This window comes from Hirundo rustica, chromosome 14 (genome assembly GCF_015227805.2).
Source record: "Hirundo rustica isolate bHirRus1 chromosome 14, bHirRus1.pri.v3, whole genome shotgun sequence".
In the NCBI taxonomy this organism is placed as follows: domain Eukaryota; kingdom Metazoa; phylum Chordata; class Aves; order Passeriformes; family Hirundinidae; genus Hirundo; species Hirundo rustica.
Window position 1 is genome coordinate 6,082,676 of NC_053463.1, and position 121,896 is coordinate 6,204,571.

The 121,896-nt window shown below is 45.2% G+C and overlaps 1 protein-coding gene and 1 long non-coding RNA gene across 3 annotated transcripts; one reads left to right on the forward strand and one right to left on the reverse strand.

Annotated features, from left to right (window-relative positions):
- Positions 1 to 9,645: 9,645 nt before the first annotated feature.
- Positions 9,646 to 84,398, reverse strand: LOC131378651 (uncharacterized). The gene is made up of 3 exons (XR_009208318.1): positions 84,337 to 84,398; positions 53,164 to 53,312; positions 9,646 to 10,101 (listed from the first exon to the last, which is right to left on the reverse strand). It is a non-coding gene; the product is annotated as an uncharacterized LOC131378651 (long non-coding RNA).
- Positions 84,399 to 84,588: 190 nt separating this feature from the next.
- On the forward strand, positions 84,589 to 121,362 carry GLRA1 (glycine receptor alpha 1). Of its 2 annotated transcripts, none has more exons than XM_040078225.2 (9): positions 84,589 to 84,871; positions 99,923 to 100,053; positions 104,132 to 104,199; positions 112,135 to 112,358; positions 115,192 to 115,274; positions 115,927 to 116,064; positions 116,760 to 116,974; positions 117,562 to 117,708; positions 120,949 to 121,362. In XM_040078225.2, the coding sequence occupies exons 1-9, from the start codon at positions 84,816 to 84,818 to the stop codon at positions 121,261 to 121,263; spliced, it is 1,377 nt and encodes a 458-aa protein (XP_039934159.1). In that variant the 5' UTR covers positions 84,589 to 84,815; the 3' UTR covers positions 121,264 to 121,362. The 2 variants fall into 2 exon arrangements, with proteins under 2 accessions (XP_039934159.1, XP_039934160.1); XM_040078226.2 differs by having other exon boundaries at positions 120,973 to 121,362.
- Positions 121,363 to 121,896: the final 534 nt, after the last annotated feature.

Consider the following 121,896-nt stretch of genomic DNA (forward strand, 5'->3'; position numbering starts at 1 on the left):
TTTATTCCAGATAAATTCAGTTCTGGATCTTTCGACCTTCACAGGGCTGTAAATACTTCTAGGGCTGGACTAAGGCTGGGGGAGTCTCTTGGGTTTGGGGTGGAAATATTGCAAATGGGATGGTTTTCTTCTGAATTCCCACTCTCCCCAGCCCTCCTCTTGATGCCACCTCCCACCTTTCTATCTTCATCTCCCAAAGACAGGTTTTGCCCACACGTTTGCACCTGGAGCACTGGCTTGGTTGGCATAAGCAGACTCGAGTCAGGCAAGGAATAAACCCTACAGAGAGTCTCTGTTGGTTTTCTGATCACATCCTGGGCTGGCTGTCAGGCTCCAAAGGCAACAGGATTTATTGCACTGAAACGCAGCAGCAGCAGCCGCCTGTGAGGAGCCTACCGAGCTTCATGCACAGGAATAAAAATTTCAGGGCCGCTTGGAGATATGAAATATTTCTTAATTACTTTCTGTTCCAGCACAGCTTGAGGATTTTGCTGCTGCTGCTGTTGTTCTCGGGGCTTGTTTGGTAGTTTTCCCTTTTTATTTTTCTTTCTTTAAGTGTAACTGAGAGCAAAGCGATATCAATGCCAGCACCTATGCTGCATCTCATAAAGGACTGGCCATGGCTTTGCCTGGGGACAGGCTGCTCGTGGTGGAGGCTGGCACAGAGAGGGTGCCAGCTTCTCTCAGCATGGGATCATTTACCTCGTGCTGAAATTCATTAAAATCTCCTCCCCTGAGACATTTTTCCATAATGGCTCTGCAGAGAGGTGTATCATTGAAATGCTTAAAAGGAGGCTGGACAGGCTCTTTCTCTGCTTCCCCTCCAGCCCTGCCAGATCTGTGTTGCACTAATGCCTCTGCTGCTCAGTGAGATTTGTCCTTTGGACTGTGATTCCTAAGGCACAGTTTTCCTAATCACCCTTGAAACAAGCCTTGCCTGGCTCCTGTTCTTCCTGCCTAATGTCTGCCCCTCAAACAAAAACGTGACGCTTTTCCCTGTCAAGGCCAACACCTGAGACACAAAAGGTTTGACAGGTGCTAAATTAAATTTGTTTCTGAGCTGCTGCTCACAGGGTCCTGGGAGAGAAAAGAGGGAAGTCCCCAGGGGAAATGAGAAAACTGAGGGACTGAAGGCTGTTCCTCCTTCCATTCCCACATCCTCAGACTTTGGTTAAATGCATGGAGCCCTTGCAGCCAGGTTTGTGACACAAGGAAACTGCCAGGGCTCAGGGAGCTGCACCCTGGTCACAGCTTTCCTCTCTCCAAAGCACTGTGGAAAGTTCCTCTTTTGCACAGACCTCCAGTCAGTAAATGCCCCACAGCTGAACTGCCCACATGAATGGAGGATTCTGTTTTAGGGGATTTGGGAAGAGGGGTGCAGATGCCAGGGTTGTAATACTGACTTGGAGCCTCCCCTGCCTCCCCAGAGGCCGAGGTAAGGACAAACTACTGCAATGGGCTCCTACCCCGAGTTCAACCCCTCCCAGAAACTCTCTGGGCAGATTCTGGGTTGTGCCTTACACCAGGCAAGTGCAAGACCCAGAAACAGAGCTAAAAGACTCCAAATCCCCTCATTCTGTACAGGTGAAGAATAAAAGGGAAACAACTCTTCATCACATCTACACATCCCTTTTCCTTCTGCTTTACACTGAGAACAAGGCAGCATTTGCTGTTCAAAAGTCTTCCCCCACTCTCACACCACTGTGGGTACATCAGTTCTCAACCAAGAGATGTCGGTTCTGCATCTTTATAAAAGGTGAAACCCTGGACATGACCTCAGAGCACTCAGCCTCCAAGCCGGAGGAGTGGCACCAGCAGGACTTGCTTCTCTGTTACCAGACTTGCTCAGACCTTTGTTCCTAAAAATGGCACTTTCCTTCCAGCACAGCAGGTTGGGGAGGACAGCAGGGGTGGCAGCTGGACAGAAAAGAACATGACAATTTTGCCAGGACAGCCCAATGACCACGGCAGGACATGTTTTTTAATCTTTTCTAGGTTAAACACAGGCGGTTGTGTCTTGTTATATTACATTATATAATATGATTTGCTGATGCAGTTTGATATGTTGAATCCAAGAACATCATGACTCATGTAGGAAATTGGAAGGCTCCTTGTCTCCAGAACAGTGTTTCCAGAAGCTAGAGTGAATCAAATTGATTGTATTTATTTAGTTATTTTTGCTGCTTAGTAAATAACTGTTGAGATAGTTATTTTTTAAAGACTACAAGGAAAACCTCCACAGATTTGAGAGGGCGAGGGAAGCTGAAGCCTTGGGCGCAACAGATGTTCAAAAATCAAATATTTTTAGAAAATGTTGCAAAAAAATGGAACAAGTGGAGCAGGGAATATCACCATAGGTGGGTGTCAGGACTCCAGGGTTGCAGTCCCTGTCTCCAGTACTGGCTGTAGAGAAAGGCAGATTTCCCTGCAAAGCAGCCTGGCTGCCAAGGAGTTCCTTGCTTTGGGAGCTGAATGCTTTTGACAAAAAGCCTGAGCTTTTCTGAAACACTCCTCTCTAGCATCTGGCCATGCTGGTCTGCCCAGACATGAAGATCCACTTCACAACAGCATTGTAAATCTTAATTAAGATCTGTAAACTATAGATAAAAAGGATTATATGAGTACACAAATATCACTATCACGTAGAGCCCCTGAGAAGCAGCACTTTGATGCTGCACCATGCACAGTGGCATTGAGAAATGTATGAATGTCACAGCATTATTGATTCTGTAGCTACTAAAAAGCTCCAGGATCCCTGGCAATAAAAACACGATAATGAGAAGTAGCCAGGATAGCACTATTTCTGCAAACAGTATTTGCATTCCCCGGGACTAGAGCATGAGCTGTACTTATCAAGAGAGAGGTGAGGGCTGGTTTGAATACAAAGGATTAGCCAAGTTCGTTTTGCAGAAAATGTGGTGGCTGTGGTTCACGTTTTCGGCATTGGCTGGAAGGTATCAGCAACAAAGGAGCAACTCACCCAAAAGCAAATGCTGCAAAACAGCACCAAGAGCTGCCAGAAGAGAGTTTAACTGCTATTTGGGTTTGGGGGATTTTTTTTTTTTCTTTTTGGGTAAAGCCAAAAACTCAATAGCTAAAACACTAAAACCTTGGTTTATTTATATTCAGGATGTGCAGGAGCACAACCTCATTAGAAGGTGAAGGGAAAGCAGCGTGTTGTACTGCCCTAACGAGTAGCTGCTATTTAATGAAAAAGATAAAGTATTACTTTATGGAAGCCCAAAGCATGGGAGATTTCTCTAGAGAGGGCACTATAACGTAATTAAGGCCAAATGCAGTGATGAAAAGAGCTACCCCAGTGATGTATGCCGTCTGATCCTGCCCCCCCAATCCTGTGCAAATGAGGACGCAGCTCTAACAGGCTGCTTTCCGTGATTTACCGGAGCGGGGTGTTTCCAAAAGCAGGAAGAAAAAGACACTTTGTAAACACCAATCACTCTCCCACCGAGAGAAAAGGGAACGATGCTGCTGTGCTTTCGCGGGGGCTACGTGAAACAAACGGCTGCTTTGCCTCTGCAGGTCATTAGCATAGGTACAGCCATAAATCCTGTTGTTCCCTGCTGCGGTACGGCAGGAATCCTGCTGAAGCTGTCCTTTGAGCTCTCGGCACTCGGGACAAAAGGCATCCTCTGTTCCCACCTCTGCACTTGGTGACACGCCCAGGTTGGAGCTGCATCCTCCGTTTCAGCCTGAGGTCCCACATTTTGAGCCTCAGTGAGATGTTCAGTGCTCAGGTTTTGATGGAGATGGGGCAGTTTGCTCTGACATCTCAAATCCTGCTGTTTGTTTGAGGTTTTTTATTATTCTTCTCATTAAATGAGTTTTTCTATCTTTATTTATCTCTTTTTCCAATGAATCCCCTGGCTGATGCACATGTTCCACATGGCAGGAAATAAAAGAAAACTTTCCTTTGTGCAGGAAGAGAAATTTTGTATTGGAAAGAAAAGGAAAGGCAAAAAGCAAATTCTTCCAACATTTTTTTTTTGCTTGGAAAAGCTTACAAATCCTGCTGGCAGAAAGTTTATAGTCTTCTGCAGAGATCTCAGCTGGATGATTTTTTCTGTCTCTCAGACAAGAAATACCATGCAAATTCTCTTAAATTACTTGGTAACTACAGAAGATATGCTTGGCAAATACCCTGTCACTACACAACACAGTAATTACATATTCTGCATCCAGGTACCAATTATATTTCCTCTCAATTACGCAGTGATTACACTCCAAAGCAATTACACCTGGGTACTCTGGGTGATAAAGTAGCAACAGTCCTGTGTCCATTCTAGGGGGAATTGGCTTCCTTATATACACATTTCCCAAACAATTTATACCAAAAACAGATCCAGGGATCTCCCAAAGAATGGAAATGTGAGAAAGGAAACGTGCCCCTCCTCCCTAGTGGTGGGCTGCTGATCTTCCTCTACTAATCAACACTCGAAGACATCTGAAAGCAAGACAATCATTTAATGTTAAAAGGAGAGGAAAATCACCGGGGCAAAATACATGGTGAGGAGTCGGGAGGCCTTGAAGACGTAGAAAAGGTGAAGTGGTGGCTCCAGAGGAGCAGGGGATGAGTGCTGGGTGTCCCAACCCAGCACAGCCCCACAGGGCAGCTCTCCTACAGAAGCAGCCAAGCCCCAACTGCAGCTTCTCTGCTCCAGAGCCAGCAGAGTTTGTGCCACCCTGAGCCCCCCGCGCTCCCCAGGGTGGCTGATGGCATCAGCACACAGATGTGCACAGGTGAGTCCCCAGGCACCACACACACCCCCTGCAGTCCCTGGGCACGGGAACACCAGGCTCCAAGTGCTCACACTTGCAAAGCCAGGGCTCATCGTCCTCCTGGGACCCTGGAACCGAACCACACTGCTGGCACTTGCTCTGTAAACAATTCCTTCAAACATGCTAAATAAGCCAGAGGGGAGAAGGGAGGAGAGAATTTTCTAAAAGAATACCGCCACCTGCAACTGCTGCCTGCCTTTCCCATCACCTCCTGAAGTTATTCCTGACCACGGACATCATTCCCATTCTCCCTGCGTCCCACAATGACACCTTTTAATGGCAACGAGTCTTAGAGATTCACTTCTGCCAACCTTTTCAGATCAGTCCTGAAAGCTCAGAAGCAACCTGGGCAGCATTTTAAGAGCTCGGAGCTCTGGCACTGTCCCTTAACAATCCTTGAGAGAGTGTTAATAGGTTAACATGTTAAATATTGTCTCCTTCTTGCTGAACAAGATGAGAAATATTTCAATTACAGTATTCCCATGGAAGAGCCCTACTCACTGGAGTTATCATAAGCCAGGCCACAATCACCACATATCTGCCTGCTCTAGTCCAAGATCACAGCTCTGTAAAGATTTTCCTGTGTGATTTCATTGGACAGAAGATCCTCTGGGAGATCATGATGCTATTAATAAATAAAGTCTCCAAGCTTCTCCTCACCCCGTGCCAGAGCAGTGCTGGTCTCCCAGCCCATGGTACCATCTGAGCTCTTGTTTTTCCCTAATTAATAACAGGTCTTACCTACAGTTTTTTGAAGTGGCTGGGAATTTTCCACTGATTTCAGTATACACAGGGTCCAGTCCCTAGAGTAATTTCTGGCTAAATAAGGTAATCACCATGGCAGTTCATTAATAAATCTTATGATGAGCTTATTGCATACTGTTGAGGGGGAAGGATAGAAGAGAGAAAGTGCCTAGGGTCTGAAAAAAAAAAAAAAAAAAAAAGGCGTATTTCCCCATTTAAAGAACCCTTCCCTCAAATGCATCATAATTATCAATGAAAAGTGGTCCAGTGTGTGCTTCTGCAGAGTAAAATTTTTTGCTACTCTGCAGAAAAACACAGTTCCTGGGCTTGTATTTCTGATCACAGCTTTGGTCACCTGGCATTACCACGCCTGTAGGACGCACTTCAGGGGGGTGAGCCATAGCAAACCTCTGCCCAGCAACAACCAGTCCCTCACCTCAGGGGTTTCAATACTTCCCCCTTTACACCAGTGGAAGGCAATAATCCTCATGGATAATGGCACTATGAAGATGGATTATCAGGATTTTACCAGAAGCTATGAAGGTGGAAAATCAGGTCAGTTCAGACCCCCAGAGCTTCCTTGCTCAAGTGGCAGCTCCTTGTTTGTCTGCCCTCCCCTCAGATTTCTGTCAGCTTCTGTGGTTGGAGTGACACCATTCCTGACTTAACAAGGGAAGTTGCCAAAGACAAAATGCAATCCACTTCTAGAATTTACAGAGGAAACTCTCCATCAGGAACTTTAAAAGGAAAGATTTCTCAGCCAGATGTGTTGCAGGCTGGAATTCCCCTTAAGAGAAAACAGTGAAAGCAACACAATCCTGTCAGTCAAAATGCAGAGACACTCTTATCAGGGCTTAATTAAGAACATTCTCCTTTTGCTTTGTTGGCCATATCTAATGTAGGAAAACTTCTGACCTTCGTCTTTGGCAAGACCTGGAGAGACTTGGCTGATTGAACCTGAGCAGCAGCTTCTTCCTGCCCCAAACTGCAGTGAGGAATGGGGGATCCTGACTTCTCTCCTGCACTTGGGCTGACTTCCACCGACACTCAGCCTGCTGGGAAGCCTCAACACCTGCAAAAATGATCAGAGCTGAGCAGAGACCACGTTTTAACCTACTTCAGATCTTGCCACGTCCATGTCATTCCATACTTGTCCTTACAAGATAATTCTCTCTTTGTGTATCCATCAGCAAGCAGGTGACATTGTTTAAGCTTCTTGCCACAAGGAAGCTGTAATCCCTGGCTTCTGTCAAACCTGAAAGTCCCCAGTCAGGTCCTCTTTAGCAAGCAAAGCTGCACTGGAAGGATCCAGCCTGTGCAGCTGCTAAATGGATGGCAAGAAGCTCCGTGCCTGGAACATGCAGTTTCACCCTTAGTGTCAAACACATTCGGCCCTATTAACATTTTATCTGTGTGCCAGAGCAAGAGCAGACTTGGCAACCAGTCAAGAATAATCTTTCCTGGCACTGGGAACCCTGCTGCCACAACTCCCATGGACTTTGGGACAGCAGGAGGGAAGAGACTGAAGATGGAGATGTGGAAGAAAGAGGGGGAGGAGGGAGCAGGCAGGGCCAGGATGGGGAGTGTGAGGGCTGCGGGATCAAAAGATTTACACATGCATGGCAACAGGCCTAAATTGTTCATTGCCAGAGGATGGGGAGGTTGTTTTCTCAGACTATGGTTTAGCAAAGTCTATCTGCTGTTCCCTGTGTGTCTCTGGAAACAGAAGGAATTAGCCCTTATCTGCACTAGATGCCTGATCATTGGCCAGGGTTCACATGGTGCTGTGAGAGAAAAAACTTTTTCCCAGCTAAACATTCCCCATCCACAAGTGTTGCTGAGACAGTGCAAATGTCATGGATCAGAGCTGATGACACAATCTATCCTGGACAAAGTCAGTAGTGAAAGGGTGGGATTGTTCACACTTCATCCTGAGGTTTGGTCAAAGGAGTCTGAAGGAAAAAACAACCCCCACCTTATTTCAACTGAATGTCCACAGAACTTACTCTTGGGAATATTCACCCCCGTCAGAGTAACAGAAGGTGCAAGGGATCAAATTTGGGAAGCATCAGGAGGGAAAACAGGTTCCTCACATCAGCTGAGGAGCAGAGATTCAGTTCCTCCATGGCCAGAATAAGAAGTTAAACATAACAAGCCCCCAGACATGCAGGCTTCTCTAGGACTCATCTTCAGAGACTCGCTCCAGGGCCTCTTACATATCCAAATGTGAAATTAAAATAGAAAATATACAATTAATGGTCTCCTGATACAGTCAAAAGCCCTAGCACCACGTGAGATTAGTTAGTATAATTTTTATTCACATTAATTAACTGGAACACCTAGAGTTTCAAAAAATAGCTCTGCAATTCCACTGCTTAAATAGCTTACAGCATTAGCAGCTAAGGCAAAAGGGATGGATGAAGAACCCACTGATTAAAAGCTACACTTTAATGAGATAGCAGTCCAAATTTTACAGAATTCATCAGGAATGGGGATAAAGAACACCCAAGTCAGAGTGGGAGAAGCACACTAGGAACTGGGACAAACCATCAGTGTCAGACTTACAGAGTGCCAGCAGCAGGGTCAATAACTGGAGGGTCAATACCTGCCACCAGCCACATGACTCCCTGCACTCATTACTGCAATAAACATCACGCCAGGAACTCGAAAGAGAAGCCAAAATGTACAAGGAGAAGAGGAAAAACAAAAAGGAGCTTGGGAGAGGATCCTGATGAGGAGAAAGGGGCCCATAAAACAAGGACAGCTGGAAGTCAAAGCAGAAGTGTCCTGCTGGAAGTGAATTCTCATTTTGCCTGATTTCCTGACAAAACAACAGTTCTGCAGTCATGTTGTGTGTGTGGGTCTGCTCTGCCCATTTCACCCCAGTACTACACAGAGGCTCAGTCTCCAGGGCATGGGCATCCCACGTGTTTTCCAAAAACAGGAAGGCAGAGATGTGCTGGGAGCAGCTGCACCAAGCATGGAGCCCTCCGAAATTCCTTGTTAGCCTTCAGAGAAGCCACACAAAATGTTTGATTCTCGTGTTTGGTTTGTTGTGGAAAAATAACATTCTTTTGCTCCGATTTCTGTGAAGCTGTGCTGCGTCCCTGTGGCCTCATGCAGAGAGAGACTCAGCTAATCTGCACCTTGAGGATCCTCAACGATATGAGGAGTCAGAGCACGCTGCTGCCAGAGGACTTGCTAAGCCATGGAAATGTCACCATGTGAAGTTGGGGAAATTACCAGGTTATCCCAAATGAATTTTTCCTGGTGAATTAATAAGGTTTCAGCATAAGGGAAGCAGAAAATATCTGTCTTTAATTTCTTTCTCTCTTTGATTTATTAACAGCATGGAAACATATGTATGGCACAACACTACAGTCAATTCCCAAATCCCCATTCTTCTTAAAAATCAGGGAAATTACAATTTTTTCTAACGAAACGAGGAATCAGAATCAGTTCCAGCATGTGAATGTGTGCCCTAGAGATCCCAACACCTTCCGAGCAATGCAAGTACACGCAAGACCTAAATTACCTCTGATAGCCTGCAAGGGAGCAGAGGGACGGATTCCACAAATCCAAATCCTCGTTTCAGCACAGCTGATTCAATCTAAACCCTGTAAAATAAATTCATGAGGACAAAACCCCACTAGTTCCTTACTCCTACCCTAAAAATCCTGCTTGCAAAATGAATATCTTTATCCCCTTGCCTGTTGTTCTTATCTCCCGTCTTGCAGCCCAACCAGCTTCTGAGCTGTGTGCTTTGGCATGTAGGTCCCAGATCAGCAAGGCTCAGCTGGGAGGCATCTTTGGAAACATACTCAGGCCTGGCTTGCAGTGCTCCCCCCTCAGCAACTCTCTGGCTGTGCCTCCAGCCAGCTTTTAGTGTTAATTTATTTGTTCTCATCAGGGGAGATGAGACCTTGAGATCTTCCTCAAGACACCACTTTGCCCCATCCAGCGATTTCCCTGTCTAGGCTGACCTGGGGAGAAGGTCTGGAACACCAGCAAAAGACAAGAAGCTCCACAAAGGAGGAAGATCGCAAGGAGCCAAATACAATCAGCCTGAAGCTTTTTTTTCATACCTTACTCATGTGTAATGAATCTGCACGATCCCACTGCAACTGCAGGCTCATAAGGATCCAGTTCAGTGTTTCCCTTTTATTCACGCTGATGATAATATGACTAATTGTAGTCTTCTTGCCCACTGAAAATTGAATGAAGGAGGAAATCTGCATACTGACTGAACATGCTGCCAGGGAGAATAATAAATGAAAATCAAAGGCCCGGCTCCCAGATGACTGTATGCAAAGGAATCTGTTTGCATGAGAATTCACAGTTTCAATCACCACTGGAAGTCTGCCGTGGATAGCATTTTTCTGGTAAAAACGATACAAGCATTTGATCCTCCTCAGAAGAAAATCTGTGATGTTCAACAGCGCACAAAATCTCACCCTTCGCAAAGCTCCCAGGCAGAGGGGCCAAGGAGAGCCCGGCTTCGGATGAGTGAATTCCACATGCAGCATCCCTTGATATCAGCTTGATTTATGTGGTGACTCCCTGAAAAAGAGATAATTATGTAGATTGGGATTATTTATTTACACAGCCCTGTCACATTTGGGATGTAACTGGAGCCCCCGATCTGCTCAAATTCCCTGGCACGGCTGATGTAGAAGTTCCCTGTCGGAACGGATCGAGCGCGTGCCTGTCATGCCACCTCTCTCTGGAAGTGAAAGGACATTATTAAGGCATGAATCACCCAAATCAGGGCAGTGTCTGTCCCAGAAGCCTGCTCAGTTCCCAGCCACGGCGCACGGCAGTTTTATGTGGAGGACAGGCTTCCATCCACCTTGAGAAAGCAGCACCTCCCTGGCACTCCTCCAGTCCTTTCCCCCCCACCAAGGGATTCCTGTCATTTCACAAAATTCTCATCACCACAGGTTTGGAGGAGGCTGTTGTGACCAGATCACTTTGAGTGCTGTGTGCCCAGTGCCAGCAATGCTCCAGGTCAGGGCTGGCTCTGCCTCCTGCCTCGCTCCATCCTCCCTGAGTGCACAAACATTCCAGCCACCCATGGAAATAACAATACAAACTCCCCTGGGAGCAGATGGGGCAAAACCACTCAACTGCTGCAAAACCTATGCCTAAAACTAGCTCCCCTGAAGAGGGAAGTGCATAATTTATGATGGTTCCTGGCAGACACAGGGAATAGTTTTCAGTGGATGGGTAAAAAAGGTCATTTATTTCTCCACTTTTGTAATATTTTAATTCAGTATTTATTGCCCAAAAAAAAATTGTTTAAAAATTTGTGGTACATTTCAATTCAACTTTATAGAAATATATTTGGGGTTATTTTGGAACCAGAGAATGGGAGCATTAATAAAAATTTAAATTAATAAATTAATAAAAAATTCAATTGATAAAAATTGAAATTGCTTTTAAAATAAAATAAAATATAGCCTTTCATTTTGGGTGAAATAAAAGATTTCAGATAGACCAAACTGAATATTTATGAAGGGGTTGCACCATCACTCCAAAAACATCCTGTTAATTTATCAGCATAAATATTCTCCTTCATACTTCTCACTCAAAACAAAACATCTGTCCCCTCTTACCATTCCTTGTTAGATAGTGTCTTATCTTCCCCTCTCCATAAATGCTTAATTGAAAGAGGCATGAATTTGTTGGTAGCACAGCAGCTTGGAGAACAAGAAAAACTCTGAAACACTGATAGAGAAACAACCCTGCAGGAATATTTTCTGAGCTGAGATCACCACAGGATGGTAAAAAAATAGTGAATGTGCAACTGAAGAAAAAAACCAAAAAACTAGCAAGATAAAAATTTCACAGAAAAAAAAAAAAATTGTGCAAGAGGTTTAAAAATTCAAAACATTTCAACGATTTGCTTAGACCCAAGGGGATGTTCTAAGAAGAAATGCAGCTGAATGGGACATTCAGAATGTCCCCATGAGAGCAATTCCACATTGCAGAACATTTTGTAATTTTTTGCCAGAATGCTGATTTGTATGTGACCTGTACACTGAGCAGCAAAATTTTCACACCACCTTTTGTTTTCTCCCAAGACAGGAATGGATAGAAAGCTTGAATTGTTAGCTCTATTGTCAACATATTTTTAATAAAATATTCCTGGCCTCATGACTCTACATCATCACAGCTCCATTAGCTTAAACAACTTGTAATAAAATAATATACAGAATGATTTCCAGGAACTAGCAGCTAAAGAAATTATAAGCAGTTTCTCTTTCTTTTTTTCTTTCTCTCTCTCTTTCTTCTTTCTCTCCTTCTTTCTTTCTTTCCTTCTCTAAATGACAGACAAATAAACAGACAGACATCCACCCTGGAAATTCCTCAGCAGATCAAAACAGGTCTCACCACAAGCTGGCAGATGGCTACTGTATTCAGGATATAATTGTACTTGTGCCTTGTGCAAATAGAAACCCTTGCACTGATCTGGTCATCTGGAAATTAGTTTTGTTGAGGGCTCTTTCCTCCACGCTGAGAACCTTGTCCTATGCTCAGAGGACAGATGTAAAGGAGAGTCTCTGTGCAGGGCGGTCATGCTGATGTTGATGCAGCTCCCAGAGGGTGTTATTTCCTTGTTCTCCAGGGCTGGATGAGCAACTGGATTATTTTATTTGTGGGTCAACCCTGAAGTTACCATCACAAGCCTTCATAACTGGACAGCTCTCCAGCCATGAGGGAAGGAATGATTTTCACTCAAACAGCTCCAGGCTGCAGCTGCACTGAGAGCAAAGGCACTGGAACAGTCACTCCCTCTGCCTCCCTCCCTGGAGATGGCACAAAGTCATCTTGGCAGGCTGGAGGCTGCTGCAAGGGAAGAACTATTTGTGTGAGCACTGCAGAGATTAGATGTCATGACCAAAATGCTGGAGGAACAGCGGACTCTGACCCAAGTGCCCAACCCAGCCATGAGCAGATGGACCAGCCCTGGGACAACAAGGGGGTGCTGCAAGCTTCTTCTGAATGAGGAGACAGAGCAGCACAGGGAAAACCCTGAGCAGCATTTCCCTGATGTGCAGGAACCTCTAAGCAGCCCTGTCAGTCTCTGAGTGCCTTGAGCCAAGCAGCTCTCGTCCTGCTCCTCCGGCTGCTCTGCCGTGTCCCACCCCGGTGACGCAGAATGCGCCAGTCAAGAGTGGAGAGGCATCATGGTTGCCAAGGCAATGCCTTTGCCACGAACAATAAATAAAATAAAAGACAATGCCTTGGGTTAGCAGCACCCAGGGGTCTGTGTAACTCTCACCGCTGCAATACCTCCCTACGGAAAAGCCAGCTCCTTGCTCCAGGCGTGGACACGTACACACACGCAGGCTGGTGCATTCCTTCTGCCTTTCACTGCGGGGAACTGCCTCCTCCAGCTCACTCTATGTCAAACAGCAACAGAGGGAGAAGAAAACACATCCAAACCCACATTCAACCGAGCTCACTCCTTCCTACCTCTTCACAAATGACTGCCAAACCGTGGGAGGAATCCAAGACCCTAAGAGACGTGGAGTTCAAGCCCCCGGCATTGCGAACCACTGCAGTGAAACCTCTGATTTAAATGCAATGGGAAATGGTGTTATTCACGCGGACTAAAACAAAAAGCCGGACACCAGCCCACCACCCCGTTCGGAGTGGGTTTCTGTCAAAGGAAGACGCTGCAGGCTGGCACTCGCTGCGGGCAGGCAGCCACCGCCTGGCCAAGCGTGATGGCGTGGCTCGTTTTTCACTCTGACACCACTGCAGGCTCCACAAGGCTCCTTGGCTCAGAAAGGTGATCAGAATATTGAGTACGGTACTGCAGCAGCCAGCCTGGCACCCAGCACGGCAGAGGAGCCGCTGCCGCCCTCCCTCCCCGCCCCTCTCCCGTTCTCATGCAAGGAAAGAAGGAAAAAGAAGGAAGAACAAAACCCCCCATGACAAGGAGATTCCAGGCGTCCAAAGCCCCCTCATACATCTTCGGGAATGAAGCTTGGCTCCATTGTCTGCGGCCCTTCAACTCGTTTCCCAGCGTGTCCGTGGGTCCCGTCCCCATGCACAGCCCCCTTTTTAACATGCATACTTCTGCCATGGAAGTGTAACCCTGGCAGTAACTGCGATGATGGTCCTGCTGCAGGGACACTGCGGTCCTCCTCTGCCTGTTACTATGCAAATAAAATTCCTGGAAGGAGCAATAAGTCATTGTTCACCTCCCACAGTGCAACCCACGGCTTGGAACAGCTCCGGGGTCAGCTCCTCTGGTGGGGCCCAGCCTTGTCCTCACACCGTCCATGCTCAAACCCTCAGCACGTGTTTACGAGATGGGAACAGCCCTGACAGCCTGATGTCCCACCTTAAACCTGAAGCCACTCCTAGCCGATACCAGCAGAAACCCACGGAGGCTGAGTTTTAGTCAGGGAAAAGTTGCAGAATTGCACCTCCAAGGGCATGGCCGAATGGGTTGCCACCAAACACACCTGATAGGATCAACATCTGTGAACTTGTGGATTGCCATACTCCTTCTACTGATCCTTCCCTTGCTGCATCTCCTCCTGCTCTGTCCTCGGGTCTCTTGGATAATTTCTCCTGTCCCATCTTCCCCGCTTCGTTCCTGACTGTAGCTTTCCTGCAATGAGGAGTGAGTCATCAAAAACACCTTCAGAAAACTTCACTTTCACTAGTGAGCTTCTTTACCTCATCCAGCTGGGCAAGTTGCATCAGAACAAATTACAAATGTTATTTCTGAGAGCGCTTAAGAGCTCATGTCATAGTTGGAGGGTGGGAGAGTCATTCCTACAAGGGTTTAAGCGCCAGTGGTGGGTCTTCATTGTATTTCTGAGATGCAGAAGCATCCCCTGTGATCAAATATCTCCAGGATGCTTAAACATAGTCCCCATTCATCTTAGTTCTTTTTATTTAATTATTTAAATGAAATAAGATATCTCTGAAAAGCATTTAAATTCACACAAATTTTGTGGAGATAGAAATTTCATGCTGCTACCTGTCTGATCAGTTACATGCTTAGCAAAACTCTCTCCCTCCCACTCATATTACTTCTTGTGGATAACTCCCCATTGATCAGCTGAATGACACAGCAGAAATTTCCATTTCAAATTAAAAGAAAAATAAATTTGCTGATTCAGTTTAAGAAAATGTTTGCAGTAGATTTCAATGGCAAAAAGGCACCGTTTCATTGAACAGATCTGACTCAAGAATACGAAACTAATGCATCCCCTTGTTATGCCTTCCAGTGGCAAATGAGTTTTGCAATAATTAAGCCTGGGGAAATAGATTTTTGTTATAAATATCTGATAGCAGATATTCTGAACTCATAAATGTATCTCTGATGTGAGATGGGGGTTGACAACGTAATCGTCTCTCTTGCCACTCTGCCCTTCTGCAGCAAAAAGTGTATTTGTGTATTTGTGTGCACTCCTGCTCTCCTCCTTCCCCGAGTCCTCCCCACCTTTGGAGTCGCTCAGGAGGGCTCATGGCTGCCTGTGGTAAATCAAAATGTGTTATCATTAGGCTGAACGTGTTACTGAGTTAATTAAATGTCACACTTTTGATAACATTGATTAGAAGCATTTCAGACTCATCTGAACACACACCCTTCACAAAATCTGAGAAATAAGTGCTGATGTTTTCATCTCAGTAGATTTTATTGATGGAATCTCTTCATCCATTCATTCATGACTAATAATTCAATGTGGTTTTTACACTCTAAGGCAACAAGTTCTTCCTCTCTTTTCCATTCTGCACCAGACTGTAGGAAACACTTGTAGCAATCAGCTGTGGCTCTTGTTTGGAAGCTCAGGTTCCGAGGATGAGGCTGGACCCATATTTCTAGGACACGGTTTTTAGCAAGTTGAAGTCTGCAAGTCAATGACACCATCTTTAGGCTGAGCTTGTCCATGGCCTGAGAGTTTCACAAAGTCATTGTGGAGGCTGATGTTGTCCAAGTTTGCACAGCTCAATCCTTTCCCTACTTAGCATGAATTCCCCACACCTTGGATTTGAAATAAGGGAACGTCCTAAACTGAAGCAAATCTCAGCTCAAAAAATCCACACCTTATTAAGTATGGGCAAGGCAATTTTCCAAGCCAGGTACTACACTGCCCCTAAATTCCTGTATGCACTGCAGACTTTTTCTCACACAAAATTGCATTTCCCTTTATCCCATCAATCACCTCTTATTTCACCTCCCCCATTGCAGGTTAATGCTCACCAGCACAACCACCATCCCTGTCTCAGAAGCAATCTCAATAATTTCCTCCCAGGGAACACAGCCCAAAAACTTATTTGCCAGGCTTCACTTCAGGATGCCTCACGCTCCTTTGAACCCCTGACATGTCTGTTTTCCTATTACAGATTGGAACAACACTTTCTACCTTATCAGAAATTTATTTAACCATTTATTGCTGTATAAGGGGCGTGAGATATCAGCCAAAGGACATCCTACACAACAGAGGATATGTGGGCACTCTAAAAGTGAATTCTTGGTAATTTGTTTACTGGTAACTGCTGGGCTGCCTCTCTATGCACTCCACTTAAATGAGGTTTTCCTTGGGTTTTGAAACCTGCCTGGGTGAAGAACAGACACAAGTCACAACTGATTAAGTTTTTCGGTCTATGAAACAGAAATAAGGATAGTAAAATTAGACAAAAACAACCTTCATTCTCTTCTCCATTCCAGCTGGCTGGAGCCTGAACTGCTATGCACACTGGCAGTGGATTTTTTCACCAGAGCCCATCATCTTTTTGTTTCTTCATCACCGTGACATTGTTAGCTCGTTGTGGACCCTTTGTACTCTGCTTTATTGCTTCGGCTCAAAGCTCTGTCACATGTCTGACACCTGAGGTGTCCCACAGCCTTTTCCACTAGGCTTGACCTTGGCCTCAAAAAGATGTGGGGGAAATTGGTGTCCCTGACAGCTCTGGCTGAAGAGAGAGGAAAAAAGAATAAAACCCTAAAGAGATGCTTATGGGAACTTTTTATCAGGCAGCTGTATAAAACACTCCGTTTGCTATTAAAATGATAAACTGGAGTGGCTTCCAGAGATAAAGACTATGGCAAAATTCTGTTATTAAGTGCTACAGCTTTGTTCTTGGCAGTGGCACACACCAGGAGCAGTGTGGCTGCGATGAGGAACACAAGTAAATTTTCACTGAACTTGCTGCAAACTGGAACAAGAAAGCAATGCAGACAATAATATCACAAGTTCAGCAGATTCCTCCAACCTTTATACGAGACTTTAGATCACATGATGAATTTACAATCAACAGTAGAATAAAAGATATTCCATGGAATCAATGTAAAAGTTAGAATTTTGCATTAAATTTGACAAAAAATGTTGAGTGGGAGACCATCAGAAAGATTCATTCAGCCTGAAAATACATCCAAACACTTGAGGATGAGGATTTCACTGTTCCTAAAGGTCTTTGGAGAACCTCTGGCTCTAGAGAAAGACAGAAAGATTTTTATTCTTAAATAAGAGAAAATTACCAGGGAAGGGATCTATAAATTTATATTCTTATCAGAACAATAATGGCCATAGGGGCCAAGACAAACCAGCTTGGTGAAACATTTTGTGACCAGCAGTTTTCATTTAAAAATACTGAGAAAGAGTACAACAGCCCTAACTCTGTACACATGGGCTTATTTAAGTTAAGAGAGGGAAGAACTTGTTTGTAAAAAGTAGTTACAGCAAGTTTTTTTACTAGAAAACACTAACTTTGATCTAAAATCTTTTCATTAATAAGTTCAGTATCAGAACTAATTCACATATTTGAAATGAAGAAAAAAAAAAAAATAACAAAAAGAGTCGAACAATGACTTGAAAGGAGGTCAGTGCCCAAGGCTATCAATATATTCAAAGACAGAATAAAAAGGTAAAGTAGTAGATACAACAAACATCAGACTTGTTTTTTCCAAGAGCAATTTCCCACTAAAATACTTTGTCTACAGCTTTGTGGAGGTTTCTTTCACTCAGTCTTTAAAGCAGGGCAGGATGATCACACAAAGGTTACGGGTCTTGTGCAGGTGTAATGGAGTGCAAGTCTGCACTCCGTAAGCTGACAAGATGAAAGAGTTGAGACAAAATGTTTCATGAACACCTTCTAACCTTAAAATATGTGATTCCCAGGCCCTCTGCATTATAGGGTTGTCACCAAGACACACAAAGCAGTCACACGCAGACAAGAGATTTTCGCAGAGGTTCTTCTGATCCAGCTCCCAGCTGAAAGAGCGGAGAGAAGAGACCCCTTTGTTTATTTTCTTACTTTTTATACATTTGTGGGTCTAGCAGAAGATTGGCTTTTTGGGGTTTCCACCCCTCAGCCTCAGTGGCCAGACGAATTGTCAGTTACAATTGTTTTCAGGTTAGAAATATGCAAACAAAGGACAGAGAATGAAAAACAAAGGATTTGTTTATATTACTTCTGTGGGAAAGGTAGAAAACTGCTCTAATATTCTACCATAACTAAAAGATCTGACTCCATTTATGAAAATCAAAAGGCTAATAAAGAAACTCAGAAAAACAGGGTAACATAGGGTTTTGTTGCCTTCCTGTTTTCTGGGTGGAGTGGAGTCTTCTGAGCCACAAAAACAGCACCAAGAAGGCAGTGACCCCTCAAAGCCACTGCCCTGCAGCTCCCTCCTGGTTGTTGTTTTCGCTTTGGTGTTTCTGCAGGGACCAGCTGCTGCCTTGCTACTTTTCTCCACATTAGAGGAAAAATAATGAGGAACCTTCAGTGACCACAAACTTTCTTATACTTTCACCATAAGGTGTTTTCCCATCACTATTCTGTATATAGAAATGTCCAGCATGTTCTTTTGACAAATGAAAAACTGAGAACCAGGTCTAGCAAATCAGAGGGACAGCTTGGTGGGAAAGGTGTAAAAGGAACAGTCAGGAATGATGGGCACTTCTAGTGGAGGAGGATGAGCAGTAAATCCACAAGTATCAGGATTAGGCCCAGTTGTAGCCAACATCACCTTGTTCAGTGCATTTGGTGATGAGTTTGGGAACTCTTCCAGTTCTTCCTGCAGACCCCACAAAAACATTGCAGTAATTGGGGTGGGAATATGAACAGCAAGCTGTGTCCTTCTGCTGAAGGGTCTTGATTCCCTTGCAAAAAGCCACAACTGGACTTTTCTGCCTCTCTCCATGTTGGCACTCCATTCTCAAAATGCTTGCACCACTAGCTAGAGAAAGAACAACTCTTCAAACATCAAGGAGTAAATAATGTTGTCAACATCAGCGTCATTTAGCTGCTGGTAGAAGACAGATTTATAGAAGTAGCAGAAATTGCTGGCATTAAGTAATGTGACTGCAGGCTGTTTTTGTTTGTATTGTTCATGATCACAGAGCAGCCTCTTTCTCTGTGGGGCCTATAACAGAAGAGATGATCACAGTCCTGCAAAAAATATTGGATTCTCACTTTGGTAATACTCTGTCTCAGGAGAGGCAAATTCACAGGCCTCCAGCAGCTTTGTGCTGAACAGGATTTGCAATAAATGGGATTTTTAAAGGGGACTGAGAAGACAGCAGTGATATACGTTTGAGTGTGTTTGCAGGGAGTGCTTCTGCATAAAAGCAGGCAAGGAAGGTGTTATATTCAATTAAAATGACATGGTCACAGCCTGGTCACAGGACCAGGCACCACTGGTGACCACTTTTTGACAGATCCTGCCCCACTGCCCATCTTGAGTTCCTCAGAGTCATTCATACTAGAGTGGGGCAAAAATCCATGCTCAAAAGAAAACCATGCCAAACTGAGTCCATTCTTTAACCTCACACCAGCCCCACGGGGCCACAGCACCAGTAACCTCTGAAACCCCTGCGAAAATTGTAAGGGTTTATTTGGTTCAGAGCACACTGTGCAGGAAGGAAAGAGGCAGGAAAATAATGTTTTAAGTGGCCAGCACAGCCCAGATTTGTTCAGAACTAGGAAGGAGCTATGAAAGTTTATTGGAAAGTTCAAAACCCTTTCAACAAGCCTGGCCTAAGGTCAGACTCCCACAGCAGAAACTGCCACTGCCCTCTGTGCTGTGGGTTATTTGAGGATCAGCCAGCCTTGGACTGGCACTGCTCAAGTTAAAGCAGGGTTTGATTGGCAGTTAAACACTTTTATATAAGAGGAGACAATCAGGAAGAGAAAAAGGTGACACAGCTGGTCCCCTCAGCACCAGGGAAGTGAAGATACTGAGCCAAAACACAACCACTGCTCACACTGCTGGGGATTCCTGGCAGCTCAGAAAGGTAAGGGATGTGTCTGAAATAAGAGACTGATGTGCTGGAGAAGCCTCACTTTGACATTGTCCTCCCATGCCTGGCCTGCTAAAGCTATTTTTTTTATTATTATTACAGTTCTTCACTGCCTCTCTCAAACGAATGGCAGGAAAGACGAATGTCCGAGCTGGTATCTGGAACCAGAAGAGATTCAGAATGGCATTAATAGAAATGAATGTTCTCACATCTTTCAGCACAGATAGCAAGGAAACCTAAGCAAGCTGCTCCCATTACTGTCACCCTGTCAAGGCCAGACTCCACTGGTCAAGCTGGAAACACATTATTTGCACTGACAAATAGTGAGCTTGTGCAATACGTTTCTCTGAAATCACCAGCATGATTCACAACAGCTTCACAGTCTGGCCTCAGAAGATCAGTTGAAATGGCCTGTCCTATCCTTAATGTCTTCTGCAGCCTCTGTAAAAAAAATAACTACTGGGAAATGGCCTTTCAAGAAAACTTCCCAGCTGTACAAACACCTCCAATCTACCCTGACCTTCACTGAAGTCTTCCTCTCAGGGAAGGAAAATTATATCTTTTAATTTTTTTCTAATGTTCTGCTTTATCATTTTTGCTCCTTCTCATGAAATATAATTAAAATTATGTCCTCAGAGTTGGAGGATACTTACAATAAACAGCTTCTGTGGAAGCTGAACGACTCAGCTATGGTGCTTAATCAACTGGAGATGATGTTTATTGCTGCATATGCTCTGCTGCTGTGAAAACTGGCCCTTAAATACTCAGTTTCTAAACAAGAGAAAATAAAAATCCAATAAGAACAAGTTAAGGTCCTTGACACACTGTAGGGAAGTGAAGGCAAGAAAGAGGGATTGTCTGTTGCACAATAGGAATAGGCTTAGGTCAGTTAATACATTGTAAAATGAATTACTAGTGATAGATGAACCAGAGGACACATAAAATCCTGATTTTCTTCCAATAAGTGCTCATGTATAGAGTTCCTTAAAGCTGCAAATTTCATTCTCATTCAGCTCTCCCAGCCTGGCTGCTCCAGAGCTCAGAAAAAAACCTGTGGGCTGCAACATAGCTCATGTGCCTCCCCATGGACAGTCCCAAGAGAGCTGTTCCAGGGGCGGGAGAACACATTTTAAATAAACATCAAGGGCAAAAGAGCAGCTGTTAGCAGCAGTGATAAATAATTGGGAAATATGCCGAGGGCCAAATGTTCAAGAGCCCTCAAGTACAAAATGAACCTGTCACTGTAAAGAGCCTCGCACTTTGCAAGGAGAAAAGAAGACAGAAAGAGTTGATGACAAGTTTTGCTTCATGTGTAAAGATTCATTTTACTCTAAACCTTCTGGGGTCCTTCCTATCATGTACAAATAATCCAGTGTAATTTCCTGAGCTCCTTGGATTAGTCAGGATTATACAAACTCATCAGCGCTTCTGTGACGCTCAGCCTGCAGATCATGCGTGGCCTCATCCACCGGGGATGGACAGAACGGGGCAGAACGGGACAGAATGGGGCACAATGGGGCAGAATGGGGCAGAATGGGGAAAAATAGGTCAGAATGGGGCAGAATGGGGCAGAATGGGGAAAAATAGGGCAGAATGGGGCAGAACGGGAAGAATGGGGCAGAATGGGACAGAATGGGACAGAACGGGGCAGAACGGGACAGAATGGGACAGAAAGGGACAGAATGGGGCAGAATGGGGCAGAATGGGGCAGAATGGGACAGAATGGGGCAGAATGGGGCAGAACGGGACAGAATAGGACAGAAAGGGACAGAATGGGGCAGAATGGGACAGAATGGGGCAGAATGGGGCAGAATGGGGCAGAATGGGACAGAATGGGGCAGAATGGGGCAGAATGGGGCAGAATGGGGCAGAACAAGGCAGAATGAGGCAGAACCATGTGGCTGCAGCAGAGAGGGCAATGAAGGGTCTCCGGAGCAGAGAACTGCAGAGCTGTCACCCAGCAGCACGGGCTGTGTCCCTCTCACAGGGGATCTTCTGAGCCATTCCCTTAAAGTGCCCCTGAATCAGTGGCTCAGTTCTGAGCACTCCAAGACTGACTGGAAAAATCCTGCAAGGCTCACCTCATCCACCAGGCCAGCAAGGCTCCTAAGCAATCAGCCAATTTTTACTGTTTGTATCATTCCAGTTTTTATTTCTCCCCTCTTGTATATTTCTGTAGGAGCCCCTTAGCTGAATAAATTGCATTATTAACAGCACTAACAGCAATAAACTGAGTGATTGGTAGGAATTTCATTTGGCATGCTAGAAATTACAGTTAGAGATGTGTTTTAAATGTTGATAAATACAAGGAGAAGACTTCTGCTTCACTGGAGAAATAGATTCTTCCATTGCCTCCTCTTGTGACTGAACATGAAATATTGCGAAATTATTTCTCTCTGCAATTTGCACCCCAGTCCATGCACGTTGTTTCTCCCTTCAGCTTTGAGATACAAGCCCAAAGCTTTTGTACTTTGACTTATCTTGCTTCTACCAAGCTCCTGCACACCTAGATATAGTGACCCACTGTAAATCCCATGGAGTAAATTGTTCTGCATTAGAAAAATATAATACAAAGCAAAGAAGAACATTTGATGCCTTTGGATACCAGGGAGGAATTAAATCATATGTATAACATAAAATAAGCACCTGGTTAAGGATTGCCTGTCGTAAGGCAGCAAGATAAACCTGCCAGAAGAATCAAAGCACTAATCATCAGATTTGATTTTTCCCTAGCCGTGTGAAGGCCCAGTGCAGTCCTTCAAAAATCACCCCCCAAAAAAAAAAAAAAAAAAAGAAAAGGAACATTCCGAAAGACTCGCGAATTAAGAACAAGTAACAGGTCTATATTGGGAACACACACAGAGACAGCCCTCACCTTCTTTCTTCTTTCTAAATTTTTAATAGAAAGAAACCTCCTTGAGACCAAAACTCAGCACTCACATAGGTGAAAAGTATCTGTATAACATGAAAAGAAACAGTAGCATCAAACTGTCTGCATTTTTTTTTTTTTTTTGCTAAACCACCTAAAACATGGCAGAAAATGGATTTTCTTTGGGTTTGTTTGTTTGTTTGTTTGGGGGTTTTGTTTGGGGGTTTTGGGGTTTTTTTTGTTTGTTTGTTTTTTGTTTTTTGGGGGTTTTTTGTTGTTGTTGTTGTTTTTTGTTGTTGTTGTTGTTTTTAATTATTCATTAAAATCCTCTTTGTGTCCCGTCATATTCAAGGGTTCTCCAAGTCAGGAAATGTATAGCCAGGTATGTTTTTTGGGACAGACACCTCTCAGACAGAGAGTAAAGCGAGCTCCCAGACAGCTCTTTCTGAACTTATCAGCGGAAATATTTACAGTGGAAATTTTATTTCAAGAGCTGTCTGCATTCAATTAGGGAACAGAGGCAGAGCTGTGCGAGCCGAGGCCAGGAATGCAGCCCAATATTTTCAGCACTAAGTAGACAATGAGGCAGACTCGAGCACCAAAACTGTAAACAGTTTGTGAACCACATCAGGCACAAATAATCACAAGGGCAGCGTGGCTGTTTGTGGGTAAATCATGACTGAAAGCTTGCACCCACAGCAGGCAGAGATCTCTGCTCCTGTGGAATAACAGCTAGAAAGTCTCACTGGAACCACGGGAACAATTTCTTCCTCTCCCAAGCATCCTTGTCCTGCCAACCCAAACAAGTTCCGTGCTGCATATTATTTAAACTGGGAGTGCCAAAGGCTGTAAGGAATAGAGTTCCCTGATTTCATTCCCTCAGATCATGTAAGCACAGGAATGTATTTAACCAGTCTGAGTGGTCACAGGGGACTGGTCCATCAGACCCTCAAGAATGAGCCTCCTCTGAGATTTTATTTTGAGTCACATCCTGATCTTGGTAGATGGAGCTGGAAAGACCCCAGCAGCTCTGATACTGGGTTTTCATTGGCTTATTCAGGGATCAAAACTCCCTGATAAATCTGAAGTGCTGCCTTCCCAAACAAAATCACTGCCACCACGTCATTGTGCTGTAACCCCCTGGGAGGCTCACCACGAGTAAAGACCCATCCCAAGGATTTTCGCTGGGACATGAAAGAATTTCCTCAAATTCACCCCCCGCTCCTTCACCTCCAAGCAGGCACTGAAGAACTCTGACCAGGATTTTGCATGGAATGAAAGGAAAAAAAGATATAAAGGCCTGATGGTTCTCTCTGAGGAAGGGTCACATAGGGAAATAAAGGACATGAAATACTAGAGAAGAGAGGGAACTTACAAGAGAAAAAGGTTTTATGATTCTAATAACGAAAGTTCATAATCCACCCAGTGTTTTGTTCTGGCTCAGAAGGACATTTCCCTTGAGGGACATCCATCAGGAGAATAAAAAGATGCAGAAACAGAAAATGAGGGGGAAAATTACTGAGGAATAAGGAAAACAGAAGCTCCATTTGTTCTGCAGTTTTCAGCAGAACACACCTCACAAGTTTGTTAGTAATTGTCACGGTATCAGGAAGATTTTTGGAAATTTTTTCCAGTGAACAGTGAATACTTTTCTGACAAAACTTCTGCAAATCCCATGGGTTCTGCAGGACTCCCATGGCCATCAAGTTACTGTAAACCTTGGGCATTCCCTCACTGACCCTCCATGGGGTATTTAGCATCCATCTGCATCTCTCCAGCAAAGTAATAGCAAAGTTTTCCAGCAAGGATGGGGGCAAACCTACTCAGCTTTCCAACTTTGATGTGATATTTTCTCCAGGCAAGTGGATGGCAGTTCTGTACCCACAGGAGTTTTTGGCCAACGGCTTGGAAAAGTACATCTGTGATAACCAACAAAAGATCCTGCATGACTGGGAGGTTTGTAAGCAATTCACAGACTTTGTGCACAGCTGCTCTTCTCAGCCTTTCCTCTCCCTCTTGTCTCTTTCAAACTGCTCCCCCCTCGGTTCCTCAGAGCTGCACTAGACAGGAGCCTTCCCGGGGCTTTTTGCGTGAGAGCTGATTTCCTTAAGGATTTCTCCAGGTGAAAGCCAGACACTCCCCTCTGAGCATCCTGCCCAGTTCCACTGACAGTGAGGACAACCCACCTGCCACGCCCTGCTGCGGGCAGGAGCCACCAGATCCAGCTGAGTGTGTCATTCAGATGGACCTGAAAGAGAAAGGGCTGCTGCCCCAGCCAACACCTCTGGCCAGTAGTCACAGCCAGCTGGGGCACACCAGTGCTGCCTCTGTCACTGGGTGAGCCTCTGTTTATCCTCAGGGCCATGGGAAGCTGAAGAGGCCAAGAAGTGAAATGACCTAAGAGAGCCATGCTTGGATCTTTTTGTCAATATTGGCTTTTGTTCAGGTGCAGTGGCTGGAAAGGTTTGAAGGGACACACACAAAATTAAATTGATTTTCTCAATGAAAGCTGGGCTCTGTTGAAGTTTCTGGGAATTTTGAAATTAAATTAATTGGGACCAGGATTTTGCTTTTCAGTTTCAAGCATGAGCCAGGTGTGTCAGCGTGTCTTCTGCATTCCCTTCAGTGTGTCTAAAGATGGAGAAACCAGTTGAAGATTTAATGCTTGGTTCAAATAGACAGACACGCATCTGAGTGCTCCTGCAATCCCCCCAACCCTCCTGGGCAAAAACTGCCTGACACAAATGTGTAGAATTTGATTCAAAACTGCATAAACTTAATGCAAATTGCATGAAAGGATAAAATTCTACAATAAGGACATTAATTTGTTGCTTAAAAATGCCAGCACAAAGCAGTGCACAAGTTCTGATTGCTTATTAAATTTTAATTAAATTATATTACTTAAAATGCTGCCTCAAGGGCACTGCTGGAGCTTCAAGCCCTCCGAAATTCCTGCCCTGAGCCCCAACTGCTCTGATCAGTGTCCCACCAGAAACCAGAAAACAATTAAGCCGTGTTAATTTTCTCAGGATGCTGCAGAAAGGAGGGAAGGGAGGTCAGATGTCTCGAACGACTCCGTCTCCCAGGAAATGAGAGCACAGCAACCTCTGTGGTCCCTGCAAGCGCAGTGTGCTGTCCAGGACTGCATTCCTGGATCAGGAGCTCCAACAGTCCAGCTGCCTTGAATGGCACCAGCTGACATCTTCTCCCACTGATGATGCACTTCAGTACTTCACTTCAGTATTCAGTGTGTGGATTCACATAATGATGACGGCCAGAGTCATCTGGGACTTACGCTGAGCCCTAAAAGCTGAGACCATCTCACTTAATATAACCATCCAATTTCAGGTCAAAGCTTTCTTCTCAACCTGCCAGTCAAAAAGTGCCCAGGTATCTCCATCCAGAAGGATCACATCCAGAAGAATCATGTTGGAGTGGGAACATGCCCACGGCATTGATTTCCTCCCCCCCAACAATGCACTTGCTCAGATCCTCCGATCCAACTAAATTTAACAAATGCTTCAGGGCACGACTGGTGCCAGGAAAAGAGGCCCACTGGTTATAAATGTTCTTGGGAATTCGCTCCTGCTTATTCACTAATTGCACAGCTGGATCCGACCCAGAGATGTTTCCACCACAACTCAGAGGGCCAGTAAAGCACATGCCTGATGCTTTTCCAGCTGGATCTGATGTGTGGTCCATGGCTTCCAAAGACACGATGGTGAAACAAAACTCTGCCTGGTTTTGGTCGCAGCACTCTCTGGTTTTATGAGGGAATGGGGATGATGAGGAGCAGGGGGAGGGAGAGATGGGCTGGCTGGTTGGAGCCGGGCTCAGGAGCACCCACAGCTGGACATGCTCCTCTCCAGCTTCACTGGAGCTGCCCTGTGCATTCGACACAGCCCTGCTCCTCCTTCACACGGATTCATCTTCAGCCCTCAGTTTCCTAGTTCCTTGCCTGTGTCCACAGGTGCTTATATCATCAGAGACTGGATAAATTCCCTGCTTCTTGGACTGCAAATGTGAGTATCATGTAAATTAGTAAACTGGCTCTACAGGAGCCAACTAATCAAACATATACTGAGGTTTTATAAAGCCAACATCGTGCTGAGGAGTCCAAGACGTGACCTGGACTATTTTCTGTTGGCAAAACCTCTTAAAACTGAAGTTATTTTTTTCCACAGAATGAGCATGTCAGTAAAGTTAGAAAAATCTAAGAAGCCATTCAATGGACTGTAATGAAGAGGAGCCAAGTGCAATCACTGTGATTGCACAAACTCCATCTTTGTCTCCTCAGAAAGAGCGCTTAGAGATGAAAATATACACGAGGATACATATTTTTATCTGTGGAGCAAAGCACAGCTCTACACAGAGAGCCACAAAACAAACAAAGCATTGAACCGCTACCTGAGAATGCAACACCACACCTAAGAGCAAGCTCATGAGTTTGCTGCCAAAATTGCTTCACGTGTTCTGTTCTCTCTGCAGAGGAGGAAGGAGGGAATGGTGTTGCTAGAGCAGCACAGACTGCTGCTTTTGGGAGCCCTGTGCCCCCAGAGAATCCATGCAACAGCGAATGGAGAACAATAATGAAAGGAAAACCCATAAAACGTTGTGCTCACAGGGGTCTTGGACTTGTCCCCAAAAGTGTAAAGGCTGGGACTACAATGTGCACTTTGTTATGTGGGGAGGACTTCTCACAGCAGTCACCTTCCAGCAGCTTTCCTTCAGCAAAGGGACACAAACCTCTGCCGAAAATATTTTTTTAAACCAGAAAGACCATAAAAACTGCAGCAGGAGAAGGCTGCAAGAAGCGTGCAAGAAAAGGAATTTGTGCAGGCTCAGGGTACATTTTGTCTGCTTTAGACCTTTCCAAAAAGGAGAACAAGACATTAATCTAATTTATTCAGCCAGTTATATGAGGTTTATGCCTTCTTCATATCACCAGTCTGACATAAAGCAACCAGAAGTGCACAGGTAAATCAATCCCATAATTTCCATTTTAGCTTTAACAAGTGATTTTACTGTTTCTAGGTGCTAAACATGTGTATCTGATGACTGCAATAGACATTATGCAGCAATGCATCCTGAATAGATACATGAATATTAAAGGTTGCTCTGTTCTGACAGCTCACTCTGGAGTTTGCCTTATGTTGGCTGAGATTTTCAGTTCTTCTTAAATGTAACTTGCATATCACTGTAAACTCTCTCCCTCCTTTTGACAGGGTGCCCTTGCAGATGGTAATTTCCTTGGTAGGGAAGAGGAGACTCACAATTCAACTTGGATTGTGTATCCTATGGCAAGAACATAAATATGTATCACCAGATTTAAAGTTGAGGCCCTGTTCTTGTGGTATGTTGTGAAAAATATGGGTGAATATTAGTGATGTCTTCTTGGCCACAGGAATGTGAAACTGGTACCAAGCAGGCTGAAATCATGGGTATTCAGGAGTCCAGCACAGAGAGTTACCATTGGCAGAGAAAATACAAGACAGGGACAGAAAAGAATCTGCCGTGGTATTCTCTAGGCAATGTCATAATACTCAGAGTGGGTGGAAAAGCCAAAGCAAGTAACTCAAAAAAATTAATTTTATCTGCACACAGTTGCATCAACCCTCCTCAAAGAGTGGACTCACCTGACTCCAGACTGCAAGAAAATTGGATCTCATATCTGGCATTTGTTGTTTTCCAAATTTCTTCAGAGAACATCTCTTTCTTATTATTCTGCCAATTCTCCTGGGGAATTACCACACCCCCAGTCCACTACACTGCTTCATGGACAGCAGAGCCTGAAAACCACAGCTGTCTTCTCTCCACAGACCTCCAAACAACACATTGTTCTTTGATTCAAGTTATAAATGCTCCCTTACCTCACATTAGGATGTATACAGGGAAATAAAGTCAACATCACACAAGGCACAGCTGCACGTGGTGAGACAAAACTCTGCTCTTATTTTACCACCAAGTCTGAGCTTAGATAGATACATTTAATAAATTAATGAACTAGAAGAGATGAGAGGAGGGAACAGAGGGGAACTCAACCTCTGCCAGCTCATTTCTCGTCCATCACGTGCAGCTCTCCCCATGGCACAGACAAATTGTCCTGAGTGGAGACCCCATCCAGAGCCACCCTCTCCAGCATTACCTCCAGCCATCTTGGCAGCAAATCTGCCCTCCACACTACAATTAAATCCTGGATCGTTTTAGAGGAGAGCAGAGACATGGAAACAGAAAGAGATGAACAGGAACTGCTGCTTGCCCTATGCTGTAGCTATGGAGCTACGGAGCATTGCAACGGGACGGGAAAAGACTTGTGACAAAATAACCCTGACATGCCATTAAGGCAATATCCAGGCTCCTTGGTTCTGCTGGAAGCAAGTTCACTCCCTCCTCGATCTTTACTCTGTTCTCTGGGTCACTGACTGGAGGATTCCTGCCTGGGAGTTAAACATGTAATGCTTTCCCACAGGTGACAGAGAGAACTGGGTGGCAAAATCCTCTGTTGAACCCACAAGATGCAGGTGTCTCATGGCCAGAGATGATTTTGAAAATGCTAGTCTACACCCAGAGAGAATTTCTTAATGGTTTGAATCTCTTTCCCTTTTGTTTTTCAGAAAAACAGACATGGAAGAAGAAAGGAAACAGAAGACGAAAGACCTCCACATGGGAAGTTTCTATGGGTTTATGACCAAACAGAATAAGGAATAAGGAGGTAGAAGTAGAGAACTGGAGAGAGGGGCAGGGAACCTGGTGGAGCCAGGAGTGGAGCAAATGGGGCTGTAAAAAGAGCAGAAGCTTGGAGAACAGCTCAGAGACCAGAGATCTGCATTTATAACATTTTTCATAGCTTGGTTTAAATAGAGTGTCTTGAGTCACCAAGACCTGTATAGAAGACACTGAGTGCAAGAGAGCACCGAACAGGCTGAAGAGCAGAAAGATTTTGTTTTGACTAAAGGTAGAGCAGTTTAACCTTGATTTTAAGAGTTGTGCAAAATCAGGCGAGTTGGGACTGGAGGTTAAGCTACAACCCCTGGAGAACACATACAGATGTCACAGCAGAATAATTCCAAAGGATGAGGTTTCTTACAGGCTGAGAGAAGGATCACTGCACAGCACAAATTAGGGGGAAAGTAGGTTAGAAACAATCTGTTCTTTGTCTGCGTTGATAACACTTCAGCACCTGACTGCCCTGCTGCTTGGGGAGGATGCAGCTCCCCAGAGAGCTGAAGCTTTGCTCGGGGCTTCCTTCCAGCGTTAGGAGGAAAGAGTTTGCATTATTTGCAGAAGAGAGCAGCAGCAGCACAGCTGCCCAAGGACACTGTTGCACTGCAGATGTTTGGTCTGTGTTCTGCAACACTCGGCAGAGTGCTGTGGCCAATCCCCCCTGCTCCCCGGGACTGCCTTGTCCCTCTCTGCCTTTTCCCTCTCTGCATTGTCCCTCTCTGCCTTGTCCCTCTCTGCCTTGTCCCCTGCTGCCCTGTGACAGGGCAGGAAACGCCGTGGAGCTGCTTGGCACTGCTCCCAAGGCACAGCCACTCTCCTGGGCACATCCCATCCCTCAGGAGCCTTCCCCACCTGCATCCCCTGGCTCCTGCAGCTCAACATCATCCTGGAGGCCCCTGCTGCCACAGAGAACTCGGCAAACTCTGCTTGTAAGGGCACCGGTGTTTCCCCAATCCTTTGGCTTTCTAGTCATCTAGGATTTACTTCACTTAGTGTAGCTCTTCAGAGCACGATTTCCGATTACTTCCTACGTTGAAAAGAGATCTCAAAGCATCCTCGGACTTCCCAACTCAGTCACACCAGAGCAGAACTTCCGTAGTTTCTATTAAACCCCTAAATCCAGCCTCAGGTCTTGTCCTGGAACCATTCTCTGAACCCCATCCTTGTCCAGAACATTGCACAAACACACAAATATTACAGGGCTCTATTGAGAATGCTGATCCAGTCCTTGACTTGGCAGTGTAAGGCTGAATTTCCTCCTTGCTCAGGAGCGCCTGCATCAGCCTTTCATCTCTTCCCCTAATTTGACACAGGGTCAAGCAAAGGGCCATGAAATACTGCATTTTGCTCCACAGCACACAGCAGAAAATGCAAGAGCCAAGCTTTTACCAGCCTCCTAATGAGGAGGAATACTAATGCAAAGCATTGAGCTCACAAAGTATAGGCATTCCTATAGATTCCTATAGGGTGCAGCAAGCCATGATGCAAAAAATATGAAATATTAAAAGGCTTTTGAAAGAAATAATGAAACCCTTCTACCTCATCCCTCACCCACAGATGTTGGCTATTTAGGGGATTATCAATGGCTGGCTGAGAAACCACCAGTCTCCAGACTTTGTGGTTAATCTATTCAACAACTAGAAAAGGGAAAACTGCCAGGATATAGATTCAGTTTCTCAGAAGAGTTTGCTGTCAATGAGGCTGGAAACAATGCAAATCAAAAACTTTGCCTTAAAGGTGATGGAAGCATCTGTCTTTCCTCATTATAAGAGGCAAACGAGTCTGCCTCCTCCCTTTGGATGTGTGTCTGTGGAGCAGTCGGCTTCACTGCCCCAGCAAAGCAGGTGATCAGTAAGACATCGCTGTCTGAAGCCCTCTCCACATTTATTGAGAGGAGCAATTTTCATTGAGGGGGAGAAGACACAAAGGGAGATTAAAGAACTGCCCGAGGCATTACAGAAATCCTGTGCTGCAGCAGAGAACTCCACTCTGCTCAGGGTGAGGACCAGGAGAGACCCCCCTGCCTCCTCACTGGAGAGGGACCGGCCACATTTCCCCGTGGCAAATCTGCAAACAGCCAAAGCTCTACCAGCAAAGAGTGTCTGAAAAGATGCCGAGATGCTCCTTCAGGTGAGGAAGGCTGACCAACCGCTCTGTGCCTTCCCTGCTGGAGGCAGTGGTCAGCTGAAGAAAGCAAAGGTCTTCTCCATCCTAAGCATTGGATTTGTCCCTAGGGCAGCACAGTGGTGGCTTGTGATCCCCATCCCTCTGCCACCACACCAAGGAGCCTCCCTCCTGCTCCATCCAGGGGATAGAAAGCTCCCAGGCAACTCTAAGAGAGATTTATGGTAGTACCAGGGACTCACCTCACCTTCTTTACCCTGGGGGAATTTTCAGTCTTTTCAGGCAAAGCCACCAGTACAAAATTCCCAAGATGAGCTCCACATTGCATTTAAAATTTTGGTTCTCAGTAACGTGTAAGAAATGCAGCCTATCTCCCCCAAGCTCATGGCACTGTCTCTCTAGAGATGAGCATGAATTTCCTGAGATATTATAACTAAATCTATTTATTGTTTCAGAAGCTGGAATTAATTAAAATACAGCCCTTAAAAGAAACTTAGTGTCTGCATGTGCTGTCTTTGTTCTGGATGATCTTAGGAGTGAAATAACAGACTCTACAGATTTCCCATGTAATGAACCTTAATTGGAATCTCTCACATTAAAAGAAAACCTGTAATTAAGGCAGGTTATTAATGATTATATAGCTAATTATAATAACTAGATAAGCTGTCATTAGACTCAAGCTAACTTTTCTGGGAGGGTCTGAGATATGAGAGGTAACCCAGGAGTGATCACAGCATCCCTGTGAGCTCTGCAATCAGAGCTGTGCTGCAGTGGGGAGCAGGCTGCAGTGATCACTCCTGGCTGATCTGTGGAGAGCATCTCGCAGTGCTGCTTCTCACCGTGGGTACCTCTGGATTCCCTCTTTGTCCTGGAGATGTTGTTCTCCCCGCCATGATTTCAGTAGCTGCAGTTCAAACCCTCCCCAGCTCTCTTCAGGAGAGTATTTTAGGCTGGTATTGAAACCTCTGCAGTTCCCACAGACGCACAGGTGGCCCATGGAGTGTCACTTGGTGTTTTCCACTTCGTTTGTTTCTGTTGAGTCACCTCGTTTAACAAAGTTTTGTGATCTCTTTGTTAAGGTTGGCACCCCGGTTTGTGCTGTGCTGAGAGGAGAGGTTAGGACGGGCCACGGGGTTCCTCCCCAGGGGAAGCCACAGGGAGCTCGAATCTGGGAGTGAATTTATGAAAACTTCTCTGGAAACAGAGTCACAACGAGGCAGCTCTGCAGCAGCACTTGGAGGGGGCAGTGGAAGCAGTGCTTTGTGATGGCCAGGGAAACAGAAAATCTATCTATGGCTTCCCTGCAATTAAGCAGACAACCAAACCCTGAACAAAAAATTCAGAGCACGTAAATTCTTCAGTAGTGGTAGAATTTAGAAGTCTTATTCCCTTCAGGGGATTTTTCTCATTTTAAACACAAGCAAACAAATTTAGCAAAAACTTTTCAATTAACTCTTAGGACAGATCCCCAAACCTCACAGCACCTGTCTGATTTTCCTTTTAACAGCGGCAGTGAGCAAAGCACCCGCAAGAAGAATGTCCAAATAGCAGATAAAATGACACATTTTTGAGTAGATGTCCTGAGCCATGGCAGAGGTGCAGAGGAGATGCTGCAGCTGCATCCTCATCCGAGAGTCCACAGAGTACTGGATCCTCATACCACTCCAGGCTGAATTATGGCTAAATATGGACAATTGCTGATCTCTTTGGGAGCTACTTTTTTGGTCAGTACTTCATGAAAACAGTAGCCATTTGGTTTTTTAAGCTGACTTTTGAAGAAGTTTCTATCCCTGACCCAGGTTACAGAGTCCCTGTATGGTGCAGTTCAGTTCCAGGGTTTGCTGCGCTGCATTTACAACCAACCAGATGGAGAGAGCCTTGCTTCACTGAGTTAAAGCTCTGTCCTTTCCCCAGATGGACATTGCTCCCCCTCTGCCCCCCACTCCATTCCCCAGTGTAAAAAAAAGCACCAGGATAGGATGAGATCAAGAGAGTCCCTTAAAAACGGCTCCCTAAAACTTTAATGAGGGCACACCCTGAAAAGGCTTTTGCAAAGTAAATTGACCTGAGGTCCCTTGGTCTCCAGTACTAAAGAGCTGTGAAACTTAAAGAAAAATCATTTTTCCCTCAGGAAAAATGGGATAATTTATGCAGGCTGCTGTGTGTTGAAGCAGCAGTACCGTGGACTTAAACAAACATCCAGTCAGCAGCAGCACGCACCGAGCAGTACATTACCATGTCTCTCTGGATGGTGGAAATCTGCCATGCATTTCCAACAGGCCTCAGCAAACACCTCCCTTAAATGGATGGGAAAAGTCGCACATCACTCCATGTGCTTCGGTCCTGGCTTGCAGGATCTCTTTTCTGCCAAAACAGAGCATCATTTTCTGCAGCAGCTCTAGTGCACAAGACAGCCTGCAGGTTTCTGTGACAGCTGCAGACACTGTTACAGGCTCAGCCATAAAGCACACAGCCCTAGGCTGTGTAGTCGGGGTTAGCCAGGGTACAAAAATGCTTTTTTTCCTTGCTAGCAAACAGCAGAAAAGCTCTTGCTGTAACAGCCTATCTGCCATCCGTGTGTGGCCACAGGGGCTGCAGCTGAGCCCCAGAATCCAGAGCAGGTGAAGTCAGTAGTTGCTTTCACAGCCAGATTACACCCAGGGAGATTCTATCAAAGTCCAAGTCTGTGTCTCCCCAGTGCAGAGCACTCAGCCATGGTATTTCTCATCCTTCTTGGCCTCTTTAGTTCACCTGGGCTCCTGCAGTGTCTGAGGTGGAGAGAGAAACAGCATGTGACCAAAACAGGAGCTGCCTCTACTGACAGCAACATTCAGATCCCAATCAGGACCTGGATGAAATAAATTTGAAGCACTTCACTGGCACTTGACCCCAGCCCAGAGTGGGTGAGGATGTGCCTTCAGGATTTGCTGAGGGGAGGGTTTCAGCAGGAGCCTCGAGGTGAGGGATGCTCTCCGTGTTTGCCCGTCTGTAACAGCTCCCCTTACATCCCATTTTCATGGGCACGTCTCTGTTGCACAAACACCTCCCATAAACCAGCCTCAGAGATAAAGCTTCCCTCCCCAGGTGCTTTCATCATTCCCAATCCCTTTAGCAAAAAGCATGAAGGGTTCATTTTACCCATCAACTAGGATTACATTCTCCTTTTATCAGCATCTTTTCCTTAACGACTTTGGCCATTCACTGTGCAGGTCTGCTCAGGTACTGAGCTTTCCTCACTGAAAACTGCAGAACATTGTTGAGAGGAGGGAAAAATCACCAGTTGTGTGTGCTGGACTATTACAAGGGAATCATCAATTATGCAGGTTTTGGAATATTTTTCGTTACCCACAGCTGTTTGATAGCTGGGCGATATGATTTATGAGACAGCCAAGGTTCAATTACTGATTTCCCATAAATTATCTATACAGCCCTTTCATCCTATGCCAGGTTATGGAGGGCTCTGATGAGCAGAGGGGACTAAAGGCAGGATTCTCTGACCATGAAACAAACTGGGGTTTTCAAAGGGAAATCAAAAGGAAAGGAACAGCAAGTGAAGTAGTGCCTGTGGGAGGTGTCAGACTTCAGATTCATGAAATTGGACTGTCATTTCCAGGCAGGAGCAGGAACATTTAGTACAGATGCACTGATCAAGCCAGGCTTCAGACTATCCGTCTATTTGTCCTTGACTCCTTATCATGTGCTGTGGGAGAAGCAGATACGGCTGGAAGGAAATAGCACTTCTTGCTGCATCTTACAAACCTGTAAATATTATTGACAGGAATCATTTAATAAGTGCCTGGGAAATTTTAGGTGCAAGAACTGACTTTAGCAAGGGCTTTTTTTCAGAATAGAGAAAGCACAACCGGCCCTTAGGAATAACAACACCAAATTTAGGAGGGGTTAGCATTGCAGAGGAGTGAAAGGACTGTCAATCTCATATGAGGCAATACTGACCATAAAATCCCAGCATATCCTGGGTTTAGGAAGCATTTGGGAATCTCACTCAGAAGCTGAGAATGAAATGTGAACAAATAGGGAAGGAACTGCAGGAGCAAACCTTCTTCTTGTCACCCCACTGAGCCAATGGTCCTGGCAAAGGCTCTTTCCTCTCAGCTGCTCAAGGACATCACAATGTTGCTGTTTACATTTATTTTCTCTTTGACTTTTCCAGTCAGCCTGAAAGGCAGCAAGCCCAACCTGTGACGCAGCACCACCTCCGTTATCACCACTCTCATCTCAAATCTGGGGTTTGTATCCTGGCCCGTGGCAGCTGAAAGGAGAAACCTGTCTCATTAGAGATTAAACACACCATCCAGAGGAGAACAAAACAATCCTTCCACCACACTTTAAAGGATTGAAAGAGGAAATAAAGGCAGACAAAAGAAAAGTTAAACAGGAAATTTCAGCAGGACTTCTCTGTGCTCTTGGGGGTTATAGGCAATAATCTTGGCCTCCCTCTATAGCTACAGGAGAAACACACATCTCTCAAGATCAGTACAACCACACATGAAACCTGGGCTCCTGGGTGGGGGACACTGTTGTCTTCTTTAAATGTAGATTCTTGAATTCTCCCTGATCTCACCATTGACTTTTCTCCCACCAGCAAAAAGTCACACTTATTCTCATCAGGAGTACACCATACCTAACAAGTTATAGACAGGGAAGGAAGCAGAAAAACTGAAATATTGAAAAATATCTTTCATAATGATTTCAAGTTTTCTAGCTCTCAATTTCTACTGCATTTGTCTTTTTTCCCCCATTTTTTTTAATTTTGTACCACTCTGTGCCACCCTCTCCCATTCTCACAAGTGAGTGGGATGAAAAAGCTGAAACAAGCCATTGTTTGCCTGCTTGTTTTAAAATAACAGAGTGAAAACTAATGTGGTTCCCTCTCTGTGAAGCAAAAGCTCAGTCCGGGGCACTGCTATAATGGAGCAGCTGAGGGAAATGGATTCTATTAGCCTGGTTACAATCCCTTTACTTAGGGCTGGTTATTACAAATCTCTCCCCTTAATTGTGCAACCTGCTATACACACAAATAACAGGTGAGACCGTAATGATGGGTTGTTCCACGCCAGAGCACTCAACTGGCAAAGTGATTCTCACAGAAAATTGTCTCTGCTCACCTGAGCAAACCCTGCAAGGTGCTCAGGCAGGTGCTCTACACCAGGGATGTAGCAGCCACCCCAGGGATTGCTCTTGGCACTGCAATGGGAACAGCCCAAACATCACCATCAGCACCAGTGATGGACAAACCTGCCCTAAATGAGGCTCTGCTTTCTGGGAAAGGTCACAGAATGTTTAAACTGTGTCAAACCCTTGTCTGTACTCCAGCAGCTTCCCCACCACAGGGCCCATGAGGTACAAGCTCGAGAGAGACTTTTGAGCAGTTGTTGGAGCTCTGGGATTTAACAAACAAGAGTGGCTGGTTCCTCAACCCCTGTGGTTTTTTTGATGCGCTTTCTCAACAGGCATTGTCCTGTGGAGCTCTTTACTGACTGATGAGACTCTGGCCAGCACACCACAATGATTAAGAGAGGTCCATGTTTTGCTGATCCAGCAGCAGCTCCCCAGGTCTCTCAGGGGAATAGCACACAGCAGCAGAGCCCTTCCTTGGGGTGACCAGTCCATGGACTGCTTGAATCTGCCTTACTCAACAACCCCTTGTTTTCTTCCTGTAAATGTCTGAAATGATTCATTTAAGATTTAAAGACCAGAGTTACTGTGGTGTGCCCAAAGCAATAAATGTCTCGGATTTTCAATTACCCTAAATGTAGAAGTGCTGGATCCCGTTTCTCTGATGCGTCACACAGAACCATTACCCCACAATCCATTAATTATCACAAGGTCAGCACATTCTCTGGTGTCTCTTCACGACTGCACAATGAACTGCCTCTGCTGTGGGCAGACTCCAGTTGTGGATGTAGAGCCAGACTCTGGCTACCCAAACTGATCAAGAGCACAGTGCTGGGCTTTGGGGATTAACTTGTCTGGGCAGGACAGGAGAGGAGGACAAGGCACACTAAGCTGCCTCTGTAACTCTGAGCCTAAACAACAAACAAAAAAACACATTGCTCTAGGGAGAGCCTGAACTACACCAAAGAACAGCTCTATAAACAGAAAATGAAAGGCTGCTTTCATCCACAAAAGATTTCAAGAAATAGGAGGAAGGGAGAAGTAGGAAACAAAATAGCAGGGAAAAATGGCAAAGAGAGTTCAGGCCGGGTCTAGTCCCCATCTGTTCATACCTCCCACCGTCACAGCCCACATCTGCTGCCAGTTATACCATGGTGAGCTCCTGCGTGTGAAAAAGATTTAAACTCCTTCCTCAAATTCACCACAGCCCCTCCCACAAGGAAGAATTTACTGGACAAAGGTAGGGAGGAGACTGGGGCAGGTACAGTCTCACCCTGAGCACCAGACGCTCCTCCAAACCCTCCCTAGATTTGGGGTGCATCAATCCAGTGAACCAATCCATGCCTTCCTCTCCATTTTTGTCCAAGCTTTGTCTGCTTCTGTCTAACCCCATTTCTGCAAAGATTCTTGTGACCTCTATGTGATTCCCCAGGCTCCACCTGCTGTATGGCCTTTCTGGCACCTCGAATATGCAAAATGCCCACTTTCTACTCCTGCCCTTGCTTTTCTCACTTTCTATGAGCTTCCTCCGCCTGGCTTTCTTTTTCAAAGATTCTAGAGGTAATATTTTATTGTAATGGGTTTTATTATGATGATGTACAACACCCTTAAGTGCTCTGGTGAAGGAAGAAAGAAAGGTTGTGCTATAAATAAAATTCTCATCTGCGATCAGAGGCACACAGATGATGGATGTGTGAGGGTGACTGCACCCAACCCTCCATGGAAGGAACCATGGCTCTGGAAGGAACCAGGGTCGCAGTGAAGAGGAGGCCATTTGGCAGTGGTTTCCTTCCACAGGGAGCGAGCCAGCTAGTCTGGGAGCCAACAAGAGACCACAGAGAACCAGCCACAAACTGGCTGCTCGTGTTGTTTTTTCTGCTGGGGATCAACACAAATGTTTCTGTTTCTGTGGCATGCTGGTTAATTAACTCCTGCTCCCCGTCCGGGTCTCCTGCCAATTCAAGCTGGTCAATACACAGCTACTCTTGCTAGAGTCATTCCCCAGTGTAACATGTCTCAATATGTCACAGCTGGGTTGTTTTGTTTTGATTTGTTTTTACAGAGTTAACTGGTTTAAGAGATGGAATAAATTCCTACAGCAGGAGAAGGAGAGAGCAGAGAAAGTTTCCAGCTCCTGAAATCATCATCCTTTGAGCTACGCCATGAATGGAGGGAGGCAGGGGAAGGTGACGACATGGAGAGGAAACAAAACAAAGAAAAGCAAAAATAGATACCTAATAAAGAAAAAAGGCACAGAGAAGAACAGAGGAGGGGGGTGATCTATCCTGCAGCTTTACAGGCAGTATTAGCATCTTGTTGCCTAATGAGCCGTGGAGGTAATAGACACACCAAGAAAATCAAAGTGGGAGGGAAAAGCAAGCAAAGAGTGCAAGGACACAGTGATGTCACCTCTCAGTGCGTCACAGGTGGGATTTCATGCTCAGGAAAAGCAAAAAGACCCAGGCCTGTCAGGTTGGTTCAGCACAGCTGTGTTTGGTGAGACAACCCTCTGCTCTGAAAACCCTTTGCTTGTTCACAGTATCAAAACCAAAGCTTCCAGAACAGCATCCACCATCCTTAGCAGTTATTTTACTGGATTTACAGCTTTTAGGCAAGAAGCTGGGACAATGACAGGAGCAACAGCCAGGCAGAGGGCTGTCACTGCCCCATCACCTCACCTAGAAACCTCTGCCACCAATTTGGACATGAAATGCAGCTGATTCTCAGTTAAACTACCTTTGCTTTCTTTTTGGACACAAAAGAATATACCCTAGCCTGATTCCTCCCCTTCCCTATTTTTTTTTTCCTTTCTTAACCCATCAGCCCCTTCTCCTGTCTTCTTTTTCATCTGCAGCTCCTGCAGCTGCCTTCAAGGTTTATTCCTTTCCTGCGGGATTATTTGGAAGTTTGCTTGTGCGGGGCGAACAGCATTTCTATAATAAAGCCTCAGCCACATTCCATTAGTGTCATTTCCATCCGCAGAAGTGAAGTGTCAGCTAATAAAAGGTAGCACAGACCCCTTGGGCAAGATAAAATGAGAGAGCAAGAGAGGGGGGGAAAAAATCTACTGTCAGAGATGGAGAAATGATAAATGTCTTTCCAGAAGCAGAAGCACCTGGATGGGAAAAAGGGAGCACTGTGGGATGGGGAGGGAGAACAAAGAAGGGGGGAATATTCTCTTTGCTAAGAAAGATTTGTTTTTGGAAGGACTCATTAACTCAAAAATCACCTTCAACCCATCTCCTCCGTACACTAAGGGCAGTATCCAGCCTGGTTGCACCTCTGCAGGGAGAGGATAATGTGCTATTATTGTTTGCAAGGAGCAATGGCCTGGGGGATCTGTGGGGAGCTGCAGAGCAGAGTCCAGCAAGGCAGAGTCCAGCAAGGCAGGGTCCAGCAAGGCAGAGTCCAGCAAGGCAGAGTCCAGCGAGACAAGGTTCAGCAAGGCAGGGTCCAGCACAGCACACAAAACACGCACTCAGGCCATGTCCAGGTGGCTCTGCTGAGCCTCACCCCTCCTGAGGGATGAGGGCAGACAGGGGCGGCACTGGCTGCGTCTGAGCTGTGAGACCCAAAGGCATTTCTGAGACAACTTTGTCTCAGCCTTTCCCTGACCCCACGTCAGCCATCCAGCAGGCTCCACAGTCCAGATGATGTCAGGACAAGCCCCTCAGGGTCCATCACAGGCTGCACCTCCCCTGCAGCTCAGGGGCACATTTATGACCCATTTGGTCCCTGTCTGCTCCCATTAATCAGGAGGGAGGTGGCTGCAGTGCTGCCCTGGTCTCAGTGCTGTCCTCACCAGCCCCACATGCTGTGCAGCAAGGCAGGCACATCACCCGCCTCTCCAGAGCACCCTTCCCTCTGGACAAGGACAGAAAGGCCCAAATGTCACAAGAGAAAAAATAATAATAAAAAAAAAATTAGTTAAAAGGGCCTTTTTTTTTTTTTTTTTTTTTCCCTGCAGTGAGAACTTATCTCCCTGAGCTCAGATGATCTTTGTCTGACTCAGACTCCAACTCTGGAGAAGTCTCAGTTCTCTGGTCACTTTGTCCATGACATTCAAGATTTCCAGGACCAGATCAACTACTATGCAGTGCAAACAGCTCCTGACTCCATTAGAGAAACAGAACCACAAAAGAGCACCTCTGATCAGATTTATGCCAATGGCAGCTCTTAATGCCATAATCAAGTTAGCACAGGCAATCACAATCCCATGAAAGATGTCAAGTGTGCCACAGCCCAGAGTTTTCAGGTCTCCAGCTGAGCCGCTGGAGCTACTGGCAGCCGGCAAAGGATGACAACCTCCAGGCTTTTCCATTTCTCTGGGGAATATGATCAGTGCAGACTAAGGCCAAAGGCTGTGCTCATGATGTTTATGTGAGCAGTGATGTGCAGCTCAGCTACAAATGTTCCTTCTAAAGTATGCAATACACGTGCCTGCACATGCACAGCTTTCCTCCAAGTCATGGCCATACCTTCCTCACTTCTGCCCTCAGAAACAAGGCTGATGCTCAATTCCCTCCTCAGTCTACCAGCAGCACATTACTGTCAATATTTTGGAAAGCAATCATATCTAACAAAGAGAGCATATAGGTAAATACAGAAAGCTGCAGTGTTTATAGGCCTCAGGTTCTAGCTGACCACCCAAAAGTACCTCATGATAAATTAAGGACTTTCCTTTTGATCTGAAATGGAAATATTCTCACCTGGCAGCCATGCTCCCCTCCCATTGCTTGGAGCACATATGGATTTTGCATCTGTATAGAAGCAACTCCCCCAGGGGCACTGGCAGGGTTTTATGTCTGTGACAGAAAACCGTGTCCCTCCAATTTCCTGGCTAAAAGCTTCCTAAATTCATGTAGCTGAGCACTCCAGGGAGCCAACTGGATAGCAGCTTGCTTAATAAAACTTCCCTTTATATGAAGATCTAAATCCTATTTTCCAAGAACTGGCAGGGGATTTTCAGGGTGTAATCCACCTGCTGCTGACCCTCCACAGCAAAGAAACTTCTCACTTGCTGGGTGAGATTTTTTTCGTTGGAGAGCAACACAAGGTTTATCTGGTGGTGCTGGGAGAGGGGAATGTGGGAGTACCTGAGGCTTGCCAGAGGCAGAGGAAAAAGGTTGGGCAGTTTTTTCCATGTCTGCAGAACAGCCTGTTATCAAAGACAACAGGATAGAGAAGGGATTGCTGAAGAGGCTGCAATTCTCTGAAATTTTGCTCAGGGAAATGATTACCACGTTCAGTGTGGAAGTCAGAATCAACAGACAGGTCTCTGAAGGACCTTGGAAAGCCCTTTTTGTTGTCTCAGAAGCAAATTCTCCTATGATCCTATCACTGTTCAGAAGACCTGAATTGCTCCCAAGTAAACCCTGGGGATTCCCAGACACGCTGAGACATCTCCATTCTGATGTGAAAGCGCCACTGTGTCACCCTCCCGCCACAAGGAACAGTCACCTGGGTGAAAAGGAGGCTGGTATGACAGGAGCGATTAAAGCTGGGAACAAATACCCATCAATGATTCAAAATATTTGAGGAAGATTTGCTCGTCTCTAGGGCCTAAAAAACCATCTTGTGCAAGGCTCCTTTTCCCAGGAAGAAATTCACAGTGGGCCTTTAAGCCTCTGAAATATGTGCAATGGATTATTAACAAATGTGAGTGGAAGGGTAGCTCAGTTTAATGTCACCTTTGTACACACACAGGCTTCCATCCTTTCTTCACAGAAAGATTAACCTCCCCACAGATAGATGCTGGAAGTCATCCAAGAATTTAAGAACATTCTTTCATTCACAGGTGTTTTTGGAGCTTACAACAGCAGTGCTTATTCTGGAAGATGATGAGGGAGAGAATTGCCTTGGCCCTTCAATCAGCTTTTGCCCATTTCACATCAAATTGCTGTCTGATAATACTCAGTGAAAACTGGAACACTCTAATGCAAGCAGAAACGGCTCCGGCAGCCAGAAGAAACACTAATGACAAAAATTAAATGGAAAGACACTGAAGCATGCAGTGCACCTCTCTGTCCTGGTGGACAAGCTGAATGTGAGCCAGCAAATGTGCCCCCATGGCAGGGCAGCCAGCAGGACCACAGGCTGCGCCAGCAGGGCAGCGCCAGCAGGTCGAGGCAGATGTGGTCACTCCCTTCTAGTCAGCACTGCTGACACATCTGGAGTCCTGCGCCAGTGCTGGGCTCCCTAGCACAAGAAAGATGTGGATTTATTGGAGGGTGTCCAGCAAAGGGCCAGGAAAATGTCCAAGGGGCGTTATGTACAAGGGAATGCTGAGGGAGCTGGGGTTGTTTAGCCTGGAGAAGGGAACTCTCAGGGAGACCTTATCCATGTGAATTGGTACATGGTACATTGGGGGAGGAAATAGAGATGGCAGGGCCAAACTCTCCTCAGTGGTGCCCAGGGCCAGGAGAAGAGGCAAAGGGCACAAACCAAAATATGGTAAATGAGTGGCTCTTGCCTCCTCCCAAAGAAATGTCCCACATGGCAGCACCATTGTGGCATTGATACTGGAGAAAACATCTCCATTTCTCACCAGATTGTTTCCCTGGGCTTAGAGACAGAGATGAGAAAGCTCCCATTCACCTTGCTCAGACATCCAGGGTGTGAGGTTGAATTCACCAGCAAAGCTTCAGCAGTAGCAGAGAAGGAGAGAGAATATCAGAAAATGCATTAACTGCTGACAAACAAAGGATCCAACAAAGGACTACTACAAGGCATGCAGAGCTTGTGACAGGGATGCAGGGAGTCAGTCTGGGACTGAGGGACCTTAGTTACAGCAGCAGGGTGGAGAAGTGGAGCTGGACTCTATAGAAGGAAAAGAAATTATGACCTGACTGAGTGATATCCATTCCAGAGGGACTGAGGAAGGAAAAGAAATGACAAAACTACTTAAAACTGTATCAAACAAACAGAATGAAGACCATGAACTTAATGTTGTGGAAAGGTCATGCCACAGAGGAGTAGAGGTGGAAATCAAGAGAAGCAAAAATAAAACAGCTGCAGTGGAGAGTGCAATGAGAAAGCAGGATAAAAAACGCCGGACAAGAATACTGAAAAGTCAAAAATATTGATTCTGTGCTTCCTTAGCCAATAAGGTTGACACCATGGGATCTGGGGAGGATGGAGGAAGTTCAGAGATTCAATCCACTGTTCCCTCTCCTCCAGACAAAGGCCAGGGGTAACTCACACTGATACAAATATTGCAATGACTCTGCAAACCCACAAGGTTTTTACTGTCACGAGCTTTCTTTAACGGCAAAGAAAGATGGTCTGTGGCACCAAGATTTTATTTTTTCCTCACTTATTCAGCCCCAGCAGAGGCCCACTCAGCCCAGATATGCCTCTACACCTTTTGCAGCCCAAGTGAGTGCCCACATCAAAGAGAAAAAAGGGAGAAGAAACCCATAACATTTTCTTCTCTTGGACAGCTAGATTGTCTTGAAGCCAGTGTTGAGCAAATGACATAAGCTGCCTTTTCCAGCCTCAGAGATGACCTGCTCTTTCCTCTTCATCTGTTTCATTAGCTCTAAATTATTCTGTTGCCAAGACGTTTGAAAGCAAATTGCCAAAACCTTCAATCGCTACCCCCAGCATCTGATTCCCCAACAGGACGCAGTGCCCAGTCTGATTCTCATCAAGACATGACTTGAAGACAAAACATCCAAACCAAGAAACACTGAGAGAGAGAGGCAGAACATAAGGCAGGAGATACTCCACATTGAAACCCCAAAAACACTTAGTAGAGTCTATTTTTTTTTTTTTTTTTTCCATTCAAGGGCCATTTCCATATTCATCTGGACCCAAATATAGACCAAGGAGCAGGGAGAAGGAAAGAGGAGGTGTAAGGAGGGGGTGAGAACACAGATGTCTGCTATCATCCTGTGTCAGTGTGTGTGACAGGACCAAGCTTTGGAGAGGGTTTCAGCTGGAGAAAATGCTGCCCCAGTGAATCGCAACACTGGGAAAATTAATTAGCTACGGTTAAGGCGGCTGTAAGCATGCTCGGCTCCATAAACACCCAACGTTTTATCATTATTACCGAGTCACAACACAATCTGCCACCAGAGTCTTCTGAGACCAAGGCCAGGGCTGAAATAGTAGGGCCCCTGGCTGCGGTGACTGAGCTGCCACTGTGGATGTGCACGGGGAGGCTGCAGCAGCGAGAGGAACCGCTCCAGAGCCTGCTCAGAGCCATCGCTGCTTCCAGAGGAGCCTCTTCACTGGAGGAGCTGCAATGGCAGGACTGAGAGAGTGCGGGAGGGAGAAAGAGATGGGCTTGGGGTTGGACAGAATGTGTGTTTTCAGGAGAGCCAAAGAAGTCAGCAGCGCTGTTGTACCTGCAGGTCAAACTCAGGGGACAGTAACAGAGCTGCAGGCTGGCTTTGGCTTGCAGGTGCCCCAGGCTGGAGATGAGGCAAATTTGCAGATTTGATCAGGAGATCAAAGAGAATTCGGCTCAAGCCCTTTTCTGCTAGGGGAAGAGACATCTCCTTTGCCTGTGGCAGTGCACTACATGCTACAGATTCGAGCCTGACTACAGAATTGCCTCCTCTTCAGAAGAGACAAAAAGACAGTCCTGGTTTGGACGGCTCTGGGCCAGCCGGCTGTGCCCAGCCCTGGACTGCACAGTGCCAGGATGTGCGTCCAATCTCTGCTGGGCAGCACACGGATCTTGCTCTACATGGAATCATTAAGGATGAAAAGGACCTCCAAGTTAATGGAGCCCAACCCTTGGCCAAACCCTACCATGGTACTAAACCATAACACCCGGTGCCACATCCAGTCAATTCCTGATCTCTTCCAGGGATGATGACTCCACCACCTCCCTGGACAGCCCATTCCAATGTTCAGCCGCCCTTTCAATGATGAAATTCTTCCTGATGTTCAACATGAACCTCCCCTGGCACAGCTTGACATGCATCAGAAATAGACACAGGATGTTATTACTGGGTCTGGAGTGGGCTCCCCAAACTTCCAACATTTTCTTGTTGTGCTGCTGAGGCCAGCGGGTTGAAAGGGTTTTTTAACATCTGCTTGGGTTACCTCAGCCTGCTCTGCCCCTCTCCTTCCCTTGCTCCCTCCCTCAGCGTGCAGCTGGGTCCTACAGCAGCGTGCAAAGAGCACGGTCACTGGCAGGAATGGTGCTGGGAGGACCGGAGCCTGCCTTGGCACACACCGCGGGATCAGACGGCACACGGAGGTAGCCACAGCCCAGCCGAGCTCCGCTGCCAGCCCCTGCTCTCCCCTCAGTGCTGCCTGGTGATGGAGTCATTCTGGCTGGCAGGACACGCAGCAGATGTGCTGTCACTGCCCTGTCACTGCCCTGTCACTGCCCAGTCACCCGGGGGCTGCGCCAGCCTCTCCTTGGGGTGCGAGCTCATTGAGATCAGTGTTTTACAAACGCAATCAAGGAAGAGCCTGAGCGGTGTTATGACAGCAATAAAAGTGTGTCCTGCTCCGTCAGCACTTTGCAAAAATTAGTTTAAACGTCCCCTCAGTGGCAAACAGCACTTAGTGCTGCTCAGTGCGGGAGAGGGAGGAAGGAAAAAGAGACTACACAGGCTTTTTAAAAATAAAACTCAAAGTGAGTTTGGCACCATGAGTAAATCACAAGCAGCCGTCTCCCTACAGTGCTCCTCTGCACGAAAACTCCTTCCTGAGATAAATCAGTGCCACGTTTAGCCAAACAAAAAGCAGCGCCAGCTCTTGCTGCAGAGTGCGCCTTCCTCCAAGATATTAGAATTAGCACCTCCACCTCTTCAGAGAATTGCAGCATCTCACCTTACACTGCACCACCATGTTCTACAGTGCCTGATAACACTGCCTCATCGTGCCTCTTGTGCATCTTTTTTCCTTGCTCCCTAGTCTACACTGCAGTGCAAACTCCATGGTGAACCTTAAAAATCAATTCCAATTACAGAACTTGATTTTTCCTCTGTGCAAAATGTTTTGTTTCTAGATAGACCTTCAAATTTTGATCCAAAGTGTATTTTCCTTTCCTCTTTCAAAAAAAACCCCCAAACTGGATCAGGTGATTTACAAATTTGTGTTAGGGTCTAGAGAAGCAGAAGACAGGAACAATATATATCCTCACCACTTTTCTTAAAAATAACAACACAGACAAAAAAGCCCAGTAAACTAAATAGCATCACTCAGAAAGAAAAATGCCTCGAGGCTAGAAACTAAGCAGTGTGGCCCCAAAATACCGGTTTGGTTTAGCTGGAAAAAAAGGGCGGCTGAAACAACACAAACAACCCTGCATCAGCTCTCCAGAGCATCCTTCCACAGCCACTGATCCAGGTCCCTTTCTGCAGGGAAGAGAAATCACACCCTCATATTGACCTCCCTGTACACTCTCCCTGCCAGCCCTTATAAGTTCATGGTCTGGTGTCTCTGGGCTGCTGCTGGGCCAATTTGCATGAGGGGAACTGTAAATGTCACACCAAAACACTCACAGTGGTGTGCTCCCAAAGCAAATAAAGCTCAGGACCAGCAAGCAGAGCAAATTACACCCACAAAACAGTCATAAATCAGCCACATCCCAGACACTCTGCGGGTTTTGTTGTCTCAGAAATATGTGGCAGACTCGAAGGTTTTTCTTTAGACAAAATGTAGTGTTTTCTTACTCCCCCACTGTGGGAAGTTAAAAACCTTATGGTACAAAGGGTGCTGTCACCCTGATAACACAGGACAAGGGACACATCCCTCTTGAGGTGGGAAATATAATTTTCCCCTTCCCAGTCATGGTAGTAAAAGGTTGGAAAGTCCACAAAGAATTACAGATTCATTCAGAATCATAGACTCATTTGGGCTGGAAAAAAAATTTTCAAGTTCATTGAGTCCAACCATTGACCTGGCACTGCTAAGCCCCCCACTAAACCATGTTCCCAAGTGTCACATACACATCTCTGAAATCTGAGGCCTCAGCCCTGTGCAAGTGTCTGTCATGCTCCCAAAACTGAAATGGGAGGTTGTTTGGAGAATAACATAGGTGCTTTGGAATCAAAATTTGGTGGGCTGAACTTGGGGTGGGAGATATCGGCTTTGGATGTGAAGTTTTCAAGGAGTGGGCAGCCCCTCCTGCCCCTGGGGAATAGCAACTAGTGCATCCTCCAACTAAAAACAATCATATTTTTAATGGAAATTAACCAAAACTACATGCAGCTCCATTGCTGGTGGGGGACCAGAGCAGATTCTCCACATCAGACTGAGAAATAAATAATTCCCACTAAAATTGTCACAGACCACTTGGCACCCACTACAACACCAGAGGACACCATTTTTCTGCATATTTCCTTTCCTCTCAGCTTAGACCAACACACTTTCAAAGACTGAAACTCTCTCACTGTGGCTCAGAAAATGGAGAATAAGACGGGAAAAACATATATCAAAGTGCCCAGTCTCTCCAGCCAGCCAGAAAGAAAGAAAATGTTTAATACCACCCTGGCAAGGGTCAAAACTATCTTTGATACATCATGCATTTGCCTGGTTCCTGGGAATTATTCTTCCAGATCAGTGGTGTTCTGGGTGGTTTACTGTGGGTATTTTTCCCCTCTCAGAGCAAGATCAGCCAGCTCTGGCAGACAACCTGTGATGGCTCCAGCAGCAGAGACAGAGCTAAAGAGGGGGATGCACTGCAAACCTCAGCCTGGTGGTCTCAGGAAGAGGCTGGGACAGTGCAGGGACAGCCTGGAGTGGGGCAGGAAGGGAGAAATCTTCCCTCACCGGGGGAAGAATGATTTCTCTCTATGTATCTGAGCAAGCCCAGAATGTTGAACAGCTTCTCTTCCCTCCCATTTCTTCATCAGTCTTTTTCCTCAAACAACCCAATTCTCTCTCATATCAGCCTTCTTGCACTGTTGACCCAAGGCTCGGTGTGTACCTAAGCTAAAATCTCCTGAGAGCACATGAAGGCACAGGATCAGATTTCAGCAAGCAGAGAACTGAGACTGTGATCAAGATGCTTCACTTTGTGCAACACACAGCGCTGGGTAAGTGATTTACACAAAGCCAGTCCCAAACCACAGCACAAATCACAGCTAGGGAATTCCATCTAGGGAATGCCACGCTCTGCTTTTATGGCCCTTCCCTTCACCGTATTCTGGTGCCCAATCTAAAGAAACAACCCAGGTCATGGGAAAGTGAATTTCAGAGTAACTTGATAGGAAAAGAAATAAAGAAGAGCGAAATACATATATGTGGCCTGGAAGCTGCTCACCAAACCTCCAACCTTTTTGCCAGTGTGCCTGAGGGTCCCAGATGCTTGTTTTTTGGAGAAAAAAAACAAGAAACGACAACAACAAAAAAATCAGGCAAAGCCAGAGAGCGATGAATCCATTCCATTTTGCCCAAGACTTCCCAACATATAAGTCTTGGCACAAACCCCCTTCATGGAGCTACTGTACTGCCTTCAGCAGCCTGCTCACAACTCTAGAGACATTCAGCTGCACCAGGGCTCTTCCAGCACAAGAGCTTCTGCCAAGGAAAAACAATTTCCTCGTGTCCTTCCTCTCCCTCACTGTCACATTCCAGGTAAGCCAGAGCTTGGCCCAGAAGATGTTGCTGTGAGGAAGGAGTTCAGGCAATCTGAGACTGATTCAGCAGCTTGGCACCTCGCACAGAAGCTCTGGGCAAACACGACCTGGATTCACTGGGAGAGAGGAGACTCAGAGGTGACCAAGGGAAAACAGAACTCTAAAGAGAATTCGTGAGGTGATATGAAACTATTTAGGGCTATGTCAAATGTGGGAAGCAAGTGGAATAAATGAAAATCTCGGGAAAGGTCAAGCTTGGAGCAATTGAGCGAGGATCAGGTACAGGGAAGAACTGATATGAAACATATTCTTGCCAGAGGCAGCAGGGAAGAAAAATCAAGTAAATAGTTTTGAAGGAATTGGAGGATGGAATTCATCTCATTTTAAGCATCTAAACATGAAGTGTGTGACCTGGGCCTGTCATCCAGGCTCCCTCAGCAGCAGAGAGAGAGAAAGGCATTTTAGAGGGCAGTAATCCTGGCTACCTGTGAAAATGCCTGTGAGCATGGATCCAGGCACTGGCTCACAGATGAGGGGAGGAAAATCCCAACCTTAATCACTGCAGAGCTCCTGAGAAGGTGACAAACATTTGCCAACATGAATTTAATGAGGTGTCTCCTTGGAGTGGCACCCCACCAAGTTTCAACAGAGACTACGTGGATGTGAGACTGGCCACGTGCCAGCTTCAGCTAATCAGCAAAACTCAGCAAAAACAAAACAAAATGGTCTTTACTAGCCTTTAAATACCTGTGGGTGTTATTTAAAAAAAAAAAAAAATGGGAAAAATATAGATGGAAAAATAATGAATGCTAATGCAATAAATGAAGAAAATATATCTTTGATTTCTCTTTGCCTGGATCTGTAGTTATTTTAGAAAGAGGTTGGGTTATGAGATAAATTTAATTTATTCCTAATAAAAGAAGAATGTTACACTTTTTTGACAAGTGTTCTTCAATATGCCACCTGGATAGTTCTAGTAACAGGTAATAAAAATGAAATATGATAGGATTTCCAAGAAGATCCCAGCAGTTAACAACAGGAACGATTTCATAGCTCTTCCTTAGGAGGCACCCAGGTTTCCCAGGGATAACAAGAAAGCTTTCATCAGTCCCTTTGCAAGGTGTGTAGGGGAGGTTTCCAGGATGTGGCTTTATACCTGTCCTGGTTGTAGCTGTTACCTAAGAAGCAGCAAAGTAAAATGGGAGCACTTGGCTGGATGAAAGCCAGCTGCCTGTACAGCTGAGCAGCAGTGCGGAGTGCTGGAGTAGGGGATCACAGGAGGAAAGACAGGGTGAGTTTTATTAGAGGCACCACAGGCTCAGCAGCTGCTGTCCTGGCTCTGATTCTTATTTTGCCTATATAGACAAACGTGGTGTTAGCTCCTCCTGACCCATGGACTGAACCTGGTTGCAGACCCACACTGTCCCAAAGGCAGCCTGCTCTTGCACTGCCCTAATGCCCAGTTTGTTCTCCACAGATTTACATTTATGCAGTGCCTTTATTGGATGTCATGAAAGCCAGCTGTGAAGAAGGAACATACTTGAGATGCTTAAACAAATCACCCTTCTACCTTTTGACTCTGCATTAAGGCACCAAGTTAATAAAATACATCAAATCTGTTATTTCTTCTCCCGGGTCAGCTTCTATTGGCCTTTGCATTTTGTGTGAGTTCCTCCTTGCTTTTCAAACACATTTCCCCATCCAAACAGAGCTGCCCCACCATTAAACCCCCAGCACAATGGGACTGCAAAGGATCCAGGGGGAGCCTCTCTGTTGTTGTCTGCAGCCAACAGGACAGGAATGCTGTAGAGAGTGGCAGTGACTGTGCAATGCATAAATCATAGGGACAATATTGTCTCTCTTCCCTCTGCACAGAGCCCATATATCACCATGACTCAGTGCAGATCTCCCAGTGGGGACTAATTCCAACTTTTAATGCACTTTCCATCTGATTCCTCCGTGACAACAGATGGGTCTCTGTCCTGAGATATTGCATTTTGCAAACAATATATTAAACACCTCTGTGTTTGAGTACAATTTGGTTTTGGGGACCCACTACTAATCCCATTTCAGTGGTTTGAATTGTGTATTTTACCACTGACAAGACAAAACCCCTCCAGTCCAATGGCCATCATCTCTTCCCCTCTCCTCTACTCTTCCTGGTTGTTTCACCAATCTTCCTGGATGTGATAAATCATGTAAATTTAATTTAGAGATTATACCCCTGGCTTTAGAGGCAGACAAGGTTAGCTCTCTGCTTGTAGCCCACTAATCTTATAAAATTCCTCCATTCCCACTTGGCTGGAACTGCTGTTGGGGAGTGGAGGGAGGGCAATATCTATTCTATAAAATGTTTTGGATTTTTATTGGACACTTGCAGATGGCGTCCTGGCCACTGTCCAAACTCATACTACTGCATAAGGATAAATCCTGAAGGTTTTCACAAGCCCACTGTATCCCAAGCTTTATCTCAGCAGTATAATGTTGGTGCTCCCATTTCCAAACCCTTCTCAGTCTCTCCCATCAGTTATAAATTTCTTTCAGGCACATTTTTCCAAAGACTGAGCAGCTCCTAAATCCACAGCACTTCCTCCCTGTGCATGTTTGCTGCCTCCTTTCTGGATGACTAGAGGCCAACATTCCTTCCCTAAAGAACCATCAGAACTGCAGAGGATATGCAAGAAATAAGGGAATTCCTGATATCTACAAAAAAACCATCATTCTTTGCCTTTCAGGATTTTTTGGCCCCAGGCTGAGGGTTACAAGCACTGACCAAGCACATGATCCATGCAATCTTTCCTTCATCTATAAATTCCCTTTCTAAGGAAACATGTAGCACCAGCAGGGGATTAAAATCAGTTGTTTCATGGGCATCCCAGGTGGTTGTCTTTCATCTCCTTTCCTAATATTTCTGTTAGGCTTGGATAGTTTTTATTGGCTTTTTTCTCTTTGCTCTTTCTCACGCCTGAGCAGTTCTTGGCTTCAGCAGGCACAGAAACAGCAGTTTTATGACATGCATTTTTTAATGTATCAAAACATGTTCTTTTGATCCATTTTTTAAAAAGCAAACTCTGCTCAGCAAAGGTTAATAAGTTTCCCACATCAGCTGAATGCAAGAAAAGTCCAGATGTTGCTGAGGATCAAAACTCTCATCTTCAGAACTCAGTGGGGCAAAACCAAAACCTTCTCAGGTTCTGCCTAAGCCACCAGGAATCGCTGAACCCTCTAAGAGCTGGCCCAGAGTGTTCTTTAGTGCTGACAGTTTGGCACATCTGAGAGAAGTTTATATGAAGTTATGACAGCTATATGATCTCCACAGCAGCTGCCCAGACGATTCACATCGGGCAGGTTTCTATAGCTGTGAGCATCACACACAGGGAATGTGCTGGAAGCAAACACAGACCCCAGACATCCAGCACATCACACCCTCCTTATGCAGCAGCTCCGCATTTGCACATCCAACACCGGCAAGGAATTGTCTCCAGCCCAAAGCCTGTGCTGTCTTTGCAGGGTGACCACTATGAAAAACAAAAGTTAGGGAAGGAACCAGGCAGCACTGACCCCCCAGGATCCTCCAGGTGCTGGGGCAGGGCAGCTCCCACTGCAGCTTTGCCAGGACAGCTGAGGTGATTTGCAAGCACGTGGCAGGTTCTCTTTGGCCCTTCATACAAGGCAAGTCATGTCACTAATGATTTTTATCAAGTTCTTCAGAGCTTTAGTTCACACTGAAGTTAAGCATCTCAGCTTGTTCCAAATTTTACAGACAAGAAGCTAAAAATTCTTTTATTTTTCTTCTTTTCCCTCAATTCTATGAAGAAAATGATGAATGCACACAATATATTTTGTTTTGTTTTTCCCAAAGTGGATTTCCCTGGGATCTACCTATCTACTCGCACAGGTATTGTGACTTTTTAAAGAGCTATTTGAATGGGAAAGGCAGGAGACTTACCAGACAGAACTGGAGGGAGCATCCCATGGATGGGAGAAGGCTGGGATTGGAGGCAGAAGATAATTTTGCAAATTTTGTGCCTTGGTAAATTGCAGAGGAGCACCCAAGGAACTCAGGTCAAGAGCATCAGTAAGAGAAGGACGGAGGGCCTGGAAAGCAAGAGGGGGAAATTTTAATTTACATAACCACACAGCAGATAGGAACTGGACTCATATATTAAGCTTAGCCAGGGTTTTAAACCAAGCCCAGAACACGAGTTTAGAATTATAGAATTGTCCAGGTTGGAAAAGATATTTAAAATCATCAAGTCCAACTGTTAACCAAGTACTGTCAATTCTGCCACTAAAACATCTCCCTAATCTGCATGTCTTTTAAACACCTCCAAGGATGGTGACTCCACCACTCCCTTCAACAACCAGCGCATCACAAAGACAGCTCCTGACTTCTCACTGCACAGGGCACAGCACCACTGATCCAGATGCTCCCTGAACTAGGTTAATCCCAGATTTGTTTCAGAAAATTTTATGGATGTTACAGTTCATTTATTAACAGGGGAAGGATGATGCAAAAATCCCAAAGCCAACAGAGACTGGACAGACAGCGGTGCCAAGAAATCAACACGACAATTTTTATCACAGCACATCACAATTTTTCATGGTAGTGATCAGAAGTAAGTCAGTTTTACAGCAGAATAGTTCTCAGCCTCTGCTTTTTCAGAGCAGCTGATGTCTCACAGAATCCTTTGGAAAACCACACAGCCTTGCAGCTGTCACTGATTCCTCTGTCTTCCACACTTCTCCCTTTTTCCAGGAAGGAAACTCATGGAGTCAAGTTGTGTTCTTTTCACCTGAGTTCACACTCAGCTCCCCAGCAGCTGCAGATGGTGTCACCCATGAGGGAAGCTGAGCAAGAGCTGGAAAGTGGCAGCAAACTGGAAGGACAGGGCTGGGAAAACCCTGGGCTCAAGGAGGGCTCAGAGGGGACACCAGAATCCTCTCATGATGCCACTGTTGTTGTACAAGGAAAATAACATCTCTTTTCCTAACACTGAGTATTTTTATTGACTTCAGTGTCAATAAAAGCTGAGAAATGTTTAGAATCAAACCAAACCAGCCTCGCTGCAAAACCCTGTGTTCTCTAACACAGAGGAAAAATCAAAGGAGAGGTCTCTACAAAGAAAATATCAGAAAACTGTGAAACCATCCTTAACAAAAATACTGAAAGGAAGAAAATTAATCACAGTAAACATCAAAACTTACTTTTATATCCCTCACAGAGAGGCTACCATGACCTCAGCTCTGAAGATATCCACAAAGCAAAGTTAATGTTATCCTGACACATTGGATTCCAAAGGATACTTGCACAGCATGATATAGAAGGAGGGGGAATAACATAAGCAAAAAAATAAATTTCTTGCCTAAAAGCCACTTCATATAAAAATATCATCTGAAAATTAACCTATATTAATCTTAAAAGTGCAATTTTAAATAAATAACTTTAAAAATCTGGCATAAGTCTGCCTCCTTCCAGATCAGCATTTAGAGACTTCCACCTATGGAAAGGCTCTATTTTGAAGAGCAGCCCTGAGAGCAATGAAGTTGAATAAGGATAAATTTAAATTAGTCAGAAAAGCATCATGCTTAGATGAGAACAAGGTCCTCCCAGGAGGTGGTGTTTAACAGCCTCTGAGATTGTTGCAGGAAGGACACTGCTTTGCATTGTTCTCTGTAGCAAAGCCAATAGCCTGGAGAAAGATAGATTATTGTTCGTTACATCTAGAAGAGCTTTTATTTAAAAAAAAAAAAAAAAAAAAAAAAAAAAAAAAAAAAAAAGTATCATATTCACAGGGCATTTGAGGGTAAGCTGATAGTTTTAATTTCCCCTCTAGCTCATTTCCAATTTTTTTGGGAAAGCTGGTTAGGGCTTGGAGTTGTCTGTGTGAATGCATGAAAGTCACAGAGCAAAGGAAAGAGAGCAGCAGCTCCCTCACACCATGTCTTGAAACCACTCAGCCTTCCCAAAAAACAGCCTCAGCCAGACCCCTGCACACAGCCATGGCTTCTCCACTGATGGGAACTGAGCCTGTTTTAGGGCAAAACCTCAGAAGTCGAGCTCACTTTGTAATTGGGTGTCCAATGATTCACAGAAAGCAGCAGGTGAAGGTGCCAATCCTTCATGCTATTCATCCCTTCCCAAGAGCTCCTTGTGACCTTCAATCCCCCTACAAAGAGGCACCAGAGGGTTTGTTTTGGCAATCCTCTTCCAGCACAGCAGTTTCTCCTGAGCCTGAAGCCCTCCTGGGGACCTGGGTGATGCTCTGGATCAGGGGCAGGAGAGCACAAAGAGCCAGGGAGGAACAAGCAAGTGTTGGGCAAGGAAAGGCAGGAAAGCTACATAAAGAAGATATCACCTTCATTTTGATTATATTTTTCACCCAAACTTGCTGAATTTGATTATTTGTCCAGTTACAGGACTCACTGTCCAGGTACAATCTTCCTGGAGAAGAACTTGTGCTGCTAAGACACTCAACTCTCTATCAGGTTATTTAGAAGCCAGTAAAAATTGTCACCCCAACCTGTTTTGTATCCTAAACAAAAACACTGGTCTAAGAAAACAGTGCTTAAGGTGCCTATAAATGTTTTATTCACAGGAAAAACAAATTGCTGTAGGAAATGAGGGACAAACACAGATGTGTAGCAAAACCCAGCTCAGAGCTGTGATAATTCTTAAAGCTACTAATTAACTGAAAACTCAAAAAAAATCCATTTCTGTAGTAGCTTCTGCCCTTATGAACAGTCACAAATTGAACCCCGAAGTTTAATGGAGGAGAAAATTTTATGTATTTTTACGGCTAGGGGTGCTGAGGCACAGAGCAGTGAAATGCTCACCATCTCATCCTCCTGTTCCTTTCCACTCCCTTCCCTCCTCTCCAGAAAACATGGTGAGGAGACAGGAAAACCCCTCCCAGGGAGGCTGTGCCTCTGGATCAGTGCAGAATCAGTGAGGCAGGGATGTGATGCACAGAGCACAACCAGGAGTCCCACAGGGGAGCCCTGAAAGGGAGACAGATGCCAGCAGTTGTCAGGGACAAAGCTCTACATATGGGAACATGCAAAAATTCTGCACAGGGCAATAAATACGAGGCACTCTCTACCCTGGAACACCCTGGGGACTCAGCAATTCAGGAGGAGCGTGTCCTGTTTCTGCTTTGCATGTTGGATAACTTGAGAACAGTACCGAGAACACCATTACCTGGATCCTGGCATTTCTGTGTGAGACTCCACGAGTGATATTTGCCTCCCAGCCAGGGCACTGTTTTGGAGTTCTGCTTGAGCAGAGTAAGGAGTAAATATTTTCACTTAAATTACTATATATCCTCCTCTCTCTGTGAGTCCTCACCTCCAGGTTCGCTGACACACACCCGTGTTCCCTGACAGCCTCCCGAAAGGAATGCTGCATCTGTGACAGCAACACCACAGCTCTGTGCAGGGAACAACTAATTACTACAATATTAACTCCTGAGACAAAATAATCCCCACAAACTCCATTTTCCTCCACTCCAGGAGGAATTCATTTGGCCTGGCCTTTTCCTAGCAAATATTTAGCATCCTGTGTGCACATATTTAGAAAGAATTCTTCCCAAATCACTCAACTGGAAGTGATTTTCCCCGAGGAGGGACGGGAGAAGGAACACGTGCCAGCTGTGAGCTGCACTGTTCACTGCACTCCTGGAAGGAGCTCGGGTGCCGCAGAGCTGCAAGCAGCAGAGGAATCGAGGTGGGACACAATTACCCATCCACATTAAATTAATTTTCACTCTGTTTTCCTATCAGGTTCACTGCTGCAAAAACAGAAGGGATGAGGTTCCGTGGAGGTGGCTTACAAGGTGAGAGAAGATGGCAGAACAAGGTAAAGAGAAGTGCTAAATACCAGTTTTGTTGTTGGATGTTCATCTTTGCCCTGTTTCAAGACTTTGGCGTAGGAGTGGCTTTGTAGGAGAATTTCTGGTTATGGCTGTGAAAATATTGCTGCTACTTTTTTATATCTGTTTTGTGAGAGTTTAGCTGGTCTCAGACAACATTGGCTGCAATCTTTTCATCTCAACAGATGTTATTGGAACAAAACTGATTTCTGTGTTTCAGTAATATTATACCAATTTAAATGAGAAAAACCACTGGATCTGTTGGGAATTTGTACTTCTGGATTTTTTTTTTTTTAATTATTATTTAATCTTGGAATGCTGACAATTCACTGGTATTACTTTCACTTTTCTATTTCCACGTGGACATACTGTGAAATTAATCACAAATAAAATTTTTGTTGAAGATGATGATTTGGGACAAATCATGAGGTTAGATTAAAATACTAGTTTATTGTAAATCAAAATTACAATGAAACAAAATTGGAATTTGAAATAGCATGGATTAATATAGAAACAGTAAGAAAACCTTGTTTAAAAAAAAAAACATTGGAACTCCAAAATGCCTAATTTACTACAAGAAAGAATTTCAGAAATTATTTCATAGGAATACAGGAGGAAATAATGAAATGTCAACACTCCCTATGAAAATGACGTACTGAAATCATCCATCTCTCCCTTAATGCATGATAACAAGGGAGGAAAGGGCACTGGCCTGGAATACAGAACATTTCTATTCAAGTTCCCAAATGGACAGGGATTTCTGGTTAGACTGTGGGCTTTTCTGTGTCTCAGTCACTGAAGTGGTGAAATGCAGTAAGCAAACACCCCATCTATTCCCAGACACAGTTACTATGATAATAAGGTGGCATGTAAATTCCTTGGATTTAAGCCAGTTCCTTCTAGCCGCTCTCACCTGCTCCCAAGAGCAAAATGTTTACTGATAATAATTACAGGCTGAGATCACCAGAGATGCCTGCGGGATTTGGATGCCCGCGGGAACTGGCAGCCCTGAACATCTCTGCCCATGGGTTTTACTGATACTCTGATTGATTTCTCCCACCACCCCAACAACGCTGCAAGTGCAGGCATGCAGAACAGCAGGAACATTTGCAGTGATAACACCTTTGTGTCAGCAAGGCAGGGAATCCCATTGGGCCAGAGGCTCTACAAGCAGCAGTAAATAAGAATATCCTGTCCAAAACAAACACTCTGCAGCTCTGGTACACACCTTTGAGTAGGGACAATTCCCCAGCAGCACTGTGCAGAATGTATGACATTTGAAAGCACTTCAAGAATCACACAAATCCAAGAGCCTGCTCACTGGAACTTCCTCTGCACTTATGAAAGTAACTTCTTCCTGCTCCTTTCCAAAAATCAAACCTCAACCAAAATTCTCTCTGCAGAAATATTCCCTTCTAGGCTATCACCTTCCTAGTGATAGCAGCATCTTCTCCTCCCCGACAGCAGAATTGTTGATGTTGCTTTTGTAGCTGGTAAATAAATCAGCTGCTGTCAGGTCAGATAAGATTTCCTATCAGGTGGAGGTACAGAGTTTTCTAGTGAAGAGCAGCAGTGTGGGAGAGGAAAGGACTCCCAGCACTCTTATTTGCTGTATTTCTGTTGTATTTGCTGTATTGCTATTGAATTTCCTGAAATAAAGGTTTCCCTTGTGAATGTGGGAAAGATGCCCAGAGGTCAAGTGGAGAAAGTACTGCTGTGCCTTGGGTTTTATTCTGACCTTTTAGTCCTCCTTCCCTGAAGTACAGACAGAGAGGATTCCTCCCAGCAGCACAGAAGGGAGGTGCTGAGGGGGAGCAGCAGCACATTCCCAGCTGAGACAGAGATTTTTCGCTTTTCAGGTGCGTGGAACCTGGCTCAAATTTTCATCGGGCTTTAGCTACCTCAGAGACTGATTTCCTACCAATCTTAAAAGGAAAAAGGAAACCAGTGCCTCTCAGAGAATGAGGGAGCTCTAGCTTTATAAACCAATTTATCTGTAGACAGCTTTCATTGCTCAGCCACCACACTCTCCCACTCACGATTACCTGGATGCCACCTCAGGTGGGATTAACTCTGAGCACGGGCACCACCAGTCCCAAAAAAGTTCACAAAACCTCTGTCAGACACGGGGCTGAGGGAGCTTTGTGCTGCTCTGGCTGTCGTCTGCTCACTCTCCTTTTGTGTTCTGGTTGTCCCAATTTAATGGAGAGGGAAAGGGCTCTCCCACAGTGGAAGATGTCTATTGATCCCGTTTCTCGTTCTCTTATTCATTTGTTTTGAAAGTTTCTTGTTAGAGTTACAGTCCTCTGGTTCTCAAGGCAATCAAACCCTCTCCAGGACAGCAAGCAAACAAATAAATTAAGTGTTTTTCAACCCAAGAATGAGGGAGAGAGAGAAGATTGGAAGGAGTTTGCCCACTCTAGCCTTGTCTCCTTTGCTTCTCCTCCCTCCAAGCCAGATGCAGGGGAGGTTCTTGTTCACCATCTCTCATCCTTTTCTTGCAGAACACACAATAGCTACAGAAAAGGGAACAAAACCCTCCCCTTCCATGTAGGAGCAATTTGCTTACACTTTCCAGCTTCTCAGAGGGTAGGAGAGGGATGAGATCCTCTCTTTGTTCTTTAGTGTTTGGGACATTTGCATGAAAAGACTCTTTTATTCAAACACTCATTTTGACACTCCGTCTCATTTTGGAGTTACAATCAATCCTCTGTGAGCTCCTGTCACTCAGTCAGTGCTGGAGGGACCCTGGGGCTGGACTCTGCAGGGCAAGAGCCCAGGTTTGAGGCTCCATGTGCAGCAGGAGCTGCACCCCTGGAGTTCCTCCCTTTTCCTTAGGTGGGTTTGACTCCTGGGACCAGTTTTGGCATCACTCCCGTTGTTCCAGGGCTGAGAAACAGCTGTGGAGGGCAGCAAACCTCTCCCTTGGCTGAAGGGGCACTGGGGGCTCCCATGCCCAAGGAGCCACCTGAAAGCTCCTCACAGTCACAGAGCAGGCTGAGGTGGAGGAAAGCCACAAGGACCATGGAGCCCAGCTCCTGGCCCTGCACAGAGCCATCCCCAGGAGTGGCACCGTGTGCCTGAGATTGCCATCCAAACACTCCCGGAGCTCTGTCAGCTTTGGGGCCATGCCCATTCCCTGGGGACCCCCCTCCAGTGCCCCAACACTCTCTGGGTGAAGAGCTTTTTTCTAATATCCACCTAAACCTCCCCTGACACTGCTCCAGCCATTCCTCGTGTCCTGTCACTGCCACCACGGATCAGAGGTCAGTGTCTGCCCCTCCTCTTCTCCTCAGGAGGAAGTTGTAGACTCTGAGAAGTGTCCCCTCAGCCTCCTCTTGTCCAGCTGAACACACCAAGTGCCCTCAGCTGCCCCCATGCCCTTCCCCTCAAGGCCCCTCACCATCCAAATATTCCCAAAGCAGGTCACATGCACCACACAGGACACAGGCTCAGGGAGCTCCTCTGGAATCAACAGCAGGAACTCAGTGAGAGACACAAACCAGACTCCCTGAGTGCTGATGGAAACAGCAGAGGTTTCCTAAACTATTTTTTTAAAAGCCCAGCAAAAATTCATTCTGCATCCCCTTTCACGCAGGAACACAGAATGAACCTGATTTTCAATATACAGCAGAAATGGCCTCAGTCCTGCTGCAAGGAGATGAAATTACTTTCTCCTTGTATCCCGGATTCCTTTGTTCCAGTAAGGAAGGAGCACCAAGCTTAATTAAATGCATTAGAAATCCTAAAGTAGTTAAATATCAATTGGTCATTAAAATACAGAGGGCAACAGAAGCCCAAATAATTGCTGAATTATAAACATTAATGTATGCATCCGAATGGGTGAAGTATTTACTGTTAAAAGGTGGCAATTTTCTTCTGGGAAATTGCCCTCACTTTAAATTTTTCTGGGTTTTTTCTTCTCACTAGGGTTTCTATAGTCTTTAGCCAAAATAATTTTCAAAGTTCTGGTTTTGAATTATTATTGCTATTACACTGTGTTTCATACATCTCATTTCTGAAAACAATCCCTGTTAAAGGAGCTTTTGTTTTGCTCAAAAGTTTGCAGAATATTTCACCAGAATCTAATTCTGACAATTCATATGATTTTTAAATCTGCAAAAAAAACCAACCAGCACATATATTTTGACATTTTAGGTAATTTTTGGAACAAAGAAGGAAAACATCACTGGCCTGGTATGAACCTCTCTTAGCTATCTGCAAGCAAGCACACCGTGGAAAATGCCAGTACACACCTTGTCCCAAAATTCCCCTTTATCCACATATCCAACTTGGAAGAGGATATTTTTCCTCATAAGGGGAGGTGTTTGTCTGTTCTGGGTGTTCCCAGGTAACCCCAGAGAGAAATCTCCAGTCTGTGAAGAAATCCCATACATCCCCTTTCATTCCTGTGTCTTAAATTACTTATAATCTTTTATTGCTTTTTGGTGAATTCTCCATTTGCGAGGATTTATTCCCATTTTCAAGTAGAGTATAAACAGCAACCTATCAGAAGGGGTTAATAAGACAGAAGAATACTTAAAAGAGTTGATAAAAGCTACACAACATGTGATTTCTGATCCACCATCAGCTGATCTAACCACTCATGTTCACTGCCTCTGAAATACCAAACAAAGCATGAAATTAAAAATCCCCTGTGCCCCACCTTTTGTACACTGAAGAAATCAAAGGATCCCAACAGGGGCTTAATTCCTTACTGATAAATTAAAATTGCTTTTATTCAAAAATTCTTTTTGAAGGAAAAAATCCTGTATTTTGTGTGAGAAATAAATTTTTTTAAAAAAGATGCGATTTAGCTAAAAATATACTGGCTCATAAAAGGTACAAGCTTGGCATTGCTCCATCAAAAGTTAAATATTTTTGTCCCAGGGAGAAAAAAAAAAATTAAATCTCAGAACATTTTGATCCCAAGGTTAGTTCTAAAGTAGTTTGAGATTTAAGCCATATAATGGCAATAAATTTCCAAGGCTGTAAAACGTCTAAAATGGAAACTTGAAATATGACTAAATTTCCCATCACCTGGGTAGTCCAGCCTCTTTTTGACATTGTGGCTCCTCCAATTCCAATCAGACTGCCCAGTTCTGTGTCCAGCCTGGTCCAGTCATGAAGAACACACCTCCACCCTCACACAGTGTTGCTGTTTCCCTGCATCTCTCTTCATGCAGGAGACCCGTGTGGTGATTGCTGTACCCAAAACTGACCTTTACTGGGGCTCACTGAACTTGGGCAGATGTTCAGGTAAACAAAAACAACCTTTTTCACACAGCAATCTCCTCACTGGTATCCTCTTGAATCAAAGGAAATGGAATTTTTTATTAAATAAAATAAATCTAACCAGGTAAATAATCTGAATCCTATGTGTAAGGTGGCAACAAATGCAGATCTCCAGCATCCATCTCCTGATGTCCAGGGGAAATCAGCCACCAGCTGAATCTGCAAGTGCCCCTGACTGCTCTGTAAGCTCCACCTTCCATGCCTGACGGGCAGGGTTTGATGTGACCACACTTCCTCTACCTTCATCTCACTCACATCCTTGAATGAGGCAGGACTCCTTAATTTCAGGGGTTTTGCTGTTTTTTGGTGCTGCTGCACCGCTTTGAGCCTTCAGCTCGGTGAGTCTGAGTCATAGGGGGCTCATGGGGTTTGACACACCTGAGTGACAGAGACCTGGCAAGGACAAGGCTTCAGAAACATCAGATCAAACTGATTTGATTGGGAGGGAAAGGGAACACCACTCAGCTGAGAAAATGCAGGCAAGGAGCTGGGAGTTTGGCAGTGCAGTAAGGACAAAGCGGGCGGAATGGTGAAAATAATGTTTCACAGGAGCCAAGGAAAGAGAATTATCTTGCCCTGAGACAGCGCTTCCACATCCCAGCTTTATGTGTGCGGGTTCAGCATGAACGTTGAGCTGTTCTCAGAGCAGCTTTGGGGTCTCCTAAGAAAGTTTCATGATATCAGAGGTCATTGAAAGAATTACTCAGCACTTCCTCACCCCTCAAAACTGCACAGCAAAATGCCCAGTCGAACTCTAGACAAGGGAAGAAAAGTGAGTACAAAATTTAATGTATTTTTTGATCATCGTGGATATATAAATACCAAGCAAATTTGTATGAAGACATTGGCAGCATCTATCCCAGTTATAATTCCTGATCCAAGTTCAGATCTGCCACGCTGTCCATTTGACAAGTCTGCAGCTTGTTTGTAAACCAGGGTGTGTTTGTGGTGTGCTTATGGCTGGAAAGCAAAACCATAAATCCCCTGTGCTGACAACTCAGCTGAACCCCAAAGCAAGTCGAAATGCAGGCTGTCCACTGAGCCCCACAAAGCTAAGGGCAGTATTATCTTGCATAGAAAGAATTAATACTGAAACAAACAAAGAAGTCTGGTTCAGCTATGTAGTGTTGAAATATTAATATTGTTGGCAGAAAGAGTGTATGAACCTATTATTTTTCAAAGTGTGGCTGGATACAGTGAAGGCAAACATTGAATAAGTAATGAGAAAATCCAGTTCTTTAACTGGATTTTCTGATGCCTGTAGCCAGACACACAGAGAGTTTATTCCATTCGGCTTCTATAGCTGGAACAGATTTGGTATTAAAACTGCCTAACAGGTTTTTTAAGTATAGGGAAAATGTGTTTTAAACCTAGATAATTTCATTTCCAGCAATGAAGGCAGATCTACTGAGCTGAGAACTAGGTGACATCAATGGGAAGAGATTTGACCGTGGGATCTACAGAGAGTAAATTGTGGCATAATTATTCTGAATTAACTTACAACAGTAATGTCAAGAGAGTTTGAATAGAGACCTTCAAACCAAACTGGTATCAAACAGAGTAGCTCCACATCTCTGCCATCACAGACACTATTTTCCATGTACATCTTCCTGCCTGTACTCCTTGCACATAAAACCTTGCATAAAGAGACCTCTGCAGAGTATCCAAGATATAAGGCGTATTCGTCCTTCCATTCCTCTGTATTTTGATAACTAAATTCCTTTAGAGGAGAGAAAATATCACCTGCAGAAGAAGGAAAAGTAGAAATCTCATTATGCAATCAGTGGAAAAAGTCTCGGTCAGTGCAGCAGAGACCTAAAAATTGCATAGAGTTAAATACTGCTCAGCATCTCAGCAAGTGCTAATATTAAATTCATTGGATGAGCCCTATAATTTAAAAAGAATTAATGAAAGACAAGAACTAGCACAACAGTTAGGCATGGCTTAGCAGGTTATGAGAAATTTGAGCCACATCCTTTAGGCAGGCACTAAAACCCACAAACATCAGACAACAACAGCAATATTTTCTTTCGTGCCCTGTGCTGCCGGCAAAGCTCTGGGATTCAATTCCCCCTTCAACCTATTTGAATTTACATTTCCAGAGACCTCTCCCAGCCACCAAATAAGCCACAATTCCCCAGGGCTCTTGCCCACCAGATGTGGCATTTTGGCTGATCAGAGCATGCAGTACTGCCCGGCATTGGAGTGAAGAGATTCTCTTTCCCTTGCTGAATATCGAATTACACATAAGGTACAGCTACTGAAGCAGGAGTTCTGCCTTCATTCACGTGCACAAACCCCTGCCTACAACTTCATTGCCAGCGAAATGTTCTGTGAAACAATTAAAGCAGGTTTGAACACAGTCAGACAGAGGAAAGGATTAAACTTCAGTCACTCAGAACATTGGGAGAAGGGCCATAAGGAAAACCTGCTTTTTAAAGTAATCTCCTACAACCATGAAGATAAATCCTCAAGTAATTACATAATGATCAAAGACACATTTCATTTTTTACCCTTTTCTTACAATGAAAGTGAATAAAAAAGGATTTTTGTCAGAAGTGGAATTTTGTAAATTTGCATAAGCCTGAAGAGCGCACAGCACTTTGACCACCAGGATTTGACATTTGCTCCTTCAGAACAGACGAAAGCTAGCTAAGTCTATATTCCCTCCCATACACTTTATTTTCATTTTTTGCTGCTGGTCAGAGACAATCCCCCTCACGGCTGGACCCGCAGATTGTCTCTCTCTGACCATTTGGGTGTTTGCACCTCAGCAGCAAACAAGAGAGGCTGGGAAATCCCAGGGAACTGAGATTCACTCCAGCTGGAAGATGGAGCTCACAGCCCACCATCCTGACCTGCGGCCAGGTCATTTCTGCTGCTAGCCCTTACCACAGCTAGAAGCCCACAAAGGAATCTGAGCCAGTTTTAAGTCTCAGTAAGCAACACAAAATGGCCTTATCCGATTTTGAGGGGTGCAAAGAGGATCTGTGGCCGCCGCTGTTTGAATGCAGGCCACCTCCATCCCTCATTTGCACCGTGACAGAGAGGTAAATGGAGTTCCTCCCTCCCTCACACGGGGAAATATAAAGCAGAAGATTACAGTTATTACAGCTGCCTCTTGCTTGAAACAAAGTTCAAAGGCTTGTCTTCTTTAATCAATCTTCCAGCAGAATAATAGGGCTGCAAATTTCACTTTCATGGAACTAAAGCATTCGGGCTGAATCAGATTTTCCCCCCTGTTCCCCCTTCTCCAAGCAGAGCAGGAATGAAGGAGCTCGGATGAGGAAGTTAACTGAGCTGCCGACAGAAGCCACGCCGCGTTCTCCGAGGAAAGCAAAGGGCTGGAAGGTAATAAAACATCTTGGCTCCAATACCATGTGCTGGCGAAGCACTTTGGGCAGTCAGACATAATGAATATTCAGCAATCTCTGGCTATTGTGGTATAGCAAAGTGCCTCTGTCAGGGGAGTCATTTCTGTGGCTGAGGTGAGAAAATAATAGATGTCCACTTGGCAGAGGTAACCACAGACACGTTAACTCAGGGCCCACAGATCTCCCTGGGTAGGTCCAGCCGGAGATTATGAATAAGTCCATTAATGAGTTTGTTTCCTCTGCAACAGAACTGGGGAGGGAGCTTTTAGCAAGCGCGTTGCAAGTAACCCTGGGAATTAAATTTTCAAGGTTAAAAAAAAAAAGAATGATTACAAAAATCAGAGTGCTACTGAACAGCATCCACAAGCATGTACATGAAATGCCACTTTTTCCCCCCAAAGGTGCAGTCACAGACACCAAAGAGCTCACAAATGCACAAACAAAAAGATAGATTCAGAAGAATTGCTGGCTTGCTGGAATTAAGGCATCTAAAATGTGTAATTTCTTTCACCATCTTCACAATAGTTCAGACATAATTTAGTCTGGATTTCTTCCAGTTCAGATTCACTAATGATACCATGGACTTTAAATGACCCCTCAAACACCAAGAATAATGGATTGCATGAGACCAAGTCAAAAGGAACAGTCTGAAAACTGTGTCAAATTTAAGGGCATATTTTAACAATCTCCGTCATTTGCTGAAGTTTAAAAAAAATCACACAAATGTAACAAAACACCAACAAAAACAAACACCTCTACAAATGTTAAGAACCAAATTTATTCTTTTGGTTGTCATGATTTAATCCTCCACACTCATTTTATCCCTATTTTTATTTCGTACACAAGTGCCTCCGCCCACCCCAAAAAAGTATTACTGTAGCTGTGAACACCCCAAAGCACACTGTGATGGCTCATACGTGAATGGAGATTAAATAGAATCTGTTTCTCTGTCTCTGATGGGCTGCAGTAGGAATTTGATTAGAAAATTACAACTGACACAGCGTTTGGCAGAAGTTTGTAGCTCAGGATCCTGTCTCTAGCAGCCAAAGCAGACAAGATATATCTAATTCTACAGGAAATCAAAATGTTTAGAACCAAAGCACCTTCTCCTCCTCTACACAATCACATCATCAGTGCAGATTTCCTGTCCTCCCCCTCTGTCCCTGATTCCTTTGCATGGTGACCCCATGGCAGCCTTGCCTGTGCCTCTGAAAGGCTCCTGGTGTTGGATCACCCTCTCTCATCTCTGGAATCCTGTCCTGAGCTACAAAACCTGTGTTTTCCAGAGGGTGACAAGCTCATTTGCTATGTGACATATCCTCTCTGGATGCTTGGCTCAGTAGGTGAAAGAGCAAAAATTAAAGTTGCCTGATAACATTCATCTCTGCTGAAGTTCAGCACCCAATTTCTCTACTAGTTTGTGAAGCCATCTCGTAACAGGAGAGCTCTAGCCTTGCTTGTTTTGCACTGAGTTTTTTTCTTGCTCTTCCTTTCTTTCTGTATAAAAGAGCTCTTAAGCCCATTTTCCCTGAAGGAAATATAAGAAAGTACCAAGTCATGCTCTGCTTTCCTAGAGAAAGACATTTTCTGCATTACTCTCCTGTCAGTTTTCAAGCTTTGCACAGGAACTGGACCAACATAAATGATTCTTTCATCAGGTCAGGTACATCCCCGGAGGCTGGGCTATTTCTAGAGTTAAAGCTAGCTATTATCAATAAGAAACTTGTCTCTCTTCCCCCTGACTGTACTCTCAGACCATATCTGGGAACAGCTGAGTGCTGCAGAGAGACATGACTTCGGAGAGTAAACTGATTAGAAGTAAAAGGGGTTTTGTGTTAAATCAAGCTTGGAGAGGATGGAGAAGGTGGAGGCAGCTGTGGGATTCTCCTGGGCCCACAGAGGGGGACAGTGCTGCGCCCAGCCCTGCAGCTGTGCCTCTGCAGAGCTCCACGATGCAGCAGCTCACCCTGCCAAGCCGCCTGCCCGGCAGCTCCCCGCGGCACAGACACCTCTCCAAACACAAAGATGTGTCCACCACCGCCCAGAGGGGCCCCCATCAAGTCCTTTTAAAGTTAAGTGGCTGAGAGGTAGAGACAGAAAGCTTTGGTTTGCTTTTACCCTTGCTGAGCTATGAGACATGCTGAGAAAGGAGAACTGCACTGCCAGCCCAAGGTGCTGGACTAACACGAGCTCAACAATGCACTAGGGAAGGGTGACCGTCTCTCCAGCCTGAAAGTACCAGGGATGTGCAAAGAATGGCATTTTCTCTGATCTTCTCTCTCTGGGTAGTACAGACTGTCCCACAGAAGTATCCTTAGGCATGACAAACTTCACCACTGACAAGGGCCACAGTGCCTTTCCTGTCCTACACACCAGAGGAATAAAAACAAAAGGGTGAGGAGGGTGCTGCTGCGAGCTCCTGTGGAAGGAATCCAGCTGTGACAGCAACAGGAGCTGTACAAATGGAATACACAGAGCTGATTGAGTCATCCTGTGGGTATTTATGTGGTCCATAGAGGACCACAAAGCTCTAGTGGTGCTGTCAAATGAGGCCACAGTGCCAGAGACAGCAGCATGAGAACTTTGGCCTTTTCCAGTCATCAGTGATCAAGTGAGTCTCTGGCATTTCTCAGGAAGCTGAGTTCTAGTGGGTCAGGAGAGAGCTCTTCATCCTGCTGAGCACTGACATTCCCTTCCCTCTATGGGACATCTGGTGAGAAGTTATCCCTATCCCCTCCAAACACTCCATCAGGACAACCTGATCTTGTGGGTGGCATTCCTGCCTGTGGCAGGGGGGTTGGAACTGGGTGATCCTTAAGGTCCCTTACAACCCAAACCATTCTGTGAAATACCTGAGCAGCAAAGTACTGAGCAGAGCAGAAAAGAGCGAGCTGAGCAGGAATATGACATTTACCATTTTGGCAATGTAAAAAGGGAAGTTGTTCACCGTCTCTCACAGCACTCAGAGTGACATCAAATGGATTAGCAAGTGGCAGCTTCAAAGCAGACCAGAAGAGAAGCTTCACACAGCACTTTGTTAAGCAATGGAATTGCTTGTCACAGGAGGTTCAGGATGCCAAATACTTACCAGGATTCAGAAAGCAGTAGAAGTTCAGGAGAGAAAATTTCCATCAAGACAAAGATATTAAGTGTGGTTTAAGCAGCTGCTGAGCTGCAAACTGCTGGAAACCCCTGCCTTGTTCTTCCAACCCTCCCATGAGCATCCACTTCTGACAGTGTTGGAGACCAGCATTTCGTAGTTGGACCTTTTTCTGGCTCAGAACCGCTACTGTAGGATCAGCTGAGGAACAGAAAGCACCAGAGCTCTGCAGGGGGTTTTGGAGCAATCTCAGATCAGCTGAGAGAGAAATCTAGGAGAGATTTCAAACTGCCCTGCTCATGCCTGCTGTGGGACCGAGGAGATCTAAACTTGCTGGAAGTAAACCTGCAAGGGCTGGTTAGAAAACTCCATAGGACAGTGTGAGCTAGATTTGCAAGGTGGAGAGTACAACTGCACGCTGAGAGAGGCGCAGGAGTAGGGGAACAACACCAGAATAACTTTATATTATATTTGCTTTAAACACATTTTAGGCACACAGTGCTAAACTCAAGAAGACTCAAACTAAAGTAAGATGATTATACTCTGATCAATGTTATATTGGAAAAAAAAAAAGAAAAAAAAAAGTGATTTTTAAAGCCAGCTGTGGATCTCCACAGGGATGCTTACAGTTTTTTGATGAAAGCATTTTGAGTCCGTGCTGTTTCCAAAGTCTGGGCTACATCCTGGCACGGAGAAGCCTCAAATCTCTCTGATGTTTCCTCTCTGCTCAGGGAGTTTGGAGTTGCCAGCCCCTGCAAACACACTGCTCCGGCTCCGAGCTGACCACCTGCGGCTCAAGAAAACGTCTGCTGCCACTTGAAAGAAGCCCACCAAAAGGCTTCTTTCAAAGAAACCCCTCAGGCTGCTGCGTTTGAAGAGGCAGAGACAAAAGCTTTTGCAACCAGTGCTTTCAGAGCCTCTCCTGGGCAGGCGACTGAGGGCAGATTTCCCTGGGGAACCCATTTTTTCTCACTTCTGCACCGGTTCCTTCGAAGGACAACTTTGCTGGCAGCTCAGCCAGGACGCCTCAGCTGGGCAGATGAAGCTGGAATTCCTGTTCCCTGCTATGAGAGGCTCAGCCCCTCTCTTTGCTGCTCCACACCAGGGCAGTAACTGCAGGGCTCTAGGAACTCAAATCCAACAGAGAAAAAGTCCTCCCTGGAAAGCCTTGTGGAATCCAAGAGCAGCTGTGGCTGAGGCTGGAGTCGCTTCCACACAAGGCTCTTTCTCACTGAGAATGCCCAGCTCTGAGCTCTGCCAGCCTGTGAATGGTGCCCAGAGCTGCTGGATCCATAAGATCCAAGACAAATATCCATCTCACCAGGTGCAACCTAAATGTCAGCATACAAACGTGTCCCGGCATCCCACCTATCATCTGTCACTCCCAAATCCCTTTAAACCACCTCTCTCACTGTGTTACTGGTCTACAGACAGCTTGCAAGCACAGCACAGGCTCTTTGTGTGAGGAAATAGCATTGTGATCTTCTCTCCTTGGTGTAAATGTCACATCTCGACTTGAGTAATTACGAATAATTGGCTTTGAACGGCCACGTTTCCTCTCTCAGCCCCTGCTTGTACCACACTCCATCCTGTTTTGGCCCTAATTACAGAGAATAATAAATCCAGCTAGAGGTGCTTTTCTGAAGAGCAATTTGGTCTGACTTGTCCCAGCACTAATGAGTTTGTTAATAGAGGGATTTTCCCTCTCCCTCCCCTCTTCTAATCTGTTTCCTTAAATAGCACCACACACATCGGTAGCAATCCCCTGGCACAGCAGGCGATGCCTTTCCCTGACCCATATTCTCCCCTCCTCGGAGGCAAAGAGAAGCAGAGCATTGCACCTCCCAACCTTCTTCTTCTTTCAAAGGAGGTAGAAAGCAAGCATGATTAATAACTCTATGTTAACGAGCATCATCGGGAGGATAATAACCCATTCCACAAGCAGGGCAGGCAGAAATGCTGGGCTGTTCCAGCCTGCCTGGTCAGAACCAGCACTGGGGCCTGGAAAATCAGTGTAGCTGCTGGTCCAAATAGGAAAAAAAAAATCTGATCAAAATATCAACATGAAACTTTAAAGCATCTCATTTCTCTGCCCCAATGAAACCTTTCAAATGCCCTACAGGAAATATCTCCTACTTCAGTCTCCCCTGAGAGAAGCAAAGAACAGGAAGGGGTAGGTGTTCTCAAAAGAGCAACAGCTTGTGCCTCTCCCTTGTTCAATAAAAGCCCTACCAGAAAGGGAAATGCAGATTTATTTTTCTTCTATCTGGAGAAAAAAAGAGTTGTATCTTCACTCCTAAGCAAACCTTTCCTAACAACAGGGACTTTGTCAGTGACTTCTTGAAAAATCTCACACCCTGTTTTTGTCCCCAGCAAATTCAAACAGCATTTGCAGGGACAGATGTCAAACTTCAGTTAGTATTAGCCCAAACCTAACAAGAATCCTGTTTCATGGTACTGAAGGGAACTGACTACATGGGTGTCTTTGCCTACACCATCTCTGAAAAGTGAATACCAGACCCTATTAAAAAAAAAAGTATTTTTTATTTTTCATCTCACAATTGGAAGCTTTGTCAGAAACAATTCCCTAAGTACAACCCAAATTCATAGACAGCTCCAGTTCTTCACAACTCAGAACATTCCTAGAGTATTTTCAGGCTGGATCTGGTGACACATCATAGATCTGTAGGTATTTCTGTTCTTGGATCATTTACAGTCTGAATTTAACCTAAAGCAGCAAGTCTGAGACGAGGAGAGAAGGTCCTTGATTTGATGTCTGGGGTACAGAGAGGTGCCAGTGATTCTGAAGATTCCAGTTCTGACTTCAAGCTCTGCATTTTCCCCCCTAAGTCCCTGATTTGACAAAACTATTTTCTCGTATCTCTCTACAGCCCATTTATTATCCTCTCTATTAATAAACCCTCCTTCCCTGATGAATCACTGCAATTCATCATTAAATTAGAAGATGAAATGGGTCTTTTTTCTTTAAACAAGGAGATTAACTACTATCAACAGGCAATTTCTTCATTATAAAACTCCATCTTCCTCACCAAATGCAGGAGTATCTCTGTTTGACGCAGCCCTAAAGGTGATGCAAGGAGGGAGGTTCAATCAGGGACATGACATCCTGCAATATATATAAATCAACCTAAAAATGACTGTGGAAGACAATACACAGCATTATGACCATGATTCACTCTAGAGTTTTCTAATTGTACAACTACGAAAAGAAAAATATTTAACTTGTGCATAGAGGAGGCTGCCAGGAGCTGATATGACAAAGCACAGAGTTAGACAACAAAACCCATCTGTGCATGCATAGCCCAGGGATTAATCACTCCAAAAGGTCACTCAGGAGAAGAATGCAGCTAAATATGAAGCAGCCTTCTGCTGGAAACCCAGCTCTCACATCTTTTCTGTGTTTGTGGGTCGCAGGAGCTGTCCCTCAGCAGACTGCTGAAGTTTAGCACCATCACAAACACAGAACACACACCCAGCTCCTCTGTGGCCAGGAAAGCAGGTTTAAGCCTTGTGAGCTTCTCTGCATCATTTCAGCCCCGGGACACATCTGTCTGTGAGATTAAACCTCCATTTACTGTGATGGCTTGGATACGAACAGCTGTATGAGGGGAGTGGCAAAGCCTCGGTGTTTTCTGAGGTCTCTTTCTGTCCCTCAAGTGGTGCCAGCAAGAGGAAGATCAAGATGTGAGAGGGATGAAGACTCAGCATACCCCATGCTCCTCTCCAGGAAACCACTCCAGTGCAAGAGCTGCCCTTGGTGGGTGGTTTTTGCTGCAAAAGTCAGCCTTGGGAAGGTCTAATGAAAGTCAGTCAACACTAGGCACCAGGAAACAAAAAAAAACCAGTATCATTCCCTAGCAATCTCCAGATCCAACCTCTTCACACACCTGGTAATTTGATTTCTATCTCCAGAATTGCAGAAGTTATTTTATTTTCGGATGCTAAGGACATAATCTGTCTTCTGCCCCCACAGGTCTAGCAGTACAGAGACAAGATGGAATTAGGATTTTATGCTGCTGTCACCGTTTATTTATGATGAACTTTCTCCCATAAGGAACACGGGCTTATCAAGGCAGAGACAGCCGTGCCAAGCACCCTTCCTATGTGTCAGTGTGCTCCCCTCTCCAGATGGGATCTCTTCTGGAACAGCACACACTGGCTGGGCTATTCACAGACCCGTGTCAGCTTTCTGCATTGAAGGAATCTATTAATTCCAAGTAGGGGCTCATTCTCAAAAGAGCTGCTGATGAAATGGAACTGATAAAATGGAGGTAATTTAAAGGTCAGATGAAATCCAGCTCATGTTCATCCTGCTTGTAATGGAACATCACCAAGAAACTTCATTGCCAAAGGGGCATTTACATGTATTTTTATTTTTAAGAGATATTTCTTATCTGTAACAGAGACTCTGAACATCTGATAAGAAAACCTCCCACATTAATCTAACCAACAGCTGGCATCCTCCTGCCTGCCTGGGTGTCCCTTTCTGGAAATTAAATCTCCTATCATCTTTTTATCACACTTTGGAGGGAAGAAATGGGAGCCAAATGCAGCGCTCAGATGAGCAGCAGAAGCAAGAGCTGAAACTGATAGGGCTGCACTCATTCAGGCAGGCAAGACAAGTCACTGCTGCCCTCAGAACATTCCTCCCCTTTGCTCTCTGCCCATGATGCCCAGATACAAATTTTGGAGGTGAACTCCTCAGAGAGGGGAAAGGTCCCTTTCCTTGGCCGCGTTGTAAGTGTTGAGGTACTCTAGAGCCCAGGTGAGCAGGGATTTCTGTGCGATGAAATCCAGTCTACATTTCCTCACCTTTTACACAACCTGCCTGAACTCAGCTGTGTCCAACGAGTGCATCAGGGGCACACAGAGGAACAGGGTCTGTCTGCAACACGAGAAGCTGGCAGCAGAATTCAGTTGGTAGTTGCTACAGATAAACCTTCCCTCACTGATAGAAAAAACAGAGTTCATCTGGCTGCTCTCTTTCCTGGTGCAGCAAAAAACTCTTGCAATGGGATCTCTCCTTCCCTCGTGTCTATTCTCTGCCTATATCCGTCACATGCTCCTCCCCCAATCCCTATAATTAATATTAAACGTTACAGTTTTGTCCTATTAACACAAATTGGCCTTTCCGGAGGCAGATTAAAGAGTTTCCACTGGGGATTTCTTCTCTCCTTTACAATTTGCTTTCTCTGATCAGTGCTGTATATGTCTCTCACAAGCTCCTAAGGGGGAAGGAGTGGGAGGGAAAGGGAAGACAAACACTTATTAGCAACTCCTTTGAAGAGCTGGAGATTGGGAATTAAACTGATTATTAACTCCCATCATACCAACAAGGTGAGTTCCCCTTTTCTCTCTCCTTCTGCTCCTCCTCTGGGAATGGTAATTGGTAACCACACAAGTCGTGTGCATAAAGTTTCACCAAAATCATTTACAGGGCAGCACAAACCAGCAGACTCTCGCTTCTTTTCTTTAGGAAAAGGGGCTTTTTGGTCCTCAGTGGTAAACACAAGCACATAAAAAAGACACAGACATGTAGACTTACATGAACATGCAAGTGTGAGGCGTTGGCTCATTCCCAGTTGTACGACCCTTCCAGTTTGGTGCTTGGAACAGGAAAGAAACCCACGTGTTGGCCCTGAGGCAGCTCTAGTTCCCTTCCCAAGTGGGTCCTCAGTGATATTTTAGTTCTGAATCCTTAAGGGGCACATAGAGACAGACCTGACCCATCAGACTTGTGTCACTTGCACTCACCATCAGCAGGGCGGGCAGAAGTACCACACTCACAGCACCACACACAAACGCAGCCACCACCACAGCCAAACTTCTCCAAGCCCTCACTCTGACTCCTCATCAACACAAATCCAAGAGAGGAAGAGGTGTTCAAAATCTTTGGGCACCTCCAAATTTGGTAATCTGTCAAATACGCTCCACACCCACACCACATGTGTCTTTCCCAGAGATTCTTCTTCCTTAGAGCAGCAGCTCCATGGGACAGGCTGGCCAGCTGATGCCACTGAGGGCTTTGGACATGAAGTAAAACATCTTTGAGCCTGTCAAGCCAAGTGAAAAGGAGCACAAATGTTATCTCACTTATTAAAACGTTTCATCAGTAAATGACTGTTTCTGGGGCTGTGGTAGTAAATGGATAACTGAATTTCGTCTCAACAACACCAAGAAAGCCTGGCCAAAGACAATTCACTGTGACAGCTCACCGTACTAATTAAGAAACAGTAGCATAATGAGACATACAATCTATTAAATAAGATGCGTGTTTACAGTGAATAAGCTATTTATAATCGAGTTGCATTTATTTAGTGCACAGCAAAGCTCTTATAAAATCTGAATTAAATGCAGAACTACCTGTAGACGTGTGGCATTTATTTAAAATGTTTCAGGATGCAGTAGCTTTTTCAGTAAAGAGAACTTAATCAGTCCCTGGAGCTTTCCCTTCCTGTGCTAGGACAAGGCAAGAGCAGCTGTATTGATTTCTAACATCCAGCACCGCCACGTGAGCCAGTTTATTGGGCCAACAAACTGTATAACGGACAAGGTCCCAGAGGGCCCAGGTTTTATCCAGGAGTATAGGCACACCCTCTATGGATAGCCGGTGTAACTTTAACTGGAATTTATTAGACAATAAATGCATCACATCATCCAGTGCCAGGAGCAGAGCCTGCGTGTCAAGCTACCCACTGTAGCACCCCATTTCATTTAGTACCTTGTCCACCTTCTGTTATGGCAATTTCACTCTGGATTCCTCCTCAGCCTTCCATCGAAATCGTGCAGACTTTTTGAGGAAAAGATGGTGGTTTACCAATGTTAAAAAGGCATCTTGTGTATAATTTCTGTTGGCACTAACCTGCTCCCAGTGATTCTGAGTGAAGAGGTAGATCCAGAGGGCTGGGAGATGTCTCTCTTGCACTTCCCAGTGAGACCCGCCCAGCTTCAGCCAAGCTGTGGGTCCTTGGAAAGCCTCAGCTCCCATAAGTTCATAGACGTGCTCAGAACTTTCTTCTCCTCTGCAACCGGACAACTGCTTGAGCACATCCTTGGGAGAGTGAAAACTACCCCAGATGTAATAGACATAGTCTTCAAGTTCTCATATCCAAGATTTTGGAGCTTTTTGGAATGCTGAGGTTTGTAAGAGATTTTCCAGGATTCCCTGGGATTTTGAGGAACATCAGCTAAATGAGAAGTGGCCCAGCTCCAGATCTAGAGATTATTTGAATGTGGGGTCCAGTAATAACCTTGGCAGCTCACCCCTGGAAGACCTGAAGTGGTTCAAATCTCAATGTCAGTTCCTTATCCAAAGAGTTGTTCAGAGGAATTCAAAAAGTTGGACAGAGCTTCAATTCACAGACTTTAGGAAAGGAGTATTTTCCTGTTTAAAAGTCCAGGAACCATGAAGTTTTTCTGAAGACATGGTTGTCACTTTTATTTGGGAGAAAGAGACATTGGAAGTTCTCTGATATTCCTGGGAATTAATATGAATTTCCTCGAGGCAGGACATGTGGCACAGCTCAGATTTGGAGGTACTTTCCCTGTGAGTTCTCAGAGAATAGCTTGGCAGTACAAAAATATATGTACCTATATATGTGTATATATATACAAATGTAGTTTTATATATACGTTAGAGTATTTTGGTGATTCCTTCACAGACAATTCAGCCACCTCTCAAATACCAAGAGAAGTACATCAGAATAGCTCATGCCTATGAAATAAAGGTCTTCAAAATTTATTTCAGTAACCAGGCTCTGGCTTTTTGATAGAGTTTTTCCACTTAAGATACTATGAGTACAAAAAGTGCAATATCAGAAATATTTCCAGTAGTTTTGTCCAAACAGGAGTCAGGTGATTGTCTCCAAAATTCTGCCTACTATTGAATGAAACTGCTCCATACCTCGTTTTCTCTCCCTATCACAGCCCACAGTGTCAAAATTCTCTACTGGTTGAAGGGACTGCTTTTTCCATGGATAAGTCATCTGGGAGGAGAAGTCTCCCCTAGACCATGATGACATGACATGAAGAGTTAAAAATGTTGGGTTATATTTGCACTTCAGCGTGCAAGCAGGAATGTGCAAGGACAGGTTTTGGTGTCTGTTATGTTCAGACAATGAGCCAAAGAAGAGCATGGCGTCAGGAACTCCTCCAGTCTCCTTTGAAAGCTGCCCATTGCTTTGATTTACTGCTTTTTGTTTCCAGACAGCAGCTTCATAGACTCCGTAATCAGGCTGCAAATGCAAAGTGAGGCCAGTCTGGTCATAGGCATGGAGATTTAACAAGAGGATTGTGATTCCCATGTCTCAGCCAAGCTGTTTCTCACCCCCAGTGTTTCCATGTCTTCCCTGAAATCTAACAAAGCCTTTTCTCTTTGCACAGACTACATAAATCACTTCTGTTCAGTTCAATTGCCTTGGCAGAAAACTATTTTCATGGGGAGAGAAAGCTATAGAAGACAAAAATGCCGATGTGGTGCAACATGATGAACAGGCTGGAGTTTCTTTTCTGTGATTTGTCCAAAGGAAAAACTCAAAAATTCATGGTAACCCTCTGATTTTTTTTTACTACAAAGTATTGTATTGATGCTTGGGGGTGGGAATCAGAGTTAATGTATTTAAAAAAAAATAAAAACAACACATTCGGTTTACACCCTGAGTTTTTTGCATTCATTCCTTTCAATAAATACAAGCCACTGATGCTTGCAGGGATTTGCAAAAGCTTTGCAACGTTGGGCTTTGCCAGCACACAGCATATAAAGGCAGCAACGGAGCAATGTTGCAAAACTTGCAAGCAGTAGCACTCTGTTTTTGTGTCAGCTGAAGTGTAGACACAGAAGCTGTCTGCCTGGAGAGTCGCTAGAACCCACCGTGACTTGAATATTTTGAAGACAGAATAGAATTTTGATTCTGGCAGATAAAGCAATCCTGCAGTTAGAGCAGAAATAATTGTGATCTAAGATTCTGCAACATGCACCCACAAGAAAACTCACAGCGCAAGAGGGAGTTAATCATTAGTATCTAGGAAAACCAAGGGATTCCTTCATTACTGGTGACAGTCGTTTAGAGGAGGAGCTTTTCTCAAGTGCTATGATCAAGCAGAGCCTGATCACAGAGGAGCATTCCCTCCATTCATATTTGGCAGAGGATAAGTCAGTGTTGAGAGCTGCCAAATTCCCTTTGCTGAGCCCAATGAGTGGCCCGTGCTAATCCCCTCCTCCAGCTGGTGAATCAGTTGTATCAGACAAAATGTTGGAATCAGAGCTCACTGAAGAAACTTTGCAGCCCCCCTGGGGGTGGCAGTGGGGGAATTTTGTCCAAGCCCTGGGCAAACACTGAGCTGAGGGAGGGCATGAAAGCTCAACAAGCTGCGAAGAAATAGGTAGCCCAAGGCAATAACAAGCAACTTGGCAAATATTTTTTCTCTGTTCTCTGTTTTTCACCTGAGGCACAAGATTACACACCTGAGGCAAGGATTTTAGGTGAGCTAAGCATCTCAACTCACACAGCCCAGCTGAGATTTTCAATTGGCACCTTTTACCTCCCTCTAGGACTTTCAGAAACAGTTATCAGTAAATGTAGTGCAGAGGTGTCCTGGTTGTTCCTCAATTTCCTCTCCAAGGCAGTTGTTTACAGTCAAACTTTTCCAATGTTTCCACTTTCGGTGTTTCAAACATACACTCTATTGAATACACAAGACCAGTGAAGCAATGAAAATGTTCAACGTATTTGTTTACACTTATTTCCCTCTTTATCCTCCTATATCTTTTTGTTTTGGGGTGTTTTTTCGGTTTGGTTGGTTGGTTGGTTGGTTTTTTTAGGTGTGGAGTTTTGTTAATTGGGTGGTTTTTCTTTTTTTTTTCATTTTTCATTTAAAAGCAAGATAAAGGGTAGAAAGTTCAATTTCCCACAGCAGAGGGGGTTAAGGCAGAAGCAATGGGCTTCACAACACTAAAAGCTAAAAGAATATTTCCAACAATGGCAGGATGCTCAACACCCAACCAGTTCTGACAAGACTGGCTGTTAAAGAAGCTTTGGCTTCTTTTTCATTCACACAGTAATGTAACAAAAAAAAAGTTTTATTGGTCCAGATTTTTGAAAGAAATAATACTTCTGGATTTTCAGGAATCCCCTTACGATTGTTCTGTTCAGGTCAGAAACAATTAACCTAAATCCAGCAAGCTTCTAGTGGGAGTATAATTTTATTTTGGGATTGCACTGTAATTCTAGCAATGTGGTTTTTGTAGGGCTATGAGATCCTTGCTGTTTTCTTACTGCGAGGCACTACATAAATCGTAACTGTGATACTCAGCAAGACTACTCACAGCTCAAGTGTCATTATGTGACATATGAGACACAGAAATTTATTAATAACTCAGCACTCCTAGGGGGAAACACCAGATTTTTTTATTTCTTTTTTTAATTTCCTCTTCCTCGGGGATTACTGCCTTAATCTGGACATGGGAGGACAAACACACATTCAAACCATGTTGCACTCAGGTGAGATCTTTGCTTGGCCTCCTGCAAACTTCTAGTTTGTCATGAAGTCATCTTAGCCGGGGCTCCACTCCCCTTCCAAAGAGTCTGTGGTTACAGGCTGGATACCACCAGGCTCATGGGGCCCATGTCTCCAGTGATGAGAAATCAGTTCCTACCCTATTTGTCAAGAAATAAAGTGCCCAGGAGTGGGAAGGTCAAGGACAATCCATGGAACTGCTCTGTCTGCAGAGGGAGTTGTAGGCCAAAACCTCAAATATAGTTGGGCTTGTAATTTTAAAAACATGTGGGATAATAGGCTGTCAAACAATGATATTTGTTCTGAATTTCAGTCAAAAATATCAATCACCTACACCACAAATCCCCCACCTCTGTCCCTTGTAGTCTTCCAGTCTTGGGCTGCTGAATTTCCCATCACCAGTGGTTGTTTTCCAAAGAGCCAATGCATATCAAAAGATAATTTATCAAACTTTTCATCAATGTTCAATTCTAAAAATATTTTTAGACTTTGGATACTTCCAAAAGTAGTAGAAGATGGACCCTTACTTCAATTCAAGTGAACTCTTTCATCTGTACATCTTTCAAGTAGAGAATATTCTTCTGCACTTTATAAATTAAAAAACTGTTGCAGAAACACTTCATGGTGCTATTTTACCAGCAACTACTTTCTTTAAAAAGAAAAAAGAAAACAGAAAAAAAGAAAAAAATCCCAAGGTCTCAAGTTTCTAAGAAAATTGTATTTACTTGAACCACCTTGCACAGAAATAGTTTACTCAACATGGAAATTAGCTGAATAGGAAATTACTTTATAGAACCTTCTGTAAAAATTCTGTGAACTTAACTCTAATTTAAAATTTGTTTTTAATTTGTTCAGTGTCAAAAAGACAAGTAGTGCTGCTGTAGCAATTTGAATCTCTGCCTCGGGAAGCACAATCCAAGTTCTTGGGGCACTGTTTCCTCATTAGCCATTCTCCAAAGAACGAACTGACAATAATGGATTTAGTGCTCCCAAGATAATTCTGAGTGTACTTTACTGCTGTGCTGGCCACCTCTTCACCAAAAACCTTGTCATTTATCTAGGGAAGGAAGGCAGTGTATGATCATCTTGAAGGAGTTTATCACCATGATGGATTCATTATCAGGTTTTGAATGCTAAAAAGCAGAAGAAACTAAAGCTACCCTACTGCTATAAAATCCAGAGATGGAAAAAAGAGCAGGAATGAAATCACCTTGCAGTTGTGAATGTATCTTTGGGTAATTCTCAGTGTAAGAGTGCATGGTCACCTCATTACAGAGGGATTTCCAAGGCCTTCTGTGTTCTCCTTCTCTTTAGGCAATTCTGTCAACTATCAAAAACAAAATGAAGCCACAGCCTACCAGGAAGAATAGTTTTCTTCACAGAGAAGAATTTCACATGCATTGTTTGAAGGGAAAGGATCAGGGAGGAGCCACATAAAGGAAAACAGAGAAGTAGATATTCCGTGGCTTTTATCAGTCCTCATGCACACCCTTCCCAGCAGATGTCCCCAAATTTTAGTTCAGTGCTGAAAAAAAAATTAAAACCATTTTCTTTGTGGTGTCTTATATTGAAGAGAACCCATCACTCACAGCCCAGAGAGAAGATGACAGAAGATTTTCCCAAACAACTTCACCTACACGTGAGTTTTACAAGACCCATCTACTCTGAAACAAAATACAAGAACAAGATGAACACACGGCAAGTAATTCTAATTTTAAGAGCCTCATGTGACATAATGATAAGTTATCTTCAGCTCTGTCACCTGTACAAGTGCCACCAGAGGAAAACATATGCCTTTCAAAACCATTGGGACTCTGCTTGAAAAGCAGCAGGCCTGGAAAGTGGACCTTTCCCCTAAAAAAAATAAAAATCATAAACCACTGCAGCAAAACCAAGCAGAAGGCTAAAACCTGATCTAAGAGGAAGCCAGGACAGACCCAGGAACAGAAGTACCTGATGACAAGGGTGACTCAAAGTAACAGTGATAAAATTGACTTACAGCCATTATCCGACTCCCAGGGTTATTTCCAATTTATCTGCCCTTAACTTCTTGGAGAACAGAAGAAAATCTAAATATCTGGCATGGTACAGAACAAATGAGGGAAACTTCATCACAGATATCGACAGATGAAAGAACATCAGGAACTATAGAACACAGAAACTATAGATAGGCATCAGTGAGATTGTTTCTGGAATCACCAGGGTTAAATCAGAGGATGTGAATTCCAAGGATCTGAAATCATCCTGACCAAGGCTTGACATGTTCACATAGCACAGTACAGGGCATTGTACAAAGGCAAACAATTAAGAGTGAGATAGTACAGCACAGACAAAAATGTAAAGCAGAATGTGTGGGTAACTTTTGGGGTCATCCTGATAAGCCATGCACAACTCATATCCCTTAAATTCACTCTTTTTTTGTTTTTACTTCTGGTCTGAATCACCCCAATGTCTGGACATGGTCCAAATCTCTGTTGCAACCTGTTTTTTTCCTCCATTTCTCCAAACGTCAATGCAAATAAGGCTCCTATTCCGCCTCAGCAGGGAGAAATATTTGAAAATCAGCAAAAGAGTCCTTGGGCCCCCTGGTCACCATCACTACCAGGAGAGATGACAGCAAAGCAGAGAAGTTCTTTCCAAGATGGAAAAGCAGTTTTAAGACCCTTCAACAATAACAACCAAGACTCTTTATCCTATGTACACACAGGTTTATCTGGTTTTTGATCTTAAGCACAGCCCCAAGAGTGCAAGGACAGCAAGTGGGGACAAGAGGAGACAAGCCCAGATACCTTTGGTGTAAAGATCAAACTTGCAAGCAAGGGAAATATCACAGGAGACATTCCTATCTCCTACAGAGTTCATTTCCATTTCTAAGGGAACAAGAAAGCTGACAGCCTCTACAATTAACCCACAGATGCCAAGAGATGATTCTGCTTCCTGCTCTTTGTACTGCTTCCCAGTAAAAACAGGGATCGACCATTTCTGCCCTGCTGTGTGGGTCCGGTTAACACTCAGTCTGGAGCTCCTCCTCTGGTCTGTCAGCACACAGGGGCTGGAAAAGCACAGTGACAGAGGCTCATGCATGTGGGGATAAATGTCAGGAGAGAAGGGACAGTGAGGAGCCAGCAAGCAGCAGGCAGGAAATGCTGCATGGAATCACGTCCCCAGGAATCTCCACGAGGTGAAACCAGAGCCTGTTATTAATCTATCCAGACACTGAGACCCAGGAGCTGGAGTAAATCCGATTAAATTCCCACTGTACCAGTGGCTAGAAGCCAAGCAGGTCTTTCTTTTCTTTTGAATGGTGACCCAAAGGATATTTCTGTCTGCTTCACTACATGAAACGTATTGCTTTAAAACAAAACAAAACCAACAAAAATTTAAAAAAACCACACACACACACACAAAAACAAAACAAACCAACAAAGCAAAAACCAAACCAAAACAAAAAGAAAGCAGAAGATCAAAAATATCGGGTGAATTTTAGTATGGCAGTAAGGTCCTTCGAGATCCAACCCAGAGGGAGAAGAAAAACTTAGTTATTTCCTAGCCTGGAGTGGCTACAATAGGGTGGAGAAAGAAATCCTCCACTGCCCTTCAACGTGGGATAGGAAAAGCCCTTGAACAGATTAAAGGCAGTTAAACAGGGGTTAAAAGCGAATCTTTGCTGTGGGGAGTTTAGCAAAGCACAGGACAAGTAAACAAAACAGAACTTAAAGAAGAATAATCCCATTATAGCGGGACAATAGAGAAGAAAAAAAAAAAAAAAATCCTGGATTATTTAGGAGAGCTAAGTTTTTCGATTCTCAGAAGTTGATGAGAAGCCGAGCTGAGTGACACTCTGACAAAGTGACCAAGGAGCCCAGCCCTCCCCGCCCCGACCACCAGCTCAGCACCCTGCAAGAACAGCTGGAGCTGTGATAAGAACTACTGAATGCTCCTTACCTGCCCTGGCCTTGATGGCTCTGGTGTTTGCCAAAGCTCTTTGAAAAACCAAATGCAAAAGACAAAAAAAATAATCCCAATCAAACAAAACAAAGAGAAAAAGGAAAAAAAAAAAAAAAAAAAAGAAAAACAAATCAAAGCTAAACAACAAAAGAAACACAACGCAGAGATATTCCTTAAAAGCCAATAGCAACACATATCAGCTGCCAGCCAAGCAGATCTTCCACGAGACAGAGATTTAAGGCACGTTTCACTTGCCCTGTCAAGGGAGACGATTTCAGAGACTCCTTAAAAAGACAGCAATTCAGATTAAAAAAATTGAAATAAACCAAAACGTATCAGCGCTTCAAAGGTTAACGGCCTCTGCTGAACAACATGCGTTTATCCAACCATATCCTAGAGTAGTTTTTTCAGCCCTGAGACCAATGAGCACAGCTAAGAGGAGGGCCTTGGGATGGTGGAGAGGCTGAGTTACCCCCTCCCCTCTGCCTTCCCTCTCTCCACCTCCCCCTCATTTTTTCCCCCTTCTTTTCTTTTCTTTTTTTTTTTTTTTTTCTTTTTTTTTTTTTTAGTTTAGTAAATTAATGCAGCAAGAAACTCTCAAGATCTGGCGAGTCCTAGCAGGGGAGAGAGGGTAGAGGGGAGATGAGATGCTTTAGGAGGACACTGAGCCACTTTCTTTCCCAGCACAATGGAAGTGCTTCCCAAGAAACTTCCCCTTCGCTCCCCTCCACTCTAGCCCTGAGCAATGGGACACCTTCCCTACAGCAGCAATAACTTATTCGGGAGGAAAATAGCCCGGGAAGCAGGAATCAACAGCAGCCACACGGCGGGCAGGAAAGCGACACAACCGGGACTGCAGCACGGCTCCACACTGACAAATTCCTGTGGATGTAATTAGGAAGACACGCCGGCCAGCAGCGGAGATTAAACCCTGGGTTGTTGAGGGTCGTCGTCCTCCCCCTCCCACCTCACCGCCAGCACCCTGATGGCAAACCTACACCCGCTGCGTCCGCCCCTGTCGCCAGCCTGATGTCCGGAGCGACATCCCGCTGAAGGGAGGGTTCCGTGCGGGCAGCCCGGAGCCCCGGCCCCGAGCAGCACTGCAGTGGCGGCGCGGGGGCCCGGCGGAGGAGGGACGAGCGGAGGCAGCGGCGGAGCGGAGCGGAGCTGCCCGCGGTGCCGGCCGGGCGCTGTCCGCGGTGCCGAGGGGAGCTGTCCGCGGAGCTGTCCGCGGTGCTGGCCGGGCTCTGTCCGCGGTGCTGGCCGGGCGCTGAGCTCGGCCGCCAGCCCGCAGCTGTCCGCGGTGCTGAGCGGAGCCCCCCGCCCGTGCCCCAGCCGTGCCGGGGCTGTTTAGCTCTCCCCACTGCTTCTCCCCAAGTGCCCGGGTACTTTATTGGCCAACCCCACCGGCCCACCCCTCACGGAGTACAAAAAAAAAAAAAAAAAAAGCAACAAAACAACAGCAAGAGCGGGAAAAATGTGCAACGTCAACGCGCTCGGAGTCTACGTGTGGGAGACGATCGTTTTCTTCAGGTAAGGCTCGGTTGTACGCGAGGAGCACGGCCGGGCTGAGCACGGAGCCCACCGCAGCTCGGGGCACAGCCCCTGGGCACGGCAGCTGTCCCCTGCCCCGAGCTGCCCTTTGCCTCCCCTCGGTGCCCCGGGCTCGCTCTTGCACAGCCCCGGGCTCGGGACGTTCCGCGGCTCGGGGAGTTACTCCGTTTAATTAGCACCGCAATCTCGCTAACCGCAGTGCTGAAAGCACCGACCCCGGCTGCTTGCAAAGTGACAGCTAGTGGCGGCTGGCAAAGCTGCACTTGAATTTGCCCGGGTAAATACTCCCACCTCGCCCCCTCCCCATCCTCAGGTTGCGGGTGAGTTCCGTGGGATGGTTTCAGTGCCTGCCTCTGAGGGCTCACCCTCTCTCCTTAGCCAGGTGTGTTTAAAATCACCAAAAGCAGAGAATTTTCTTCTTCCTTCCCAATTTTTTTTTTCTTTCATGTTGTTTTGAATATTCTTTCTTTGCAGAAACTAAATGAAAACCAAAGGGGATTTGGGGGGAGCTTTTTCCAATTGTGCCCATTATCACCCAGCTGTATTTTGACTCTGGTTTAGATGTGTTCAGTTTCTCATTAAGGCTAAGATAGAAGGAACAGCTTTAGTCTTAAAGAATTGCTTCTTGCAGTGCTTTTATTAAATTGATAAAATGTATGGAAGGTAGAAGCTTCTGTATTTCAATGAAAAATGCTGCTTGCTGTAGCAATTGAGAGACATCAGATATAGGCAATTGGAGAAAATTCCCTGTTTCATGACCTGAACTTGCTCATCAGTCTCAGCCTTCAATTCAGTTGTGTGGCTCTTACTTCTGTGTTTTGCCCAAGTCTCATCTTGTAGTTTGCTGTGAAAACACAGACATCATTTGCATAAAATCACTGCCATAATACTTATTATTTTATGAATGACTTGCTGATTCTGGCCAGACTTTGAGCTAGCATTCTCTTTCCTTTTGAACAAAGAAGTCTTTCTAAGTATAAAAAATTTAATATCACTACTTTTTACTGTAATTCCACAGAAATTCAGAGACAGCAAGATTGCCTCATGAATTCAAAGCAGGAGATGTTTATGTTAGGCAAAACAAGAGTTCTAGAAATAACTAAAATCACCAATCTCTGAGAAGCAGTCCCAATAACCAACACTTCAGAGCCATCCTTCCTCATCTTAAACACAAGTGTATTGCAGCCCTGCAAGGCACAGTGGGATGGGCTGACAGGGACCAAATGGATGTGCAATAAACTCTTAGTTCAACATTGGGGAAATATTGGGTTAAAAAAAAAAAAAAAACAGAACAGACTAAACAACACAAACACCAGAAAGCAAAAGGAAAATCACATAACTGCAAAAAAAGAATTTCCAAGCTTGCATTTGCTATATCCTGGTTCTGGAGCCTCTGCCAGAGTCTCCTTTGAAGTGCCAGAACAGTGAAATTGATGCACACTTGTCCTGCAGATCCTGCTCACAATTTTTCTTCACAACACACATGTGAGCAGTGACAGGTTCCCAGCACATCAATCACAGTCACAGGCATTCAAAACCCTGGTAAATCATCACTTCAGATTCTAATGCAAAAGGTTCGTATTGTTATAAATTACACACAGGCATAGGTGGTATTACATCATACTGCATCCAAAAGGTATTTCTGGAACTTTAATTTCCCCAAAATCAACATTTAAGAATATTTGAAAACGTTTTAATTCAATTACAGGGAAAGAATGAAATCAAAATGGTTTATATAGTGCCTTCATTTTTGAAATACATTTTTAAATAAACAAACAAGCAAACAAACAATTAATCAGTAATTCCAGCTCAGAACTGACTCTACACAATGTTTTTTCTTTTTTTCTCTCCGATTTTACGTGCTCAGTTTATTACCGGCCAAAAATCTACCAGGCTTTCTAGTCCAGGAATAGCTTTGCTATTTCAGTTTCAGTAAGAGGAGTTTATTAATTAACAGTCATTCATAAAGTTAGTGTGCCAATTACTCCTGCACTCAGTCACACATGATGTTTAACAAACCCAACACTGATAATCCAATAATCCATAAGAGAAGTATGCATTGCTTTGAATTAGAAAGTGAACCACGCTTCATTGTAAGTCTGTCAAAAATATTCTGGAAAGAGAATCCATTATATGTTAGCACATATAACACAAAAAAAAAAAAAAAAAATCTGATATTACAAGGAAAACTATATACAGCCATAGGAAAATAAGCCAATATAGAAAATTAGGCTAGATTCATTGCTTAACAAAAATGTCCTCCACCAGCCTTTTAAAAAACAAGACCCCGTGGGAAGGAGTAACAGCTGGTGTGTGAATGCAAACATTATGGTATTGCCAATGTAATATTTGTTTCTGTTCCAGTTGGGGTGTTTTTAGAAGGAATTTGTGATATGTGGCTCATTCTGACATGCCTCTCTTTATGGAAGAGCACTTCCCATCCTGCTACCTGCCTTCTCAGACTGCAGTCACTTAGCTGTGACTCAGGCTTTTACTGGGAGCCGGAGCAGGGGCAGGGTTGGGAACTGGGTTGGGATGGGAGAGGAAGACAGCTTGTTTGACCAAGCTTTCTTTACAGATATCTAGGTAAGGCAAAGTGCTAGTTCTTTAAAATCAATTGGACAGTTTGGGGTAATACAGGACATCAGGATTTCCAGATGTCCTGCTTATATCTGTGGAGACATTTACAGTCAGTCATTCTCCCAAAGTCTAACTACGCACCCTGAATGTTCAGTTGTGAATTCCCTCATGCAGAACAAAATGGTCCCTTATCCTGTGACGATCTTGCCCGGACTTCCTATGGTACCATTAAATTTTAATAGCTGTAATGGTTCAGAAACACCACTGAGCTGGAGGTAGGAATGCCCCTTATCAAATTAGGAGAGAAAATATTCCCTAGGACTGACACCTTACCCAAATGGACACTGTCCTGTGAGGGTCTGAAAATCTCTGGGCCTAATTTTTGGTCCTAATATCAGGAATCAGCAGCACAACCTTTGTGACTCAAGATCAGGGTTGGCCCCTTCTGAACAACAATCTGTCAGCTAGCAGGAGTGATTCAAGGCAACTGCTCCAAGTGAGTCACAGGCTAAAAGTTGCTGCCAGCCTCAGTCCCTATTGGATTGTTCCAACTCCTGTGTTTATATTCCCTCCTGTCAGTAACAGAGATCTTCATTGCCAGTTTTTAAAACAACAAGAAGCTGCCACTGTGAACATGAAGCCTCAAGTTTGTGGGGAGGGAAAAAAAACCTAAGAACATGAACAAACCTTCTCCGAAAACTCTCTTGGCAAGTAAAGGAGATGATTGGAGAGCTGCTGGTTTCATCTCCTTGAAAATACCACAAGAGAAAAGGCAGGGGAAGAATGAGAAGTATAACCTGCACTGTGTCTCTAAGGCTCCTGCTATAGCTCTGCAGGGAGAGGTAACATTAGAGTGAAGCCCTAACCAGAGACTTCCAGAGCCACAAGATAAACAATGTAGCAGATATTCTCAATAATCACAGATTATTTTCCCTGTGCTAACTAAAATCTACTAGAAGTTGTGCCTTATGCCTTGTTGTGCCTCTGCATAGTCTCTCATCTCCATGAAATAAAAATGATTTAGTAAAGTCTTGGACCAGATGATTCTAAGAACACTCTTTAGCTGCAACCTTTAATAACCCCTTTAGAGACCCTGCTAAAAGGGTTGCAGAGCCCAGGCCTGAAAATGTGATGATGTAGACAATTCTAGAAACCCTTATAAATCATTCTGTGAAGAAAGATTAATTTGGTGCCATTGCATGAAAAGCACAAAATATCTGGGACCCTGCCTTCTGCGGGAACTTTGATTCATCCATCCTGACTCTTGCATTTGAGACAAATCAATGTAAACTACACAGAACATTTTCCAACAGCCTAGTCTTAACTTCTTCTTAGCCAAACAGCTGCCTTAAATAACTCCAGACCTGCTCTGTGAATGGTTCAGAGCAAAAGACAGGCTCCACAAATATCTGTGGGGGGAAAAAAAAAAAAATTAAAAAAAAAATTCTTTTCCCCCCAAAATTAGGTTGGGTATAAAGAGCAGGAAAACCCCAAATAACCAAGCTGCTTATCAAAGCCTTTGCAATGACTGTTGCAGTTTCTCACGTGAACTAATAAAACACCCTTGGTCTCTGAGGCACTGCTGCTGCACAGATTTTAGGTAATGTAGGCTGGCTGTCCACCTCGGCTCACGCTGAACATTACTCCAAACTGCAGCAAGTCCCACTGGAGAACAGAGATTTACTGTTCAAGTACCTGAGAGGAGCTGCTTCTGAAAAGAGATCGAGATGTGGAGGGAATGGTCAGACCAGCCCCTACATGCAAAGACACTACAGAGGCCTCCTTCATAAACAAGAATTTAGACATGGGAATTCTTATTCTCCTTCTCCCTTAAGAGGAGTTAGAGACCCTTAGGTATGACCCTCAGGTCCGCAGCCCTCTGACTCAGAGTGTCCCAGGTTTAACAGAACAGGAAAAGGCTCAGGAATTCACTCTGCTGCTGACCAAGTGATTCCAGCCAGAAAGGAAAACAACAGCACTGGCCAGCTCCCCCTGGTCCTGGGCAAACACATCCCATGTGAGCTTACGAAACTCATCTCACCGAACCCTCCTGAGCTGACCTGGATAGAACAGGATCCCGACATCTGAATTAAGAAGTTAATCAATGTCCAAAATTAAATTACTTTATTATCCTAGCACCGAGCACTAATCATTCATTTGCAATAGGAAATCAGCAGACAGGCCTGTTCTCATTTCATACCAGCATGCATGTTAAAAAGACTCTCCAAATTCCAGTGTCAGACCACCTAATGAACATAATTGCTATTTAGGTACTGATAGATACTGAATAGGATACTGGAAGACAAGGGTCTTAAAAAATAAGCCATGCTTTAAAAGAATCACAAAAACTCTACAACATTTAATTATGTCAAATCAAATCACCTATTCTCACTTGTTTATTTTCTATAACCTGGAGATTTTCTGAGATCCCAAAGTGATCAGTGTTAAGACAAGATATAGGCTGTTTACAAATTATGAGTTCCATCTGCTTTATTTGCCGGTATCAGCTCTCACTGTTGTGGCACACTAAATCAGGGTTTCACTATTTCCAGTAAATTACCCTTTTGCTCTCATTATGTGGCATGTTTCTACTGACCTTTATCTATCAGCAAGAACACAAATCATTGGGGTTTTTTATGAACTATGGTTGTACTTGTGCACCTCAACCTTCCAAGAGAAAAGATTCCTCATGAGCTTTCAAAAGCTAAAAATGTCATTCCAGCACACCCTCCCCATCACAGTTTGATTCAATTTTTTTTTGATGGATGAAAAAAGCAATTCCAAGAACTTTTGATAACTTTAGCTTGGGGGAAAAAAAAATCTGACAAAATGACAAAAACCTAAACCCAACATCAAAACACCAAAACCCAACATCAGCTTGGGATACAGAAAGCAAAAAGAAAGGAGTGAGAGAAGCAGGAATTCCTCCCGCAAGGCACTGGAAGGATCATTAGCAGCAATGACCAGAAAACTCAACACCAGACTCTCTGGCTGCTGACTTCCAGACCTACTTGCACAGCCCAGGAAAGAGCAACTTTTGTGTTGCACCCTGCATAATAAACTATTGCTAAATCAACAGGTCAGTACCCTTCAAAGAGACAAAAAAAATCAAAGATTTCTTTTCTCTCACCCTTCCCCCAAAGTATCCAAACAATTTACATTTGTGTTTACAAAGGCAAACAGAACACAAACAATTTCCCTCCACAAGAGATGGTTTGCATTGGGATGTCTTAGCCAAGATTGATGCAAAATGTTACAGTTCCCTTCTCCTCTTGGGAAAGTGTTGGTACAGTCCAGCTGATCTGGGGCTATCGATCACATACATCCCCCCAAGCTGCTCTTAAATCTCCCTGATGCTTCAAGAGACTAATGCAGAAAAACTGAAAAAAATCCAGAAACACAATATTTGGCCCCTCAGCAAGGCCAAAGCCCAGAGGGGGCCTGCAGAGAGCAGAAATAGCTGGAGGCAGATCATCCACACCCATTGTCCCCAGGAGCTGAGCTTTTCCCATTGTGCAGACAGTTAGTCCATCCATACGATGCACCATGGTGAGCTGCTGAGCTGGGGACTGCACCACATCTGGCTGGTACACGGGCGCTCTTGGCATCCTGTGAATACATCTCTGCCAGGTATGAGTGCCAGCAAGAAGAGCGGCAGAAACCTTAATTCACCAAGCCCCACAAAATTCAGATTTCGAGAAGGACAAAACAAAACAAAAAAAAGCACTTCAGCACCCGTGTTTTCCTTTTGATTCTTTTGACTTCTCCCTCTTCACTCTTCCATTGAGGCTCATAGCCTACTAGGAATTTAAAAAAAAAAATACAAAACCAACACGCAAGTGTCTTAGCAGGCAGCCAGGGAACCCTCTTGTGTTTATCAGTGCCTCGTTGTGGGGTGGGTGAAGAGGGAACAGAGCACCAGGGGGTTGCCAAGCCCAGGAGTGTCGCATGGCTGGACCAGCAGGGCTTGCAGTGCCATCAATCATCCCCGCGCTGCCTTCAGAGCAGAGCTGCCGACAGCAGCTCCCCTCGCCCTGCCAGCGGCGCCTCCACCGCTCGCCCAGAATGCAAATCCCGTCCCCCAGCCCCAGCAGGGCCGGAGCAAACACACAAATCAATTAAACCGCAGCACAAGTGGGATCGGGGTAGATCGCGCCACCGCCGCGTTCTCCTGGCTCAGCAGCAAAACACAGCTGAGCCAGGAATCCTGCAGGAAATCCAAACAAAGTCGTGGTTTGCTCACCTTTGCTTGATTTCTTCCAGTTTTGTTTTTATTCTTTAATTTCAGATGATGCCAGTAAAAAGATGCACTGTATGAAGCCTAGAGCAGAGCCTCCTCTTCCCCTCTTTTAGGGGGGGTTATAAAACCTGAGAGCTTTCAGGAGCCAGCTGTTATCAGCACCCTTTAAAAAAGCTGTAGCCCCCAATGTCCTTGCTGGTGCCAGCAGTGCCTGGGCAATGTTGGTTCAGTCCCCCCTCACAGCAGGGTTTGCTCACCACAGGTATTAGCTCAGTGGGGAGTGAGAACCTCTGGCTTGCTGGGTGAGGGAACCTTTCCTTATAAGAAAGGGAAGACAGGCCGTGGATAAAAAAGTGACTTTCTGAGGGGTATGTTTACAATCCTGTCTCTGTTTGCTCCCAGTGCTTTCACCTTCTGGAAGCATTGCTGACCAGGGCAATAGCTGCTGTCACACCCACACACAACACAGAATTCTTTCCTGCACCAGGTCTCCCAAGATCTCATTTACAACACAAAATATGTGTATCCCACCTCTCCTGCCACCCCAAGGGCCTGGGAATTGCAAGCATTGTCCAGCTTCCAGCGCCATCCATCACACCCTGACACAGAGCTGTGGACTTTGAAATCATCTCCCAGCAGTGAGGCTGACCAAGCAGCAGCCTCATCAAACACAACTTGCTCTCCTTGCACCAGGGCTGAAAAGATGGAGCTTGGTTTCTTGACAGTTCCCTGACAAAACAAAGTCAGAGGGCACCTGGAATGAGGAAGAGAAAATCCCTCCTGGGCAGCAGACCCAGGGCTTGGCCATACATTCCAGAAGTTACATTTCATTATTGCTGAGGAATAAACTGATTAATTACACCAAGAATCACAGATGGCACAGAAGGAACATTCAAGCCTAGCAGGGTATTTGTGTTGCAATGACAATGATCAATCCCATCAGAAAATGTCAACATGAACGCTCTCATCACACAACTCTTTTTGCACAGCACAAGATCCACCAGGGAGCCCCGGTTTTACCATGGGACCCACAGTTTTGTAGGTAGGTTACACAGGTTAGCTCAGGAGACCTCTTCAAAGGATCTGCAGCAAAAAGTTCTCTTTTAGAAGATAAAATCCACCACCACTCAGAACTACATGTCATATCTCTTGAAAGAATTCTATTCACACCACTTCTGATTTAGCAAAAAAAGTTACAAGGTCCTTACCTGATCTTAACGAGCAGCATAAATCCTTAAACTAAAACTAATTTTTAAAAAGCTGCCGTAGCGAGCTATTTGAACAGATGAAAACATGCCTGAGAGCGCGGCTGCAGAGCTATAGATAGAAGAGCATCCACAATTTCTCGTAATTCTCTGACACTTGTCTGGTTTGTGATCTAAAACCCTCTGACGTCAATTGAGGTTCCCATTGCAGCTCTCTGTCCAAATGCCGAATCAGGAGCACATCAGCAAAGAGAATATTCTTACCTAGATTGTGAAGTTTCATCTTGTTAAGACACTTCCCCCCTTTATTTACTGCCTTCAGGAGGGCTGTTTATGCACGGCTTTGAATACCTGACTAGCCCTCCTGACTTTAAAAGGAATATTCAGTGTGCGTGTGTGAAGCTACAGACACATGCTTTTGTCTTTGCAAGGATGTTTTCCCCTTTGTTTTTCAACAAAAAACAAAAAGCAATTATGACTTTATTTTTGTTTTTTTTGAAGCCTCTCAGTATAGGCACAGGTAAGAGTCAGTGCTGGTGTGTGCTGGATTTATCTCACAAGTGGGTAAAACCTGAGCTTTGACTTGTGCTTCTCTTGTTTGAACTGTTTTCAAACCCATCTCCGAGGCTTAGGATCATACATCTCCAAAAAGTCACTGCACAGGCTCCAAGAGCTATAGATCCTTCTGGAAGAGGCAACAGTTGAGAAAGTCACAAGAGATAACGTTTGTGGCTCAAAAATGAATTTAACAAACATTTTTTAGCATGCGATAAGCAAGAGTGACCACACAACCACAGCCCTTGTGAGGAGAACAGACCTAGCACAAAATTGAGCATTATTCCCATAAAATTTATTGGTCTCCCTGTGCTATTCTCAACTATATACAACATGTAGATTTCTCCTCATCCCCAGCCAATTGTCTAGTCATTTATTATATTCTTACTGCTCCATCCAGGCAGCGTCAGCAAATGTTCCAAGTGCTGGTGTCTTTCCACAGAGTTAATCAGTGTAATTGGGATGGTTTATAGTTCTGGACAGAGTGTTTTGCCATATGGCAGAGGAGCCATGGGCTGCAGGAACGTGGCAGCGGGGCACAGAGACACCAGAATGCTGCAGTCTGAAGAGATTTTTCTCGCTCCAGTAAAGTTGTTACAGCTTTCCCTGGATGGGAACGACCACAGAGGGTTAATTCCCTGAGGTTCATGAAAAAGTGCCTCCCAGCTCCTCTCCTCGTGTACAGCCACAGGGACCAGTGACAACAAGTGTTGTGCAGGACCTTTGAGAGTGTTTTGGGATCCTTTGGGTTAAAATTTTAACTGATTACATCCTGTGACTACTGCAATGCAGTTACTTCTGGTGCAAGAGCTAGAACTGGTTTAAAGAGCTCATGGCGACAGAGCACAGCCTTCCAGGGCACAAACATTTAACAAGCCTACTCTTTCTTTCCTGTCCCCATCCTCCTGCCACTAATGGAGACAAATAATAGCTCATTGCCCATTTCTTTCTCAGAGTGAAATCTCTCCACAGGTTCTCAATTTCCGTATTTCCCCAGTCTCACTGGACACATCTACTTTCCTGTCCTGTTCCCGCATTCAGGCCTGCTCCCTGCCTCTCCTGCATAAACACTCAGCTGAATTAAGAAAACAACCGTGCCCAAATTCCCTTCCCACGTCTAAGAATTAACTTTAAAATCCATCCCTGAGTACCCCCCACGCCCACACACCGGGGGCTGTGACACGCCGGCAGCCGAGCACAACCAAGGGATTGAGATCACTCCTGTGCAACCAGGACATCTGTAACACTCACAGCTCCTTCTACTCAGCACCAGGGTAGGCCAAAAATTCAGCACTGGGGCTCTCTTCTCCCACACATCTCCACTACTCCATCTCCTTTCCACCTCTAATGCTGCAGGCCAGAAATTCGGAAAAGGTGATGGAGAAAAACACGCAGGCAATGAGTTTCATCTTATTTAATTGAATTGCGTATCAATATTGATTGTGCTATTAATTTTGATAGTAAATCTAATCATTAAAATAAAAAGTCTGCTTGCAGTCTCTGCCAAGCCTTCCCAGCAAGGGTCTGGCAGCTTTCCCCTCCAGAAAACATGTTGGTATGCAGTCAGAAATAAATGTCTGGGCGCAGAGTTTAGGGCTGCCCCTTTTTCTTTTCACCAGGACAATCTGTCCTTCCTGCTGCAGAGGAAAGAGAGACAGGCAGCCCCAGCATCCTCTGAATCCAGGCTGGGCTCTGCTGAGCTCCAGGAGCTGCTCAGGGGTCTCTGTGCCCAGGGAGAGGGTTCAGGAAGAGGAAGAAGAGAGTTACCCTGGGCTGCACTTGTTAATCATGGACAGCACGATGCCTTTCTGTGCTCTCTGCTGTCCTCTGTGCAGCTGCACCTCTCAGAGCCTGCTGGAGTCAATAAAATGAGGCTGATGGATTCTCCCGTGTCCCCAAGCCCCAGCACAGCTCTAGCCTGGCTTTGAAGGCAGTGGGGGCAGCAGTTATTCCTCACACCTCAGACCTGATGGATATCTCCCTCCCCTGGGACATCTACTGAAAGAACACATGAAGGACAAATGTGTGAGGCAGCTCACCTGAACCCGATTCCCAACACATCCCTGCCAAGGCTCCTGGTTTGCTGTGTTTCAAAAATAAATTTAAAAACCTCAAACAAACCACTCCAGAAACCTTTGCTGAGGAGCACAGAACCAGGGTAGGGGGTGAGGTATCTTCTATCTCCCCAACCTGCAGAGATCCCCCTTCTCTGGAGCCACTGATGTGGGACCTGAGCCTTCCACACTTTGCAGAGAGATATTTCCTCTGCAAACACTTGTTTTGCAACAGTTTGTTTCTGCTGCCAGACATAATTTTTTTTACACTCAGAATTAATGATTAACAATTAAATTATTTGACAAGGGAATAGAGGCCCCGTGCTAATTAAATTCCGTCATCACTCCTCTTTGAAAAGAAGAAAAAAAAATAAATAATAAAAAATATATATATATATACTTCTCAGTATCAGCATTCACCCAGAACAGGGCATTTTGTGATGTTAGACTTAATTAGATGGACAAGCATGGCCACAGCCAAAAAAAAAAGAGAGTATGAAAATATTATTCAAGGATCCTGCAAATGGGAGGAGGAAGAGAAGGAAACAGCCAACTGGGGAATGAGGGATCAAGCGAACAGACACATCCAGACTGCAGAAGAGCCACTTCCTAAACCAAATAATTGTTTATAAGGATATATCATCTGTTTAGCTGAAACAAAATGATGCAGACGGAGTAAACAGTGCCTGTGCAGGCTGGGAAAAACCAGCAAGAGGTGTCCTGTAAAGCATGACTGCTCTGTTTTAAGGGATGCAACCCTGAGCTGCTGGGCTGCTCATCTCCACCACTTCCACATCCTGCTCGTGGGCTGGACCTCCCGGGGGCTTGCTGGTGTCTGCTTACACGGCAGCATTAATATCACAAAAGATTATGCTAGTTCATCGACCCTTTGAAGAGATCCTTCCCATTGTAGCTGCTGTGATGATTGCCTGATGGCACTTTCTCAGCCAGATCCACCAGGGATTACAGCAGCATAAATAAGATAAGCTCCTGTCTGACTGCTATTAAAATGCGCCGAGATGCTCGGCTCAGACAACTCTTACACCAGCGCAAACTCCATCCTCGGTGGGTTTGTTACAGCCTTTGCCTCCCTTTGTTTATTCACAGAGTAAATCTTCTCTCCCAGCAACACAACAACCCACACTAAATTTCCAGTCCTCTTCCACTGCCAATAATTTTCAAATCACTTGGCAATTTCCCTCTCCTCGTCTCTGCTGAGCCAGGAGACAAACAGTCCTGTGGGACTTTTTAGGGTGCTCTGGAAGGACTGAGGGATGGAGGAAATCCCATAAAGCTCCAAAGGCAGCACATAAAGCACTAGTCCAGACAGACCTGGAAGACAGAGGAAGCTGGCAGATTTTTGGGTGCTGTCTGAGCTAAGCTGCCATTGTAAAGCTCAGCTGTCACAAGCAGAGTGAAGATTTTGGGGCTTTGTTAGAATCCATCCACCTAAAGCAGTGGGGTGGATCAGCCTGTCTGTAGCTCCCACTGGTGTTTTCTGCCATTATTTCTAAGATAGAGAGTAGACTCAGCTGCCTGCTTCTGGAAAGGCTTTGCTGCTCCCTGTGCACTGCTTTCTGCCTCTTCTTGTTAAATCCAGTTTTAGGAAAGCATCTTGTAACCAAACAAACTGGAGGGAACTCAGAACTCTCTATCCCCAGGTCAACACCACGCAGCAGCCAGAGAGATTTTAAAACATGCATCATGACACTGAAGCCTGGTGTGACAGTTTCAGCACATCCCCAGAGGTGGTCCGAGGGACTGGTCACAGGGACGGGCACAAAGCTGCTGAAAGCTGTGGGGCTGTGAGACGGTGATCCTATCCCAGAGGTTTCTGAGCTTCAGTTATCCAAATATTTCTTTCCATGAAGGAAGTGAGCCCATGAAATTAATTTATTTGCAACTTCAATGCAGAAATCATCAGAAAATGGGACCCAAGAAATACAGACTCACTCATTGGAGCTGGGGTGAATATATTGAGTAGAGGCTTTCACACTGAATTTATAGGAAAGATGAGCACCGATTTCTGTACTTTCCCACCTCATTTTTTAAAACAAATGGCAGGGGAATTGCAGTTTCTAATTATCTTTTTCCACTTAAAGATTATTAGATGCTTATTAGGTTTGTATTGCTTCTCCCCTCCCACACACATTTTCCATTTACATATACTTCATCCAGTCTGCTGTTAATGAGAGGAAATCAGTGTATTGCACTGTCTGGCATCTTGCTGAAGTGGCAGAAGTCTTTGGTTACCAAGTCATTTGCTGCTTAATTGAAATCTTTTCTCTGGACTCATTGCCATGCAGACACTCCGTTGGAATGCAGTAGTCAAGCCCAGTATTGATTGTCTTCCCACTCCCAGCTTTCTTCTGCGTTTGCAAATCAATTGCACCCTGTTGCTTTCCTTCTAAAAACTAATTAAATTTTAAAAGCCACCCATCCCACAACCCCATTTTCCCCAAAACACATGGGTTCTGCTTTTGCATATCTTCGGGGGTGGGGCAGAGATGGGGACAAGACAAGAAAGGGGACACGGCTGCAGCAAGAGCAAGGTCCAGCCCTTGTCAGGTCATCTTCCAGAAAGGAGTGTACCAGCCTGTTCAGAAATGGTCCGGCGTGGGAGTGGATTGGGAGTACACAAAGAAGTGAATAAAATCCTGGTTTGGGGCTCTCACTGGAAGTGATCTGGAATTAATACCCTCTCTTCACTGCAAATTAAACTATCTTTAGCAGTTAAAAACCAAGCAATCAGAGAACTCTGTTGCAACTTGCAAAAGGAGCCAGGCTGCAGTTGTGAGTTTGCAGGATTGAAAACCAAGGCTTGGCAAGCCATCGATGCTGATGCCAGAAAAGAAAGTCAATGCAATGCAGGTTACCAGATTCCTGATTCTGAAATTATTCACCCAAGCACTGTTGAAAACCATCTGATATTTTAAAATTCTGAGGAATCAAATGGTTCAAAATGCTCTTATTAAGGCTTTGTCAAGATAAAACACCTCTTTGAGGTTTGAGCTCAAACTTTTATTGGAAGAGCTCATCTTAAGGGGTGGAATCACATTAATACCATGCATAGTTACAGCCCCAAATTCTTCCCAAAAGATCTTGTGTCAGTACTTAGTACAGTACAGAGCAGTACCTGCTCCTGCAGGTTTGACTACTGCAAAACTTCCCAAGGTGAGGCTCTCACACTGTTAGAGGGCTCTGGTGTAGCCAAAGAGTTTGTTCCTGTTATAAACTTCCTCAGACCTCCCAGCTGCTCTGCCAGGGACTGCTCACAGTTCCCACACAGCCTTTATATTTCAAAAAATTCGAGAGTTTTGCAGAGTGTGAAGCAATGGCCTCACCTCCTCCTGAGCAGCTTCCTTTGGCTCATTGTAAATTTGCATTGCAATGCTGCCTGCAGGCTTTACCCAGCACCAGGCACCTGAACACATTGCATAGGTGATTTGGGGGATGTTTTGGATTAGCTAGGCAATTTTACTCAACACTCGCAGCCTGGGAACGGACTGGTGTTGAAGTAGGAACCATACAAGCAGAGGGAGGGTACCAAATAGTGTCTGTCCCTGACAAACCTTCCTGCAAAGCTGAGAATGAGCACCTAACACCAAGGGTCACTCACTCCTGTGTAGATGATAACAACAGACTTCCTAAGCCCAAATCATCACCTGCAGACCTTGCAGACTCACATCCATATTGCCAGCCATAGGTTTCTGTCTTCTTAAATTTCTGATTTCACTCTTTCTGCCCCAGAGTCCATACAGATGCCAGAAAGATTCCATTTCCTTTCATCTTCAACACAACATGAGTAAAATTTCAGCATCACACTCCAGACACCCCAGTTCTGTGTTGAACTCAGGCCCTGCATTGCAGGTACCAACAGCAAAGGCTGGGCTGATTGGCAAAACCACCCAGAGGCTCTGCACGAGCTGTGCCATCCCGTGGTGCTCATTTAAACCTCAAACTCCAGATTCCTCTGATCCTACCTGCCTTTTGGAAAATCATACTGTCAGAGCACTGAATATGCTCCTTGCTATTTGCCCTGTAATTAAGCAGTAATTGCTGCCCGAGGCTAATCTCAGAGTGTATTTTACCTGTGGAGCTCAGCGCCAGAGTTCACATTTGCAATTTAGTGGCACACCAAGAAGCTATACCTAAACTCACAAAAGGATTTTCAGTGCTCATCATCTCTCTTCTACTCCGGTGGCAGCTGGAATTCTGTATTTGGAGATGTTTGGGCTGGGCAAACAAATTAGCTGAGACCAGCCTCATTAGGAATTCACATGGGTACCCATCCTGCCTCAGCAGGAATAAGATGCTGACTGCTCTGTTTCTGGACCCCAAGCCCTCCCCAGCATGGGATACACACTGAAACCTCCTTTTATTTCTACTTGCACAGCCTGGCAGCCTCCAAGGAAGCTGAAGCAGCAGCTCGATCTGCCCCCAAACCCATGTCTCCTTCCGATTTCTTGGATAAGTTGATGGGGCGAACTTCAGGATACGATGCCAGGATCAGACCAAATTTTAAAGGTATGCAAAGAGACCAGCTCTTTTTTTCATTTTGGGACTGAAAATTGCATGCAATCCCCATTATTATCTTCCTAATGTTATAGGAAATATGAATATTTATATTCTTATAAAGTAGGTACTATAACAATACACGTGGATCCTTGTAGATGTCTGGAAAAACATCAAGAAATGTCTGCTCAGAGTGGAAACAACCTCGTAAGAACTTCACACGCTGCAAACATAGGGGCCCCCAGTCCCTGCTTCAACTGAGGGATTGAGGACCCTGTCAAACCAAGCAGTGACTGGCAGGGAGCTGAACATCTTTAGAGGTTCGGATAAAATCCCCAACTTTCATCCCCCTGAAGTCACTGCCCACAGCACCTGCTAATGGCAGGCAGTGCTTCCCCCTTACAGCAACTGCAGCCAAGAGCAGCCTCCTCCATCAGCTCCAAAGAAATTCCTCAAGATGCCAGGGGCAGCCCAAACCCATCCCTGTCCCCCACAGTAAAGGGGCTCTTAAGCCCAACACTGCTGTCTTTTTCCCACCCAGTTTTCCAGTCTGCCCCATATTCCACGGCAGCCAAGCAGCACCGAATCAGGCCCTGGCAGAGACAACAAAACCTCTTTCCTCCTCAAAACACCTCTTCCAACAAGGCAGGTGTGGGGTTCTGCGATGGGGTTTTTGGGTGACTTTTCCAACCTGGTCTAATGGAAGATGTCCCTGCACACGGCAGAGAGGATGGAACTAGAGGGTCTTCATGGACCATTCCAACTCAAAGAATTTTTTGTTTTCCTTTCTTTCTAACTGAGCTCACTTTCCCAGGGCTCTTTGGCCCCGAATCACACCCAGAGATAAAGCAGGACCTGCCCCTCTCAGCCATCTCCGAAGCTCATTTCATCCACTTCTTTTGTTCCCTGCAACCAGCTCGCTCTCCCCTGGAGCCACTGGCAGGGCTGACAGGATCCATTAATCACTGGTGACAGCACCTGGCACCCAGATTTCAACAATAAACTCTGTGCTGGGCTTTTAAGCCCAAAGAAAAGTGGGAACCCTGAGTCCCAGTAACCAACCAGCCAACAGAGGACACTGCTGTTCTTATCCAAATACCGAGGAGTTAAAATACCACCGTGTAAACCTGCCTACCTCTAAATTATGCACACACACAAATTAAACTTTAATATTTAATGAAATGTATACATTTGCTTCCTGCTGAAGGCAGCTGTATTGCATTTTTATTTGAGATAATTTAATTTCAGTTTTATTTCGATGAACTACACCTTCCCCTCAGGGCAGTTTTGCTGGCTTAGCCTCCCACACATAAATCAGACTCCAATTTATATGGGAAGAATAGGAGTTGTTTCACAAAGCTTGGGGTTGTATCTCTCAAAGCACATCATTTAAATTAACTGCAGTAACTCATAAGGACGTTTTAATTGCTTAGATCTACATGCAAATAATACCAAAGATCCATACCAGATTGATTTTTGGGGAGGGGAAGATTAACAAAAAGAAGATTGCAGCTTTTCTGTAAATGCTGTAAAGTCTGGGCTTAGCTGTGGATTCATATTCTGAGAACAAATAAGTAGTGTTTGGGTTTTGATTTAAGTAGGAGGATGAAGTCAGGGACTCGAGCAGGGACAGAAAGGAGCCTGGCAGGCTTTGGGCAGGGCACCTCTCACCCAGGCTGTGCCCTTATCCCTGCGGTTGGAAAACTCCACTCCCTCACAGCTGCATCCCAGCACAGAGGAGGAAAATTTCAGCGGCAGGCAGGGAATTTTCTAGAGCCTCTCACAGGCTAAAAAATACCAAAAAACCCCAAACCCTGCAGGGAGCTCATGGCTCACCTTAGACACACTGAGAAGAGCTCAGTGCCTCAGCAAGAGCTGGGCTGCCCCAAGAAGCCTTCATTACACGGGAACAAGCCCACCCCACTCTCAGCCTCATGTCAGCCCTGGATCAGGACCAGGGGGACCAGAACATTCCACACCTGTCAGAGTCACAGCACGTGCAGCCATCCAGGAGATCAGCTCAGTGATTCCCCTACACTGTGCCCTTTCGGAGGGGGATCACACGTTCAAGGACCTTTTGTGTGGTTCATGAATGGATCCAGAACAGGAAAACAATGCCCCTGAGCTTGGCAGAAGGGAAATGGAAAAAGTACTAAAGCCTGGTAACGGTGTGCTTTCAGTTTATGGATAAACTTCTGGGTAAGAGGGGCTGGTGAAGGAAGAAGTCATTTTTGTGTCTGGTAGCTCAAGCCGTGCCAGTGTTTAACAGCCTGGAGAAAGCTGCACAGACTGAACGGTGTGAGATGCTGCTGAGCTGGCAGTGGCTGTCTGGGGGCTGGTGAGACAGCAGCCTGCTCAGATTGCCTGGGACTCACACCAAGAAAACCCCAGCAGAGAGCATCACTGCAGGGGACAGACACAAACTTTCCAAGGAGGCCGAAGTAGGAGAGAAGGAAAGGGAAATGAAGAGGAGAAAACCAAGCTCCAAATGTTCCAATGTTCCACAGTAATCAGGAAAATCCATTAATTTCCACAGAGGAGGAAGTTTGCACTGATTAGAGGCACAAGGCTCTCGTTAAAGCCATTCCTCCCCCCCAGTATTTCATGCTGCAGCGACTGCCTGACTGCAGATGTGACCTTAACAGGAACATCACTCCCCCAGCAGGCTGAGCCACCAGGCAGTGTTTGAAATGCAGACACCATCCCTGACTCCATAAAAAATGGGGGAATAATCTGAAAATCCACACTCTCTGCTTTCACAGATCTTATCTTACCAGAAGCCCCTGTCAGAGGGATGATAATGAGATTAACTCTGGCGTGAAAGGGGACCTTGGTCCCTGGGGCAGTGTCTCTGCTCTCTGCCTTTCCCCACCACATCCTGGGCAGTGCCCGCCGGCAGCCCCCAGGGCAGAGGCCCCTTTTGCTTCAGCACACTACAAATAAACTTCTCATTATGTGTGGGCAAGCCACAGGTTTGCCAGGTGTGCCCTGGTTCCAAAATATCCCCCAGCTTTTTGCTTTGTGCTGAACTGCAGCTCTTGGCATCTCCCTCTGTGTAAATGCAGCGTTTCCACCTCAGATTTTCCAGGCAATGACGTGAAATATTTCCTGTCACAGCTTTGGGCATCAGTACCACAGGAACAGACTGACCCCCATGCCCCCAACCCACAATCTTTTCATCCCTTAACCCTCACTCCTTCCCTTTGGTGACCCCTTAACAACTCCAGTATGAGCAGGGCAAGCAAAGCTTTGGTCTGAAAGTAAATCAAGGCCAGGAGAGGCATGGCCCAGAGACCAGGATTACCTTCTGCCCAAACAGCACTGCCGGAGAATTCCTGCTGGCAGAGCCCTGAATTCTCCTCCCCACCTCTGAGCCCTAACACACTGGATCAGGTTCATCACATGGGGTTTGGGGCTTACAGGCAATTCTGCTTGGAAACGCCAACAGCAACACAAGAAACAGGTACTGAAACATCTAAAAAGGAGATCTCAGTGCACGGGAAAGGTCTTTGGGATTTACTCTGCTGAGCAGCCAGTCCCTCCCTGCTGTTTGAGGATGCAGAGGGTGAAGCAGGCGGTGTCAGCTCCCGGCACCACCATCATCATGTGGGGTATTTGCTGCTTTAGCCAGCCTGATCCCTACAGCTCACTCTGCTGCACTGCCTTGGAAGGGAGCACATCATCCTAGCCCAAGAACAGTGAGTATTTCACAGGTATAGCTCTAAATAAAAGTCTCTCTGCTCCTTTCTGGGATACTCTGCTATCACGATCGAGGTGCGATTGCCACCCACACAGCCAGGTCAGGATACCTGCAAAGTGTCCTGGCTGTCTCTGATCCATTCCTGTTCATCTGAACAGCTCCCAGCAGAGATCTATAAACACTGCCAACCAGGAGAAGAGAGGCAGAGCACGAGCACTATCTGGTGACAAACTGGTATCAGAACCAAGACCAGACCTGCCTGGGTCACCCAGGCCCTGCTCACCCCGCAGTCACTCCGTTCCCACAGCAGGTTTTAACCCCACAGGGTGGAAATCCTCTGTTTCAGGAGCGCACAGTGAACTGCTCTTCCAATCTGTGTTTGTCATGCAGGCCCACCCGTGAACGTCAGCTGCAACATTTTCATCAACAGCTTTGGTTCGATTGCAGAAACGACTATGGTAAGTAAAAATCACAGCACAGCTGCTCTGCTGCTGGCTCAGCCTCCCTGCACTCCCAGAAAATGCAGCATCACCCTTCTCCTCAGAGTGACCAGGGAAAAACCCTCAGTGCTCTCAAGCTTACTCAGAGTTTGAGTAAATTAATGGTCAAGACTCATTTCGTGTAGCTGAAGATCAAACAATCTCCATCTGCATCTTATAAAAACACTTCATGGGCAAAGGACAAGGGTCAGAAAGGAAAACAAATAATCTTTTCCTGAAGATGTGCCCAAGGCTCCAAGCTCAGCAACAGTTACATGTACTTTGTGTTTAAGTGGTCATAAATCCAAAATTAATCTGGATCCAAAGAGAAGGGAAACCAGCTGAACTCAGATTCAGCTTTCACCAGGACTTCAGATTCCCAAAGATTAAGAGAATTGTTGTAGTAAAGATATGGATGATTGTTTTCTTGGAGACATATTTCTGGTAGACAATGATTTTTAGTAGAAAATCAAAACCAATATTTCTGAGTTAAGGCTCACTTCATACAAAATTAGTGAGCATGGCTAAGGGCTGTATCTAATTGGCAAGGCACTAGGAGCAGAGGATTACTAGAACAGGAGATAATTGCTCCATCTGAAAACTATTAAAGATTGGTTGTGACATAACCAGTGAACAGCAAAGGAAAACTCTGGAGGTACTGTGCATTACTGCTGTGCTAATTAAAGATAATCCCCAAATACGGTGTTTAATTACCCTCTGGTAATTCTTTCTCTAGAAGAATGCTGAATGAAGAATGCAAGGCTCCAGCTTCAGGTGTTTTGTGCATTCAGGCAGGAAGTTTTAGGCTTTGCATATAGATCACACCCCTTGATTTGAACAAATCACCTGGCCTGCACACCAGGGTCAGGGGAGAGCCACAGCCATACAGCTCAGGTTATAAGGCTCTTCTGACACTGCACCATTCTGCTGGAAATATTTGAGTTGGAACAGTCCAGTTCTGGTAGTGGAGGAGAAAACAAAAGCTGTTATTCTGTCCAAGCACAAGGAGACAGATTTCCTGTCTGGTCTGCAGAATTAGTCAGAGCTCACAGGTGAGGAGTGTAGCGTGGATTCATTGGCATATAAAGCAAAAGAGGAAGAATTGCCACCAAAATACACATCTGTTCCTAATTTACTGTCTATTGGTTACCTCCTCTGGCGTTACAGGCAAGAAATGCTGTTCCCACACACCAATCCAGAGTGTGAGGGAGCAGGAAAAGCCCGCAAAAGATCTGTGCAAAGTATAGAGAACATTCCACTGTTAGTACAGAGAACATTCCACTGTTAGTACAGAGAACATTCCGCTGTTTTTCAGTGCATCTGTCCCACACTGCAAGATGCACTGGAGCAGCCAAAGATGCCACATGATCCCTGTGAGCAGGATGCTCCACAAAATTAGCACAGACTAGCACAAGAGAGATGCAGTTCACCTCCAAGACACGCTGCAGGGACCTGCTATCATCTCCAGATGCCACTCAGTTCACAGGCAGATTTTCATGGAAAAAAAAAGGATATTCCCATGGGAGCCCAAGAGCACCCTGTGGGCACATTGCTTTGTCTGGAAACACCCGAGGCGGCTCTGACAAGCCAGCCCAGATGTCAGCCCGAGCTAATGCTCTCGTGTAGGAGCAGCAGTTCTGCTTGTAAACACCAACAGCAACACAAGAAACACAGGTACTGAAACAGCTGAAAGGGAGATCTCAGCGAGCTGGAGAGGTCCTGGGGATTTGTAACCTGGGATTTAGCCTGCAGAGCAGCCAGTACCTCCCCGATCTTTGAGGATGCAGCAGGACAAAGGGGCAGTGGCAGCTCCCCAACACAGATCCTGGGGAGAACAGACTGTCCTGTATTGAAGGGATTTTGAGATGGACCTGACCATTTGAATTCAAACAAGTGGAACAAGGGGTCAGACATCAGAGGAAGGGGTGGAGCCTGCAAAAGGGAGAGGGGCAAATCAGTGTTTTACCATAAAGCCATAGCCTATGGCTATGACCCCTAAGCCACTGACCCCTGGGACTGATGATGGAAAAACTCCCCCAGCTGCTTCACTGGACAAAAACAGAAAGAAAATGATGTTTTAAACCCCCATCATTAAGCCTAGTCAGATTCAGGTCTGGGTGCTACATCATATTTCATTACTCTTACACTATTACCTGTGGGAAAAGTCACAGGGTTTTATGGGTACCCCACAAGCAGTTAGAGAAGGCTTTAAAATATCTCCACAGTGGGCTGATACTTCCTACAGAAAACACCACCACTCCCTTCTAAGTTTACACTGCCTGGACATCACAGATCAGTGTAAACCGTGAGCTCACCATGCAGAGGAATAGAGAAATTAAAGGACGAGTGCTCACTTATGGTTTGAGGCCTCATGGAAGGTAGAGGAAGAGGAGAAAATACAGAAAAATAGAAAAAACCCAGACATTTGATGCAGACAGCTGAGTACACAAACCTCAGAAAGAAAGAAAATGTGTTACAGCCAAGAGAAGGCACAAACCCCCCAGAGTGGGCAGAAAGCTGGTATCTACCCCACAAAGGTTCAAAATGAACAAGGCAAGAAGTGGAGATCTGAAAACTTCTGAAGGTTAGGGGGAATGAAAAAAAAAAATAAAATTAAAAGGCAAAGCCATCCACCAAATTAAATTCCTAAGGCAGAGCTGATTTAGAGCAAGGGAAGTAACTCCTTTAAGCATCCTGCAGAGCTGGAGACCCGACATAAAAGCCTCTAGTGGTGCACATAATTGATTGGACATTTATGTTGGATTGCAGCTCAGAGCTTGTATCCAGCCTCACTTGTCTGGAGCTCTAAGGACGAGGGAAGCTGAGAACACATCCCTGCGAGCCCAGCCAGGGCTCCAAGGGAAGGAGAGGACCAACCCCAGCAGCCAGATGAGTGCAGACACTCCTGTCCCAAAGCATCACTGCAGGAGTGCATCCAACAGCAAGGGATTCCCAAGGACAAGTGCAAGGTGCAGCCACTCTCTCCATTTGTGTTTAGGACAAAACACCAAACAACCCCCAAACACAAGCTCTTAAATCCCTTTTTGCTGTTCAAAAGCATAAACGACTCCCCAGTCATGCTAGATTGTGAAACCCATAGCAAATGCAGAAATTCCTCATTCCAAATAAATAGGACAGGTCTTGGGTTTTAAGTGAATAAACTGCACCAGCTTTGGCTTTTCTTGAGGGGCATGAGGCAACTGATAGGATTATCTGAGCATTTCATTAACAAATTCCCTGCTACAACAGCAAACTTGAAATTAAGTGATGCCCTTGCTCACTCTTCCAGTGGCAGCTGCAGTTTTATGGCCTTCCACTGGTTTAGGCAGCTGGGAGCATTTTGTACACGGTGCAAGCACAGGGAGAAGAAGGAATATATTTTTACATCATCTCCTAGCAATGCTAGCAGCTGGACTCAGCATGAGCGTTTCTAGACTCTTCTTTTGAAAAGAATTCACACACAGCAAAGAAGAGAGCTAAAAAGAAAAAAAATCACAGAAGAGCCAGGACAGCCTCCCGCAGACAGAGTGTAAATATGCAAATTCATTTTTGCTGCTTTCATGCCATAGTTATCTCATCTGAAAAGAGCAAAGCAAATGTGACCTTCCAGCCAGCTGCAGCACAGCCACAACTGGGCTCCCAGCTCCTCCTGAGGACAGGAGAAGCTGGAGGCTGCAACTGTCCAAATGTTAAGTGCTTGCTCAGAGACATCTGCACATGAGATTTCCAATGAGAAAACAAAGCTTCCTGCAAAACAGACCAAGAAATTCAGTCAAGACACACGAACCCCAGTACAGCAGAGATTCTGATGGGGTCACACATTTAATACTGCTCCCACTCACTCCAAAACCAGCAAAAGATAAGAGTTTCAATGCACAAAGCCCATGGCAGAAGTTAGGTTTTGAGGAAAATTTCCTGCAGTCAGTCATTCTTAAACCCAACCATCAGCCCCACAGAGATGATAAGCACCTAACAAGTCGTGCAACACAAAATGAAAAGGTTTTCACAACAGCTCACAGTCTGCTGCCATCTCAGTGTTAGACACGCAGAGTTCCAGGTGTCTGTGATTGGAGTGGGTCTGTGCTCTAATGGAGAGGGAAAAGGAAAAACAACACAAAGAAGCCATGAAATAGAACGGTACAACTCAAATACAAGGACACAAAACCCCCTCAAGATAAAAAACAAGACCTCACTACTAAATACCCACATTTGCAATTCTGGATGCTAGATACAGCTCACATCCCAGAAGATCTACTGGCTCAGGAAGATATAAATAACCCACTTTCTGTAGCAAGACACAGAAAAACTTTCTGCTTTGGGTTCCAGCATAAAAATCTCCACACTTATTAAGCACCAGGGTAAAATCTACTGAGTGTCCTGAGAGGTTCCATCCCTCCTGCTCAGTGCTGCCTCCAGCCTCCTCTGCTTTCAGCAGATGTCAAGGCCGTGGGATCCTGGGAAGGGAAGGTCTCCAATGATCTTCTGTTTCCTTGTCTCCTTGCGAGGTCACTGAGCAGAATTTCATTCCAGCATTATCAAATTGAACTACTTTGATCACTCCAGTAATTCTCTTCCTGCCTTGTGTCATTTCCCTCTTGGGAGTGAAATGCCTTTGTGCCAAATTGCAGAGCTCCTGAATGCCTTCACTGCACGGAGCTGCTGCTCCCCTCTCCCGAGCCAGCCAGAGGAGCAGGCTGCACAAGATAATCAATGCCTGGATGTGATAGGCACACAAATGAGGGACATGAGGGATAAGAAGGATATAGAGAAAGAGATTTTTTTTTTTTTTTTGGCCAAGTTTGCAGCCCCGGTCAAACCTCTTTTTTCTTTGCTTGAAAGTTCACATCATAAATTGGCCAATGCTGTCCATCATTTAGGAATGACTGTGAATTCTTGGGGATGCTAATTAAGATCTCCTGTAACAGCATCCAGGAGAAACGCTGCATATCTCCAGGTAGCCAAGGAATAAGTGTTGCTTGGCTCATCATGCCTCCCTCACTGCAGTGCTGAGGACAAAGCTCTCAGCACAGAGGATCCTCAGCGGGTACAGAACACTGAAATCCTTCTCTTAGCCAGTGTCACAGCACAGACATACCCTGACTGCTCCCCATGCCTTCTGCTGCCTCCTCAGCCACTGTCATGCCCAGTTTGCAGTCACAGTGCTCGGTTTTACATTTATACTCAAATAAGGCTGGACACAAGAGACCTAAAACCCTGCTCAGAACCTTCAGCACTGCAGTGCAATGACACAAGGGCAAAGGCATCTGGGAGAAAACCATGTCCTCAGCGAGCAGGCCAGGACTGTGGGGTAAACTCCCTGAGTAGGAAGATCTGCATAAATGCACACACAGAGGTAAAATATTAATGCCCTGAAATGGCAAATCCAGAGAATTGCATTCAGTGCATGTATCATATTTCTTCGTCCTTGCCGTTTTTACATCACAACATAAATGCTTTGTTTTCTGTATTCTGGAACAAAAATATCCACAGCAAACGCTCGTCTCCAAAGGAGGAACACGGGATAAAACAAACCAGAGTCACTCCCCACAGTGCTGCACACCCCTGGGGTGCAGGTGGTGCACTTTCTCACACCACACATTCACCATGTGCCCCTGGACTGTTCTCAGCAGGACACGAGGAGGACACTGTGGCTCTAGGGCTGAGTTGGGGTGGCCCTTCTACAGTCATCCACTGAGAAGTTAATTTTCATTTGGCTCACAAGCATTTAATTAAGATGCTTCCTCATGGTGACAAAGACTATGGCTATCATTCTTCCTGTGGTCTCTCATGCCTGCTGTGGTGGCAACATAAACCATCCAGCACCTCCCATCTCACCCTTTCCTGTCCTTTGGGCAAGTTTTGGAGCTGAAGCAGTGAATTTACTCCATCAACAAAGCTTACCCGCACTAACTCAGGCTGTTGTAGGGAATTTGGCTCCATTCCCTCCCCCCTTCCACTACTCCATCAGGCTGAGCACACTTCTGGGCACCTACCACCAAAGTTTCTTCCAAACATGAGTTTAATTTGTGTTGTACATGACAGAAGTCCCAAACTGGAGCTGACCTGCTAGCATCTAGCTTATTTGTCGCTGAATAAGCAAAACAACCTTTTGCTTTCTACCTATTAGGTCAGTGGCGTTGATTTCCCCCGACTGCAACGCACAGAAAAGGGAGAACTGAAAATATACACGTAGTTGTGGGAGCTGCTGCCTGCTGTGGAGAGTGGGAATTCATGGTTCCTTTCCTTTTCCAGGCTTGTGTGATGGGCTGAGACCCTGGTCCCCAGCTGTCCCCAGCAATTCACATTTCCTCCAGACACATTATCCAGGGTCGACAGAGATGAATAATTAAGTTAGAGGGATGCACTAGGACTTGTGAAGGTGACACTTGTAATATCAGCAGAAGGAAAGAGTGTTGCAACTCTTTTTTGTGTTCAGAGGTCTGCTCCTCTTAGCGTCAAGCCCGTGGTTCATTTGCTGTTGTCACAATCATTAATGTTATTAGCAGCTTCTGTGCTCTGAGGATGCAGATGGCACCAAGTGGCCTGAAACAGACCCTAGACCACGTGCTTGGCAAGGAAGTGCCTCGTCCAAAACACAGGGCACCCAACACAATCCTCCCCCACCCCTCCAGTGCCACTGGACACCACCAGAGCCGTGTCCTCCTGGACAAGAGGCTGTAGATTCACAGTCAGGCGAGCTCTTGGGGCAGCAGTATCAAAAAGTCTCTCCTGTACAGGCACCCTTCAACTCCAGAGCCTCTCACCGAGTGCCTGCAGCAGGTATCAGACACCAGCAAGCACGTCAGACACCCTCCATTAACTGTCTCCTAATAAAAGTCTTCAAAGTACATTTGTGTTAGAAAGGCAGCAAAGAAACCCTTAATCATGAGAACAACTATTCATTTGTGCCTGGGCAGAGGAATTGGTTTATTATATGCTGCTCTTCAGACGCAGTCTGCCTCTATACTTAGAAAATGTCAATTAATTTATGGTTGTGGAGATTTCATCCCTCTCCTGATAGCTGGCACGTCCTCTCCCCCATTTCAATTTGTTGGCTCACTTTCTTATGTGAAAGTCAGAAGAAAAGGAGCACACAGATCACCCTGGGAAGCTTTTGGTCAGACAGGGAGAAGAGAAACTGCCTCTAATTTTCCGGTAGTGTCTGAACTCAGCCTCAGCAGCCAGCCTTGACCTGGGGAACTCAGGGGAGCTGTAAGACTCGTGGTTATGAAGCAAGTATAATTTTGCATACTGCTGAGGGACTACCTTCAATTTAGGAAGATGGTCATCCTATAAAATCTGCTGCCATTATGGCGTTTTGACATTAGAACACTCAGGACTACGAGAGCAGATTTCAAGCCTATCCTTCTCCTGTTCATAAACTCTAGCCAAGGGCAGCTGCTCCCATCAGCTCATCTGAGTTACCCTTATATTAGCAGACACACAGGGAATTTCTCTTTCGTGCACGACCTATCTCGGTGTGCATTTTGCTTTCCCAGTGCTGGGGAAACCACAGACAGTCGCAATATGGGACGGGTCAGCACTGAAAGAAGCTGGCTTCAGTTCCCTTCCCCACTTTAATCCTCCTGCTGATAGTGGCCGTTCTGACCTCCACAACTGGCCATTGCCTCTGCATCCCCAGGGTCCAGACAGAGAGGTCCTGACACTTCCCACACAGCTGACAATCGCTGTAACAGAGGGATGCAGGGACAGGCAGCTGCTCATGCTATGACATAGCTGTAAGCTACAAAGCTAAAAATTAATAACAGATCCTTGAAGAATAACACCAAAAAAACCCTTGGCATAGCTTGGGAACCGTAGGCCTGGACGTGGTCTGGCTGATTTTAGGACTGTTCCAGTTCGTGCTCCCCGGCTGCCAGCTGCTCTGAGCTCTGACTGTGTGTCTGTGTGCAGGATTACAGGGTGAACATCTTCCTGAGGCAGCAGTGGAACGACCCCCGGCTGGCCTACAACGAGTACCCCGACGACTCCCTGGACCTGGACCCCTCCATGCTGGACTCCATCTGGAAGCCTGACTTGTTCTTTGCTAACGAGAAAGGGGCCCATTTCCATGAGATTACCACGGACAACAAGCTGCTGAGGATCTCCCGGAACGGCAACGTCCTCTACAGCATCAGGTGAGGTGACTCCACCAAGGTGGGGTGGGAGGGTTTTTATCTTATTTTCTTCTGTTAGAGCCAGATTAACACACAGGAGACAGTGTTCATGTTCAGACTCTGTTGTTTATTAATTCTTACCTATAGCACAGTCTCACAAGTTGTGAGTTCCAGCCAACAAGGTAGAAAATGGCTCCATCTCTAATTCTTTCCATGGTCTTTTAAGTGCTAATTATCCAGTAAAGAGATGACACCTATATTATATTTACTTTTAACCCAATAACTGACCACCTGAGGTCTGCAATGCAGATGGACTTTTTCACTCAATTAGAAAAAAACACCCAAGCCCATGAAGAAGGTGAAAGAAGAACTTAGCCAGCACCCTAAATCCTCCATTTTGCCCCATATATATTATTATATACTAAAACCTTAAATCCTAAGTTTTGCACCCTGTGGTATCACACAGTTCTATCCAAACTAAACACCCATAATCCCAGTGCTATCACCCAGCCTTGGAAGCCTGTTCCACGGCCTCAGGTCAAATGTAGTGCTTGTAGTGCCTTTTAGCACAGAAAGCCTGGAATTCTCAGTTTCCAAGGTTCCAGCCGTGGAGAAGGGCACAGCTGAACCACTCTGTTCAAGCCTAGACTTTGGGCATGCTGCTGGAGAAGAGAAATTCAGGTAGGAGATCATACAATTAGCAGTGGTGAAGCAATGTGGTGGGAAGGGACCTCTGCTAAAGCATATTGAGAGAGAAGCTTGGTCAGGGATGGAATTTAACTCTTCTTTACTTCTCTCAGTTCAAAGGCTTCTGCCCCTTGCTAGTAGATTTCTTAACGTGTAAAGTTATTCCAGGTATCGTGTGTTAGTCCAAGCCCAAAACCAGCTGAGCTGTGTGAAAACCAGTAGAAGCCCAGTAACACTCTGTTTTTGAAGCTGCAGCATTTCCTGACCGAAATAACAAAGTAAAAATCAGGGGAAGTGCTAAGTAGAGCCCCATGGCTTTGCCTCAGCCTAGTCTTCCCCAGTTATCCCTTTATTGCTGGATCCAAGAATTCCAGCAAAACTGAACTAACTGCACTGCATTTCCCACAGGAAATCAACCTTAACCCCCACCTTCACTTCCAACCCCCCTCACACTTTATTTTAAACCAATGAAATTAAGATCAAACTTCACGGGCTTAGACCGGGAAAGTTTATATTGAAGAGTTTGTTCACCTCAAGTATAATGTAAATTTGTCTGTGGAACGCACACCCCATCTCACACTGCAGCTCCCAGTGGGAGCTAGGGGAAGGAAAAGCAGTGTGGAGCCGTAAAATGGGAAACAAACAGCTTAATGCTGCAGAGTAGGTGGCCTCCACCAAACACCAAAGTGGTTCCAGGCCAAGGACCAGCTCCCTGATGGCCAAAACAAGAGAACTGCCACATGTGTTGGCTGAATGGGGAAACCTCACAGTTCTTAATTTTAAAAACCAGGTAAGGAGCAAAACTTACAGCAGCAACTTGGTAGTGGGCATAGCACAGAGTCCTGTTCCAGGAGGGGCACGGAGGGGGAGTGCAAACCCAGCCCTGGGGTTGCTCTGCCAAACAGAGCAATGACTCAGCAGGGAACATGGAAAAATCACCATTTTCGAGGCAAAAACTTGAAAATATTTCAGTTCTTTTTTAAAAAGAGCATGTTTAATTTCCCTATCTCAGTCATGCCCAAATGAAAATATAGGTTTCTTTATAAGTACATTTTCCCATGAAAATTAAAATAAAGAGGACATTCCTTAAGAAGAGCACACTGTAAATGCAAAGAGTTTCCAGAAGGAGAAATAGTCTTCCCCTTTAAAAAAAAAAAAATCTCTGCAAGGCGCTCTGCCATTTTCTAACTTGTTCTTTGCTACTGTGATTTGCAATAATCAAACTCTGGGCAAGGCATTTACAAGAAGGTGGACTTTGTCACATCTTCTGTCCCAACATGCCTCTAAACTCAAGCTGAGAATATCTAACAACCTAAGATTTTTAAATTAAAGTATCTTTCCCTCCTGATAAGTTTCTTGCAGGCCTGATGATAGAAAAATTCAATTTCTGTCCCCTGGGTAATGCTGCTATTTCTACATCAAGGCAAAAAGCTGAAAACCCTAAACACTTCAGGGAACAGCGTCTTCAACATTATCAAACCAAATAACTCAAGTCTAACTATCTGCAGCAAATAATTTAGTATCAGCTTGTTGAACCAACCAAATATTTTAAGCACAGACCATGGTACAGAGCAGCACAGCAATATAACACAGAAAATGAAGCCTGCACCTAGTGGAAAATGGAGACAGAAATAGAGATCTCAAGGGCTCTGCAGGAATTTGGGAAGATACAGGAGTTCTTATTGGCTTAGCAGAAAGCATTTTTCCTGCAGAAAATCCCACTGAAATTTTTTTTTTCCCCACACACAAACATATGATCTTGACCAAACTTTTTTTTGGTGTTTTTTTATGACACAGAAATGTTCTGTTCCGAGATTTATGAACAGTGCCAGCCTCTAGAAATGAATCTGGGTGTTGCAGAGAGCGGGCTTGGGCTTTCTGCTAATCCAGCCTGCTGTGAACCTGAGGCAAGACAGGAAAAGCGAGGCAGCAGAACTGTTTGGTGAGGGAACTCTTTGTTACACACAGTCTCCAACAGCAATCCATGAAATGCCATCTGCAGCAGGCCCTGATGGGAATGGTATCACAGATCCAAATGTTCAACAGTTCTGCTGCTTTCCAGCGCCAGAGTGGAGCACAGGCAGGGAAGAGATGGATGAGCAGTTGTTCCCCCAGCCCTCAGCAGTGCCCACTGCTTGGCATTCCCTGTGCTCTCTTCTCTCCTCAGGATCACGCTGACTCTGGCCTGCCCCATGGACCTGAAGAACTTCCCCATGGACGTGCAGACGTGCATCATGCAGTTAGAAAGCTGTGAGTCCTGTGTACATCCCCTGTGTACATTTTGGAGAGCAGACAACCTCTTTCCCTGCTGCTCTCCCCTGCCATCTCCTTTCCCAGCTGCAGCCCATTCCCAGCCCAGCCTTCACTGGAGTTTTGCTGGAGAACCTCTTGCTTAGGATTTTCCATCCATTCAGCACACGTGACGTTTGCTAGAGAAGCCAAACCTCAAAAGATCCTATGAGAGGAGCCCTGGCTTGCTTGTGTTTACATTGGCCTTTCACTTTGCGGGAGTGAAGTGAAAGTGCTTCCAGCTGCAAGTGGGATTTTTTCTCTCTGGATGAACACCTGCCACTTGTACGTGTTGCTCATCCCAAAGGAGGGAAAGATGATGAGCTTCCTCCAGAGAAAGGGGTCAAGTTGGAAACAGCAGAAAACAGTTCAGCAAGCCAAATTCAAGGGGAAAAAAAGTTATTTGTTGCAGAAAATCCATTTCAGCTCCAGTGGAGGTCATTGGCCTGGCTCTTACCACACGAGCAAGAAATTTTGCCTCAACCCAAATCCCATTCCCTGTCAAGGAAGGCCAGGATGCACCCCTGCCTCCAAGCTCTCTTCTGCAACACTGTCCCTTTACAGACCAGTATTCAATGTGATTCACATGACATTTGTCCCTTCCTCCCAACAGTTGGCTACACAATGAATGACCTCATATTTGAGTGGCAAGAAAAAGGAGCAGTGCAAGTTGCTGACGGGCTGACATTGCCTCAGTTTATCCTCAAAGAAGAAAAAGACTTGAGATACTGCACGAAGCACTACAACACAGGTCAGTGCTGCTAACCCTTATCTGTAGAGAGGAATTCAGGATTGTGCATTTGCCAGAGTCTCTCGCTCTCTCTGATGGCACTCCGGCCTTGTCCTACACTCCCAGAGAAAACAGACATGTAGAAACATACATAGCAAATGGAAAGCTATTGGGCATAAATGTGCAAAACCCTCTTGTCCCCAGTAACAACTGCATCAATTCAAGGGTGTTTGGTTAGGATCTTCTCTCCTAGAACCTTATTTTGTCTTTGAAATTTAAGTGATGAAGGACGTACTGGCAAAGGGCTTTCTTTGCTACGTTGATGTTCATAGGTTGGAAGGGAACTTAAAGACCATAGTGCTCCAACCCCCTGCCATGGGACTCTTTTCACTGGACCAGGTGGCTCCAAGCCCTCTCCAGCCTGGCCTTGAACACTTCCAGGGATGGGGCAGCCACAGCTTCTCTGGGTAACCTGTGCCAGGGCCTTCCACCTTCACGGGGAAGAATTTCTTCCTAATATCTAATCTAAACCTTCTCTCAGTTTGAAGCCATTCCCCTTTGTCCTATCACTACCTGCCCCGGACAACAGCTGTTCATTTCCTCCCCTAGCAAGACTCTGGTTCAGGCAATGCAAGGAAAATCCCCAGACACTGGTGAAAGCAGGAGCCTCCCTGTGCCTCACCAATAACCTCCCACGTCTCTCCCATCCTCTTCAGGCAAGTTCACCTGTATAGAAGCTCGTTTCCACCTGGAGAGGCAGATGGGCTATTACTTGATCCAGATGTACATCCCCAGCCTTCTCATTGTCATCCTGTCCTGGATCTCCTTCTGGATCAATATGGATGCTGCACCTGCTCGAGTGGGGCTGGGGATCACCACTGTGCTCACCATGACCACACAGAGCTCTGGCTCCCGAGCATCACTGCCCAAGGTAGGAAACACCCTTGTCTTCACCATGGAAATCATGCTGCTTTCGGGGACAGCACCTAGGTAAATCCCTACACAGATCCTTCCACTGCCTTTGCACAATTCCAGTTTAAGGGCAAACTGAACAACTTCCAATCTCATCCTGAAAAAAATTTAAATTCTCTGTGAATAGCAGCAAAACTTCCCCTGGGATCCAGCGGTCACCACAGCTCCCAGTAACCAGGAGCTCTGTACTTTACAAACCCCTGCCACAACCACATGGATGTGCACTCTACATTTCAGCTTTTTAGTCACTTGACCATCCTACTTTTATAATAGTACTGAATTTCCCTTTATGAAGGTCTTCTGGTATGGTGGGTTACTGTTTTCCTTGCATCTAAACAATCACAGTCAAGGCCTGAATAAATTAAAAGCTATGGAATTTTTGCTGCTTAAGAGCTTGTGAGGGGTTTCTGTGACCTGATAGCACATTTACATTAAATGAGTAATATTCTGATATCCAAGAACAGATGTCAGCCACGTAAAACACCAAGTAAAAATGCATTTGGGTAAGGAAGCCACCCCTTTTCTGTCCCTTTCTCTCACTCCTAGGTGTCCTACGTGAAGGCCATAGACATCTGGATGGCCGTGTGCCTGCTGTTTGTGTTCTCTGCACTTCTGGAATATGCTGCCGTCAATTTCGTGTCTCGGCAGCACAAAGAGCTGCTCAGATTCAGAAGGAAGAGGAGGCACCATAAGGTAATACATAAAGCGTGAAGGACATAGCTGAAATCTGTCCCAGCACAACACCATGGTCAACTGAACCAAGCCACTAGCCCCCAGGGATGTTTAGGAGGCTCACACACCAAAAACAAGCTCTGCCTCAATGAATTGAGTCTGTTCTAGCACTGCCTGCTGACCCCAGGAGCCCAGCAAGATGGGTTCTGCTAGCTAGCCAAGAGGTTTGAGCCAAAAGGGCTGTTCTCAACAGGACAATTTTCACACAGCAATGTTCTGGTGTGAGTTCTCCTCCCCAGAAGCTGCAGCCAGGGCTGGGGGGAGGCAGGCAGGGGGTGTGAGGGGTGTCTGTCAGAGAGCAGCACCCCCAGCACAACAGCCTACAGTGGCCCAGAGGTAAGTGACAGCTCTTTTGTCTCTGCCATCTCCGTGTCCAAAAGCATCTGCTTCTTAGACTGACTGCAAATTCCTCCTGGAAAGAAAGAGCTTTAGCCTTAGCCTTAGCCTGCTCCATGCTTACCTGCCATGGCTGATCCCAATCCCAATCCAAGCATGCATGCAGCTCCAAGAGTTCCCCAGCCTGGCTCCAACAGCTTTTAGGCTGAGGTGCCACAGCAAAGATTTCACCTCACAGATCACATTAGAAAGAAACAGAAAGGTGTCTGTGATCACAAGGCCAAAGGCACTTAAAAATTATCCTGGTAGATTCCTGGTAGAATCAGGAAAGGGGTTAGGAAATTTTCAGCAACAGGCCTGAGAGGCTGCCCTTGGGAGAGCCTTAAAAACCAGTTCATTTGCTAGGAAATAAACGAACAAACAAACAAACAACAAAAAGACAATTTTACTGATGAAAATCTCAAGGAAGCCCATAGGCGACCACCAAGGTCTGCCTTAAATACTCCTCATAGGTATTTGTCTACTTCCCATGACCCATCCCAACCAGAAACCCACCCCCATTCCATTGTTTCACTGTCCCAGCCATTAAAGGTCTTTCCCAGGGTCTAGCCTGTCCTGCAGCAGTTCACAGTGTATGTTTTCAGAACCATTCCAGGAGAAAGTGGGGGCTGGGGAGCAGGAATCCCTGTATTTTTCTAGATTTGTCTCTCTCTGCTTCAGTCATCCTATCTGCAAAGCAGGAGATAATTGTTCATTTGTGCTCAACCCAGTCGGGACCAGGGATGAAAAGTGTTGGACAAATGCAAGGGAAAAGAAGTAACGGATGAGACCCTCAGCACAAATTGGTTTTGTCTGACCAGAGCATGGCTCTGCCATCCCAAAATCAACAAAGATTTGGTTCAGAAGATGCAGCCTGCTGAATAGAGGCAGAGCTAACCTCACCCACATGGGTGCCTCCATGAGTGCATTTATCTCTTCATCTGGATTCAGGCATCCTGTCTCTGGATCTGTGCTGTTATAGGCAGATCAGTCTGCTGATAAAACAATAAGAAGGAAAAAAAAACCCACTAATACACAGACAAGTTTAAGAGATATTTGCCAGAGCTGTTCCACAGACTGTTAGCACAGTCTCTGCCCAATCTCACAGATACTTAATTCGAGCAAAGCATAAACAAAAACACTTGCAAAAACTAAATGAACAAGGTTTGCAGGCTCATCAGAAAACTAAGCTGACTGCTAATATGCAAATGGGCTAATGCAGCTGCCAAAGGCACTAATTGCTCTGTCCTGATGTCCTGACTTGTCTGGGTAGCTCTGGCTGGTTTAGGCATGACACACCAGGCTAAAAAAAAGTGAGATGCTGCAGTGGTATGGACCAGCCTGGTTAACATGACACCATCATTAGACTCACATGGAGTGTACTTGGAAACTCTTCCCAGTGTGCCTGGTGATGGCTTTGCCTTTCCCTTTTGACATGGCACTATGAAAAAGGCACTATTGTCTTCTCTAACTCCGGTACAGCATTCACCAGAACGAAGCCACAGTGGCCAAAACAAAGTCACAGACAGTGGCCCTCAGCAATGAAAAGATTTAAAAAAAAAAAAAAAAAAAAAAAATCCAGTAAATTAAGGATTGAGTGGTTTAGGTTAAGCCAGACATGTGCCAGGGTTTGTTTGTGCAATGGGAAAAGAGCAGAGGCAGTTTCACCGGAACCCCTGCATTACAGACATGATGAGAAGGTCCATAAGCTCTGGGTGTCACAGAAAGCCAAAACTTGGTTTTATATGGGTCGTTTTGTTTTGCTCAGATAGGGCAGTGTCCTCTGTGCCCTGCTCCTCCATCCCACACAGCTGTCCATGAGGTGCAGGGGCCATCCAGAAAAGACTCTCTTCAAAGGATAGGGGCAGCAGGGCACAGTGGGCAGGCAGCTACAAGGGAGGGGGCTGCTAACTCAGTGTTGGGGGACACAGCATGGATCAGCCTCTGTTAATGATTAATAAGTGCCACTGGTCTACAATTAGCCTTGGTGACCTCTAGTCAAGAGACTTCAGATTCTGACTCTGTCTCTGCAACTCACTGCTTGAATTACTTGGGACAAACTTAGTTTTCCCTGCTATTACATCCCTGTGTTCAATAAAATAGGGCTAAATCATTCTGGGATTCCAGAAAAGCTTTCACCAAAAAACTGCCAAAAACAGCAACACTTTTGCCTTTAGATCGGAACACAAATTATATTTTTTTTTCTCAATAATTGGCATTACCACAAGCAGCCATGTCTTACCATTGACCCACAGAAGGGCACTTCAGTTCCTCACCTAAAAGTTGGCTCGTGGGGAGGGCTGTGGGGTGCCGTGGGCAGGTGAGTGAGGGCTGGTTGCACGCTGCCTGCAGAGCTCTTTTCCTGGACAGCTCCTGGCTCCTGCGCGTCCATGTAACTCTGTAGGAAGCAGCTGCAGCTTTGGCTACGTGAGTTACATGGAGCCCACTCCTTCTGGGCAAGCTGAAACTGCACAGGCAAAGCAAAGAAGGTGCTGATAGGAGGTGGGGAGGGTAGGGAGAGGCAGAAGCAAAACAGGGGATGCAACTGGAAAAACGAAAGCAGTGCCACAAGCCCTTCAAAATGTCAAAGACCTCAATGGGGTGGAAGTCGGTCCTGTTCTCCACGGGGTGCCTGGATCCCCTGATTTGCATCTGTGCATCACACAGCTGGCACCCCTCTATAAGGCTGGTCTCCCAAGAGCAGGGGGTTTGCCCAAGGGTGCTGAGGCCGGGGCACGGTGGGAGCATCTTTCCCGTGCAGAGCAGGACGCTGTCAGCGGAGAGCCTTATAGCGAGGGTGCGCTGTCTATATCTCATTTTAAGTAGAGTCCCATGCTCAATCTGTTCCAGGAGGACGAAGCTGGTGAGGGCAGGTTCAACTTCACTGCCTACGGGATGGGGCCAGCCTGCCTACAAGCCAAGGACGGCATCTCTGTCAAGGGAGCCAACAACAACAACACGGCCAACCCGGTGCCGCCGCCGTCCCGCTCCCCCGAGGAGATGAGGAAGCTCTTCATCCAGAGAGCCAAGAAGATCGACAAGATCTCCCGCATCGGCTTCCCCATGGCCTTCCTCATCTTCAACATTTTCTACTGGATCATCTACAAGATTGTCCGCAGAGAGGACGTGCACAACCAGTGAGGGGAGGGGAGCAGCCGGGAGGGAGCGAGCAATCCTTTATATATGTGCAATAGCAATGCAGCAATGCATGAATTTAAGAATGCGGCAATATCTACTAAAAAAAAAAAAAAAAAAAAAAAAAATTAAAAAAATATAAGTGGGGGGGGGGGCTGGGAGGGACTTTTAATCATGTGAACTGAGGGTAACCGGCGCAGGGAGGAGAAAAGAAGCTCTTGATCTGGGGAGCGCAGGGTGGGAGTTAGTTTTACAGCGTGGGAAGATGTGGATTGCTCCAGCAATCCAGGCAGTGTAATATAGTAATATATATTCATGCTTAATTATAATGCAAAGAGAAAACAAATGAAAAAAGAAACAAAAAAAAAAGACCAACAAAAAAAAAATCCTTTTTTTAGCCTATTAACAGCTTAGATTCTCAAGTCACTGGAATGATTCATGATTCCATGTGCAGAAACTACTGCAATTACGCTTTATCAGACTTTTGCTATAGAAAGGCCATTCCAGTCAAGCACCTGGGGGAAAAAAGCCCTAACAAAAGGGGAAAAACACCTCAAGAAAATCATTCTGTGCTTCTCTAGGCTTTGCACTTTGAAAACTGGATAGATGGGGAAACTTAAGAAAGAGGCTGTGGATTGC

What these genes read in the sequence shown, in the direction of transcription:
- GLRA1 (XM_040078225.2), top strand. Translation starts at nt 84,816, where the DNA reads ATGTGCAACGTCAACGCGCTCGGAGTCTACGTGTGGGAGACGATCGTT. An exon ending in AACGTCCTCTACAGCATCAG is followed by an intron (nt 112,359 to 115,191) that starts GTGAGGTGACTC and finishes TTCTCTCCTCAG; the next exon opens with GATCACGCTGACTCTGGCCT. An exon ending in CACGAAGCACTACAACACAG is followed by an intron (nt 116,065 to 116,759) that starts GTCAGTGCTGCT and finishes CATCCTCTTCAG; the next exon opens with GCAAGTTCACCTGTATAGAA.